We start from the raw sequence: 112,166 nt of genomic DNA, 5'->3' as shown, positions 1-112,166 counted from the left end.
ACAGCCTGCTTGGAACAGGAAGGCAATGAACTTCCCAGGAAGCATGAGCAACCCAGGAAACCTATCATATCCTTTCTTATGTTTGTTGTTTTCCTGTAGGGGCCAATCACACAAGTTGAAAGTGATGGCCTGGAAGGCACAAGAATGATAGGGCCACTTACAGTTCTTCCTTTCAAGTCCTTGCTAGCCAGTAAATCCAATGTAAAGACAGCTGGCAGAATGTGTGAGAATCAATGAGCAAAATAAACAAAGCCAGTTGAGTAAGTTTCCCACAGGTTTCCCCTTTTCCAGTAATAACTAAATGCACATCAAAGCACAGCTATGAAAAGTGAACTGTGCAATGTGCTGGTTTCACCTGTGAGTGACACACTCTGAGCGGCTTTAAGCTGGCATAACACAACATAAAGATGGCAAGTAATATTCATGTTAAACCATACGTGTTAGCTTTTGCAGAATTGCATTAGCTTGCAAACAAAGAATAAGAACAAAACCCGTGGTTAGCTGAGAGACACAGAGGTAGAAAATAATTCTTTTTACTTTGCTTCTTTTAGTGGCACCTTGCCTTCTGCTTTCACAACAAGATCCCCTGATTTTTTGTTTGGGATTGGCTTTTGTTATATAGCCAGCTCTGAATCAGTCCCATTACATCTTCTGACCTTTTGTTCTAGCTAAATTTTTGTCCTATTTGCTAGTCAGGCCCAAATCCAAGCCACCAGGGAGCAAAGTTTACTCCAACTGAAGATTTGCAGTGGTTATTTGAAAACCAAGGTGATAAGGGTGTAATAACTCTGGGTGGATGTGAGAAAATGCCTTACTTGGCAATGTCTAAGCCGGCAATTTCAGAACATTCTAATATTTGCTGGAAACTTCACATTGCCCACCAGGTGGCTCTAGCAGATTTGCACTGACACAGATACAAGAGTCCAGGAAAATTGTTGCAACATTGGAGTTTTGGTTAATCTCTTCCAATCAATTGGTAACTTTTGATCTGTAACCTTACATTTTAAATAAACATCTTCCTTAAACAACATTTTAAATGTTCATTACACTCCTTCATGAACTGGAAAACATGGAGGAGTGGAAAGGGAAATCCAATATTCACATACAACTACTGTTAAATTTCTCTAGACTTATTTTTCTTGTAGATGAGAGAAAAAAAGCCGAACCACAAGAATGGGAGGAGGTATTTGTAATACATATCTAACAAAGAACTTGTATGCAGAACAAAGACCTAGAAATCAATAACCAGAAAAAATGTCCATTTTTATTTTAAATAATGAGCAAAAGAAAAGGTACACAACAGTGTAAGCAATCCAGAGAATGAACCAAAACTTCATGGAGATGCTACTACACCCACCAGCATGGCTGAAACTCATTCATCAATATCAAGTATCAGAACAGTGCCAGTGGGAACATAAATCTGTACAGCTTCTGAGGTGTAGGAAAATACTTGGCAGCATTTAACAATGCTGAACAAATATTATTCTGTAACCCCTTTCTCAGCATGCACCCAACAGAAATTCATATAAATGCACATCAACAAACAAAAATATCAACAGCACAGTGGCTCACACCATAAGGCCAGTTACTCTAGAGGTTAAGACTCAAAGCTAGTCAAAGCAAAATGTTCATAGGAATACTCCATATTGGCCAATGAAAGCTAGACACAGTGATGCATGCCTCTCAGCTACATGGCAAGTATATATGGAATCATCATGGTCCAGACTGGCCTGGACAAACAGACCCTCTCTCAAAAATAACCAAGCCAAAGGCTTGGTTATTTGGTTCAAATAGAATGCTAACCTTGCAAATATGAGTACTTGAATTCAAACTCTAAGGCTATAAAAGAAAAAAAGAATGACAGAACATCTGTAGCACACTAGTCATACTAGCCAACATGTAAAAAACTAAGCAAATGCTTAATTTCCACAGACAAAATTACGATATGGTACAGTAAGTGAGACAATATGGATTAATCTCACATAATGTTAAATGAGAGCATTACTCACAATAGTACTTACAATACGATACCATTTCTATAAGCAGAACTGATGGAATATACCATCAAGACTCCAAGAAGATCCAGGTCTTCTTAGGAAGTACCTTACTGAGGAGAGCCACCAGAACCAAGACCCCATTCCCAGCCCTAGGGAAGAAAGGCCCACATTCCATTTTCGCTAACTCTGAAGGTCGCAATGGCCAGTTACATAGAGATAAGATGATTCAGTGCCTTTTGGCTGAATTATAGGTGGCCTCCCATAAGGTTGAAGAAATGACCAGAGGGGCAGTTAATCAGCATCATCTTCTCCACCTGAACACTCACCTGCCAACTACCCCTCCGACGTCCTAGGCAACTGGCATAAAGTAGCAAGAAGTAGCCAGGCAACTATCGATGTCCTATTACCAAAAAGATGCCAGCGTGACAGGCCGCTGGAGGACAGAGGCAGCTGAGAAAAGCCACTTCCTTACACACCACCTGTCCCAGTTATACACCACCTGTCCCAATCGTCCTGTCCTGCGGGGGCACTAGCCCTAAACTGTTCAAATTTGCAAAACAAGTTAGTGCTAAAAGTTCCTGCTGGCCCTGGTCATATAAATCCTTCTACAACCAGACTCAGTGCGACCTCTCTGATCCTGACCAGGGAGTTTGCCCAGGAGCATACCCCAGTAAACGTTCCTTTCTCACCTTTACCACCTCCTGCGTGTGCTTTCCTCGCCTAAAACCTTACAGTGAGAAGCTCTACGGAAAGACCATTTTGTTTGCTTGAATTCTCAATGTTGTTGTTGATGCTTTTATAATAATACTCTAAATGAATGACTAAAACACATACAACAAATAAAAACAGATGAAGACAGGTACTGATAGCTCATGCCTATAATCCTAGCCTGTCTGAGATCAGGACAATTATAGTTTAAGACTAGCGCTGATAAAAAAAAAAAAAAAAAAAAAACCCACAAGATCCCATGTTAACAGAAAAGGTTGATCACGTTGGGTTATGCTGGTCATCCATCCCATCTATGGCCAGAAGCATAAATAAGAGGATCATAGACCAGACCAGACTGGGAAAAAAGCCAAGACCCCCTTTCAAAAATAATCAGAAGGGAAACTAGGCTGAAGACCTGGCTTAAATGGTAGAGGATCTAGCAAGTGTGAATCCTGGATTACAAACCCAGCACCAGAAGGAAAAAAAGTAATGGAGGAAAGAACAAACATAAAAAAATGTACATTTTAAAATTTGCCTTACTGATAAAGAGTCCTCCAAAAAGGAATACTAGCTGAAGTCATCAGAAGATGGGAATGTTAATTTCCCACATCCCTGCCAATAAGACACTATCACTTAAGTCTAGTGGAAAAAGAGATCAGGTTGCTCTTAACATTCAATTGCTTTCCTTTAGAGCTAATTGTATACTGATGATATTAGTTGTAATTAGTGTAGCCTACTGTGTTCCTTAAATCGTACCAGTATATTGTGGAAAGTAGAAAAAAGACTAAACATTTATATTCTAGAATCAAGGAGCAAACACTACAGAAAAGCAAATTTGAACTCAGAGTATGAAGCCTTCAAAAGAATGCCCAGCAATGAAAGACCAGTATCTGATTGCCATTGAAAAAGTCCATGCAAAACCAGATGTCCCATAACATTTAGGTTTCATGGTGAGTCAGATTCTCTGTATTGTTTTTTTTAATTACTTGACTAATTTGAGTAGATGACGCTTATTATTCCTTTTTTTCACCAAAAGGTTTCCATTTATTTCCATAGCTTCAACTATGATTGCATGTACAATTTCCAAATTTGCAAAGGAAAGTAATAATGCAAGGCTGGATTTGAACAAGGAAAAGCCTTCATCTTTCTTTCAAATTCCAGACTCACATTTCCTGATGATCATGTCACCCTCCGTGTCCTGCGAGTCCATGAAACTCAATCGATCCCAAACTCATCTTTCCTACCTTGTCTCCCCACTTGGAGCTTCCTCTAGCATTTGTAAGTTTCTGACTCTAGGTCTCCATTCCATATCTTTCCCCCAGGGAATCTGCGGGCCCTGTTCTCATCCTTGAGTGTTTTCTCCCTGCTCTCTCCTCATCTCCTTCTCACCCTTGGGAGCTTTCTCCCTGCTCTCTCTCCTCCTGGCTTCTGTCAGCCTTTCATTTACCAATCCCAGTCACCACTTTGATCAAACCTCAATTAACGCCAGCTACACTGTGTATACATACACAGCCAGCAAGGCTTTGGGGGCATAGTGATAGTTTTTAACAGCCTAGAGTAGGGAATAGAAGTTCTGGATCTGCCATAGTGAATCATGTGTGATCACAGGTGGACACAATCCCGTGTCCCAGACTCTTCACTGTCCCAAGCAGTCACCAGAGGCACTTTCAATACTAACATTGTACGACCAATTCTTAGGCCCTGATTGCCCTAAAATCCCTCTGGTGACTTTCTACTAGCAACTTTCACTTAGGCATCGAAGGCCTGTCACCTGCCCTTTCCCCCCTGCAAAACAGGAAATGAAGAAAACAAAATAGGTGAGAACATCAAAATCACTCCTTTCAACTTGAGCCTCATGCTTTCTTCCTGCTTTTAGTTGAGTTTCTTTGTCTCCACTCCCAGCATGTGCCGCTTCAGAATTATAAAAGTTTTGAAGAGACATTGTATGAAGAGGGCCAAGATCATTATTGCACATTTGCCTTTCTCTAAGATCTTAAGTCCTAGGATACTGGCTGTCCCCAAACCCCTAAAGTACAATTGCTGTCTTCTCAGCCCATTGAGAAAGCTGAGAGGTAGAGGCGTTATTCCCCACTTCCTTCTCAATATTTCTGAAATCAAACACTGAAAACATGGATCATAATGGAAAAATCAGAAATAACTCTAATGACAATTACTAGAAACTAGTTGAAATAATCAGACTCCATACATAACAGAATAATATAAAAACAATAAAAATGGTTAGAACTAGGTGCATTACTATGAAAAAACAGCTACAGTTTACTGTATTGCTAAGTGGGGAAAAAGCAATTTATAAACAGTGCCCAAGTTATTTTTTTTTTTTTACTCTTTAAAGCCAAGTATGGTAGCATACACTCATGATCCTAGTTACTCGGTAAGCACAGACAGGAAGATTGTGAGTTCAAGGACAAATCTGGAAAAATTACTCTATCTCAGAAAAAAAAGCAAAACCAAAAATGGTTGGAAGTGTAGCTGAAGAGGTAGAGCATCTGCCTAGCAAACCCTGGATTTCCTCTTTCTCCAAAATTTAAGTCTAATTATGTACACCAAATTTATTCATAGTAATTATATATACCAAGGGACAGAATTAAATATGTATGTATCTTCATTCTCTATCTTAAGGTTGTTTTCAATAAATAAACATTATTCTTGTGACTGAAGAAATAATGACACAAAGGTTAATGCCGCCTTTCCTTAAGGAAAAAGTAGTTTTGGGGCTATAAGTTACAGATCCTTTCTGGAATGAGTTTTTTATACATCTCTGTCCTCCTAGCACCTTAGGATAGTAGAAGTTACAAAACAGGCCTTGATAAATATTGCATTGGCTAAATCAGGGAATGAAATGTATCCATAATATTTGATGTAAATGTTAGAACACTGGAGCTAGTTCCCTATATCTAGTTATCTTCAAAGGAAGGATTTCCTGTGGAATTATGGAAGAATTTTTTTTTTGAGGAAGATCACTTGAGCATGACCATGTAGTTTTCTTCAAATAGCATAAATTCTGAAATATGCTGTAAGGGTATGTATTTCTCTGAGATCTCAAGTTCCTTAATATGCTTTCTATGCTCTCTCTTTATTTTAATACAGACTGTACCAGAAGGTTGAGTGCCTGATAAATATTAACTGAAAAAAATGCTCAATTATTAATATTTCATTACTTATTTATCAATCAGAGAAATGATGATCTGGTATTTATAGTTGAGAACTTTATTTCTAACTTAGTTTAGCAATATTAAATTGAGTAGAGAGCCAACATTCATTGACCTAAGTGAACATAAACAGAATTAGCATTTCTTTGATCCATAATATTTTTAATATAGGATACGTAGAAAACCCTAACATTACAGTCAAAACTACCAACACAAAAGTTGCTTTTTCTGTTGAATGGTTAGTGTTCTTACATATTCTTTTCTTCATTCCGTGCCACAATACTTAGCAAGTTATCACATTTTAACATTGTATTAAGAGTAAACATTATTCATTTTTATTCATTCCAGTTCAATTATTATTTTCTTTAATAGTTTTCACATGTCATATCCTAGTACAGAAAATTTCACAAATTAAAGGCATTTAAACTTTGCCCCTCTGTTTTCTTCTGGAAGTTCTATTTTTATCAGAGCCACCTTTATGTTTTTAACTTAACTATTATTTGTATATATTAACATGATTTCTCTATGTTTAAGATTTTTTTCACCTTGGTTTGCACTAATGCAAAATGAAGGACTAATGAAGGACATTATTTTGGATAGCTGAGAGGCTGGGAATAGGAATGCCATTATGGATACTTCTGCATTAGGATCTGAGTCAGATATAGGTATGGAGAATGCTAAATAAAAGATGAAATTGATAAAAGATAACTGAAGGTAGCTAGAGACTTTGGACTTTATGCTCTAGGCCAGAAGAATTTAATAGACTTTACATTGTATGGGAAGAATATGATGAAGTATTATATTTGGAAAAATCTGTGTGTTGCTCATACTTCATGCTTTCTATTACATAATTACTTTAATTGTAATAGATACATCATGGCCATGTCCATTCTTGATGAGAGTCTTGATGGAAGGAGCCTGATTTTTATAATTCCTTATATCTCCAGAACATAACTCTCTGTTCTATTATGGTAGATTTATTATCATTTAAGAAGAGCAAAATTAAGAGACAATAAGCATCATAAGATGTATGTAAACAACAAAAGTCTTAAAAATACATGAACTTTATACCCAAACATCCATTATTGCTTGTTAAAATTCTTATTAAGCAATATATAGGATACTTTATTAATCTAATGAAGAATCTTTATCAAAGCAATAGCCAGCTTCATACTCAATAGTAAAGTAACAGTAATCATAGTAATCATCCTTGGGACAATATTAATCATCACATGTTCACTATTGCCTTTTCAGTGCCATAATTATTACAATTACTGATGAGACCAAAAAAGGACTTATTTTTATTACTAGTTGTATATGATCATGTCCCAGAAAACCTCAAGAGCAGTAAACAAAAATATATAGGAATAAATGATTTAACTTAGCTTTTCTTTCAATTTACATTTTAGATTTTTTTTTTTTTTAGGGAGCTAACTTTTTTATTTTTTATTGTGAAAATACCGTACAGAGGGGTTACAATTACATGAGCAAGGTAATGAGTACATTTCTTTTTTTTTAATTTAATTTAATTTTATTTGTGAACATACTGTACAGAGGGGTTACAATTACATGGACATTTTAGATCTTTTGAGTCCATTGTAAGTCATACTTTCTCCACAGCTCATAGTAAGGAAAGAAGAGATGGAAGATGGAAAAGGGAGCTAAAAAAGAGCCAGTTTCATTATGGTTGTTATCATTGTGTTTATCCATTTATTTACCCACTAATTCAATAAGTATTAACTCTCCCCTGATGTCTCTTCCATTTCCCCCTGAATTAATCAATGTCAATAAGTTGGTGTTTATCCTTCCACATCTTCTTCTAGGCTCACAGGAGCACATTCCAAATACCAGGCTCTATGTGAGGTGTGTATACTTAGCACTAACACCACAGAATGTCACACAGGCTCTGTGACACATTATCATGATAGGTCATGACTGCTAGTTGTAACCAGTGGTCATTCCCTTTTCCTTTCATTGTAATGGAAGTAATATCTGTGAAATGGCTGCTCACTTAAAGATGATATTTCACAGTCCTCTTTGCCCATACAATGAAGTTCTGACACTGAAACTTAAGTAATATCTACAACTTCAGTTCGTGTATTTGATATATTTTTTGCTGGTCCTGAGGCTTGAACTCAGGGCCTGGGCTCTGTCTCTGAGCCTCTCTATGCTCAAAGCTAGCACTCTAGCTAGCCACAGCGCTACTTCCAGCTGTTTGTGTTTATGTGGTACTGAGGAATCAATGCCAGGGCTTTATGCATGCTAGGTAATCTTTTTACCACTAAGCCACATTCCCAGCCCCAGTTCATGTATTTGAAAGAAATGAACACAGCTTCCTCTGTCTCAATGACAGGAATATGCACACAATGGTAAGAGTTGCATGTCGCATTTTGATGATGCCATAATATATTTTGAGGTAGAAGTTTTCACAATGAAGAGGCATTTAATGAGCATCAAAAACTTGGTGTCCAAAGCACTTGAGCCACTGACTTGCCTTTAATTTTATTTGGGAGAGAAAAATTATATTATTTCATTTAAACCACTGTTGGCAAGCTATTACAGTGGATTATGCTGTACTCTAATAAAAATGTTGAGCAACATTCAAATGTTCCCTGTCTTTAAGATACAGTTTAACACAGAAATCAAACAAATCATTTTTTTGTTTTTGTTTTTTTTTTTGTCGGTTGTGGGGCTTGAACTCTGGGCCTGGGCGCTGTCCCTGCGCTCTTCAGCTCAAGGCGAGCGCTCTATAGCTTGAGCCACAGCGCCACTTCCAAATTGTTATAATAGTATTTAACATGTGTTGTGATAGAGAAGGCACATAGTAAATGAAGCCTCTGAGGACACGATTGGTATATGGAAGTCATAATGTTGAAAGAGTAGAGTGTAAACCACTCACTCCCTTCTTGAAAAAATTCTACTCTAGATTGAAGAGGGGCAACACCCTTCTGAGTTTCCGCCTACCTCTGTGACTGATCTTGCTTAGTTTCTTCTATAACAACAGGTAAATATTGACCTTTTCAGTGCTTTCTCACGATAGTCTCTCCCTAATGCTTCCTTTCCTTATTGTCAATAGCATCTGCTGCTGCTGCTGCTGATTGCCAAGTCCAGCCCTTTCTTCTGAGCTTTGGATTCATATTTAATTGCCCACTCCACTGCTCCACTTGCAACTCTCACAGCACCTGAAACTTTATGTCAAATGTGGACTTCCCTCCAACCTGCTCCTCCCAAAGTCTCTTTCCTCAATAAAGGTTATCACAATCTACCCAACTGCTCTAGCCAGAAACCTGAGTCATTCTTAACACATCCTTTCCCTTGCCTCGCACTTATCATCTCACTTATCAAGTGTGTTCATGCACACCTAAAAAGAAAAAACAATTTCAACTCCGTCCTCTTTTCTCCATCCTCACTGCTACCACCATGGTTTAGCAACTCTTCACTCCCGGCTAGTTCCTAACTGAGCCTTACCCCATTTTACCCTACTCCTTGCCACTCTCTGACAGAAGCCACTGTGATTTTTTTAAAAGTATGAATCACATCTCCTAAACATATTTCAGTGTATTATTTTGAATTTAAAATTTTCAGATGTTTAATTGGATGTGTGTGTGTGTGTGTGTGTGTGTGTGTGTGTGTGTGTGTGTGTATGATGACCTAGCTCCTATTTCTCCAACTTCATTTCTCCTTAGCTCACCATTCACTTTGCTCCAGTGACAAGACTCCAACTTTTTCTTGCCTCAAGATTATTCCTTCCTGAGGGAAAAAGTCTACTCAGAAACTTCTCCTGGCCATTTCTTACTTAGGCTTTAGGTCTCATTTTAACACTATTTTTTCATAGATGGCTCTCCTTATTATCTAATCTAAATGATATTCTTCCTGCATAGAAATCTGGCTTATTTCCTCTGTTGAAGACTTCTGTTTTCTCCCCCAAATCCACTGTCCCTTTTTTTTAACTTTTTTGTATGTATAGAATTTAGCTGGGCATACGGCTAATATGGGAAAGACATTTCCATCCTTTGCACTGCCATATGACTAAGTTTAGCCAATGGAACGTGAATAGATGTCATGTGCACACATGATAGACTTCCCTTAAGTGACTGTGACTATAGTTTCTATGCACCATGAGGGAACAGTGAGACCTGAAGCAGTCACCACGCATCAGAGATGGCATCCACATGTTGGCAGGGCTAATTTGTCTGGAACAAAATCTGATAAAAACGAAAATTAAAATGGAGTATATAAAGTGGTGTGACCAGAGAGGAAAAGGGAAGAAGACAAAGGAGGGAGTTTCCAGGAGAGAACAATGTCCAATATCACTCGCAGTGGAGAAAGAAATTGTTATTACCATTTCATAAGAACAAAATCTCCAAGGTTTTCTGTATGAATGCGCGTGTGCACGCACACACAAATGTAAATGAGCAAAGATTAATGAGTGATTCAGAGTCAGGGCTTGAAGCCAGTCCATATAGGTTCTCTCATTTACTAGTGGAATGGTCTTGGTCACGTTGCTTCACTTTTATATGGACCACTTCCCTCATTTGTAAAACGGAATAAAAGCAATCCCACCTGCATGTGATGGATGTTAAAGATTATGTAACTAAAGATGTTGAAAGTACATGGAGCACTGTCTGCCATATGGCAAGCCTTGTGTAAGCTGTTAGGGTTTTTTGTCACTGTTAACCAATGCACTGTTTATTTGATTATTTAAGAATAAGTAATTCTGCCAAAGAAAGAGAAACTTACTTTGTAAGGAAGATAACTGAAATTAAAGTACAAGGAAGTTGCTTGTAGAATACAGGAAATAGTGAACATGATGAGGTGAATATAAAGAAAGAAGGACCAAATAGGCATCAAATATTCTAGATATGTGGGCTAGGAAGGTGGCTCAGTGGTAGAGCGCTTGCCTTGCATGCCTGAGGCCCTGGGTTCGATTCCTCAGCACCACATAAGCAGGGAAAAAAAGCCGGAAGTGGAGCTGTGGCTCAAGTGGTAGAGCACTAGCCTTGAGCTGAAGAGCTGAGGGACAGCGCCCAGGCCCAGAGTTCAGGCCCCACAACCGGACCCTCCTCCCCCACCCCCCCAAAAAATTCTAGATATACTGCATAAGGCACTCAATATTCAGGAAGTCATAAAATAGTCAATCATGTGTGACACCTATGCAGGCTGCAGATAAAATTCCCAGATTTCTGTTTAGATTAGTTAGTGAGCTATAGCCAGGCATACTTGCTGCTCTGTCTCCTTATAAGACAAGAATGTCCTGTGTATGACATCAGGCAACTTCTGTCTTCCAATACTCCTTGTTTAGCCTCATCTCTGGTCTTCGTAACTACAGCATTAGGCAGGGAAGAATATAGTCGAGAATGCGGAGGATGGCACATGAATCAAAGCATATTTCCTAACACACCATCCATTTTTGCGCTGTCTTGTGTGTCAACCTAGTCTCTTTTGCCTGGCTTCTTGCCATGTGCTTCAATAAGCCTTGTGATTTCAGCATCTCTGTCTTTGAACCTTTCTGTGCAATGCCCTCTGGGATAGCTTGACTGGCTGTGTATTAAGAAGCTAGTTTCCCACACCACACCCATCGTGTTTAGCTAACAGAAGGTAGTAGGAACACAAGGGAACAGAGGCAGGTCATTTTTTTTTCCCCAGTACATTCCTATCTTCTTGCATTATGTCGTATTGTTAAAAAAAGAAGAGAGAGAATTTTAAATATAATAATATTTAGTAGTACAATGACCCACTAGATATAGCCCAAACTCTGGTCTTCTTAAAAGAATTGTGCTTGTCAGGAAAAGAAATCTTGCCCTAAGAAGGCCAATTAAAATAACACATTTTCCTCTGCTGCCCCAGGAGGCTGCCATGTTCTATCTGAAACACAAACACCAGGTTTGATCTCTAGGATGACTTGGCTTCCCTTTCCAACATGGAACAGCCTTTATAGGTCAAGAACTAGCCTATTGTTCCCCTAAGTTCTTTATGTTCTCTTCCATTTCCTCTCACCTGAAGCAAATTAGAACTGCAGCCTTTTGGTTTACTTTACTTTCTTTTTTTAAAAAAAGTTATTTACTAACTGGACAGATCGGAACGATGCTGATTCTATTATGCATTTCTGTTATGACAGCTACCAACTGTGTACTTTATGAGCAACCCAGATGCAAACAATGCAGTAGGAAGCCACACCAGACCAGAATCTTCAATCTCAGTCCAATCATGACCTTAATTGTTTCATTTGAACCTCTAGTGCTCACTTTTACTTTTATGTGTAATGTTGTAAGTGGATTTATCACGAGGCTAATGTGTCATATGCTTCAGGGACCTTTCACGGATGCCAGAAGGGACCTAGCAGTTAGATTTATAGCTGTTTTACTTTTTCCTAAAAAGGGACTCCAAATTCTGAAGCTCAGGGATTGTTAAAATTCTTATTTCTAAGATTGTGTAGTTAGGAGCTCAATGCCTGGATTTTAAGGCTAGCTTCTTCTTCTCCTAGTGATTTGGGGCGGACTATATTAACTTCCAGCTTCGGTTTTCTGGTAGAATGGAAATAGTATTGCCTATACCAATAGAATTATGGCAAAGCTTATCATACTTGAATGTTATGTAATAAACATGAATAAATGTTCCACCATTTCTGCCTTTGGCAGAATAAACCCTAAACTCTGAGGTCAGGATCTGGTATTTCCGGGAGCCCATTACATGCACCAAAAATACTTGTTGCATGAATACTTCACACAATCACTCTCTCCATCCTCTTTTGCATGTTTAACCAAATATGCAACTTGATTCTTGATGTGCATGCTGAGTTACCTCTTCGATAAAGCGCCATGCGCTCTCTCTGGCCTTGTTAAGCAGGAGTCAGCTGTTAACTTCATTGTACCCAAGTCCTGCCCGGTGACACCTTCCCCTTCGAATTCACCAAGAGGTTTATCTCCTTCCTCTAGCCCCTTCCTTTCTCAGAGTCAACTGAGGATAGGCCCAGGAGGCCAGACTAGCTGCACAGAGATAAGGCATTAGTAGAATCCGCTGCTTTGTGTCTGGCACCTGCGAGCCCATTAGATGACAGTTATTGCTATTCCATAGTAACCCTCCTTACCTACTCCTAAGCAGATCAGTATTTTTTTAAAAGCCAGTGGAAGAAGAAGCAGGTGTAGCGAGGTGTGTGTGTGTGTGTGTGTGTGTGTGTGTGTGTGTGTGTGTGTGTGTGTGTGTGTTGGGGGGGCGGGGAGATGAGGTGGGGTGCAACATCACCAACTGTTCTCCCTTCTCCGCGCGCTTCCCCAGCTGCGCTAGGTGCAGGGGTCCCCGGGGGCCCCGGGGCGGGCGGGAGGGCTGGAGGCTGGAAGAAGGGCCGGGAGAGAGGCCGAGAGAGGCGGCGGACGCATCCGCCGCCACCGCCGCAGGAGGCGGAGCGCTGCACCTGGCGGCGGGTCCACGGCGCTCAACCCTGAAACGGGTCCAGCCGGTCGCGAGCTGGGACCGCGCGGGTGAGGCCTGGGCCGGGAGAGAGGAGGAAAGACGGGAGGAGGCGCGGGAGACAAGGTCGCGCGGGCGGGTGCGCGCTCGGCTCCCCGCCGTGGGCCGCCCCACCCGGCTGCATCCGTCGTCCACGCCGCGCCCCGCCCCGCCCCGCTCCCCCGGGGAACGAACGAGCCCGCCGCGCGCGATGGTGCGCCCGGGCCCCACAGCCGCCGCCCCGCGCCCCGAGGAGAGGGCGCCCCGCGCCCCGCGCTGCTGAGCGCCGCCGCAGCAGGTGAGCCAGGCCTGGGTGCCCGGGGAAGGGACGCTTGTTCGGCGGCCCCACCCCAGCCTCCCGGCCCGCGGCCTCCGCGCCCCGGCTTCCCGCGGGGGACGGGCGGCGCACACCTGCCGTCCCGGAGGGGGCTCCCGGGAAAGGGCTGTGGGCGGCGGGGGGGGGGGGCGTCTCCGCCCCGCGTCTCGCTCGCCTTCGCTCCCTCCTTCCCCTTGGCCCTCCCTCGGGCTCGGGGGGGGGGGGGGCTGTTGTCATCTTTGTGGGGTGCCTGGGGGAGGCTGTCGCCGGCGCCCCCGGCGTGCCGGGCTCGGGCAGCACTTCCGCAAACGTAATTGGAGTCGGGGAAAACAAAGGCGCTACCCCGGGATCTGTGACGGACGCCAGCCACTGCTGCCCAAGGTGGGAGATGGGGGGTGGGGGGTTGGATCCCCAAAGTCCAGGCCCCTATGGGCCCCCACCCGTCTGGCGCCCTCGCAGTAAACATCCCTGGGCAAGGGAGGAGGGCGGTGAGACTCTCCACGTAGCCCCAGTGACAAGGACATGGCCACTTGTGTGGGAGAAGGAAATTGACGTGGGCCCCTGTCCAGGTGAATAAATGCCTCTTGCTGTGGCCTGCCGCCATCGGAGGAGAAATGCTGCACCTTGTGCGTGTGTGCTTGAACTTGGTGATCTGTCCTGGAGCTCATTTGAAGATAGTGATTGGGGGTGAGGTACGGGGAGGTTGTTGTTAATCCTTCTGGGTCCTATCGATTCATAGACAGTCATTTGAAGTCGGAGAGTGAAAAATCCCATACACAACTTTCCCTCTCCTCCTCCAGCTCCCATGAGGCCACGCAGGTGGATTGATTACCTTTGAGGCTGGTACACAGTGCTTTTGGTCTCTCCCACACACATTGGAAACCACAAACATTTCCTTCCATCTGAGAGCATTCAGTGAGCACCTCGCAGAACCACTGAATATCTGGCGTCTTAGGAGAGAATCTTACCAAGTTGGAGTTCCTATTTCAACTGGTGTCTAGTTTTGTGTCTTGGGTTTGTCGCATGGACCTGGACTCCAGTTTTCTCTAATGTCAAAAAAAAAAAAAAGATGGCTGGATGGTGTAATACCCAATTTCCCCTTCACCTTTCTAAGAAGTCCGTGATACTGTGTAAATCTAACCTCTTTCATGCAGACAAATGTGAAGAGTGGGTGGGCGCAGAGTTTAGGGATGACAAGCAAAGTGTAATAAAAGGAAATGAATATTTGGTTCGTCTGTAGTTTGGGCAGAACATTCCTACAGGGCACTAGCCAGCGAAAGGTGCATGCATTATGGATGACCTTCTTAAGTAAAAAGAGAGGGTAGAATCATTCGCCTTGGGAAGCTTGGCTTTTGACACTTCAAGCTGCTGGTCATTAGCAGACATGGAGGGTATTTTCAGTTATTCAGTGGCAATAGGATGGATGGCGATGGTGGTTATTACGGGTTGTAAGTAAAATTTTGTGTTTTGCTGAGGAAAAGGTGGAACTATTGTTAAGGCCTCTACCTTTTTGCAAGACATACTTGAAGAGTACAAGCGGATCATATTTCAATAATTCATTAAAGTTACAAAGTGTGTATATATATTTATATATAGTAATTTATTTCTAAGGTGTTTTCCATGTCTATTCAAGTAAGGTAAATATAAAAACATGAAGGCAAACTGAAACACAAAGACAAAACAATACGGTTTGCATGTATTTGGTGGGGTACGAAATCACCAATGACAGCTTATATAATTTCTGCAGTATTAACAGGAATAAGGCACTTTTTGAACATTTACTATGTTTAAGACACTGTCTTAAATGAGTTAATTTCTAAATCTCTGTGAGTTGTCATTCTCCTAATTTTGTGCCTGATATAAAGGAAACTCAGAAAGGTTAAGCAACTTACCCAAACCCTGTAATCAGTAAGAAGTGGAATTAGATTTGACTCTGTCTCTGGCTCCAAAGCACAGGAAATTTCCACATGGTGTCCCTTCCTGTTCAGTACCCATTAAGCCTCACCACCTACACAGATGCTTTCCTTTGCTATTTGCCCTTGAAAATGAAAACTTCCACATAACATGCATTTCATATGGTGGCATTTATCCATGTAAGATAATCTCTATGCTTATGCATGTGTACTTTCATTTTTCTTCCATTTATAGATGACAAGCAATATAAAAGCTAATACCACAGAAGATAAATTTTATATTAGGCTAATGATGGACTTTTTTGTTTACTTCCTCTGATAGTAAGTAAATCTTGATTTAACATTCTTATTGTGGGGAAAGGGAAATATTTTAATCTATATATGATTGCTAGAAATCAAGTATATTAGGTAAAAAAGAGCAAGTTGCAGAAGAGACGTATGTACATTTATTCAAGTCTTCAGGCATATAGCTCCAGTCCCTCAACTATTCAAAGTTACCACCCTAAAAAAGTTTGGGCTTAAAAAATTGGAACAAGTTTATGTTCTTTTATCATATAAACTAAAAAGAAGAAAAAGGGCTGGGAAGGTGGCTCAGTGGTAGAGCGCTTGCCTTGCATGCCTGAGGCCCTGGGTTCGATTCTTCAGCACCACATAAGCAAAAAGAAAGAAGGCGGAAGTGGCGCTGTGGCTCAAGTGGTAGAGCGCTAGCCTTGAGCTGAAGAGCTGAGGGACAGCGCCCAGGCCCAGAGTTCAGGCCCCACGACTGGAACCAAAAAAAAAAAAAAGAAGAAGAAGAAGAAGAATAGAATTAATTCACTTTTTAAAAAATCCAAGCTGTGGCTCAAGTGATAGAGCTCCAGCCTTAAGTGAAAAAGCTCAGGGGAAGAGCTCCAAGGCCCTGAATTCAAGCCCTAGTACTACTATGCATGTGCACGTATACACGCGTGTGTGTGTGTGTGTGTGCACACACACATACACAAAATAATTGAAATTGAATGAGCCTAACTTCTGTAGTATCATTAAGGAAAAATAAACTGAAGAGATCAAAGAGAAAGTTGGTGTTCAGGGAAAAGTTGATGTTCAAAAAATAGTCTCAAATGACTGACTTTTACCCTTCTAGCATATTATGCTGCTCATTAGTGTTCCTTCTCAATGAGAATACTTTGGTGTATAGCAGAGTTTGTGTTGAATAAGAATCCTTTTTCCTTGGTCTGGGTTGTGTGTAGAAGCATGGAAACATTTTTCTTTGCAGAGCATCTGTAGCATGTAGGAGTCAGAACAGTCAGTTTACCTGCTGTGCCATCTCTGATGACTTCAGCTGTAATTATTTTTAGAAGTTTAATTTCAGGAACAGCAAATTATCAAGCCAATCTAGTCTGATGCATATCTATTAAATATAATACCATTGTTCTCCCTAGATCTATGTAAAATTAACAAAAATCAATGCTTAGAATCTTCAGATCCTAAAATTAATCCAGTTTACTGCTCAGATTTAGAATTCCAGAGCCAAATATATCCAGGCTTTTTGGAATCAAGAAAACACACTTTTCTTGTATTTTTTTTTTTACATGAAGGAAATCCAAATGAACTTGATTTATAATAAATGTGGTAGGCAATCCAAAAGGAGGTCATTATGAAGTTTTTGTATAGGAGATATTCTGACAATTTTAAGTGTCATCCCACATGTCATTATATATTTCATTTATATTATTTTCAAGTTATGTTTCAGATAGAAAAAAATAACATGGGCTGGGAAGGTGGCTCAGTGGTAGAGTGCTTGCCTTGCATACATGAGGTCCTGGGTTCAATTCCTCAACACCACATAAGCAAAAAAGCCGTAAGTGGCACTGTGGCTCAAGTGGTAGAGTGCTAGCCTTGAGCTGAAGAGCTCAGGGACAGTGCCAGACCCAGAGTTGAGGCCCCACAACTGGTAAAAAACAAAACAAAACAAACAAAAAAAAAAAACCTCAGTCCTTTAATTAGGAAGCTCTATTAAGTTCAAAATCCTACCCTAGTACAAAGCCAGGTTTCATGAAATAAAACAAAACTGTCTTCTTCAAAGAAATAGCATTTTCTGGAGCACATCATTTTGCATTGCTGGGAGAAGAAAGCATGTCTGATGTGAATTCTCTGTAGAACAATGAAAACAACTTATTTTCTCTACCTAGAATAGCCCATTTGGCATCGTAATTCCTTCATGGTTAGTTACTCGACAGAAGCTGTCTGTGGCCATTTACTGGGCTGACATTTAAGGATGAATGGGGCTTATGTCAGTCTGATACGTTTTCCTAAATCCTGAATGACACACTATCCAGTACATGGCCCTTTCGGTGGGCTTGGTACCTTTTGCTTTGTACCTGTTTAGATCCTCTGTTTAGAAGGCATTTATTTACTGTTTTGAAAAGTAGAATTATCTCAGGTTCACTGCTTGGCCAGCTTTTGGAAACTACTGAAGTCCTTTACTAAAGTTTGATTTGTTGGTTCAGAGGCCAAAACAGTAATTAAAAACAATTTTAAAAGTCAAGAAATTCATTCTTGAGTGACATACATTGGAATGTGTCTGCTGCCAGCCTTAAAAACTAGTTGTTATTTGGATCAGTAAAAAAAAAAAATGCATGCACACCTCATCTCATACACACATGCATGTCTACCTCAGCATCAACAAAAGCCTGTTCGCCTGTGCTGTGATCATGGCAGTGGCCATAAGCTTTGGCACAGTGCAATGTAAATGTGGCTAAGCCATGAAAAACTAATGAGTGTTTGAAGGCATGTTAAAAACTGGGAAATACAAATGAGATATCTGCCAGGTGGTCCTATTGCATTTTAGGATAGTGGGAGGTAGAATGGAAAATGATGGGGCAGAGATGAAAGAAAGTCAGGCTTCTAGAAAAGCATACTTATGAGGTATGACAAAGCATAAATTAAGGGAGGCAGGGACATCTTTCTTGACAACCGTTCTGAATATGTTTGAAAATGGAAGACTAATTCAGGAAACAGTTTGCAAATAGAAAATAGGAAAGTCCAACTGTAACTGTGAAAAATAAATGTTTAGAAGTGTTTTGGTCTGAGACCAAAAGAGACAGTGGGGGAAAAAAGAAGGGGGATGGGAACATGGTGAGTCAGCTGTGGCTGGAGGGAGCTCTGGTGTGGCTTTGTGGAGGATAAAAAGGAGAACTAGAAAGAAGAGCTGGTGCTGTCTGAACAAGTCTGATTTGTGGGTTCACCATGCCAAGGGAAAGTGAATGACGAGTCTGGACTGATACCTGGCTGCCTGTGTGAAGTTACAGAGAACCTTCACTCCACATCAGGTGCTCTCTACTTTGCTCAGGTCTGGCCCTGCATAGGCCTCAGTTAACTCATGCACGATCTGTACCTTAAGCCCATGCACACCATTGGAGGAAGAAGGAAACTAGGCCAGCAGAACCCAGCAATAGTGGGAGCAGTGCATCCTATAATATGAGGGAGTTTTCTTATAGCCATTCTGGTCACTTCTAGGGACAAAACTTAATACACTTGTGCCCAAGGCAATGTTTGTTTCATACATAGAAAAACATGAAGCTCTCATACCAAATATATAACCCATTCTGTCAATGACTTCTAAGAAATTTAGCCTGGAGTTGGATGCAACTATGGCTTATACCTGTCATTGTAGCTGCTTAAAAGCTGAGAATAGGAGGTGGCAGTTGAGGTCCATCAACCTCACGAGATCCCATCTTAATCAATAAAAATCTGGCACAGTGGCACACCTGTCAGCTATGCAGAAAGCATAAATAGTGGGCCATGGTCCAGGATCATGGTACATGCAAATCTGTGTTTGAATAAACGAGTTAAATGGATGAAGGGTATGGTTCAAGTGGTAAAGTAACTACCTAGCAAGTGAAAAGTCCTAAATTCAGACCTTGGAAACTACTACCAAAAAAAAAAATCCATGTCAGTGAGGTAGTTCATGCCTATAATGTCACTCTCTTAGAAGGTGAGATGAGGGCTGGGAAGGTGGCTCAGTGGTAGAACGCTTGCCTTGCATGCATGAGGGCCTGAGTTTGATTCCTCAGCACCACATAAGCAGAAAAAGCCGGAAGTGGTGCTGTGGCTCAAGTGGTAGAGCGCTAACCTTGAGCTATAGAGCTGAGAGACAGTGCCCAGGCCCAGAGTTCAGACCTTACAACTGACAAAAAAAAAAAAAAAAAGATGGAGATGAAGAAGATTATAGCTTGAGGCCAGCCCAGACAAAAATTTAATGAGACCCCATATTGATTAAAAGAAAAACAAACAAAAAACAGAAAACTAGGTGTGGCAATATAGATCTCTTATCCCAGGAAAGTGGAAGGCGCAAGGAGGTGGGTTACAGACTGTGGCTATCCCTAGGCAAAAAAAAAAAAAAAAAAAGCAGGAAAATCTATCTAAAAAATAACCAAAACAGGGGTTATAGGTGTGGCTCAGTTGGTAGAGCACAAGCCAATGAGTAAATGCATTGGGTATCAAGCTCAACTCTAGGACATTAAAAAAACAAAGAAGAAGAAGAAGAAGGCAAAAAAAAAATAACTAAAACATAAAGTCTAAGACATGGATCAAATTGTAGAGTACCTAGCAAGCACAGAGCCCTGAGTTGAAAACCCAGTACAACAACAACAACAACAATCCTTGAGGCTAGGTGTCTGTGAATGTTGCTCACACCTGTAATCCTAGCTAATCAGGAGGCTGAGATTTGAGGATTGCAGTTTGAAGCTAGGCTGACCAGAAAAGTTCCAGTGAGACTCTCATCTTCAATTAACCACTCAAAAGCCACTAGTAGAGCCCTTGTTCAAAGTGGTAGAGCAATAACCTTGAGCAGAAAACCTCAGGGACAGTATCCAGACTTTGAGTTCAAGCCCCATCACCACCACCACCACCAACAACAAAAATTCCTTGATACAAATGAGTTTCTCCCAAAGAGTAAAGCTTCTTTAGCTGTTACGAAGTGCCTACCTAATTTTGGGACCAAATGCTGTCTCCGGAATTGTGTTTATCTAATGGACAAATGTGCCCTCAGTTCATCTTTATGAGGGAATTCAAAATAATTTTCTTTTGTATTTTCAAAACAGTAAAAAAAAAAAGACACATTTTATTTTTTATATAATAAAGCTCTCTATTTAAGGTGTAAAATCTCAACACTGAAACCCTTTAACAGCCCTTTTGAATTATTTCTATATGACTCACAGCCCTCGTAGGTCATCAGACTTCAGTTTGACAACATTGATCTCCCAGAAACTCCAAGGTGTCACAATGACCATGCAAATGTTTTGCATTTAAAGCATGTATTCTTTCTTTACCACTTTAAAAATAAGTGATAAGCTATACATTATTGACATGCATGCTAGCAATGACTTTTAAGATATATAGGCTGGAGTTGCATATAAAAACTGATGAACGCTTATTGAAGAAAAATGTAGCTAATTATAAGGAAACTTAAAGTCAGCTCCAGTTGTACTACACAGAGGTAATATCCTCTAATAGCATTTGGGTATTTTCTTCAAATCTTTTATTTCTAAAATATATTTCCTAAAGTGTATTTATTTTCTAAACTATATATCTAAAGTAAATTAATCTATGAAGTTCATAGATTAAAGATAGCAACTCTTACTGCACAGAGAGTAGAGCCCTGTTTCTCTCAGTGTGGTAAAATTACGCCTATATTTTCCCACCATGTAAGGACATAAGATTCTAGCACCCTCATTCATTTAACTGCCTCTATTGTTTATTGCTTACTCTGTTTCAGTTTCGATTGTTATGAAGCAAGTATGTCAGGCTTCATCCTTCTCAGTAGGAAATGTTTTCATGGTAAAAAGTATTAGAATGGTATGTACCTTAAAAGTATTTTTTCTTTAATAAGTTCAATAATAAAACTTTTTTCCTGAGGGAAATTATATCATAAGAACTGATGGCACATAACATCCGTTACTATTTTCAAAACTCTAATAGCACAAGAAATAAAATCAAATAAGTTTAAATTACACGTGCTAGGATGTAGTAAGTACATAGATTATTTTTAGACAATAGCGCATTTAGGAGATGTAAGTAAAAATATCGACTCTATGTGTATAGGAAAATATATTTTAAACCTTGAAGTGTGTACTCTAACTGCAATTGTAAAGTCATTAAAAAAAAGTCTTAGAAAGAAGCACCTATAATGGTCTATTCAAGCACCTATAAATTCCTTGTCCTGTGGATAAATTCTTTCTTTAATCCTTTTAATTTCTTAAATGTCTAGCATTATCAGCATAGCCAAATGTTAATATAGGTCTTTTATGGTGCATTTATTAAAGACCCATTGTAAATACACTATTAATATAATATTTAAGGTAGTACAGTAAGCTAATGTCATAGTAATACCTGGAGTTTTGTTCTTATTTTTTATTATAACTCTTATTTTCCACAGTCTTGACTTTTCAGAGTTCCAGAACTTTATATTTTTGACCCCATAGTTCTGTCCTATTCGTAATTACCAAATTCAGCCCATTTCTGAAAAGATTTAGATTAAGGAAGAATTCACGTAGTGGATTGAAAAATATCACCTTGTACCATTCAAACTGAATTGTAATTTATCTTATTTGAAAAACTGGTATATGTTCTATATAGATAGTCTTATATGGATTACAAAATGTAACTTATTGGGAAAAGTTTTCTCTAGTGTTTTAAATGAATAATTTGCTTTCAAATCCAACCTTTAAAATACTCCTTTAGCGGGGCACTGGTTTCTCACACCTGTAATCCTAGCTGGTGAGACTCTTATCTCCAATAAACCACTAGAAAACCGGAAGTGGTGGTGTGGTTCAAGAGGCAGAGCACTTGCCTCAAGCTGAAGAGCGCAGGAACAGCACCTAAGCCCAGAGTTCAAGCCCCATGACCGACCAAAAAATAAAATAAAGTAAAATAAAATAAAATATTCCTTTGTTTGAGGCCTGGAGGCAGGGCTCCGGTGATAGAGTTCCTGGTTCAGCAGTAAGTTCGGCTGTAAGTTCAAAACCTAGTACAGGCAAAGAAAAAATAATCTTTGTTTTGTACTTTGAAGATAAGATAAGAAATCTAAGATCTTCCATGTTTGTTTACTGGTAATGAAAGAAATTTATGTTCATAAAAGTAAGTCATAATTTGATAGCTTTAGTTGTCGTTGCTGTGTCCCCTGACCTCTTACCTGTCCTGCACCTATAAGGCATTTGGAGACCAGTTTGGTGTGGAGTCCCATGCTCCCATGATCACTTTTGCTCCTCTAGAGTCTACTATCTGAGAAAGCACATGAGGCTAGAGATGCATTCATCTTTATTAGCAAAATATGGTGTTAATATGCATATATCTTTGAAAACAAGCAGAGCACAAATGTGTGACCTCTTTATTTAGGCTTTCATAGAGCTCTGGAAGTAACTCCATAGTTCCTAAAGGTTAGAACCATGAAGATTCTAGTGGCTGGCCTTCCCAGGCTCAGGCACTGGATGGAGATATCTTGGAGACATCATGCTACGGATCCAGATTGAAAAGTAAAAGAAATTGCCGCTGGGCGCCGGTGGCTCATACCTGTAATCCTAGCTACTCAGGAGGCTAAGATCTGAGGATCGTGGTTCCAAGCCAGCCTGGCTTGGAAAGTCCCTGGGACTCTTATCTCCAATAAACCACTAGAAAACCAGAAGTGGCACTGTGGCTCAAGCGGTAGAGCACTTGCCTTGAGCTGAAGAGCTGAGGGACAGCGCCCAGGCCCAGAGTTCAAGCCCCATGACAAAAAGAGAAATTGCCAATGGTGCATCCTGTAACATTTTAGGTTCTTAATATTCGGTTTAGTTATCTGAGTACTCCTACTGTTTATAATATTATTTCAGTGGAGGAATAGTTCTTAAGTACAATGTATTTTGCAGACCCTGCCTCTTCACTTGCTTGCTTCTCTGAAATGACACACTTTCTTGTCACACCTTGATGTTAGTCTTTGTTTAGGAAGGGGTGAATATAAACTTGACTTCCACTTTCACATAAACTTCTGTTGATCTCTTTAAGTCCCTGTGTAGTAATCCTTAATAGAGAAATATGCACAATATCATCAGGGATTCAATTAATTGTACTTCCCATTCACATCTATTAGACTATTTTCTTCTTGAGAAACTCAAAGCTGTAAATGTTTTCTAAACTATCTTTTTTCCTGCTATAATGTAAACTGTTACTTGCTATTTGTTCCGCCAGCTGGGTTTGTGTTAAGACAGGAAATTTATTTGAAAACTAGTAGGAAATGAGGTTCTACAGCCTGCTTCAGATTTATATTATACATTATACATTGTACAGTAATCAAAAGCCTAAAACAAATAGGAATCTACTCTCATGATGATTGATAAAGTCTAAAGGACCTACATTATAATTTCTTTAAATTAACATTTAATTGTTTCTTTCCACAAACTAACACATATATCTACTTGATGTTTTTATTATTAAAGCCACCATTGTGGTTAAAAGAGCCCTCCTCACGTTGAAAGATCAAAAAGATCAAATTAGTATTTTTTTTTTTACTCTGTTGGCAGATGAATGGGAACTAGTAAGAGGATCTCAGAACTAGTAAGAGGATCTCAGCTTCTTTCAGATTTGTGATGTTACAAATATAAGTAGAATGTTTTCACTGACGAATGTCTCTTAAATGCCTACTTATTTCTGACTAGAAGTACTAATTTATCACTCCAGTCCATAGTGCAACCATGTGTGCCCCCATATGGTGCTCTCTGCCTCCCTGTAGGTAGGCAAGGCTAGGTTGTGGACTAGTACTCCAACATGGATGCAAACAATGGGTAAAATGCCAGCCTAGTTCAGGGTGATGTCATAATTCTAGGACCATCACTTGAAAACAATACTTTTGGCATAACTGCCTAAACAGTATAGCCTGGAATAAAGTATAGCTATCACTGCTGCCACTGCCAAACGTGCAAAAAGGGAGGATAACATTTAATCTATTCCAGGTATTATAAATTGTTGCTTTAGATGCAGCTCACAAAATACCATTGGTTCTGAAAAAGATATTGTCACAGCATTTTTCTGTTGCCATTAGTGATAAGATCCTGCACTCCAATAGAAGTTGAAATGTTAGGACATCGTTGGTGGGATTGCAGTAGTAAAACCATGCTGATTTATTTCTAGGCTGCAGCTGTGATGAAGTTTGTAAAATGCAAATGTGGCCATCTACTCCTCTGCTTCATTCGCTTCAGTGCCTTCCCATTGCTCTAAAAACAAATGATGCCTTTACATGGCAGGCACTCTGCTAAAGAGTTCCAAGTGCCGTATGCTTTTTGTCCTCACAGCTACCTTGACAGAAAGTGTGGAGACAGTATCAGTTTGTCAATGAGAAAAATCAAGACTTTGAAAGACTTTAACCTTTTTAGAACCTGAAAGCTAGTCAGTAGGACTCCAATTTCTTCTATTGTTCACTCCACAGCAACTGCTCAGAATCTATACAGGCTGTCTGGATCAGGTTCTCCTGCTCTTCTTCTGGGCTATTCCTACATTCTTTAAAGTTCCCTTAAGACCCTCACCCCAGCACTTCCACATCACCCATGCTTGCTCCTGGTTTAATGTTTGGCACAGTTCCATTCATTGTGGTTGTCTTTACCCCCACAATTCTCTCACCACTGGACTTGAGACCAGAAACTTTGATCTTCACCAAATGAACTATGGGTCGTCAAACAGTAGATGGAGCATTACATGATGCCTCATCTAATAGTTGGTGTTCAATTTCTAGCAGTTGGATATGAAATATAATGTCTTTATTTTCACTTTTTGTCTCTAACATTGTACTTGTGTTATATCATTCTTCAACTTGATAGTAAAGGTCCTCTGTAATCCACTGCTGCCCAGTTGCTACCTATGTCCCACAGCCTGCTACAAATCTTTTAAGCAGCCACCGTATGCTTCCCATTTCCTATTCTAGAAGAGTTTTCCCGCTCACCTTTGCCTGAGGCAAACTCTGTCCATCTTTCAAGGTTCAATTTAAATCCCTTATTCTTGTGCCAATTCCTGTCCCTTGCTGTAAGCTCTCTCAAGTTATATCAATAATATTCTGGCTTGAAAACAGACATTTAAGTGTACAGCTTCTCTACTACATCCAGGGACATTATTGTAAAGATCAATTGAGTTGCTGCTTCTGTGTCTATAGAGTTGTTATTAGCTAGATAGTGATGTAGGACTCGTGTTTCATTCTTTTGACTTGTGATTTAGCTCAATGTGTGTGTGTGTGTGTGTGTGTGTGTGTGTGTGTGTGTGTGTGTGCATGCGTGTGTGTGTGTATTAGACTCATCTTGTCTGCTGTAAAGCAAGTGTTGACACATAAGACCAAATATTTAACATTGATGTCTAGTACCGTCCATCTAGAGTACAGTACTACTAGAGGCATGACCTGCTAAGGGCTCAGGAAGCCTAGGTCTGAATGTCAGCTCTTCTACTTATTCCCCATATAATCTTGGGCTTGTTACTTGCCTTCTCTGTGCTTTAGTTCTTGGCCTATAAAATGGGAAGGTAATCATACCCACTCTAGAGAACGGTTGTGAGGATTGAGTTAACTTGTTAAGCCCATTACAAGAATTACCTTGTGGTTAATGTACCTAGCAGTATTCTGATGAAAATATAGTGCACTAAGCCCCATTAAAATATACATATGCCATCAACGTCTGGATCTGTTTGTGATCTAGCAGACAAGTTTTACTAGGATCCATGGAAAGATTCTCAAGAATGGCAAGGGTGGCCACCCTAGTTTCTGGGAGGAGGCTCAGTCCCCATAGAATGCTGTGGTGGCAGTTCTGGGGAGCCCTGCAGGCAGCACTGATTGTTTAGAGGGCTTGGGCTAGAAACTGGACTGGCAGGACAAGGACCAGTCTGGCCTCTTGACAGTTTGTGAAAAAGAGCCATGTTACAATGTGCTGGAAGGAAGAAGAAGATTTCAAAGTAGTCATTCACTTCTATACACTTTATTGTCCTGTGCTTTGTCTGACTTACAAAACCAGTTCAATCCCATTGTTTCATGACATTGGCTAAATGTATAGCAAATGTTAAAACAATTCTGATTTTAGAAAAAGATCTTTTGCACTGACATACCAAGCTGTGCTTCTGATGAAAGCTTCATTTCAGGAAATGCTAGGGGCACAAACCAAATGTTCAAGAGTGTAGCATGTGAACACTTAAGATTCAGGCTGGTTTGTACTGATTTCTCTTTGTCTACCCTGACACACATCTCAGAGCTAGTAAGAATGAGGCTTTGGGACTCCGTGATTCAAAGATATGGAAAATGACCAGTAATAGCAGGCAAGATAAAGCTAGCTCCCAGAGTTCAAGTAGATTTCCCTATGCCACAGCTCTGTCCCTGCCTCCAGCAAACACTAAATTACAATGGCAATGGCACAGGTAGAAAGCCACTGCCATGTTACTCAGGGATGGTTTCCTCTCTGCCTTGGATAAAGATGCACTGCTGTGTTCACAGCACACATTCTTACTGTCTTTGTCAACTGACATTGACAATCACTGTCCTAAGTAATATATTTTATTTTTATATGATGCCCCCCCCAACTTTAATCTACTTCCATACCCATATAATTATGGATAACAATGTGTTTGCTCCATGTGAATTTAGATACTTAATGAAGACAACCATCAATTTTAGCAAGAATGATTTCATTGCCTCTCCTCAATAATTCAGAAATGGCTGCCATTTGAATGACTCAGTGCAGGTACTGGTAGGATACCTTTTAATGCTGTGTTATATTTGTACTGTAGTGGTGTTGATTACTATAATTAGACTGTGCTAGGTGAGAAAACTTTTCTGACTCTCTAAAAATTAAGCATACATCCTTCTTATCCAATTATGCCTGATGCAAACCTGTGATGGGGATTTATTGAAGTTTATACATTTCTGTGTATAATTTGAAATGTCTTCTCATTCTTTTTGTTTGTTGGTTTGCTTTTTTTTTTTTTTTTGGCAGTATCAGAGTTTTACTGGGCAGGCAGTCTTCCATTTGAGCCATGTCCCTAGCTCTTTTATTTTTTTAAATAAGGGTCATGTTTTTTCCTCAGACCATAATCCTTCAATGCCTAACATGTAGTTGAGGTCACGAGCACACACCACCATGCCTAGTTGGTAATTGAAATTACAGATGCATGCCGTGCCATATACAACCCTCACTTTTCTTTTAGTTTCTTCTTTGTCTCTCTTCTTTCTTTCTCTTTAAAAAATAATTTTAATTTTTTGAGTTCTAAGTGTATTTTAGATATGAGACCCTTGTCTGTTGTATGGCTAGTGAAGATCGTTTCCCAATCCATGGGCTTTCTATTGATCTTGCTAGCTATATCCTTTGCCATGCAGAAGCTCTGCAGTTTCATGCAATCCCATTTGTCCAACTTTTCTCTGATTTGTTGTTTCTGGGTCTTTATTAAGAAAATTTTGGCCTGTACCAAGGAACCCTAGAGTTTCTCCTATACCTTCCTGTAATGTTTTCAGGGTGTCTGCTTTTACTTCAAGGTCTTTGATTGATTTGAAGTTGATTCTTGTGCAAGTTGATATATAAAGATCTAACTTTAGTTTTCTACAGGTGTTTTACCAATTTTGTTAGCACCATTTACTGAAGAGGCTGTCTTTCTTCCATTCTATTTTTTTTTGCTCCCTTATCAAAGATAAGGGTTTATTTCTGGGTCTTCAGTTCTACTGGTCCTCAGGTCTGTTCTTGTGCCAGTACCAAGCTGTTTTGATTATATGGCTTTGCAATAGAGTTTGAAGTTTGGTATTGACATTCTTCTAGCACTGTTTTTTTTTCTGCTAAGGATTGTTTTTGCTATTCAGGATCTTAATGTACATCTAGGATAATCTTATCATATGAGCAGAATAGCTTAATAGCTATGTACATATGACCATATAAGATGATGCTATGTGAAGTTAACTCTAAGACATGGACACAAGAGGTTTTTCTTTGTTGTTATTGTGTGATTTTTTTGTTCTTTTGTATGTTCTTCCCCCTATGGTATATCCCCTGTTGTCACTGTATTTGATCCAGCAAGATGATCTCACCGCCTAGTGCCCCTTTTAAGTCCAAAATATGCATCTGTATAGTCAAACTGAGAGTTGGAGCTTTGATTTTAAAATTTGGAAGAACACAGATATTCAGTTCATATCAACTTCATAAACAAAGTTTCCTCTCACTGTGGAAATGTTAAATATATAAGGCAACCTATGTATTACCAATTCTTACATTTTCTCTCAACTTGCAGTAAGTTAAATGTAGGTTAATTTATAGACAGAGATCATGACTTTGGACCATGTTTAAGTTTATTAAGATATAGAAGTTACTCCTTGTTTATTTCTTTGATCCTCAATCATGTTATTACAGAGATGATTTCAGTTATACTTTTATTTCATAGCTGTTATAATGATCTCTCCAAGTTTTCTTCTTCTTCTTTAAAATCTAAAGATAACATGAGGATATCTAAAAATCAATGTCCTCTACTCATATTTTTTTTAATTTTTAGATTTGAAGGTCATATAAAAGTTACCCGAGTATGACTTTTATACAAATGGATTTGAAATGTAATAGTTAGGACATTTCCTTACCTACCTGGAGTTTATTAGTACTCTTCCCCACCCCCAATTTTTTGAGAAATCCTTAATATCAGGACTTATGTAATAGGAGAAACCTTTTACAATCTTATAATCAGAAGGATTTTGAGTAAAGAGAGGTGGAAAGTATGGCTCAGAAGGGTGATACACACCATAAAAGAGATTTTATGTCTTTGGATTAGAATTTAGGCATCAATTCTCTAATATAACTTCAACAATTCATGGTATTTTTCCCTTTCAGGAAGACTTTTTGTCCCCCTCTAATCTACTTGATAATGTCTTGGCAGTTGATTTAGGGAGCATAGTTAATTTCTTAAAGGCCAAAATATGGCCCCTGATTAGAATTCATGCAATCAGATACTCTGTGCAATTCCAAAACGTAGTTTTAGTCAGAGATGGAAAGATACCAGTAGCCAGTTTAAATTACTGTCACTTGCAAAGCCATAACATATCTGACTGCATATAGCTTTCTTCTTTCTTCCTTTTTAAATTCAAGTTAGTGTTTTAACTCTTCTGTAACAAGTATTACACACTTTAATGGTGCCACATTTCCATACACATAAACACTGCACAGTGTTTAAGTCTGGTTAAACATAATTTATTATCTTTTATTAATTTATTATATATTATAATTTATTATCCATTATATAAAATTCAGAGTTAACTCACTTCCCTGCTCCTTATTGTATATGCCTACTAGGTCTTCTCCATTACCCTTTGGGTGGCAGTTTGGGTGAGTTCTGTTATCATTATTTACACTACTATGAAGGAAATTACAGTGGAGATGTGTCACAAACTGTGATTATTTTCTCTTCCTGTGAAACTTTTTCTTGTCACGTTCTGTTTACTTAACTTCCTCTGTACTTATCACTCACTTATCTCTGAGCCCTGTACAGGTTGCCTAAAATTTCCTCATAGGACCTGTTCAGATACATTGATATCTCAGGGATATCATTTAGCTGTTAGTCTCTCATGGAACTTTCTAGACCTGCTAGACCGGTTGCCATTTGTGCCTGGTTCCCAGCTGTTATTCTGGCATCTGTTACGAGCCCTGTTTTCCTGTGCCTGTCTCCCATGGCAGATGACTGAGTTCCTATAGCCCATATTTTACTGTTTCTTGGGGGTGGCAGCATACACCAAGACAGAGAAATTAACTTTTTGAAAACTTACATATGTAAAATGACCTTAATTCATTGTGACTATTATTGAGCAATCTCTTTAATTCTTCCTAACACATACAAAAGTATGTGTTTATTGCCATTTTATTTGATTTAGGGAAAGAACAAAGCTAGATATCTATAATGTTCCCTGTTCACCCAACTTTTTTATACATTTCAAACACAACAAACATATCTTTTAGTTTTGAGCAGGAATTAAACTGATTTAGGTAATAATCTCAAAGGGGAATTACTTGTTCTTTTAAAGTGACAGTGAAACTGGAGCTGCTGTGTTGGATAGCTAGATACGATGAAAGAGAAATAAACTGGGCACAGGTAGCTCCCTGTGATTCTACATATTTGGGAGGCTGAGATTGGGAGGATCCTGATTCAGGCCAAAAGGTTCACAAGACCCCTTCTCAGCCACTGGCTTGTCATGATGACATGCACAATCATCCTAGTTAGAACAGATGGATCAGCATCCAGATCCAGGTGTGCACCCTGGGAAGAAAACAATCCCTGTCTTAAACATTGTCAGCAAGCAAAGGAGCTGGGGGCATGGCTCATCAGTAAAGTGTCTGCCTTGCAAGGTGAGGCTCCAATTTCAAACCCTCATATCGCAAAAGCAAAACATTATAGAGGTTCGGAGAGAGTCTTTGATGGCGAGGCAACAGATAGTGCTAATCTTTCATATGAAAAACTTTGTCTCTAAAAAAGGATTCATAACATTGTCTAAAATGTGGTATTTGGCCATTTGGTTTAGACTATCAGAGTATGTATTTTGAAGCTCAGGGTTCAAATATTGGCTCTACCACTTACACTTAAAGGTGCAAGGCTTCATTTTTCTCCTCTATAAAAGGGAGAAGGTGGTTGCCATGGGGTGATGAATATAAATTAATGGATGTAAAGATACATTTCCCCATAGAGATTAAGTGCTCAATGAGTGGTTTTGGTGTAACACATTAAGAGATTGAATTTTCCCATCTTTCATCCCTCCCTCTCACCTTCCCTCCCTCCCTCCTTCTCTGCCTCCTTTCTTCTTCCCTCCCTGTCATCAAACCAGAACCTCAAACAAGATAAGCAAGCACTGTTTCACTGAGCTACACCCTCAATAAATGTTATCTCCTGTTTTTTTCTCAAATATAATCTGTCAAACCATATCTATAATATCATTAAAAACATATCATTGATATGCATATGTAATGAAAAGAGTTACCAAAATGTCTTATGTTTCTAGTAACTAATTTAAGTCACAAAAGTACAGTTAGTTGTCATTCTTATTACATTTGGGGTTGTGGTTAAGTGTTCATTTCTGTTTTCTTCTAAAAACTGAATAGTTTTGGCTGCCTTTAATTTCTGAATAATTTTAGGCTTCTCATTGCAGAGTTTGTTTGAGTAGTAAAATCAAGAATCTAGAAGTAGTTTTTTTATTCTCAATGTAATCCCTAACACTTGTAGACTTCCCCTTGGAATGAAAAATAAAAGATTTAGGGTGAATCTAAGCATTGAATAATGTAATTAGTCATTGGCCACAAAGAGTATTTAATTTTTAAGCTATTTTCCTTTACTAGGATTGAATAGTTAATGATTAAAATCCTCCCCTATTTTAGGTGTATCCTGAATTTACTCATCTTTTAGGACAATGGTGAAATTCTGTTTGCATATTATTTTCATTACTAAACCATCTTTTACAATTTACTTTGCAGATCACCCATTCAAAGTTTGATGGTGGTGGTAAGCCATGGCGGCAGATGATAAAGTTGCTATTTTAACTGATGATGAAGAGGAGCAGAAGAGAAAATACGTGCTTGCTGACCCCTTTAATGGTATTTCCAGGGACCCAGATCCACCCTCAAATGAAACACCCTCCTCCACAGAAACATCTGCTATTCCTGAGGAGGAAATAGACTGGATAGAAAAACATTGTGTTAAAATAAACAATGATCTTCTCATTTCCAAGGTTTTTTATTTTTTCTTTTACTCTGCCTATGGCTCTCTTTACCCACTTTTGCCTGTGTATTATAAGCAGCTTGGAATGTCACCAAGCCAGAGTGGACTACTTGTAGGTATTCGATATTTTATTGAATTCTGTAGTGCCCCATTTTGGGGTGTTGTTGCAGATCGCTTCAGAAAAGGCAAAATTGTCCTCCTCTTTTCACTTTTGTGTTGGGTTTTGTTCAACCTGGGTATTGGATTTGTCAAACCTGCTACCTTGAGATGTGTACCAAAGATTCCCCCAACAGCTCGCCCCACCAACGCAAGTCATCCAGTAACCATCCTGCCAATGAATTCCTCTGCTGTCTCTTTCCTTACCATGTCACCAAAAATACGTGAGAAAAGAAACATGCCTCCTTCCAACTGGTCCACAGTAGAAGCCGAGCCTGACAGCATAGTTCCTGATATCTATACAACAGCTTTGCCCAAGACCAGTGAGCCCACCCTACAGCCCCAAACAGAGGGCATTACTGACCATATTATAGAACTGATCTTGAATGCAAGCACAACAATCCCTGTCCCCACAGGAAACGTCACCAGGGAGACAACCACTGCTATTGTCACTACCACCAAATCTTTACCATTGGACCAAGTCACTCTTGTCTATGATCAGCAGGAAGTTGAAGCAATATTCTTGGTGATCTTGGTAGTTGTCATTATAGGAGAATTTTTCAGTGCCTCTTCTGTAACGATTGTGGACACGGTGACACTACAGTATCTGGGAAAACACAGAGATCGCTATGGATTGCAGCGCATGTGGGGCTCCCTGGGCTGGGGCTTGGCGATGCTGTCTGTAGGTATTGGAATTGACTATACTCACATAGAAGTGCTCATTGATGGAAAGGGATGTAAGCCCCCCGAGTACCGGAACTACCAGATTGTCTTCATCGTCTTTGGAGTTCTCATGACCATGGCCTTGATTGTGGCTACTCAGTTCCGGTTCCGCTACAACCACTTTACAAACAACGAGAGTAAAGGGAAAGAGGTAGAGATCCCTCAGGTAGAAAGGAACAACTCCACGGAGTCCTCTGAGGAGACACCCACCACCACCAGCCACTCCCAGGCCTTCAACTTCTGGGACTTGATCAAACTTCTCTGCAGCGTGCAGTATGGCTCAGTGTTGTTTGTGGCTTGGTTTATGGGTTTTGGATATGGCTTCGTGTTCACCTTTCTTTACTGGCATTTGGAAGATCTGAATGGAACGACAACCCTGTTTGGAGTGTGTTCAGTCCTGAGTCACGTGTCTGAGCTGACAGCTTATTTTTTCAGTCACAAGCTTATCGAATTGATTGGCCACATCAGGTAAGAAATGCTTACTATGGCAAATGAACTGTGTTTTATGGGCTACAGCTCCCTGTATATTTTAGCATATAAAAAGATATTGTCATTAGGATTAGGGTTAGGATGAGAATGTAGCTTTTTGTTGCTCTTTGTCCTTAAAATAGAAACAACAGGCAGAAGGCATGATTTGGCTAGATTATTTGAGACAGACAAACAAGCAACAAAAGTGGCTTCCTTCTTTTTCCAACTCCTCAGAAAAGATCTATAAGCTGCTTAGCCATGTGTTCAGAGTCTGCCAGGAAACATTTTCAGGTGTGGACCATCAGTCTAGTGAGCTGTATGATTTATTCTATAGACCTTGAAGAGTCACCTGTCTCTGGCATTTATGATGAGGAAAATGAATTATGTTTTTCTAGCCTTTATTTATTCTCAGAAACTTAATAACATAGAGGTTTGATAAATGGATAAATATAAAGATGACCTGGGCATGGAATATAGTTCATTGGTAAAACACTTAGAATATGCACATGGCTCTAGGTTCTATCCCTGCCCCCACCCCAAATAACTTGTATTAATACTCCAAGCTATTACATGAAGGAAACTGTGCATAACTTTTAATTCTAGTGGTTATATGAATCTGCAGTTTTGTTTGTCAAGAAGACATCAACTATTTAAGAATCTTCTTTTTTTCCCCCAAATTTCCTTGTAGGCCTTATAGTGGTTTATTTTTAATAAAAAAGACAAAATAGACTTGCTTACTACTGCAAGTAAATGTTATCTTTTTTATGGGATGTAACTCCTACTGTATCTTTGTTGAATAGGATTTCTCATTATTGATGTTTGCCTATTCCTGATTGAAGATGTCCTTATTCTTTTTTTTTTTTTTTGTCGGTCTTGGGGCTTGAACTCTGGGCCTGGGCACTGTCCCTCAGCTCTTCAGCTCAAAGCGAGTGCTCTACCACTTGAGCTACAGCGCCACTTCTGGTTTTCTGGTGGTTTATTGGAGATAGGAGTCTCACGGTCTCTCCTGCCCAGGCTGGCTTTGAACCGAGATCCTCAGATCTCAGCCTCTTGAGTAGCTAGGATTACAGGCGTGAGCCACCAGCGCCCAGCTTAGAAGTCCTTATTCTTTAGAGAGTGTTTTTTCTGTTTTATATTTTGATCAGAAATGTGAAGCCAGTCACACTTAAAATATTCTTGCCTTGTAAAAGAATATAACATCTCTCTCTCCAAGATTTCAAGTTGTCATAGCTAAAAGCAAGCTTTTGAACATGCTGTGTGTGTGTGTGTGTGTGTGTGTGTGTGTGTGTGTGTGTGTGTGTGTGTGTGTGTGTATGTGGTAATCTATAAATTTACTGATTCTGCAATACATTAAAAAGAAGAAATAGTGACAAGATTTGGAAAATATTGATCTTAGTCTTTCATTTCCCTTTATCATCAAGGAAAGTTTTCTAATTTAAAATTTCAACCAAGAGTTATGCTTTTCCTCTAAACAACTGTGAATATTTTTCCTTGTTTGGTTTGGTTTTGCTTTGGGAGACTATGTCCTGTTCTTTTTTCCTCCTTCAAATCTTTGACCCCTTTGTTTTCATTAAACAAAGTCAGGCACTGTGAGGATGGTTCCCAGACCACAGAGTCCCTGAGGTACAGCCAGTGGCACCATTCTGAAAAAGCACTTGTAACATTAAGGACCCAGAATGTCCTTTAACCTTGGGCAGGTCGTGTTTATGTTCTCTGTTCTGTGTGGATTACCCTTCTGCCTGCGTATGAGTGGATCTCACACGAATAGTATTTTCAAAATCAGTGCTTTATTCCTAGTTAGGTGTTACCAGTGAGTGGAACTCCTAGACAGTACTATGTAATGCACCATCAGTTGAACAGTGAATCAGAAGAGAATTTACATACAGGTTCTGTTTTCAGTGCTAGTGTTAAGTTCTTCACGTGAGCTAAGAAAAGAGTTCCTTTCTGCATTTGTCTTTTTCCTCTGGAGCTTGTAATTCCATGATAGCATCCTAATAGGTAAGTATCTGCTTTGGGTAAAGGTATGCGCTTACATTTGTGTTTTCCTTTCCTGTGAAATATTATTACTTGTTTAAACATTTGCAGTTCCTGTAACCTTAATTTTCTGTTTTTATTCACCACAAGAGCACCTCCCTTTTTCTTACTTAATGATGTGATGGAAGAAGGTAGGCCCTATGGTCACATGGTTGTTCTGGAGACCCTGCTGGGGTTCTATCAGTATATGTCTGTTCACCTATTTTGCATTTCTAATTCTGTCAAGAGATATTAATTACTTAAAATAGTATTAAAGGATTCTGATACTGTAGCCCACGGTTATACTCAGCAGAATGGATCTATTTCTCTAGGTGATAATTGTGGGAACTCAGTTGGGTGGTAGTTGTTGAGATTTGAGGGTTTTAAAAATGTGTAGTTTATCATACATTAAAATGTTGAAGGGGCCAAGCATCAGTGGCACATGCCTGTAATTCTAGCTACTCAGAAAGCTGAGATCTGAGGATTGCAGTATTGCCAGCCTGGGAGGAAAGTCCTCAAGACTCTTTTTCTGGGGGGAGGGGGCCCGGTTGTGGGGCTTGAACTCTGGGCCTGGGTGCTGTCCCTCAGCTCTTCAGCTCAAGGCTAGCGCTCTACCACTTGAGCCACAGCACCACTTCTGGCTTTTTTTCTTTTTTTTTTGCTTATGTAGTGCTAAGGAATCGAACCCAGGGCCTCAGGCATGCAAAGCAAGTGCTCTACCACTGAGCCACCTTCCTAGCCCCAGTCCTCAAGACTCTTATCTCCAATCAACCACAGAAAAAGCTGGAAGTGGTGCTATAGCTCAAGTTGTAAAGTGCTAGCCTTGAGAAAAAGGAATATAGGGACAGAGCCCAAGCCCAGAGTTCAAGGCTCAAGACTGGCAAAAAAAAAAAAAAAAATGCTGAAGGGATGAAGGTATGGCTCAAATAGAGTGGCTTCCAGGCAAGCACTGGGCCTGGATTTCAGACCCCAGTACTACCAAAAACCAACCCAAAACAAAAAATGAGGAAATTATCTTTCTGAAGAGTATCTTAGTGTTATATCTTCCTTGTAGGACCACAAAGGAAGGTCTATCTGTGGTTTGTATGTATTCTTATACATTTTTCGCCATTTACTATTCTAATGAGACTGAACACTACCATAAAAACTATAAATACATTGATGTAGTTAGAAGTGCATTTTCACAATTTCTTTTTTAATAAGTTTTTTATTGTGAAAATACTGTACAGAGGGGTTACAGTTACATAAGCACAGTAAGGAGAACATTTCTTATCAAGCATTGTTGCCTCCTCCTTTGTTTATATGGATTCATAATGGACAAAAAATCACACCAGAAAAACAGTTTGTAAAAATAGCTTGTCTTGTTTTGAACTGCTTGATATTTTAACAGTTCCAGAAGTTTGGCTCTATTTTTCAGGAGTCAAAACACTCATCCACACTCACTCACAGAGAGCAAATGATTTCTGATTTTGACCTTGGATTTTATCCTTCTTTGGAAAGTTATTCTTTGGGCAAATAAAATAATGCTTACTAGCTACACTGAAAAAAGTCAATGTCTTTTTTATTTGAAAGGATAAGACTTTGGAACTTATAGCAAGTATATTTCTAGGCCTAATCATAAGAAGATGATTAGGGATACAAATATATCTTAAGGGTATGTTTACTTGGCTGAATATTTAAAAGACCATGAATAGGGTTGTGACCAAATAAACTGCAACAAATCATTTGTAATTTATAAGTTCTTATTAGTCAAGGTCAGGCTATTGCCTATGCTATTTGATTTAAATTGATTCCCATTTTCAGAGGCACATGGAAATGTAGTCAATTCAACATTTTATCCTGAAATTCTTATACTTAGGCAGATGGAGTGATACATTACCTGTTGTTAGTTATGAGTGACTACTTCATTGTAGCTAAGCATCCATCCAAGTGGGCCAGCCAGTGAATTCTGGAAAACAGAAATAGATGATACAATAGCAAGAGGAATGCCAAGCTTTTCTGTGGGGACACTACAAGATGCTGGGTTATAACTCAGCTCAGAACACACTGGAAGTATCCCACAAAGGTTGTATAGCATGAATGCTCATAGGAGGAATAGCAGTAAGCTACAGGGAGAAACTCTACATCCAGCTAGGGTATCAGTTTTACTTGACCCCAGAAAGACTGGTGGCGAGGGTTGGGTGGAATGGGGTGTAGGGGGTTAGCTCTCACATTTTGCCTTGTCTCTATTCACCTCTTTGTGCCATCTACAAATCCTGGATCTGCTAGCTATCAAACCCTCACCCTATCTTGAAGAATGCCAATTTCTGCCAGACAAACGTCCTATGATCCAAAACTCTGTCTTCTGCCTGGTTCAGCCTAAAGTATTGGTTCTAAATTAGTAGGCTCATCAGGAGGGCTTTTAAAGTCCCCTGTGTGCCGTGACTGCACTCAAACCAATGACATCCAGCTGTCCAGGCATTTTTGCTTTTCAAAATCTACAGGTTTGTTCCAGTGTGCCGAGCTAATGAGAAGAACGGGCAAGAGAGAGTCAAGGGAGGGACCCAGGGCATTGCTATTTCTCTAGCTTAGGCAGAACATGTATATGAGGTTAGGAGAGTATTCCTTCAGTTCCTCTAGGTGATTCTAGTAATTTCCTCACAAAATATCTGGTTTATACTTAGCTGGACACTCTGGGAGCCTTCTGAAAAATCTCTGCAAGTTTTCTTTTATGGGTTTCTCTATTCTGGTACCCTCATCCCAACATTTCCTAAGTAGGGCCATGTGGAGGCTGCTTGTGAGCGTCTAACAGAACACTGGTGTCTCAGCTATCACTATCACCCTTAATTGGTCCATGAATTAAACAGATTGGTGCCTACTTCCTTGATTTGATGCTGACTCGTTCAGCAACCTTCTTTGCTTAGGAAGGATTTGGTGGTCCTTGCCACAGTGAAGATATAGCATAGAAATACAACAAATTCATTCTTGATTAGTAGAAAAAAAAAGGTGGGTCTTGAATTGTTTTCATTCTGATTTCTTAGGGAAGAATTAGTTCTTCCTTAAAAATATTATTACCATCATAAAAATGTTTTAGGACTTTGATTTTTCACAGTAAACTTGAAATTATGTCACTTGTATTCTAGAGGAGCAAGTATTACTTTATATTATTTAAAATCAAAGCTCTGAATATTTATTCAGTTTTGTTGAATGGTAACTTAGGCTGAGAAAAATCTCAATTACTAGGATGAAGGGATTGAGTAGTAAAGAGAAGGTGTTTGGAACCACAAGGGATGCTAAAAAGCTAAGTAGATGCTGGGACGAGGAACACAACTTTCTCTGGAGGCAAGTGGGAGCCATTGCAAAGGTCAAAGCAGGGAGGGCCATGGCTTTAGTCTGTACTGGCCATCCTCCTGGGCACTGTTCAGGGTAATTTTGAAGCAAGGAGCCATGCTTAAAATCATCCAAATGAGACGCAATACAGGCCTGAACAATAGCAGCTGCAGCAGAAATGGAGAAAAGGGCTGGGCTGGAAGGTAAAATTGCTAGAATGGTTTGAATGTAGGGATTTATAAGTAGGCCTGAGACATAAATAAAATTAAAAACCAAGGACTAGTGGCTTGCAGCTCTAATCCTTGCAATTTGGGAGGCTGAGATCTGAGGATCAAGGTTCAAACCAACCCAGGCAGGGAAGTCTATATGCTACTATCTTTAGCTACGTTCTGTCCTCCCTTACTAAAATATCACTCTTAATTTTTTTAATCTTTGAAAAAAGAAAAAACAACAAAATACAGTATGTTCAGTTTAAAGGACTAGAATATTCAGTGTGTGTGTGTGTGTGTGTGTGTGTTGTGGTTTGTCAGCCTTTAACTAGTGCTCCTTGGAGCCATGGAAGATTGAGACTGATTTGTATAATTCACTTTTCAGTTCTGTCAAGGATGGTACATAAGCAGCACCATCCTAGATGAATAAAAAAAAGTAATTATTTTCTTACTGTGGATGACTTAGAATAGAAGATCTTATTCCCCTCCTAGTACCCTCCTTTGTAAAACCCATTTGCAGAATCAGCTGGAAAAAATGATAAATCTTGTTTCATTAGAATAGTTAGATTAGGACCATTCATAACGTGATATTGAAGAGTTCGTGCTTCCTGTAATTGTGCACAAAACCAAGGTAATTTTTCCCCTTCTACTTGAAGCTCAGAATTACTGAGCTGTGACTTGAAAACAGTCCTTTTATGTGGGTAAGTGATTTGTCCAAAGAGACAGTGTCTATTAAACACTAGTTCAGGAAACAAAATATTATCTTACCTACCTCTTAATCAGTGAAAGGGAATGAATTTTAATATTAAAAAAAATTCTTGTGGTCAGACACTAGTGGACTACACCTGTAGTGTACTCTTAGATATTCAAGAGTCAGAGATCAGTAGGATCTTGGTTCCAGACCAGCTCAAATTTTTCAAGACCTTTGTCCCAACAGAAAGCAGTGCTGGTTGTGGTGGTATATACCTGTCATCCAAGCTTTAGGGAGGGCATAAAATAGTAGGATCACAGTCTAAGCCAGCACAGGAAAATTTTTTTTTTTTATACTAAATAGCAATTTATTTTTAATTTATTGGTTGTTTGTTTAGGTTTTCTTGGGCAATGTTTGGCATCAAATCCAATGCCCTGTACATTCTTTTTTTTTTTTTTTTTTTATTGTAAAGCTACTATACAGAGGGTTACAGTTACATGAGTGAGGTTATGAGTACACTTCTTCTTGAACATTGTTACCCCCTCCATTGTTTTCCCCCTACCATCCCCTCCCTCCCTCCCTTCCCCGAGGTTCTTTTTTTTTTTTTTTTTTGATTGTGATTAAATGATTACATAATTTCAAAGTCACAAGTTCATTCTAACTTCCTTGGAGCAAATTGTCTACCACAGTCTGTAATATATAACAGTGTTCACATGTTATATACCATATTTGTGATCAGCAGCATGAGGATATTTAGTAGTGGTTCAACCAGATGAGCGGGAGTTCTTTGTTTCTTAAGTCCTGTTAGTTTTGTCGTATCACCTAACCTTTTGGATTTAGCATCCACTTATCAGGGAGACCATGTACCGTTTGTCTCTTCGTTCTTGGCTTACCTCGCTCAACATGATTCCTTCTAGCTCCATCCATTTCCCTGCAAATGCCATTATTTTGTCATTTCTAATGGCTGCATAATATTCCATTGTGTATAGATACCACAATTTTTGGATCCATTCATCTGTGGTGGGGCACCTAGGTTGTTTCCATATCCTAGCTATTGCGAACAGTGCTGCAATAAACATGGAGGTGCACGTGTCCTTGTATATTGGTTCCTGTTGTTCAGGGTAGATGCCTAGAAGTGGTATGACTGGGTCGTAAGGGAGGTCAATCTTTAGCTTTCTAAGGACCCTCCAGACTGCTTTCCAAAGTGGTTGTATAAGTGTACATTCCCACCAGCAGTGTAATAGGGTTCCTCTTTCTCCACATCCCCTCCAGCATTTGTCGTTGGCTGATTTGTGGATGTGGGACATTCTGACTGGGGTAAGGTGGTATCTCAGGGTTGTCTTTATTTGCATTTCCTTCACCACCAGGGATGATGAACATTTCCTCATGTGTTTCTTTGCCATTTTTATTTCTTCATTTGAGAAGTCCCTCTTTAGTTCCCTTGCCCATTTAGTAATTGGTTTGTTAGGTTTGGGAGGGATTAGTTTCTTGAGTTCCCTGTATATACAGGATGTTAACCCCTTGTCTGATATATTGCTGGTAAATATTTTTTCCCAATTAGTTGGTTGTCTTTCTAGCTTAGTTGCGATAGATTTAGCTAGCACAGGAAAATTTGAGACTTTATTGCAAAAATAACTAGAGCAAAAAACAACTTGCAGGTATGGCTCAAGTGTTATAGAATGCCTCTCTAGTAAGTATGAAATCTTGAGTTCAAACCACAGTACTGCAAAGTGAGCACACAAGCAAAAAACTTATTGTGAATTAATTTTTAAATCCCACCCCAGCTGGGTATCAGTGGCTAATCCTATAATCCTAGCTAATCAAGAGACAGAAATCTGAAGAATTGTGCTCTGTGCCAGTCCAAGCAGGAAAGTCTGTGAGATTTTTTTTCTCTCCAATTAACCACCAAAAAGCTGGAAATGAAGCTGTGGCTCAAGTGATAGAGCCTTGATCAAAAAAAAGACAAAACAAAAAATTCTCAGGGACAGTGCCCAGATCCTGATTTTAAGCCCCGGATCAGCAGAAAGACAGAAACAAAAACAATGAAACACTGGAGGTGGCCATTGGTGGCTCGCACCTGTAATTCTAGCTACATAGGAGGCTGAGATCTGAGGATCTGTTTGACTGTTTGACCTCAGAAGTCAATGAGACTCTTAACTACGAAAAGCTGGAAGTGGCTCAAGTCATAGAGGACTAGCTTTGAGCAAAAAAGCTCAGGGACAGCAGCAGTTCCTGAGTTCAAACCCTGGGACAGGCACACACAAAAAAATAAAAATCCCACCCACCCAAATAGCAACTCTCCTGAAATGATCTTCAGGACTTAGTTCACAGAGACTGAGCTGAGAATTAGCCTTGCTGGGTTTCATGTAAATTCTGGTCATCACAGAATTATTATGAGCTCTGTAAAATATTTTATCAACTCAATATCTAGACTGTGGCAGTATGTTTCCCAGGCTGCCAGTTGAAGTCTTCTAGCCCTCTTTTTTCTCTGATACATTATTCTATCCAACAGAAAAGAGAGGCACTTTACTCTTAAAATCTTATAGTTCCATTTGCCACAGCTTTTTAACTTCTTGAAAAATAAATTCAGTTGAAAGATAGTTTTGGTTGCAAGAAGTGCTGGGCTCCGGTGGCTTGTGCCTGTAATCCTACCTACTCAGGAGGCTGAGATCTGAGGATCGCTGTTCAAAGCCAGCCGGGCAGGAAAGTCCCTGAGACTCTTATCTCCAAAATAAACCACTTGAAAACCGATGTGGCGCTCTGGCTCAAGCGATAGAGTGCTTGTCTTGAGCTGAAGAGCTGAGGGACAGCACCCAAGCCCAGAGTTCAAGCCCCATGACAGACCAAAAAAAAAAAAAGAAGAAGAAGTATGTTTCAGTAGTAAGATGAGCCTAGTAGTTCACTGGGATCAGAGAAAATTATTTGGCAATACTAGTGATGTTTTTGAGATTGAAGAGGAATAAAGACCCACTCTATTTATAAAGAAGCAAATGAAATGTGGACTATGGACTGGAAATCTGGAAATTCCAAGTTGGCCAAAGATAGAAATCTATAGCAGCTGGACATGTATTGATATGTGTTCTGAGTCTAACTCAGGACTGAATATTGCTGGGGGTTACCAGAGATAAATGCTTGGTTCTAGTCTCTTTGTAAATTATTCTCTGGCTTTAAAGCTGAAATTAAATATCATATACCTAGAGAGAGATATAAAGCTATGCTGATTCTAGCTTTTAATGAGTCAGATTTTAGGGAGTGAGAAACTTAGGGGATGGGGATTTGGGGACTCTCCCAGTGCACTGCTCTCTGAAAATATGGCCAGTCTGTTTGAGCCACTAAAACATACATACACCATCATCACAAACATTCATTCAGAGACCTCATGTTTAAAACAACTTAGATGTTTCAGAAGAAACTAAACAGATTCTCTTCTCACTGTATGTATGCAAGTACACATGTGTATGATTCATAAACACAGTAAAAAATAACTTCAAAGGATGCCTTGACATACAAATATTAATGCATCTGGGTGGATCTGAGATGGAATTCTTATGGTAACTCAATGGATAATAAAGAATGGAATTGGACCTTTTCTAATTATAGAACACAGTATTAGCAACTTCAGATTTGGATTGTTTTGATTTTAGCCAAGAGTGCAAATTTGCCTTCTTTTCTTAGATGTGAGGAATTGTGAGGATAAGCTAGTGCAACTCCATCATTTTGGATTTTGTTTTTCATTTGTGCAAATTGGAGAGTGTTGGAATTTTCAATGTGAGTAATTCTGGGTTATTCTTGTCTTGCAAAATCCTTAATCCATGGAGGACACATAAGCCATATTTTATACATATCATCTATATCATAGAATTAAAAAAGACAAAAATTTAACAATCTTATACAATGTTTCAATGTTATCCATATTATAGAATTAAAAAAAAAACAAAAAAATAACAATCTGTAACAATCTGGTGATAAAAAGAGGCCACAAAAAAGCGAACTGTTTATATAATCCTTAGTATTATGTTTTAAGGTTGGTGACTGTACACTACCATCTTAGAAATGGCTTGCATACAATGTAAGCATAATTGTAGCTATTATTATTTATATGGGGGTAGTTTCTATTTTCCTATTTCTCATTTTCCCTTGGAAAATGAGGATAACCAATTTTATAGGAAAAGCCTTTTAGAGCTATTTCAAGTATAGATTGTTAAGATGCAGGATCTCAAAAAATAGACAAATTTATGATCAGGAGTTGAAAGGGAGTAATTTGTTTTTTATACTGCCTTGAAAGAACATCTTTGCAGAGAAATATGTTACCATATTATATCATACCTACCAGGATGACTTATTAATAACAGCATTACTGAGAATTGAGCTAGTCATCATTCAGAACAAAAAGCCATTGTTGCAAAGTAATGTAAATGAATCCTAGGCCTTTGGTTATTGGTGTCTCTTTTAGTTTCTCTTTACCTTGAGTGGCTGGCTTGATGGGTTACTATAGATTTTGTGGTTGCAGGCCACCCATCTCATAATGAAGGTGGTATATACTGCACAACTGTAAAGATGGCTCTTATCCAGTTGTTACCTAGGCTGTCACTGGATACTAATTAGCAGTCCATAATAATCTTAAATTGGATGTTCCTAATGGCTTGAATGCTGCGTTTTAAGGGAAAGACTTGCCTTATGCATGTGTAGAAATGTATGTGGCCATGCGTATTTGCTCATTATGTTTTCTTACAATGAAAAACAGAAACAATGTAAATGGCCACCAGTTGAGGAATGGGCACATTCAATATACTAGTCATAAAATGGAATAGTATGTAGAGTTAAAAGAAATAGACTAAATATCAATATTATGTTAAATAGGAAAAAAAACAACTCAGACCAATATACAGCATGGTACACTGATGCAGATTTTAACAATGAATTTTAAAAGTTAAACATTTTCCACTTGGGCCATTGTGCTACTTCCAGCTTTTCAATGGTTAATTGGGGATGAGTCTCATGGGTTTTTCTTACTGGGCTCACTTTGAACTGTGATCCTCATATCTCAGCCTTCTGAGCAGCTAGGATTATAGGTGTGAACTACAGGCACCCAACTTCCTGGGTTGTTCTTAAAGAAATGACCAAAATGATCATGTCAATGACATTTCAATTCTTCAAATACTTATATAAAAGCAGGATTTCATATTCTACAGGCTTAGTCTTAAGAAAAATAGAACAGGTATCTTGATGCTATAAATAAAAGTAGCAACAGGTCCTTTTAGAAAGACCCCGTATTCTAATATGATACAATGATAGGAAGTACCAAAACAATGAACAAGTTCTTGTACTTTTTTCAAGTATCATTAGTTCTGGTATTGACATCTTATGCTGTTAGGAAGAACTCTTTGTTGGTGTCTCAGATGAGTCACGAAAGCAATGAGTCACATGTCTGTAAGCAGTGGGAACCTTGATACCTGTAGTAATTAAAATGAATTTCTATATGGCATTTTTCATGCCAATTTAGAAGTGTTACCTGTGTCCATTTCCAATTCTCTCTCCTTACTTATCACATGTGATTAGATTCAGCCTGGCTTTAAACTTCTTCTGCCTTCCACTGGTCTCCAGGCAAGCTGCTGTTTTCCATTCCATTTCCATTCTTGGCCCAGGCTATTTTCCTTCTTATCTTTTATCTCTTGCACTGCCTCTCTGGCCATCTCCCCACCTAGCCATCAGGCAGGTGCTGAAACTGAGAAGCCTGCACAGCTTCTATATGGCTGAATAGACCAACCATGGATCAAAACTGTAGCAAGGCCTATGAAACTGGGACTATGCTAGGCCTGTGTGGAGTGTTCCCTGTCTACATTTCCTGAACAATACAGTGTAACATCTATTTTCATGTTTCCACTGTATTAAGTCATCTAGAGATAATTTGAAGTCTACAGGAAGATGTATGTTGGCTAAATGCAGACTAGGCTGTCTTATGTAAGGGGCTTGAGCATCTGTGGACTCACTGTCTGCCTGGGTGGTGGGGATGTGGGGGCAGGGAGCAGGGCTTCTGGAACCAATCTCTTCTTGGATACCAAAGGACCACTGTATTTATTATAATTGAAATCTTAAACCCAGGGCAGGAATTGTACTGAATAATTCCAGCTCTAATCAATGATATTTCTCTTCTTCACACCTCCCTCAAATCTATCTTTAACTACTTCTTTAAAAAAAACAAACAAACATTTTTCTGGGGCTGGGAAGCTGGCTCAATTGTAGAGTGCTTGCCTTGCTGCATGAGGCCCTGGGTTCGATTTCTCAGGACCACATAAACAGAAAAAGCAGGAAGTGGTGCTGTGGCTCAAGTGGTAGAGTGCTAGCCTTGAGCTGAAGAGAAGAGGGACAGTGCCCAGGCCCAGAGTTCAGGCCCCATGACCAACAACAACAACAAGAAAAACAAAAAAATTCTGAAAAAACGTTTAGCATTTTTATAGATATGCCAATATATTTAGACAAGCACAGAAGTTGGGAGAGGAAGAACATATTCTAAACTTATATTACAACTGACTTTGGGAATGGAAGTTAAAGAGACAGGGACACAGAAGGGAAATCAAGCAATGAGGAACAAAGAAGACCTGAACTTTGTTGTAATATTTTTCAGGAAATAGGAACAATTATTTATAATTTTCTATTGCTTAGTGCTACTTTCTACTTGTTTTATTCCATAATTTGTATTGGAAAAGAGCTTGAAGCCCATGTCTACTTATAATAGATCAACATAATAACCATGCTATAGAAGACCAGGTAGTTTTATATATATATATATATGTGAGTTATAATTATTTTAAAGAGATATATTTGTCCAACTAGATCAGGTAAGCATTGAGTTTTTGTCTTCTCGTATATATAGCCATATATTTTCCATAAATAGCACAAACATAAGTGATTAAAAATCTATAATGTTATATGACTACGATGGCATTTCTTTTCTTTTTAAAATTGAGATCAAGTCAATGCCATAGTATTAATTATTAATATCTAATAGTGCCTCCAAATTGTAGTTTGAGTAGTAATTAGAACTTTTTTTAATTAAAAGAGAGCTGGGGTAGATAGCTCAGTGGAAGAGCATTTGTGTAGTATATATGAGACCCTAAATTTAATTCTTAGTAGTGCAAGAGATCAGAGAAGGAGAAAGAAAGGAGAAGGGTGGGGAGAGACAGTGAGAGAGTAGAATGCCAGAAAGTCAAGCCATAAAGTTTATTACCATACATGTGCCTGCACCAGCTATTAAGTGTCTTGAGTCAGTGTCAGTTTCCTGCCTTCGTATTATATGTCAAAAGCCTAAGTGATTTGGTTAATTATATTTGTACATATCAATGGAGATATTTCATAAGTTGCAATTAAATAATTTCATAGAATACCTTGGAAGAGATGATTTTAAAAAAGAAATTTCTTTGAATATTTATTTCATAACACATTTCTCCAAAGTCTGAAAAGTTCCATTTTGTTCCTAAAATATTTGGCAACTATATTTCGCCTTTTTTTTGCTGAAAATATGTTGGACTAGTAATCTATAGACAGGGAAACAGTAACTAAATGTTTCTTCTGCTTTATAAACAACATACAGATTGAAGCTTTGACATTATCAGAACAATAAATTTTTGGTGTCATTTATGGTTCTACAACTTTGGAGCATGGTACTGTTTATTGTATTTGACAGAAGAAGAAGACAAGAATTGCTAAGTGATGGAATGTCAGTGGATCTGTCCTAGCTTATCACTACTGGCCAGACCCTGCATTCCATTTAGGAGAATGAGACTGAGAAGAGAATAAATTGGTTGAGGCCATCTTCCTAAGCCTAGATAGATCGTTTACTCCTTTGATTCTACTTTTTGCCTCTCTGTGTTGGTGGTGAGGAGGGTAGTGAATTCGATTCAGATCTCTTATTCTGACCATGGATAAGTATGTAATTTAGTTTTGCTAAGTATCAGGTTCTTCATTGGTAAAATGGAGATAATAATTGTATCTAACTTCAATAGCAGATTTTAAATGAAATGATACATAACTCATACTAAGTGCTCATCTATGAAGAGCAGGCAGTATAATTACTGCTGTTGCTAACTCCCTTCTTCAGAAAGTATGTATTCAGCACATGCTAGGTGCGGGGCTCTTCTGTGGACTGTGGGTATGGAATATGTAATGGGATCTAGAAAAGCAGACCTCAAGGGACTAACATTCTATTGGGCTGAAGGATAACAGTAAACAGATCATTTTACTTCTTATGATGAATGAGCTAAGGCAAAAATAAAGCAGGATGAGGAGTTCTGGAACAACAGAGGAAAGACAGTAGTTTTAGCTGGGCAGGCTGGGTGATTTTGTCAGAGAAATGAGTCCTCCTTTCAATTGAGTCCCCAGGGAAGAGCTGAGGACAGAGGAAACCCTGAGCATGAATGGCCTGAGATGGGAGGGATGAAAGCACATCAGCAAAGGTACAGGAACCTGCCAGGCCCTAAGCATCCCACTGACCATCCCCATGTGAACTCAGGGAGGTTGAGTCTGAGCAAGAGGTAACATGAACAGACATCTTCTCTGATGGGTTTTGGGGACATGAATTGACTAGTTTTTGGCTTGTCCTAGTTCAGAAAAGTCCATTTTACTTCATTCTTTGTATTTTAGAAAACTTGAGTTTCCTTCTTTCCTTGAACCATGAGCTGATTATTTGTGTACTACCAACTCAGTTCAAAGCTTTTCTTTTTGTTGTTGTTGTGCTTTGTTTTTTGCAATGTCAAGATTTCAGAATGTAGAGGATAATAAAAAATAAAATAGTGAAAAAAATCTCCAACCATAACATAGACTACAAAAATAACTGCATTAGTCATATGATCATTTGAATACTTGTTACATTTAAAATATCTGCAAAGGGTGTGGTACATGCTATAAGCCTCATTTAATCCTCCGAAGAATCTTGTAAGTTGGGTATTGCTACATCCATTTCAAAGGTGAGAATTTTAGTGTTTATATACTTTGCCCATAGTGACACAGCTCATAAATAATGGAGCTAGGATTTCGGCTCAGGCCAGTAAGACTCCAAAGCTCTTTTCTCATCTGTTGCCTTACAGATTCAAGATACTGAGTAAGCTAGGCAAGTGTTCTGTTTCTCTAAGCAACTCATTCTTACTATTACTCCTCTTCTCTGTTCTGACCTATGTCTCCTACAACTTTTTCAGCTTGCAAGTGTACCTGAGAGAGAAGTGTGTTGCTGTGGACTGAATTTTATCTTCCCTCCTCTCATGTGTTGTGGTATCTGGAGATAAAGTCTTTGGGAGGGTCTGAGGTTTAGATGAAGTCATTGCAATGGGGCCCAAATTACAGAATTAGTGCCTTATAAGGAGAGGTACTGCAGAGCTTTTGCTATTGTCTTCTCTCCCCACTCCCTTCAGCTCTCCTCCCCCTCCTCCCTCTTTATCTTCTTGCCCAATCTGCTGTCATGTGAGGACATTCGAAATAGGTCATCATCCCAAGCTAGTGAGAGAGTCCTCATGAGGCCCCACCATACAGGTCCCCTTTTCTCAGATTGCCAGGCTCCAAAACTGTGAGACAGAAAATTCTGTTGCTTAAACCACTTAGGCTATGTTATCTTAGAACAACAACCTGAGAAAATCATCGTACACATCTGAAGAGAGAGTCAGAGCAGGGAAAGCCTGGGAAAGCCTGAAGTCGGGATAGAGATTTGGGATTTCCAAATATTCTAAGAGTCAGACACTAATGTAGGAAGAGTCATATTAGGAGTGAGTTCAGCAACAATAAACATTTATTTTCCTGCATGTGTATGCATTCTAGCAACATGAAAACCTAGAATAGATCAGCCTTACATGGTTTACCCAAAGTCTGCTTTTGTGAGAGGACAATGGGACTTCAGCTCAGGTTTTCTGGTTTATGATTTCCATGGTCTTTCACATACATCAGCCACTGGTGTTAGGTTCTTCAACGTCAACAAAGAGAAGTGCCATTACTATTTTATTAGCGGCAATCCTATTACTAATAATTACCTATTCGAATTCCTTACCTATTGAGTCATTCTTCCTCTTGTTTATTCTTGGATTTTTGTTAGAAGTATAGTATGTTTTATATCTAGATAGAATATTATAGCAAAGTGAAAGTAAAGTGGGCATTAATTTGTGTGTGTGAAAGAAGAGCATCTTTATTTTTTCCAAATCACGTCTGTTTATGAGGACAGCTCGCAAATTAGAAAATCAATTCATTTTTTTTAAAGAAAAGCATCTTTTAAATTTCCTCCAAAAGTTCATTATTGGGGTGGGGAGACTTACCTGCAGAGAAAAGGGCCTGGGACTCAGCAGCAGAAGATGAATCAGATCCTCGTTCTGCAGTTCATCTATCTACATAAACCTGGCAACTCTCACCTTGCAACTCTCACCTCAAACCTTGATTTCCTCAGCTGTAAAATAGTTCAGGAAATTATGGTGGGAATAAACGAAGTACTAATTAGGAAAAGTTTTTAAATAACAATAATTGGAGAATATGATAGAAATGTTAGTTCTTGGTGGGAGGCATACTAGTTCTAGACATTTCAGAGATTATGGAACTAACTTTCTGCTTTCTTCTTCTTTACTTTGAAAAAAAGAGGGCCAAGAGTGTTCGAGGAAATCTACTGTTCAGTTAAAATTCCTCATTGAAAAGTAAGAGAGAAAAAGTTCTTGTCACAAAAGTTTACTAGCTTAGGTTAAAGGTAAGAGTTCCTTTTGGTTGTATTTATGCTGTTTTGTCCTTGCTTTAAAAATCCATGGCTTACATTGTACTTCAGATAGGAAAAGTGCTTAGCATTGTGAACCGGGGGGGGGGGGGGGGTGGGGGGGTGTTAGGAGCTTTATTAAATTAAATCTGAAAGTCAGTGAAAGTTAAAGAAAGAGAAGGAGATGACTCAAAGCTCAGTGTTGTCTGTGGTAATTAAGACTCTCCCTAGAAGGCTACATGGAGCTAGCTCAGGAATGGGAAAGATCAGGGCTGTTTTCAAGCCCTGGTGGGTCGGCCTAGCTCCTAAACCTTTCCAGACTGCTTTGGAGACCTGCTGGGTTGGTGGATGCAGCCTGTACCTGTGGTCAGAGAGGCTCTGATCAGCTGTTTTCTCTGCCTGTAGTCTCTCGGGGCCAGTCTCACTGCTCCCCTCTCTCTGCCCTTTCCTGCCTGTGCATGTGGAGCCCCTTTCTGGTTTTCTGCCGCATCCATAGCAACAAATCAACTTCTGGTTATTTCAGCTGCCTGCTTGTTGTTGTCCTCACTCACCTGCAGGTAAAGGGTGGGAAGGCTAGCTAACTTTTCATCCTGCCTCCATACTGCTACCCGTGGTTTCTGTGGCTACCTCAGCAGAAAGGGCTTTTTGGCTCATTTCATCTCATAACAACAAACTTCGCTCCTGGGTAAACTTTTCTTTTGTGATCCAGGATATTGGACAGCTGCTGGATGGCATTTGCTTTTCTTCTATCCTCTTATCCAGCCTTCTCAGTGATTCGTAAAATTTTTAAATGTCAACCGTCCTCCAAAGCCAACACAAACATACACCCAACTTCATTAATCCAGATGCACAGCCGTGTCCAGCAGTATAACCACGCTGCCACTACCAGCCTTCCACACAGGGACCTCTCCCCAGGAGTAGGAAAGGAGCACATTGCTATTACCTCTGATGGAGCACTGTGAGCAAGGTGGAGAGGGTCTTTCACTAAACAACAAACCTTGTAGCCCTGTGTCATCGGTTTGGACATCTCTTTCCTTATTGCTATGAAATGAGAGGGTTAAAGATGATGTTATAGTTTTCTTTAGTTCCAATTTGATCTAACTATCTGCTTTGGTTAATTATAGTATGAAGAACTGCACACCAGATCTCTCCTCTCCCTGTCCATTCTTATCCATTACCCAAATACTCAACTTGGAGTGGTTTTTTTATTAAGTGAGGCATGTGCACAGAGGCATTCATGCAAACTTGTATATGCCAAGCTGTGAAAATAAGCTAGCCAGTGATAGGAAGCGTAACTTAGGTTAGCAATGCTGCGATTCACATACTTAATTTTCTTCTTCTTTTGATTTTGGTAGTACTAGGGCTTGACCTCCAGGCTTTTTAGGCTTGCTACCACTGATTCCTGCCTCAAACCCTGCTTTTTGCTAGTTACTTTTGAGCTAGGGTCTCACTTCCTGCCGAAAGGGAATGCACCTATCCATGCCTGAACCTAGACAGGCACGCATTATTTTGTTCAGCTTTTTTCTGTTGAAATGAAGCCTCTCAGTCTTTTCTTCATGGGTTAATCAGGAAGAAATTTCATCCACCACATAAAAGAGAATGATAGGCATGTACCACTGCACCCAGCTATGGGTCGAGCAGGGGTTTTGAAAGTTTTTTTTTGCTTGTTCTGGTCTTGAACTATGACCCCTGCATTTATAGCCTCCTAAGTAGCTAGAATTACAGGCATGAGCTACTGGCACCTTAAATTTTCTTCAGAACCAGTTGACCCAAATGGAAGATAGGACCCCCAAATCTTAGATAATTCTCCCATGTACCAAATCAGGAAGAACTTTCAAAAGATGTGATTGTTCTTGCCAAAACTCTTGTACTTTATAATATAATAATCATAGATTACCCAGCAATAGAATGCTTTATAGGTTTATTTTTTTTAACATTTAATCTCTTCAGAACCCCTCCAGTCTAACCAAAGCAGTTGTCCCTACTTCTAAAAAAAAAAAGAAGCCCACTTCAAATATGCCTGTGCTATGGATTCCTCCACCTCAGCTGGAGTGCTGTGCACCCAACCGTGCTACCCATTGTGAAGACACACTAATTAGCACTGTTTGTACAAGCCTTTTGCTTTATATCAGCCACTGGAAAAGTAAATAGCAGTCCTCCAGATAAAGTAAATGAGTAAATATGGCTGGATTAGGTTGTGCAAAATGCTAACAATCCTCCTCTAAAGAGAGAGCTTCAGTCTGACTGCAGAGGCCAAGGGAAGCTGTCACATGCTCCATTGTGAGTCTGTGTGGTAAATATTCCAGGGAAAAACTAAATGTTACTATATGTTAGAGTTTTAAGTGATGGGGGGTGCATCTTGTGAGCTGAATTATGTCTCCCAAGACGTAATGTTCAAGTCATAATCCCTAATACCTCAGAATTTGGCTGTTCTTGGAGTTACGACCTTTAAAAAGGCAGCTAAATTGAAATGCAGTCATTTGGATGGACCCTAATCCATTGTGGCTGCTGTCGTTCATTATAGGGAGAGTAGGACATGGATAGTCACAGACAGAATGCTTCGTGATGCCAGATGCTGGTATGGCTCACACCTGTAATCCTAGTTACTCAGGAGGCTGCGATCTGAGTATTATGGTTCAAAACCAGTCTGGGGCAGGAAAGTCCATAAGAATCTTCTCTCCAATTAACCACCAGAAAACTAGAAGTGATACTACATTTCTCAAAGTGCTAGAGTGCTAGCTTTGAGCAAAAAAAGCTTAAGGACAGTACCCAGGCCCTGAGTTCAAGCCCCATGACCAACAACAACAACCACTTATACTTCGTTATAACCCAATCTCGAAAACAACTATCTGAAAAGCTAGGAGGGAGCCAAGGAAGAAACTACCCCCTTAGCTCTCTGATCTTGGACATCTAGACTTGAGAATTTTGAGACCTTAAATTTCTGTTGCTTAAATCACCCAGTATATACTATGGTATTTACTGTGAGCAGCCCTAGCAAAGTAATGTAGTCTACAGACCTGGATCCCTTGTTACAACCCTTCCCTCCAATTCATGACAGATGGCTACCTAGACTTTACTTGGCCACTATTGGAGATGTAGAACTTTCTGCCTCACAAGGCAGCTACAATAATGTCACTTGGAACTCTCAGTTGAAGAGTGGCTTAAGCAAAACAGGAAATGTGTTATGTAATTGAATAGTCAAAAAATGTCTGTATGTTTAATTGTTTTAATTGGGGCTCAAATGATATGATGAGACCTGGCTTTTCTCTTTCTCTTAACTCTGTCTTCTGTTGGGTAGGCTGACTCAGTCTTGTGCTGAAGCCCCAGACAAAAATAAGATCAAGTCCAGCTAAAGAAGAAAGGACAGCAGCCTCCACTGTGCTGACTATTCCTGATTCTGATTTTGAGTCACATCCTGTTTGCAGAAAAGTTCTTCACCTTCTTGAATGGCCCTCTGTAGTGTTGCTTCTTCATTTCCCTGAGGGCTTTCTTTCTGATCATCTTATCCTGGACTCTTCTCTTTTTACTTATTCTAGGTCTTTCTTGCTCCCTCTCTCCCTCCCTCCCCCCCTCCCTCCCTCCCTCCCCCCCTCCCTCCCTCCTTCCTTCCTTCCTTCCTTCCTTCCTTCCTTCCTTCCTTCCTTCCTTCCTTCCTTCCTTTTCTGTCTCTCTCTGTTTAAATCAGTGCTCTCTTAAAATGTTGTACCTTTAATTATATCCATTTCTCCCATGATCTGGCCAAAACTTCAAGAACGGTGATATTTTTGGATTTGATCTTGCTAAGCGTGTGGCTTGAATTTGAAATACCTTATTTTGTTCCCTCACATTAAACTTAGGGACACTAAAAATTCCTGAGGACTTTGTCACATTAATCACTATGCCAAATGTCATTGATTTTTGCTTGCAAATTGTAGCAACTGTATGTGTATTTCAGGCCATATCAGGAAAAATTTTAACAACATTTTTTGTGTATATATGCGCATGCACAGGCATTTGAGGGCATACGTGCACATGGTCACATACTCCTCATTTTTTCCCCACTTGGACCTACGATGGTATATAATTTATAGTGACATCTATAAATGTTTATCGAGAAATTCATATGCCTTGTGGTTTTGTGTAGCCCTTCAGGGGCATTTTCATTAAATTTAGAAAAGTCATACATCCTAGTGAACCTATACTGCTTAGAAATCCCGGAATGATATCACAAATAGTTTTATCTACTTTATGAACATTATTGATAAACTGTCAGTTTAATTAGAACTCCAATTAACATGAACTGCTAATTTTCTTAAATTGTGGTTGTATAAAAAACTTGGAATCCTATAAGTAATTTTTCTCCTTCTTTTATATCCTGTAGATATTAGCTTCACTTATACCAACCATCTGTTCCATAATTGCTTGTTTCTTGGTGTCCTGTTAGGAAGAAAGGCAAGTGAGGATGTTGTTACCTTTATCACTATAGATGTTTAATAGGCATCTGTATCTCACTAAGAAAGAAGCATTTTCAGACTATTGTTCTGTATCTCCAGATGTTAGTGTCTAAGGATATTCTAGGACCCAATATAAGTTCTATATTCAGCATGAAGAAGAATTTGGCTGCTCAAGGATAATCTAATGAAATGTATTATAAATTCCTTTTTTTTCTTTTTATGGTTATGGGGCTTGAACTCAAGGCTGGGTGCTGTCACTTAGCTCAAAGCTAGTACTCTACCACTTTGAGCCACAGTGCCACTTCTAGAGGTTAATTGGAGATAAGAGTCTTATGAACTTACCAGCCTAGGCTGGTTTTGAATCTTGATCCTCAGATCTCTGCCTCCTGAGTAGCTAGGATTACAGATGTGAGCCACCAGCACCCAGCATAAATTCCTTTTATGAGCAAATCCTAATTTCAGGAGAGTGAATGTGTTGGTTTGCTAGGGCTGCCGTAATGAAGTACCACAGATTAGGTGGCTCAACACAGACGGACATTTATTTCCTTACAGTTCTGATCAAGGTGTTGGCAGACTTTGTAAAGGCCTATCTCCTTGGCTTGTCTCCTATTGTCTTCTCCCACGCCTATGTTCTTATAGCCTTCTCTTCTTTCTAAAGATACCAGACATACTGGATTGGGATCCACCTACATGACCTTGTTTACTATAGTTATCTGTTCAAAGGCTCTGCCTTCATATACAGGCACACTCTAGAGGGACGGGAGGTTAGGACTTAGGATTGTACATTTGAATTGGGAGCATAATTGAGTGTACAGAAGGGAATGCTATGGCTGCTTGAAAGTCCCATTCAGATATTAGAGTCTTAGGTTGCTAAAATGCTAATGACTATTTAATAAATATATGGGTATGTATTAGTCTTTTTTTAGATGCAATTGCTGCCTTCTTTTCCATTGGTATTCTTTAATCTTACTAATTACTTAAAGCTACTAGTTTCTCCAAAATGACTGGTGAATGGTGTTATGGCTCAGTCTCTTATACCTGAGATATACAAATTAAAAAGGAGAAACTCATGGATTCAGATGAAACTCACAGTTTTGGCTCATGGATTCAGACCATGGTCATTTAGTCTCATTGCTTTGGGCCTGCAAAACAGATAGGGAGCATGCTGGAGCCTAGCTGTCATGGGCCAAGAGGCCATGGTAATGAGCTCCCAATATCATCTAGGAAGACACGCTGCCAATGGCCTAACTTTTCCCACTAGGTCCCACCTCTGAACAGACCTGCCACCTTGCAGCACAACCATCAAATGAGGATCAAGCCTGCAACACATGAGACTGAAGGGGAAATTTAAGATCCCAAATCTAAAAGATGACTCTCTCTTTTGGAATTCTGGGATAAATCTTTAACCAGAAAACAAAAGGAATCGTGTGTACTCCTCTTTAAAATAGTATAATTGAGTATTTATTTTGTTTGGTCAAGTTGTGGTGTTATAACTAGCTCCTTAAATTTGGAGAGTAGATGTGTAAGGAATCTAAGTCCCTCCAAATGGAGTAATTTGTACTGGATACTTACTCCACTTTTGTTATTTTTAGGGTACCTGTTCATTTCTAAACAACTATCAATTATGGCATTAGAAATATGGGAACAAGGTAAAAACTACATCAAGTTTATACACTTAGTTTGTATATATGGCAGTCTAAAGACCTAAGGGTCCCAGAAGATACGGACCAGTAACTCCAAAGACCAAATTCCACATGAGTAGAGGTTTGAAGGCAAAGTAGATTAGGGTGGTTGATTTTGGGGTTACTTAGTGCAGGAGCTATGGATTATGGCCTAGATTAAATATAGTTGTCATGGTTTAGATGTGGGCTCAAAAAAAGTTGGAGGTAAATAATATTAACGCTAGGGTGGTAGATTACCGAATTCGTTTTATAATGAGATGATGGAAGAGTATTGGTGGAAAAGAGCTTAGAATGAACTACACCAGTGGCTTCTCCATCTTAGTGTCAAAATGACATGGATAGCATTCAAAAACACCAGAACCAGGTTTCAACCTTAGAGAACTTTACTTAGATGGGCATGGTTCTTGACATCTTTTTTAAGTTACTAGAGTAAATCTGTTTGAGATTTAAGTGAAGGGGCTGGGAAGGTGGCTCAGTGGTAGAGCGCTTGCCTCACATGCATGAGGCCCTGGGTTCAATTCCTCAGCACCACATAAGCAAAAAGAAAAAAGCTGGAAGTGGCACTGTGGCTCAAGTGGTAGAGCACTAGCCTTGAGCTGAAGAGCTGAGGGACAGCGCCCAGGCCCAGAGTTCAGACACCACGACCGGACCCAAAAAAAAAAAAAAAGAAAAAAAAAAGTTTTAAGTGAAATCAGGGTTTAAGTTTATGGCTTCACAGTCAAATCTTGGCCACACAGCCTCCCCTTAAAATATTTTTACTAGAAGATATTAATTGCACATTGTAATATTTGCATATATGCATATAATATGCCAAGATCAAACTGAGTCCTCGATCAGTCTCTTCCCCTCCTCCTTTTGAAAACAATCTCAGCAGCTTTCCTTGCTCTATTTTCATAATCCATGTGAAGTGGTTCTAGCACTCACCCTCTCTGTAGTATTCTGTATATCCCATAAACTAGGATGGTTTCTGAATTTTGAGATGGTTGGAAAAAAATCGTAATAATAATGTTTTGTGATACATGAAAATTATAGGAAAATGAAGACTACGGCATCACAATTCAAATTTGGTTGGAACATAGCTCATTTATTTGCATTCTATGTGTCTATGGAATACAAAAACTACTACATTTACATTTTAATGTGATTTTTATCCCTTCTAACGTCTATTTCCATTTCCTCAACCTTCTTTTAGTCTTATTTATGATCAGTGCCAGCTGAGTACCAAAGAACATTTCCTTATTCAAAATTTTAAAGAAGAGAGCAGTATTTATAGGAATGATTTTAGTATCAAAATACAGTTTGAACAAGAGTTAAAAATTGAAATTTTCTTATTTATTTCTTTTGCCTTATGATTTTCATCCACTTGGATTGAGAAAACAAGAAAAATATGAAGGTTAGGAAAATTAGCATAAATGGAAAACAACCGAGAAAGCTAATAAATCCCTGTTATTAGGCCATGTATGTACAGAAAGGCAGCCACCATTTGCTTTTAAACCAGCCCATTCAGTTCAGAATGAGTGCATCCTTATGCTTGGTACACTACTGTAGACCTTTGCTTTTTTGTTTTTTGACTTATATTTTTGGCGGTAGTAATATTAGGGGTAGGAGGAGTCTTAATATATCAGTTTTGTTAGAATAGAATCATAGGTAATTGTTAAAATAATGAGCATGTACCAATTGAGCTGACAGGAAAAAATTATTTCTAAGTAGTTTATTATTCATCATTAGATGATAATTATCAGTGACCTTGAGAGTCTCCTTGTAAAGCTGTTGGTGTTATAAGGAAGCCCATATTCATATTCACATGTTCTCATTTTTATCTGCTCCTACTCCCCCTCCACACACAGTTGTGAAGTGGCTACAGTCCCAGGCATATTTATCCTACAGCCACCTGGAAGGAGGCCAATAATGTCATTACGGATGGCAGAATGCCCAGACAATCTTAAAAAGGCATTGTCTCTGCTACTAATTAAGTTTCAGGAAGGATGTTCGCTTTTATATTAAGCATTTGGGAAAGGCTGAAGGCAGATATGTTAGAAGCAGTCTTCTTAAATTCATGCTTAAATTTTGTTGTCCTTTAGCAATCTTGTAGGTTTGGATCATATGTTTGATGTTGGATGGTTTGGGAAGAAAAGAAAAAGTAGGTAATATTTGTATGTTTTATATTTCATGCTGGGGCCTCAGTTTATTTTCCTTTACTTTTTCAGGGTTCTGTATATTGGCCTGGCCTGCAATACGGCTCGCTATATTTATATTTCCTATCTGGAAAATGCCTGGACTGTGCTCCCCATGGAAGTTCTTCAAGGTGAGTTAACAGATGGAATTAGAATCATTTCTAGACCAAATTAAGCAGTGACTATTAAAAGTGCAGTGGCCTCTGGCATTGAATTATACAAAGGAAGGGTGGGTCTACTGTTACAGGATTTTGAAGTGGTCTGTTACAGAGGAGATGGCGTCAAGGGTACTGGTCCCTTCAGTTACTCCAAGTGCTGCTCTGTGAAGAGCAAAAAAAAGTGGATGATTAAACAAGAAAGAAGAACTCTTACAATAAATGTGCTGTTGTTAAACAGGAGCATACAAGAGTGGGCTTAAATAGAATAAATTTATTTTCCAAAGGTTTAGGTGCTTCTGTTTTGTCAAAATTATTTTATCTCTTCAACTATTTTTTTTTATTATATCTGGTGGTTTATAACCAAAGCTGTATAGTCACACTATTGTTTTGTATGAATTGTCTATGTTCAAATATTCCTGATCCAAATTCCTCTTCTTACTTCAGTAAACTGCTTCCCATCAAGACATAAGTCTAAAAACAAAATTCTTGGAAGCGCTTTCCATGTGGCTGAAGAGCTCTGAAAACATGGATTTGTATTAAAGAGTGTTTTGCCATTTTAGCCCATATAACTAATCCTGACTAGATCCTGAATAATAACCAAGACCACTATGGCCAATATAGTGATTGGCATTATGAGTAGACAGAATAAGATCACTAGAGTTGAATGGACTATGATAGTGTAGGCTCCCTAAATCATTAATTTTACTAACTTTCATTAGTTTTGTTAAACATTGCCATTATCATCTTACCCTCACACTAAGGATGCAAACACAGTTCGATGAACATAATTTCTTATCATTTAAATCCTTTTAAGATGAAAGAATACACACAATTTGACATCTAAACAGAATGTTCAAAATTCAAGCTCACTCATCAGATTCCATCATGACAATGAAAAAACGAAATACTTATTTGAATGATACACAATTTATATTCATATTCTAATTATGAAATTTGAAAATCAACACACTTTAAAGAAGCTTTTCTTAGAGCTAATGCAATGGTGTAACAGTGAAAGGAGATTTGTTTATAAACATATAGAAAATTAGACTTACAAAAAGGAATTATTGCAAACAGCCCCGAATGGCTCAAGCCTGTAATCCTAGCTACTCAAGAGGCTGAGATTTGAGGATCACAGTCCAAAACCATCCCAGGCAGCAAACTCTGAGATTCTCATCTTCAATTAACTGCCCTAAAACAGGAAGTACAGCTATGGCTCAAGTGGTAGAGGTCTAGCCTTGAGCACAACAGCTCAGGGACAGTGCCCATGCCCTGAGTTCAAGACCCAGGATCCCAACATATAAAGGAAGTTACTGTTGTTTGTAATAGAATTATAAAAGGGTCTTAAGGTGAGGTTCATATCTCAGCATTGTGTCACTTAAAAACGTAGAGAGAGACTTCTCTGAAGAGGAAATAAGAATGGCCAATAGACACATGAAGAAATGTTCAACTTCTCTCGCCATAAAAGAAATGCAAATCAAAACAACATTGAGATTCCACCCCACCCCAGTTAGAATAGCTATAACCAAGAAATCTAATAACAACAGATGCTGGAGGGAATGTGGCCAAAAGGGAACCTTACTGCATTGTTGGTGGGAGTATAAACTAGTTCAACCACTCTGGAAAGCAGTGTGAAGGTTCCTCAAAAGACTCCACACATAGAGCTCCCCTATGGCCCAGCAATCCCACTTTTGGGCATTTACCCAAACAATCACAAACAAGGCCACACTAAAGCTACCAGCACAACTATGTTTATCGCAGCGTTATTAACTATAGCTAAGATATGGAACCAACCCAGATGCTCCTCAGTAGATGAATGGATCAAGAAAATGTTTTATATATATGTTTTATGTAATATATAATATATGTTTTATATACATACATATATATATATATATATATATATATGGAATTCTATGCCTCCATCAGAAAGAATGACACCACCCAAATGGAAAGAATTGGAAAAAATTATATTAAGTGAATTAAGCCAGACCCAAAGAAATATTGGTCCCATGGTTTCCCTTATTTGCAATAACTAGTATATGTCTAGGATAATCTTATCAGACAAGCAGAAAATGTTAAAAGCTATGTACATATGACCATATAAGATGATGCTAAGTGAAATGAGCCCCGAGATAGGGACACAAGAGTTTTTGTTTCTTTGTTGCTGTTGTTTTTAATGTGCTATTTAATTTTTTTGTTTCTTTTGTATATTCTTCCCCCATGGAATAACCTCTGTTTTCACTGTATTTGATTCCAGTGCCCTGCATCTAGTATAGACATTTTTCTAATTAGGGGAAGGGAAATAACAAAATGCTCAAACAAGGATACAGGTTGACCCATTGTAACAATGAGATGTACATTGGGCTGGGAAGGTGGCTCAGTCGTAGAGCGCTTGCCTTGTATGCATGAGGCCCTAGGTTCGATTCCTCAGCACCACATAAGCAAAAAGAAAAAAAAGCTGGAAGTGACGCTGTGGCTCAAGTGGTAGAGTGCTAGCCTTGAGCTAAAGAGCTGAGGGACAGCTGTGCCCAGGCCCAGAGTTCAGGCACCATGACCAGAAAAACAAAACAAAACAAAACAAAAACCAATGAGATGTACAGGACACTATGTTGAAATGAACTTTACAACTTGGGTGGGGGGTGGTGGGAAGGGAGGAGTTGGGGAGGTTGGAGGGAAGGCATGGTAGGGGAAAAATAAAGGAGGGGGTATCAATGCTTGATAGGAAATTACCTTACTTATGTAACTGTAACCCCTCTGTACAGTATCTTTACAACAAAAAATTTTTTAAAATAACAAGTCACTAAACATGAATTACAAGAAAGAACTGCAGTAGATACAACCCAGTTACTGGGATTTCTTATTCCGATTCCATTCTCTCCTGTCTGGCTTATTTGATTGTCCCAGAGTGTGAGATTTGTATATCTACTGAAGAATATATTGCAATAACGTATACATATACTTATTTTTTCTCCTTTTAATATGAGTTAGATGGATGCATTTGCCTAAGAAACTCAAGAAAAAAATAGCATTCGTAAATGGCTAAAAGAGCAACAGGAAATTTTTCTAAAAGGGAAAAATCAAAATGCTATTGTGAATTTAAGAATCTTTTACTGTTAATTTATCAAAGATGAATTAAGTGGCTGAAATCCAGGCAACATGTCGAACGTATGAAATATATTTAAAAAATAATAAAGGCCTTGAGGTCTCACCATGTGTTCTGGAAGGCAGATGTGTAAACACATAATTACTATTCAGTATGCTAGGTAGAGTAACAGAAAAATTGCACTAGGTAACAGACAATTTGCTCAGCAGAGGGAATAATTAGCTTTGTGAAGCAGGGAGTGAGAAGACAATTTACTGAAAAACTCCCTAAGGAAATAACATATACGCTGGAGTTTGAAAAGCTTATAGGAATTCACCAGGTGACCTAAAGAGAACAGGCATCCTGGCACATCGAAAAGCATTATACCAATGTGTCAAAGGGGGAAAACCCAGAAACTTCAACAACATGGTGGTGTACTGTGGTCAGGGCTCAATAGATTTATCATGCCATGCTGCTCGGCTACGACATGCCAATACTCAGGACATGTTACCTCAGAATTTAGGCATCTGAATATAATGTGTATTTAAAAAGAATTCTACTTCCTGTGGCCAACTACAGTTTATAGTGTGTTTCTTTTTGTTTTCCCCTGTGCCTTTAGAAACCTACTTATCAAAAGTAAGTTAAAACAACAAATAAAAAAGATCTGCACAGCCTCCTAGCCAAACAGAGGGTTCTGTGACCACATTCCACAGAGCTCATTGTTTCTCAAGCTAGAGAGATTGTTTCATTTCCTGGCACAAGTGAGTGCTGCAAAGGTTTTGGCTGCACAACCCAAACAAAATTCCTTGCCTTTGTTTGACCCATGCCTAGCCCACAGAAAACAGTGGACCATCTATGTAGAATAAATCCTGCATCACAGACATCTATTTCATATTGTGAAGCTTTGTTTTGGCAGTTTTGATTCTGCTGCCCATATACGGGCTTGTCTAAATGACCTGAAAGTCCCTATGCTTAAAAAGGGGACTCTACTTAGGAAGCAATAGAAACAAGCAATGATCATACCAAAACACTAATAATTGATTATAGACTGGCCTACTATCTTGATAGATACCCCTTATTCCACTGACTGGGAAATTGTGCCTTTTACCCATGCTTTAGGAATGAGAAGGCTGGAAATGTGTGTTCCTATCACGTGATGATCCTGACACTGAAAAATCAGCACTTTAATCTTTTTTTTTCTTTTTTTGTTGGTCGTGGGGCTTGAACTCTGGCCCTGGGCACTGTCCCTTGCGCTCTCCAGCTCAAGGCCAAAGCGCTCTACCTCTTGAGCCACGGTACCACTTCTGGTTTTCTAGTGGTTTATTGGAGATAAGAATCTCACAGACTTTTCTCTTCGGGCTGGCTCTGAACTGTAATCCTCAGATCTCAGCCTCGTGAGTAGCTAGGATTACAGGTGTGAGCCACCGGCACCCAGCAGCACTTTAATTCCTTGTTAACCAGTCACACTCAAGAAGGTCCTCTTTAAAAAAAATCAGCAAAGATGATTAACCTTTTATCTCTCACCTGAAATGAAAACTGATACTACCCAATGGATAGCTAGACACAAAAGCTGTGCTGTAATTCTTGTTACCAGCTACCATCTCATCCATCACATCCTATTTGGAGATTACATGCAACTAATGTAGGAAAATTTCTTGTTTTACCTCATTTCTAGGAGCTCTTGATAACCTTGTCATCATTTGGTCTCCTTAAGCCATGCTGATAATAATAAGCAGTTAGGACTATCCACAATAGCCAAGTTATGGAAACAGCCCACATGCCCTTTAATAGATGATCAGATCAATTATACACAACGGAATTTTACTCATTCATTAGAAAGAATAAGATTAGTCATATGCAGGGAAGTGGCTAGACCTAGGACAAATCATGCTAAGTGAGGTAAGCCAAGTTCAGAGAGACAAATGGTGCATGTTTTCTCTCATATGTGGAAGCTAGATCTAAAATATAACTGGACATGATAATGAATATAGACTGTGGACATTCACACACAGACTAAAGGATGCTACCCTCAGGGAAAGAACACAAAGGTGTAACTCCTGAACATGTAAAATACTATTTATCAACACAAACTCCAGGAAATGGAAACAGGGCTGTTTTTGTTGTTGTTGCTTTTGTTGTTGTAGTGGTGTTTGTTTTTGTTTTTAGGTCTTTGTTTCTTTTTAGGGGGCAAAGGGAGCACAGAAAAGGAGAGAGGAAGGGTGAACAAATGCAATCGTGTTATTCAGTAAACAATAGGTGGCAAATGAACTATGTAATTTGTGGGCAAGGACAAGAGGGGAAAACTGGGGAAAGTGAAAGAACAGGTGACATTGTCCAAAAAAAAAACGTAGTCATTTCCTGACTTATGAAATGATTACTTCTCTGTATAATACCTTAATAACATTAAAATTATATTTAAAAAACTTGCAGGACAATTTGTAGAATGACCATTAAATTCATTGTTGATTTGATACAAATTCCAGAACTTTAATTCATAAATAAAAATCCTCATTTAATATCCTTAGACTTAAAAAATTTTAACTTAGCACTGAGGATGAAAAAGAGGCAAATTTCCTTTTCTCTAGGTTCATAGGCAAGAGGCCATGCAGGCATCTATTGAAAGACATTGGGTGCTCTTTGTGATTATGAGGTCATTTCTTTCTCATGATCTTTACCACATTTGGTGGTACCTTATTCTTTCAGCAACTAATAGCAATGTGTGTATATGTGTATGTATGTGTATATGTGTGTGTATAAACTGAAGACATATTTCCTGCTCACAAGATGTCTGCAGTTCATTTTTAAAAGGTCTAAGTACTTTAAGTCTTTTGCTGCATGATGGTAACAGTGGGAAGATTCATTTATATTTACTCATCAAGATCTCATTAAAAAATTAGAAGTTTCACCTTTACATTTGCACAAGAAGCATTTAAACATTCATGATTTTGATAGAAATATAAACGTGGTAATAATCAAGCTCAAATTTGTTATGCTTCTTTTCTGTTTGGGGTATTGGTTATAGTAGTTGTTATAAAACTCAAGAGATGAAAGTGATCAAAATTATTCTTGCTATTAGAATGTGCTTAAAAGATAGTAAAGCCAGACCAGAGCTTCTATAATTAATAAGTCCTTTTGAGTCACTTGAATTAATAGCTACAGAAATGAGCAGTAAAAATAAGGTCTGAGTAAGCTTTCTCCTTGTAAGATGCTCTAGCAGTGGGGGCTGGGTTAAGATTTTGATGAAAGATGGCTTTTTTAATATCATAAGTAGGAGGGCCTGAGCTGTGACATTTATGAGGCTTTATTGTGTTTGATTTATACAACATGCCTATTCAGCTAAATAAGAACCATGTCTTCTTTCCTCTTGTGTTCTCAGAGAGTGTAGAAAAATTATAAGAGGATTACTATCTAGCTCTTACCTAAATTGAAATACTAGACATGATACTAATCTGTTATCACTTAGGTTGGAAATTTTCTCTCTGGCTTATTAACCCTTAAAGCACAAGTGGTTTGCTACAACTACAATAGACCAATACTCTGTTTATTTCAGTTGATAAACATGTACAGAATTCACTGGTATTAACTTTTATACCCAAATCTTATGAATTACAGTAATTTTATTCTTTATCACCCTCTGTTTTACAGATACTTCAAGTTCTTATAAAACATCTTCTGCAAAGTAAAAAAATTACTTTGTCCATATACTATTCATTTGAAGTATCTTCTACCCCAAATCCTTTCTTGGCAGTTGTATCCCACATTATCTCTTTTTCTGAATTGTTCTCAGATGTATGTAATTGCATCCTTAGTTTAGCACTCACTTAAACTCCTAAGACTCTGAAACTTAACAGATTCCTTCTTTTATTGATGTCCTAGGAAAAGCACTCTTACTGATATCCACTACACTGATGTTTCAGAAGCATTTTTTAATCCCTGCACTTGGGAAGTTCATTGAACTGATTAAGAGATATACTTTGGTCTATCAATGGAAAAGGTTTGCCACAGCTGATTCTGTGTGCAGGTGCTAAAGGAATAATATATTTTATTCAGTGGGCATACTCCACTAGCAGAAACAAGAAAAATAAAATAATACCAGTTCCCAGTACATGGATGTCATTATGACGTGAGTCCCCAAGCCAAGCAGTGTCTTACACAAAGCAGCTGTCTACGTGAGGAAAGGGGACTGAAATAGAGCAGTCCTGTGGACTAAGAATGGACGACTTTGAAATACATGTTGCAGAACATGTACATGGTACAACTGTTGAATATTGTAAGGTTATGAGTCCTGGGATATATACTAAAAGTCTGATACTCTATAAAGTGTATCAGCTCTTTAGGGAGGGGAAAAGGTAGTAACATTATCTGTTTAAGAAGGCAGATAAGAGCCAGACGCTGTTGGCTCACACTTGTAAACCTAGCTACTTGGGAGGCTGAGATCTGAGGATCACAATTTGAAGCCAGCCTGGGCAGGAAGTCTGTGACACTCTTATCTCCAATTAATCACAGAAAAAGCCAGAAGTGGCTCAAGGGGTTGCGTACTAGCCTTGAAGTCCCAGGCCTCAGGACCAGCCAAAAAAAAAAAAAAAAAGAAGCAAATAATTGGTCATGTTTGATTTTTATAAAACTTTGTTTTATAAAACAAAACTTCTCAAAACAGATAAATTAAACATATTATAGAATATTGAAATAGTTATGAGGACATATGGTACAGCGTTTAAACATTTCTGATCTTAAGACAGCTTAGATTCAGATCCTATTCTATTGTTCTAGTGACTGTAACATGGAACAAAGCACCCTAATCTCCCTATACCTCAGTTTCCTTTTTTAAAAATGAAAAAAAAATAGTGCCTGTGATTGGAAGAAGTAAATGAAATAATCTGTGCAAAATAATATAATTCCCTGTAAAGCAGATTGTGAAATATTAGTAATGGAAAGTGGCATTGTTAATTATTTTTCATGATTCTGGATTATTCAAGTGCAACATAGCAATAAACAGTTGTTTCTGGAAGTAAGTATTATGGAAATACCTCTATTTCCATTAGGCCTCAAAGCTAATCCTTACAATCCTACTCAAAGGTAAGAAAAGATAGATACTAAGTTTGCATTGAGCTATTTGGTCTTGAATAATTATTTTCAATCACATATTTACTAAGCGACTATCACATGAATTGATGACAAATCATTATTCAAGTTATATCTGTAGATTTATGACAGATCACTAAGGAAGAGTTAAGACATGTTATAGGATAGTTAAGTTGATGTTAGGACAATAACAGTTGGGACAATAACATCTTTTTTAATTGATCTAGGAACATATCTATCTCTTACTTAAAGGCTTAAAATTTTGTAGGTCTAATGTACATGATACAGAATTACTGTATTTCACTTCATCATACAGAGAATAATCATCTCTCCCTTTTTCACAGTTCTCTAATAAGAGAGAACTATTTTGTTTTCCTAGCTTATGATATTTTTACTTCCTAAATTTTACAAGGAGGTTTTTTAGATAGCACAAGTGTTATGACTTCTTTAATCTTGTCTAATGGAAAATGGTAGATTGTAACATCAGAGGACCAGAACCCAACTGTAGTAAAACACTGGCAAGAGTTTGAGATTATTAATAAAATCTCTGGAGAGGGGCATGCTGAAGTTTCATCATAAACCAATAACTCCACAACTGCCTCTTGAGGTGTTATTACCAATCCAATCCCTTCAGTTTCTTAGTTCTTCTAATTATTTTTTATGATATGGGATATGTTTAATTGATTTTTCCACTGACACAATATTTTTAAATAAGTTATTTCATAGAAATTAATTTTACTCCTACATCTTCCGTGGAAGATGTTGGAGCATACCAGCAGAGTAGCTTTTCTTCTGCTAAAGTACCAGAGGGGAAAGAATTTACTATATGATTTACTGTCTTTCCTTCAGTTAATTATCTAAGTTACTAAAGTATGTAGCTCTTGATTACCTAATCAGTCCCCCCAAACAATAAGGAATCTCTGGAAATCCAACTGGCAAGAATCATTTACAACTGCCACGAATGCCAGCCAACACATTCTAAAAATAGCTTAGAAGTATCCTGATTAAAGTCATTGTGCTGGAAAATACTTTCATTATCTTAGAAGACTCAAAGTTTTAGAAAACTCAGTTCTGATGAAAAAGTTGAGAGATGAAGGGAGAGAGGAAGAGAGCCCTATTATCAATTTTTGTGTGTGTGTACACAGCCTTTGTGCTTTACAGAATAATTTCAAGAATTATATTTGATGCATAAACAAAATATATTTTAATGTTATATATATGTTATATATATAGATATAGATATAGATCTATATATAGATCTATATCTATATATAAGATGGGCACGGGCCCATCTTAGTCTACTTGTAAATACTGCAATTGATTGCTTATAGTCAGCAGTCAATTTAACCTATAGCCATTTAATGTGATTTCTAGTCTTAAATCATCTTAAACATAATCCACAAATTTAGTTTATTATTAAATCTAATTTTGAATAAATTAGTTTTCTTGGTATACTTTTGAAATTTATACAATAACAACAACTACTACTAAGTAGTAATGATATTGAAAATAATAAAGGTTTGAAAAGAAAATCAGTACCATCTCTTTATTTCTTTTGGTGGTACTGGGGATTGAAATCACAGGGTCTTGTGTCTGTTAAACAGGCACTCTACCACTTGGGTCTAACCTTTAAGATTACTTAGATGACTAACTCTCGTTTCTTGCATGGGGAGCAGGAAATGTTTCTCTTTTTCTGTTTCTCTGTATTGTAAACTTGCTATACTAAAAATAATTCTTCTAAAACTTATTGGGGAGAATAGCGCAATGTGGAGTATAGAGATGACTTTTTAATACTAACAAAAAACCCCTTTGAGTGCCAGACACAGGAATCTAGAATTTTTCCAGTTTAGCTATTGGGAAGTGGTATTGTTCCCACTCTCATATGGGTTTGGAGTATTGTCTATAATGCTATTAGGTAGTTCTCCGCCTAGCTTCAGAGAGCTTCTCCACATGCTTTTAAATACTTCACAGGAACTGACAGTCTCTGGATTTTGGGGGCTTTTTTTTTGTCTCCTCCTCTGCCCCCCTGAAGAAGTACTGCCCTCTCTGGCCTTCTGCTTTGGCATTCTAACATCATTCTCTCTTTAGACTTTTCACTAGAACCTTCATTCAGAGATTCTTCTCCATACCCTCTATCTTTTAGACTCTTGCCAAACAGAAACCTAGAGGATTCCTCCTCTGTCTTTCATTCCTCATGGATTGCTGTCCTTGACACTGATGATGGTTGCACAACATTGTGAGTGTACTTAATACCATTGGATTGGATATTTAAAAATGGCTAAGATGATACATTTTGCTATGTATATTATGCCATAGAATATGTATATTATGCTAATATATACATGTGATTATTCTATTCTATAACAGGTACCTAGGTAAATAGTTCACATTTCAGAACCTAAGCATTCTGAGCAGACATTCAAGTGCTCTCCTTCTTCCCCAGGAGTGACACATGCGGCCATCTGGGCAGCATGCATTTCTTACCTCAGTGCTGCTGTTCCCCCTGAGCTGAGGACATCTGCCCAGGGCATCCTGCAGGGCCTTCACCTGGGTCTGGGGAGAGGTTGTGGTGCCATGATCGGAGGCGTGTTAGTCAATTACTTTGGTAAGAATGGCTTTTTCTTTTTCCTTCGGTAAAAACATGTTTGGTTTTGAGCAATACCTTAATAAGCATTGAAATTATTACTAAAGACTGCCAGAAACTAAACTTTAGTATATGTATTCTTTCTGGATTTCATGGTAGTCATATTTGTAAAGCATATATTTAGGTTTTTAAGATTACAGCCAATTAAAAAGCTACAATCAACTCACAACTGTACAACTTGTGACAGTAAACAAATACTTCACAGGAGCTCAACAGATAATATACTTGTGTGCTTTGGGTTTCAAGTAAGGTACTCCAAGCCTGCTGGTAATAATGTGGAAAAGAAAAGGAATTCATCACTCTTATCTGATACCATCAGGAGACTTTGAACCAGAAAAATATAACTGTTCACTGATGTTGTTCATGCCATTACATCTGTGTAACACAGCCTGCAACATCAGACTTCCTTTATTGGAAATACAGAGCTAAGGTGGAACATTATTCTGCTCTGGGGTTCTTGACTACTTTGTCATCTGCTCTGGGAATTTATAGCATGACTTAAGCTCTGTTGTTTCAACTATAGCTGAATCTGGCTGTTTGTTCCTAGGTGGGTAAGTGTGATTGAATATTACATGTCATGATGGAAGGCACTTAGGGATGGCCCTTTATACATACAGTTTTATAAACTTAACAGCCTCAGAACCAAAACCAGCACCAGGGTCTCCTGCCATCCATTTCCCCATGATCTGGAGCTAATGGAAGGTGCTTTTCTCTGTGCTTCCTTTGGCAAGAACTTTAGAAGACTGAGTTATAGATGAAGTTCTTTATATTTCCTGGAATGACTCTGCAGAGAACTCTGTTTGTTTTCAAAGGGGCTGCTGCAACCTTCCGAGGAATTGGCATGGCCTGCCTGGTGATCCTCCTGCTGTTCGCCTTGATCCAGTGGCTGGCAGTGCCAGATGAAGAAGAAGGTAAATTCCCATTCTTTCTCAATGACTCAAGCTACGGGAATTCAGCCCCCTAACCACCCCACCCCACCCAACCCCCAAAAGCCCTGTAAGTAGTAACTATGTCCCACAGGCCCGCCTAGTGAGATTTTCTGATGTATGCCAATGAACTCATATACCAGCTAGAGAGAAGCCATCTACAATGCTGAAGAAAAATATTAGTTATATTGAATAGTAGTTTGAAATTTTCTTTTTTTGTTTTGTTTCTCAGTGCAAGCTACTAGAGAGGCTCTGGGTTTAAACTCCTATGGTATTCTGAAGGGGGTTCAATTGTAAGTCGCATACATATAAAGATAATAGTAATTTTACTGCTAGGAATAGCAGTGGTGTTATTAATCTCGATGCCTTTACCCTCCCTCAAAAAAGAAAGTCTAAACCTGAAACTTCAAGTTTCCCCTGAACCAAGTATGGCCTTTATTAAATCCCGCATATAAACTGGTGCCAGGGACTCAGCCCTGGAATCCTAGCTACTCAGAAGGCAGAGATCTGAGGATTGTAGTTAAAAGCCAGCCCAGTCAGGAACGTCCATGATATGCTTATCTCTGATTAATGACCAAAAAGCCAGAAGTGGAGATGAGACTCAAGTGGTAGAGCACTAGCCTTGAGCAAAATATAGCTCAGGGACAGCCCCGGGGCCCTGAGTTCAAGCCCCAGGACAAAAACAAAAACAAAACAACCCCTACTATGCAAAGGGGAGGTTATATAAAACGTAACGTGTAGGCGAGAATAAGTTACATCAGCTTTTTAATGGAAAAGACTGACCAGCAAAATACCGTGTTCTTGTTCAGCAATTTGGTCCCATCATAGGACTTGTCTTCTTCAGGTGTCCTGTTCTCTCAGGAGCACCAATCTCAAGTACCTGAAGTGCTTCTGTTAAAGAGAAAAACTTGCTGTTACAGAAGCCTCTATGAAAGATTTTAACTGCATTGAGTACCTCAGGAAACATGACCAATACTAGTTTTTCTCATTTTCAGCCTCCCAAGTAGATGGGATTACAGGAGTGCATCACCACACATCAGGCCTTTGGTTTGCTTCTTTTAACCTTTGTATAAATGTGTAAAAAAAAAACCTCTGGAAAATATTATCCAAATTTTCTCCTCAGATAAGACAATGTTGGCGGAAAGGATTCCTGTTCCCTCCAGTCCTGTTCCCATAGCAACCATTGACTTGGTACAGCAACAGACAGAAGATGTCATGCCGCGCACTGAGCCCAGGCTTCCACCCAAGAAAACCAAGCACCAGGAAGAACAAGAGGATGTGAACAAACCAGCCTGGGGGGTCAGCTCCTCTCCCTGGGTGACCTTTGTCTACGCACTCTATCAAGTTAAAGAGTTGATACAACTGACCAGAGACAACCGTGCTTCTGAGATACAGCCTTTGCAGGTAACCCTCAGCTGGGCTAAGATGTTACCTTCACTTGCTTGTCTTTTATTCATCAAGATTTATTGAAGGCCTAGAGGGAAAAAATAGACATGCAAACAAATAACTGTTTATAATAACTGTGTTCTAAGAGTGTTTGCAGGATCCCATAGAGGAAAAATTTTATCTCTTGGAGTTCAGGAAACTACAAAGGTGTTGACAATTCTTGAAAGGAATAAATCATTCCAGCTTTGCATGTGTCTTTTAAAAAATTATTAAGGGGTATACCAAAGGGTTATAATTCTGTAAGTCAGGTTATGAATACAACTGCATACCTACTTTTAAATTTCAGTGTAGATGTGTACCAGCTGCAGCAAGAATGTGTAGTTCTTGCTCTTGGAGGCCATATTTATCTCTATAATTCCACTACTCCAGTGGGAGATTATGTATAGGAGGAATGCAATAAGTATCTCTTAAATTAACTAACAACTTAGCCACTGTATGGATCTGATGGGACACCTAATTCAGTGAACATTTGCAATAGCCTTACCTGAAAAACAAGTGTTCCCAGAGGGGTGTTCTTCCAAAGTCAAGTCAAACCACACTGACTCACTTAGAATTGTGTAATAACTACATCCTAACTTTGGATAATGAGTGACTTTTTGAGCAGTTTGACAAAAAGAATCAATCTGCTTCCCCCTTTATTAGTTTCTGTCTTTTGCTTGATAGGCCATGTCAGCTTTATATTTAAGTAGTTTTAGAGCATCCAAAATTTTATAAGAGAGGAAGGAAGAATTTAAAATAAAAAGTAATTTTGTATTCAACTATTGGAAATGGCGTTCCCTAAATCAGAATCAATCATTGTTTAAAGCATGTTTCTTAACATAAAATGAATATGGCATTTTATAAAAATGCACTGGACTGTGTATACTCAGTCACTTACCATTGATTACCTAAGTGCTTGCTTATACTTGCTGTTCTTTGTGACATGTATGACTTGTGAAATCACAAGAATACATTAGGACTGTTAGAGGACATTTCTTTTCATAGCTGTCTCTAAGGCTGGGAATCAATTTCTTACTTACTTACTAATGGAATGACTTCTCGCTCTTGTATTGTGAAGTCTTAGCAAGTAGCCTAGTTTGCCCCAAGGCCCTTGTATAGTGACTTGCAAAATGGGTAAAACAGCTCAGTAACTATTTCCTGTGTTTATCTAGCAGTAACAGACATTTTGATAATAATTTTCTTTAATGCACAAAACATGTCTGCTTATAGTGTTTATGTTTTTCATGCGGCTCTGGCAGTTGCACTTAGGAAAGGAGATGAAAGGTAAGACATTCAACTCGTACTCCTCTGTTCCTTTGTCCCTGAAATGAGCACTTCAGGATGATCTCCCCATGTCTGCTGGCTTGCTTAAATACACACGTGGGTTGGATTTACTTGCTTTCTCTCACCCTGGGGCATCTGTTTTCCTTCCAGGGGATCAGTGAGAATCGGGAAACTTCTCCAACTGGTGAAGCCCAGCATGTCCCACGTGAAACTCACTCCGACCCACCTAGGAACCAGCCATCCCCTGACACAGCAGCATCTCAGACGCAGACCAGCCCTGCTCCCCGCAGTGGGGCCCCTGGAGTGGAGGCAGGTGAGGAACAGCGGGCTCAGACTGCCACTGCAGGACCCTGAGAACAGCCTCCTCATCTCTCACCTTGCATGGACTGGGCTCCTCCTGTGGGACACCAGAAAGCGCAGCCCCCAACCCAGAACATGCCTCTCCATACACTCTAAATAGCTAAACTCATCATCATGGAAACACAACACACATGTGAGCTACAGTACATGTAGGCAGGAAAAGGGAAGTTTCCACAGTTCCACTGGAGTTAAGGGAAGCAGCATTTAGGAAGGGCTCTGAGTTCTTTGAGTTATAGCAACGTGCAGGTGCGGGAAAGGTAGAAGCCACAGTTTACACTAAGTAGAGGGAACCAGAGGATTTCATGGTGGAGACTGGTATAATTTCCCTCTTCTGATTATTTATTCTGATTATTGGGTTCTCAATACAAACTGGGAAGAGTACATGTATAATTTTGTGTCTGTTGAAAGGAACCATTTAAAACTTGTAAGATATATTTAAAAAGTAGCCAGATAAGTTAGCAGTACATATGCTTTTTTAAGTTAAAAACTTCACAATAAATTTTACATATCTCTAGCAAATGTATTTTTATATATGTATGGTATGTAATGAAACCAGTCAACTCTAGGAGCAAAAAAAAGCTGTTACTGACTACTGCAAGCTAAGTTGAGCTTTCAAGCTTAAGTTGGGTTTTAAGAATGACCAGAAATGGGGGAATATTTCAGAGAAAACAACTCAATATCCTGTGGCTTGATTGACAAGGTTTTGTTCAGCATATTGACATTACAAATAGCCTCTATCACTGCTTAATATTTTGTAGTGATTTGGGCTCTAATTAGCTGATGAAATAAAACAAGCAAAAACCACTGAATTCCTAAGGGTTCTTTAAGCAGTACTATTTACAAAGAACAGTATAAGACATAAGTGCCTGGGGGAAGGGATATAATTTTTAAAAATTACATAGTAAGTCAGTTTTGTTTGTGAGGTGGTAAGTAGGAAACTGGAATGGAAAGGATGTGAATAGAGTACTTTCTAATGACTAAACGAATGAATCTTGGTATGGTCTTGCCCAAGAAGAGTCAGACATTGGAGAATTGGGATTTGGGTATACAACTATATATTACCACCGCCATAGAAAGTGGCTGGTGAATCACACAATGTTTGCTGCTAAAAAAATGAAAGTGGAGGTTAGTAGGAAGCCTCAGGGAGGGCTGTGGAAAGGGAATACTGCTTTAGCTGAATGAAGATCAGTTCTATCCTACATAACAGCCGTGGCTGAGCACAGGAAAGAGCAAAGATAGAACTAAGCAACTCATTTAAATTCACATTTTGATTAAACAGGATTAGTGTAAACTGAGGGCTTCTCCACAACAGTTCTGCGTGTGGGAGAAGAAATTCTACATTTGGAGTCTAGCTTCACCACAAAACACAGCTTAAAGTAAGTGAAAGAAAAAGAACTAAGCAGACAGTTATTTTTGCACTTGAACTGAATCGTACTGTACTGTAAATTATCATGACTCATTTTTAAGTGACCTTTCAGATCAGATGTATTTATTATGCTTGTGTAATTATAGAAACAAAGAAGTGGGTGACAGGCTGAACCTCACCTATGAATGTACAGTATGTGGATTTGTGAACCTGACTGTAGGAAGTCAAAAACTTGTTTCTTGTGTTTACAGTTCTTATTCTTTTAAAAAGCCTGCTGTTTTGGAAATGCACAAGTGGACATGTTGAATTAGAAATAAATATGATTTTTAAATATTTAAGGGATGAAGATGTGACCAAACAAGTAAACGTCCTTTACTCTGTAATGAATGAGACCAAATTCAACATGCCTTTGTTAAGAAATGTTTACTGTGAGCGTTGATCCAATAATGCAGAAATGTCCAGCCTTTTGAGCTGACACCCTTATGTTTGTGGACTTTGTGACTTTTTCTTCCTGCCCTCAAAGTGCCATATGCCACTTTAAAAATATATATATATTAAAGTGAATTCAAATTAAAAATTGATTTGGGAATTTTATAGTCCCTCTTGGGATCACTAGAAATACTCAGGGGTGTCAAAAAGCCCAGGATGGTAATCACTGCCTTCCTAACTTTGCTTTCTGCCGTTTCACCTATGATCATAAAAACAATTACCCCAAGTGCTGAATTTGTGCAGATCCAAAGAGGTTAACTGCTAATTATTAAGCTATTCCTTAAAGCCTTAAGCAAAATAAGAACTATAATACATCTCAGTAGGCAATATACCTCTGAAAAAGCCTAAGAAATTCATTGGAAGAAGAGTGTTGCTTTACTTAGCCTGTAATGGTGCTACAGCCACATGAAGCAGAGAGTTGGCTGAAAGCTGCTCAGGATTTTCTGTTTCTTCCACATGGGGTGCAGGCTATTGGCAGTGCTGGGGACCAATGCTTCAGTAAAATTCCTCTCAGCCAATCTAGGGTTAAACAGTGAATATTTACAAAGATAACTGCATCCATTATTGCATCTTTGTTGCGTGCTTATGAGGTGTCCTGGTGGGCACCTCACTCCCCCAGCTTGTAGCTGCTCTGGCAGACCTATGGCAGCTCCAGGACGATCTATTTTTAAAGGGTAAAAGGATCTTTTTAGAACTAGGGTTGGTAATATGGGCTTTGAGACCAGAAGGCTATCTAGATTTAAGTCCCAAAACTGAGTGAACAATGAGGCCTCAAGCCTAACAGTTGAATGATATGATTGCTTAAGCATAACCACCCTTTTCTGCTTCTCAGCCACACATTTAGTGTTGAATAGCATAAGCAAGAACACATGAAAAGGTTTGTTTATACTCAGTAACTACACACCTGTGATGATGTAAAGCTCAGAACTAACATCAATTACCTAAGAAGGGCACTGTCATTTTACTGCTCATTTAAACTACTTAAAGACCTTTAAAAAGACTGAAAAGGAGAGAGGAAGACAAAAAAAGTGAAGAAGGCAAGGAGGGAAAAATCTGCACATTTCTTGGGGATTAAAAAGTATGATCAGTAATAAATCCAAATCAGAAAAGCACAATAAAAACACATCAAATATACCACCAATAATGTTTTTAATTGTTTAGCTTCTCATAGTACTCATATAACAGAAGCTGATGAATCCAAACTTTCTCTAAAATTAACATGGAAAATAATATCCTGAAAGACACTTTCCCCTTTGTTCTTCCCTCTTTCTGTAGCTGTTATCATTGTGATGGTTACGATGGCTTGCTGGCCCACTTGTAGCCTGTAGCTGCTTCTGCCCCATGCAGCCTCTCTAAACCTGGCTCAGGTGAGGCCCAGGGCTGTCCTGGAGGAAACGGGCCTGGTAGTCTCAACAGATGCTCAAGTGTTTGTTGTTCAAACACATTTTATACTACAAACTGATTCTTAGGAAATGAATATGGTTAATACCAGCATTGGCACATCTGATGCATTTACAATACAGCACCAATAAATACAATTATAGAACATAATAATCAGATTAAACTGTAACAAAAATAGTTAGGACTCCTGTTAATGCTTATACAAATAAGCAAATTAAAAAAGTATTCTTTGATTCTTTTGAAATCAAAGTTTATGTGAAGGCACAGATTTAAAATAGTATTAAAATTTTTTTAAAGGCTCATAATATTAAAAGATGTCTGGCAAAACAGACCTATAAAAAGTGACATACCGCTTCAAAAGAGGAAATATAGTTTGAAAATCAATCTAGAAAGTTCTAAATGGTTAGCTTCATTCTTATTTAACAACTCAGAAAAGCTCTAATAAATATAGCTCAGAAAAGTGAGTGACAAAATGCTCTGCATTATTCCTTCACTCTGCCCTTCTCTTGATAAAAGGGATTCTTCATTGTTTATGATCCCATCACAGGACACACACACACACACACACACACACACACACACCCCTTGTAGATTCATCTTCTATTGGGACTTTGCTTGCCTGGTGAACGCTGTTTCTTTTCTTCTCACTTGAGTTATTACACACTTTCACACTCATGCCTCATTGCCATGGATTTCATTTTTCTAGAACCTGAAGATAGAAACTGTGGTGGCCTGCTGTGGAGCTGTAACTAGCAGGCATTGCCTGCTAGAGTTAAAAGAGAGCTGTAACAAAACAGGCTCTGCCCACCATGATTATAAGAGCAGAAAAACTAGTATCAATGTAACCTAGCAGGCAGCACAAGATGTTACTCTCCAGAGAACCAGGAGAATCCAACTTCAAGCTGAAGAGCTGAGGGACAGCGCCCAGGCCCAGAGTTCAGGCCCCACAACTGACAAAAAAATTAAAATTAAAAAAAAGGGCTGGGAAGGTGGCTCAGTGGTAGAGCACTTGCCTTGCATGCATGAGGCCCTGGGTTCCATTCCTCAGCACCACATAAGCAAAAAGAAAAAAGCCGGAAATGGCGCTGTGGCTCAAGTGGTAGAGCACTAGCTTTGAGCTGAAGAGCTGAGGGACAGCGCCCAGGCCCAGAGTTCAGGCCCCACGACTAGCCTCCCCCTCCCCCCCCACAAAAAAAAAAAAGCAACCATGCAATGGCACCAACACCACCTGCTGCAGGTCACTGGATTTACCACCCCAGCCAGGCCTTCGCGCCAGCACTCTTCCTGGACTGGAACCCATGCTTGCCACTTTAGCAGTCAGAGTAGTTGGCTATTGAGCATTTGTTTTAAGGAAAAAGAAAAACAAAGAAAAAAAATAGCCAAACAATTTTTTAAATGAATAGCAAAATGCTACAAAAGATTAAATGCCTTCAATATCAATATACACAAAAAGTGTAGCGTCCTCTCAATGTCTAATCCTTAAATATGCATAAAAATCTTATCAAAACTTTAAAATATAATCTTGTTTCCCTTTATCACAGTTATCAAATACTGGTTGGCCAATATAAGATATTAAACAGATGCCAAGAGACCCAAGGCTGTAAGAAAATGGTGCTCCAGCTTTCACATGAGTCATAGGACACACCAGGGCTGGAGTCCTGCCAGTGCTGCCTTCAAACAGCTCCGAGGTCTTGAATAATTTATTTACCATCCCTAAGCCTCAATTCCACCATCACTGGTAATTTCCAAACGTGTTCCAAAGATCATTAATCTCATAAATAAAGTCTGTGGTCAAATGAAATAAAAAAACCTATAGACTCACAATACATTAATATCCTTAAAAGCTTTAAAGTCCTGCAATTAATTAATTTTGTATGACTCTTTGTTGAATTTGTTTACTAACACTTATTAGTATTCTGTACTTTTTGGAAAACATTAGTCCAGCATATATCAGATGGCTCCCAGCACTGACAGTGGTGAAATGTATGAACAGTAATGCAGTCTTTCTTAAGAAAGGATTTAGCATTTTGATATGGAGAAGGTACCTGGGTACCTGTTCATGCTTACTTGTCCCTTCAAGAACTTTCCATTGTTCTTAATTAGTCTACATTCAAGGAGAGTGGCAATAACTATCATTGATTCCGGAAGCCCACCTATAGTACAACTAGTAGCTGAATTTGCCAAAAATAATAAATTCTCTTTAATACAGGTTAATTTTCCTTTCTAGTGTGTGTTTTTTTGTCCATAGTAAATGCTTCTTCCACTGATTATCAGAACTGTAATAAGCTCCTTGCCATTTACCCACTTCCTTGACCAAAGTGAAGTCAACCTGTTGGTAGACTGTCAGTCTGTAGACTAAAGAGTTGCTCTTCCAAGAAGGCACCTCCAAGGCCATACTGTTCTTCATGCAGCCTGATTTCGTCAGGTGTTAAGTGGCTTGCTCCAAGAACAAAGTCTGCAAATCTAATAAAAAAAAATTACAAAGGTTTATTTGGAAGAAAATTGTGTGCCCTATTTACTCCCTTTAATTAAATTTGACTTTGTGTCAATAAAGGTCCCATTTACATTGTGAATAGAGAGGGAAATGGCTTATGTAATCTTTTTGGAGGTAACGATTTGGGGAAAGGGTAGAGAAGAGGCCAGATTTAAGTACAGTGAGATGTGCCCACTCCTGTTTGCTAATTCCTTCTCCATTTTTATAAGTTTAGTTTTATTATTCATTGCTTAATGTCAGTACCTAACAACAGACCAATATGACACATCAGATCAATATTTACTTATAGTTTCTACAAAGTCAACACTGAGGAAAAAGAACCTCAGATAACTTTGACAGTATCTATGTTCCAAGGAAATAGCTTGTTTTACAGATGAGGAGTTTCACATTAATGGGAACCCAAGTTGTGGCTGCAGGAGCTGAGCAGGACTTACTTTTTAGGAGCCTGGAGTCGGGAGACAGCCAGCCAGGAAGGAAAGTCAGGACGGCAGCAGACATGGCGAAGCTCCTCCAGAGCGCTGTTTGTTTCGGCCTCAGCTTGTTCTCTGTACTCTTCATCAGAGAGATACTTAAATACCAATTGTTCTGATTTAAACCACCGCTTCAGTTTCCTAAAACAAGTGGCATTTGGTTGCCAGATTACTGCCCAATTCAATCCTTGGGATTTATGTAAACACATCTCCTAGACAGTGTCAACAATACCATTTAACTTCCTGTGTATAACCCTTATACTGTACTTTCCCATGGTCATTACTATGACTGCAGCATAGCAACATACAGTTTCAGCTTAATGTTCTAAAGCCTTTGAAAATCAGGTAAGAGTCTCAAGGACTTTTTTGCCCAGGCTGGCTTCTTCAGATTTTCAGATCTCAACCTCCTGAGTAGTTAGGATTACAAGAGTGAGCCACAGGCACTGAGCCCACCTCTGTAATTTTTAGCTACACATTCAGATAATTAAAAGTCTGCCCTCTGTAATTTTTAGCTACACATTCAGATAATTAAAAGTCTGCACTCTTGTGCTAGGACTGTTGTTTTTCTTAGGTACAAAGAAAAGCAAGCTTAAAAAAATGTTTATTGTAAAGGAGAGGAGCAGAGGGGTTACAGTTACATTAAGTCAGGTAATGAGTACATTTCCTTTTGAGCAGTGTCACCCCCACCCTCGTTCTCTCCGTTTTTCCCCTCCCCGCTTTCCTCCCCCCAAAGTTGTATAGTTCATTTCCAACATCGTGTCTAGGGGGGTTCACTGCTGAATTGGTTCACCCTTTGTCCCACCTTCCTGTGCTTTGCCTTCCCTTCCCCAAATCAGATAAACTTATATACAAGACAAAGGATACAGAAATCAAAAACAGAAGGGTATAAACCAAAGAAAAAAGGAAAGAAGAAAAAAAAGAACTCAAAACAGTATTAAAAAAAAAAAACCTCTTTCATTTCTTGGAGTCCATTTCGAGAAACATCATTTTGTATCATCTTATGCACAAAGCATTTGTAAGGACACGGAAGGACTTGGAAAAAATTATACTAAGCAAAGTAAGCTAGACTCAGAGAAACAAAGGCTACATCGTTTCCCTCATTTGTAGTATCTAGAATGTGCCTATAAATCTACAGGTCAATCCAAAAAGTAAAAGACAAATAATTACACTTGGACATGATTAATTAAATAACAATCCAAACATTCACATAGTGAGAACAAAGGATGATATTCTTAGGAGAGAATTGCAAGGGCTTAATAGCTATATGCGTAAGATCATATAAGACGATGCTAATCAAAATGAACTCCTATGTCCTTTTACAGAGCTCCATTAGGACCCACACTCATCACTTACTCTGTGAAAATCAAGATGGATTGTGGGGTAGCACTTCCACCTAGTGGTGGCAAATGAGACTATGCTCAAGGAAAACAGAAAAAGTCTTTTATGTACAAAAACATATTCATTCTTTCACTGCATGTTGAGAGGCACATGACTGGAATTTTTTCTACCAGGAAAATTATAAATTTCAGAAAATTTAATAATCCAAGAATAACATAGAGTAATAATGACAAAAATGTTTTAAATATTTGTGTAATATTTATCAGTGAGGTTTTTATGTCTTGGTATGGTTTTATATCTAAGCAAAGATTTCCAAAACCTCATTGAAATTTTTTTCTTTTGAACCTTAAATCTGACTGTTGATGAACTGGATTAAGGAACAAGAGACATTATCTCCTTCTTTTATGAGTTTCTAACCCAGTTCAAATGCCTCTTCATACAACTGTGGCCTCTGAGCCAAAAGGCTGGGATCAGCCTTGGCTGTCAGGCTTACTCACTGCATGAACTTGGGCAATTCCTTGCTATGGCCAGTTTTATTCAACATCCACCAGCTCCCTTTTTAAGCCATCATTTCACTCTAAGTCAGGTCCTCATCAGTCCTTGTGGGATCACAGGTGATAGCTAAGGATAAGTTTCCTGCCACAGGGGCTTCTCCCTCTATCCTCCTAGCTGTGTAGAAAGACACCAGGCCAAATCCCACCAGCCCATGAGTACTTACAGTCTCTAGTCTGATGTTTGTTTATTGGATGTATCTTTACTTCAGTTGGATTAGGTGCCAATATTTAAAACTTGTGAGGATTCATACTCTCATGGCAATCCACATCTAGAAAGCCAGAAGATTCTGGCAAGGCAAGACCATATTCCCACCAGGCAACTATCAGCTCAAAATGAGTGGTCATGCCTCCTTTTTCATGAGGATACAGTGCAGAATTTCAGTCCTCAGGATCACTCTGCCTTCCCCCTATCTGGACACATTTGGATTTATAACTTCTGACCAGGCAGTATCAGAAGACTACTGAAATAAGTCCACTGTGTTCAGACCCAGACTAGATTCTCAGGATGGCCTGTGATGCAACCTAATTCAGCCCAACCCCACCTATTCATCAAGCTACTTATGGATTTATTCATCCACATTTATTCACTGGACTATTTTGGTTCATTATTTAAGATCCAGCTCAGTGATAGCTCCTCCTAGGATGCTTTCCTAGATTTTCTTTATATTCCCATAGTCCCCAGGCAAGGTCTGTCTTAAAGCTTAAAAAATGCAGAAATCACTGGGCACTGATATCTCACATCTGTAAACCTAACTACTCAGAAGACTCAGAGCAGGAAAGTCCATGAGACTCTTATCAGCCAAAGGAAAATTGTGGCTCAAGTAGCAGAGTGATAGCCTTGAGTACAACAGCTCAGGGACAGTGCCCAGGCCATGAGTTCTAGCCTCAGAACAGACAGACAGACAGACAGACAGACAGACAGACACACACACACACACACACACACACACACACACACACACACACGCACGCACGCACATTCCAGGTACTGGTGATTAATGTACAAACTTAGCTACTTAGGAGGCTAAAAACAGGAGAATTGTGGTTAAAGGTCAGCTCAGGTAGAAAGGTTCATGAGATCCCTTCTCAACCCATAGCTGGGTGCACTGCTCCATGCCTATCCTCTAGTTTTGGGGGAGGATAAAATTGAGAAGATTGCAGTTTGCAGATAGCCCAGACAGAAATTGGGGGAACTGTCTTAACCAAAGAAGCTTGATATAGTACTGTAGGCCTGTCATCATAGGTAGAACAGGAAACCTAAAATAGGCAGATCAAGGTCCAGGCATATTTCTGGACAGGAAGTAAGACCCAATCTCAAAACTAACTAGCACCAAAAGGAGCTACAGGTATGGCTCAGCAGTACAGTACCTTCCTAATAAGCATGAAGTTCTGAGTTCAAGCCCCAGTAAAGGAGATATAGAAATAAGTGTCTCTGCAGGTAGACCTCAAAAGCAGGGATTATCTCCCTGTGTACCTGACATAAAAACCAATGAGGAGAGACAACAATGTTACCTTATCTTTCTTTCTACACTTAGGAAATGCATAGTCTTAAAAGAAAATTCTTAATAATGGACTGCAATTTGCAATTATTTATGATCCTCTCTTCTACCCCAACTGTTACAAGTACAGTTTTTGTCTTTAAGGAAATGAAGAATGAAATAAATTTTTTAGGTAAGCTGAGCCCAAGACATTTCACCACTGATTTTAGTGAATTCTGAGTGAGTTCTAAGTACCAAGCAATTGGTGGCACAACTCAGAAGACAGTGGGATCAGATGCTTAGATGTTTAATCTTCAGAGTTCTTAGAGTGATATCTCCAGATTAAATGTATTTAATTATCATATTAAATAGTGCTCAAAAATTTCTCCCAAAACAAGAAGCCAAACCAGGGTATAAAATGTCAAATTCAGTAGTAACAAAAAAGATACACACCGTCTCATAAAACTGAATGCTTTCAGTGGGTAGCACAGGCACTGGGAAGACAGGAGGAAGACCATAACTGCATAAGCACACTGAGGCATGGCCATCCCAGCATAGATGAGAACCAGGGAGAGAAGCCATAGTGTCCATGTCAGCAGACTTCTGCTCTTGTCATCAACAAGGGGCCCATGTTTGTAACATGCAGTAAAGCTGAAAAATCCAACTACCAAAATGTAGCCTGGAAAAGCACAAGGTATAATAATGTAAATTTGAACTTGAAAAGTTATGGGCAAAATCTATGAGAGCCTCAACTTAAAAGGTAAAATCTATCAAACAACCTTAGTTTGTTTGGTTTGGTTTGGTTTTGTGTTGTCCCAATGAAGTAAAGTTGAAAAACAGCATATATAGAGCTGGTAATTTCTCCTGTAGGAGACACTTGAATGGCTTTTGTAACAAGTTAGGATATGTAGTAATTATTAGGATGACACTTAAGCATGTCTGGTTGTAGTCCAATGTCTAAAACAGGTATATGTTACCATGGTTGCTTGTTTTCTGGTCACAAAAGGGAAATATTATTTCAACAGTGGTGGACTTGATCAGATGAACATCTTCTTAATCTAATCCAAAGATCAGCCCATCATTACTAATGGGGTGACCACGTAATATTATGTCTCAGCTGGCATCCAATCTGAAATACACGTTGCCTCTAAGTGCATTCTAATGCCTCTAACATAATCATGAAAAGTGATTTGCATCTAAGAAATTCTTGAGATCTAATTTCCTGTTTACAGGAAATATGGCAGAGAGAGGAACAAGTTAAATTATGCTACAAAGGAGTCATCAGACAAATCCAGAATGCAACCAGTTTATAGGACAATTAGTTCACTGTCCTCCTCATACCAATGTGATAAAAAAAAAAAAAGGAACTGTTAAGGATTAAAGAAGACTTGCAGAACATAACTGATACAAAATGTGGTTCCACACTATATCCTCATTTATATAAATCAGCCATTAAAGACAACTGGAAAAAACTTAAGATGGCCTGTTTAAAATGATTTCCTGTAATTATTAATTTAAAAATTTAAGGGACTGGGTAGGTGGCTCAGTGGTAGCACACTTGCCTTGCATGCATGAGGCCCTGGGTTCGATTCCTCAGCACCACATGAGCAAAAAGAAAAAAGCCGGAAGTGGTGCTGTGGCTCCAATGGTAGAGTGCTAGCCTTGAGCTGAAGAGCTGAGGGACAGCGCCCAGGTCCAGAGTTCACAACCAGACCCCCCCCCCCCCAAAAAAAATGTAATAGCGGGGCTGAGCCTATGGCTTAGTGGTGAGCACATGCTTAGCATACTTGAATCTAGGTTCATTCAGCCTCCAGCATCAAAGAATAAAATGAAAGTTAGTTGATCACATAGAAATATGCTATTGATGAATAGGTAAATATTTAGGGAAATGTGATTTTAATTTACTCTAAAATACTTTAACAGAAAAAAGAAAAATGAGCTAAAACAAAATTTTCAAGTACAACAAAAATATAATTGCTTTTATTTTAGAAGTGTTATACAAGAGACTTGGTACTAACGGTTCTCTCAGCATCCATTATTTCCTAAAACAAGCAAAAAGGACTTTTTTTTGTACCCTAAAATGAGGTAAGCTAATTTTTTTAGCCTGTTTCTGAAAAGTTGTTTTCATTGGTCATTTACATTTATAATGTCTTATCTTTCATACTTAAAGTATCAAGAAAAAGAAAATAAGGAGTCATGTATAAGTTTTTAAAAAAAAAACGGTTACAGCTGGGCACTGATAGTTCATACCTGTAATCCTAGCTAGCTACTCAATAAAGTGAGATCTGAGGATCGCAGTTTGAAGCCAGCCCCTGCAGGAAAGTCCCTATGTCTCCAATTAACCATCAGAAAGCTGGAAATGGAGTTGTACTCAAGTGGTAGAACACTAGCCTTGAGCCGAAAAGCTCAGAAACAGTGTCCAGGCCCTGAGTTCAAGCCCCAGGGCCAGCACACACACACACACACACACACACACCCATACACGCACGCATGCACACACACGCACACACACACACACACACACACACACTCTATTACAAGTTAAATGTAATTAGAACTTAACCAACTTCAGAAGTGCATTCAGTCAAATGGGAGAAATTTGTTATTTCTGCTTTTTTTGATCACTGGATTAGAAAACTAAGATTATTGGGAAACAGTTTAAAATAAGATCTAAATGAAATGAAACCACCAAGTATGGGAATAAAATAAAAAATATAGTAGCACTCTCACCTTAATTTAAAATAAAAATCTAGATGCTGGAAAGGCATGTCAAAAAGTCTCTCTAGTTTTACTTTAATTTAAAGCTTCACCAATAACAGAATGTGTTTTTTAAGACATTTACCTACCTAATAGATATATTCTGTGTTCATACCAGAGCCACTTCAGATCTTCCATCAACTGGCATACAAAATAAACTGAAGCAAACCAACAAGCAACCATTAGAGCCCCAAAGGTGCTATACTGTGTATGGAAGAAAATAAATGATACAATTTTTTTTTGGTTCATTTACTCTCATAAAAATAGAAGCAAACAAATAAACCCTTTGTATTAGAAACTTCTATCTCAAACTGAAGTCAACTTAAGAATCCTTCTGGAGGTTTGCTGTTCAGAGCATGGCCCACAAAACAGAAAGATCAGTATCACACAGAAGCTCACCGGAAATGTAAGCCTCTACTAAACCAGAATTTTAACAAGAGACCATAGGTGGCTAGTAGGCACAGGAAAGGAGGAGAAGCACTATTAAGAAAAAAGCTATCTCAAAATAAGGCTGATGTTTCAAACTTTAATTGGTGATTGTAACATTACCACTATGAATTCATACTTATTTATTCTCAACTAAATTCAGAATATTACTAAAGGTGTACTGGCGAACAGGAGAAATCCCCAGAGGTAGCAATGCAGTTTTTCAATGCCCTGAAGGTTCAGCAACATTAGTTTTTTAGTTCTGCCAAGATAAGAAAAGTTTTCACTCAATATAGAATCTGTCTCTTCACTCATTAAAAAAAAAAAAAAGTGGACACTGGTGGCTCACACCTGTAATCTTAGCTACTCAGGAGGCTGAGATCTGAGGATCACTGTTCAAAGCCAGCCCAGTCAGGAACATCCATGAGACTTTTATCTCCAGTTAACCACCAGAAAACTAGAAGTAGCACTGTGGCTCAATGGTAAGTGCTAGCCTTGAGCTGAAGAGCTCAGGAACAGCGCCCAGGACCAGAGTTCAAGCGCCATGACCGACAAAAAAAACCAAAAAACCACAAACCTCATACTACCTCAAACATATAAAGGTCTCAAAAAAAGTCATCAAACCTTAATACCTAGTAGGTAAGCCTAAACATTACCAATAAACATAAAATGGACTCTCCAGAAAGAAATACATTTTGAAGTTAGTTTATACAGAGGAGCAATTTGAGTTAGGAACTATCATAACATGAATTAATTTGATAAGTTTTTCCTATCTATGACATTTTGGTTCCCTTTTTTTAAGGGTTCAACTGCACATAGTATTCCTACCTTAGGAATATATTGTCTCATCAACAGCAGGACAAAGATTAATGTCATTAGAACACCTAGCATGGTCCCTGAAGAGTAATAGAAAACAGGGCTTCTGTCAAAACAAGCAGATAAAAGCCATTTAAAATCAATCAACATGTTTACTATGACAAACATGTTTAACACAGCAACAATAGTTATAAAGTATAACAAGAATGAAAAACTCAGAAGGCAAGTCTAATTCCTTCCTTCCTTCCTTCCTTCCTTCCTTCCTTCCTTTCTCTCTCTCTCTCTCTCTCTCTCTCTCTCTCTTTCTTTCTTTCTTTCTTTCTTTCTACCTAATCATGGGGCTTGAACTCAGAGCCTGAGCACTGGCCTTGAGCTTTTTCACTCAAGGCTAGCATTCTACCTCATAAGCCACCACTATACTTCCGGCTTATTTTTCTGGTTAATTGAAGATAAGAGCCTCATAGACTTTCCTAACAGGCTGACTTTGAACTACGATCCTCAGATCTCAGCCTCCTGAGTAGCTAGGATTAGAAGCATAAGCCATTGGCGCCCAGCACATCCTATATTCTTAAAATTGAAATTAGTATTTGGAAATTTATGGCAAAAAGCTTGGTACTAACTCAAAACAGAATGTCTGAGTTATCTTTTATTAAGAATCTGATTCAACAGTAATAACCAGGCATTATCATGTATTACCATGCATTCACAGCTATCCATGTCTATGTTTTATATAGAGAAAACCAAGAAGTTAAAGACTTAAGAAGTTAAAAGACCTGTCCAAGAGAACATCTGGTAGCTGGAGGATTCAGGATTACAGATCAGCTCCTCAAGAGTCCAATCTTAACCCTTCCCATGTACTTACTATCCAGTTTATATTTATGAATGATATTGAACATACTTGACTATTCTCTAAGAAAAAGTTCAAAAATAAACAAGGTTAGGGATGGCTGAGGAATGTTGGGTTCTAGCTAGCAGAGCAAGAAGTAAAACACTGGAAAGTGTTTTCATTAAAGAAACTGGAAGAAACCAAATATCAAAATAGTGTTCTTATGCAAAAGGTAGATATTTGTTATATTCAACCTTCTATATCAGTCATAAATCTAGGAAATAGATCTAATAGAGAGAGCAAGCTCATAAAACCTGAGCTGAATTATGGCCCCGAAAAAAACTAGTTGTGAAATGATGGATAAGGATTTTCTCATTGATAAAATAAAAGCAGCAATATAGAGCTCATATAGTTATGAGATCTAATAAAAATGTTAATACATAAAATAATGTATGCAAAAGCACTTTGTACCATTTGTATATACAAGTAACTGTTCTATCCATCAAGATCTTTCAAATACTACCTTCAGACCTGTCATTTGCAAAACCTAAATAAGAACTACAAATGCCAAGTAGTAGGAAATATTTACCTTAGAGTCAAAAACAACCCAAATACCTTTCAAATAACAATATCAAGACTGTAAAAATGAATACTTACTGACTCAAGGTCTCTGCATAAAAGAAAAGGAAAATGCCTGCCACAAACACAAGGAAGAGTTTGAAATCTACAACTGGAAGAAAAACAAAAGACACACACACAATGAACATTTTGTGTCAATGTACTGCTGCTGAAAGAAAAGACATATCCACTTATTGAACGTGATTGCAGAAAAACTGAATTCAGAAAGAATAAAAATAAACTTACTATTTCGATTCATGCTTATTGTATAAACGAGTATCTTCCTGACAGGCTTTACTGAGAAACACACAGTCTCCCCATATGGACTGATGACTATAGTTAATTCTTTAGACTCCTTTGGCGCCCAAAAGTTATGAATCACACATTTGATAAAAGATACAACGGTATCTGGATACTGGCAATTATGACTGCCTGTGATATATTCAATACTGAGCATGCTTGAGCTGTTAATTGTCACCTACAAAACAAGAACAAATAAATCCATAAGCACAGAAGTAAAATGCTTCTCATAAGCCTAAGAAGAACAAGGAGAGCCCAAAATTGGATTAAGGAAAGAATATGTAAATGCACATGACTGGTTTCTGGTCCCAAGGTGGACCTTTCATACCTGCATTTAGTCTAAGCACACGCTGGAACACAGACATGTTTGAAAGTGGACATTTCTGACAGGAGTTGTGATTGACTTAACTTTTCTTCCAGCAAGTCATTGTGGCCAAGAGGCATACAGAAAATGGATCAGATAGAAAGAAAACTATCTGGCCATAAAGATAAGAGAAATAGCGTCTCTATCTCTACCCTCTTCTTCAGTGCTTAAGAAAAACCACTTCAGCAGAGCTCTAGTGGCTCATGCCTATAATCCTAGCTACTTGAGAGGCAGAGAGTAAGAGGGCTGCAGTTCAGGCCAGCCTGGGTAGAAAAGTTTGTGGAGCCATTCTTAATCCACAGCTGGGTGCAGTGGCACACAATGTCATCCTACATTACATGGAAAACTGAGGTTAGGAGGATGATAGTAGCCGATCAGTTCAGACAGAAAAGTCTGGAGACACTGGCAGACTGTAGTTCACATGTGAGTTCTATTCTAAAAATAACCAGTGAAAAACAGGGCTAGAGGCTACTCTGCAGCCATCAGGTCAAACTAGCAAGTACAAGTCCCTAAGTTCAAATCCTGAGTACCACAAAAAAAAAAAAAGAAAAGTAAAAAGAAAAAGCACTTCCTTCCTCCGGATCAAGTGAGCATGTATACTTTCAGCTCTTCTTATTATGTCCACTGAAGAAGGATCAGAACACAACCTCAGATCCTAGTTACCTTTTTCTTTAAAATCAAGTTGACTTTCATTATTTCCTCATAATAGTAAAAACAAATTAATGCAGTCCTTTTCTCCTCTCTATTTAAATTCTCTGTCTCTTGATTTTCAGCTCTCCACATATAAAAATGCATTGCTGCTTATTTTTGCAAGAAGGAACATAGGAAAGACACCAGAAACTATGATTGCTTGCCTATAAGAGTTGGAATAAGCAGAAGAAATGAGGATGAGTGGGATTTCTCTGAAAATATGTCTGTTTGTTTTGTCAGTCACGGGGTTTGAACTCAGGGCCTGGACACCGTCCCTGAGCTTTTTAACTCAAGGCTAGTGCTCTTACCACTTTGACCCATAGGACCACTTCTGATTTTCCAGTGGTTAACTGGAGAGAAGAGTCACATGGACTTTCCCACACAGTCTGGCTTCGAATTGTGATCCTCAGATCTTAGCCTCCTGAGTACCTAGGTTTACAGGCATGAGCCACCGGCACCCAGCTTCTCTGAGAATACTTCTGTGGAGAGTTTTTATTATTTTCCAGTCATGGGGCTTGAACTTGGGGCTTGGGTGTTGCCGCTGAGCTCTTCTGCTCAAGGCTAGTCCTCTATCACCTTGAGTCACAGCACCACTTCCAGTTTTCTGGTGGTTAATTGGAGATAAGAGTCTCACAGACTTCTGACTGTGCTGGTTTCCAACCCTAGCCCTCAGACCTCAGCCTCTTGAGTAGCTAGGATTACAGATGTGAGCCACGAGTGCCCAGTTTATGGAGAGTTTTAACTTGTAAGGTATTCTAATTTTTATATATTTAAAAATATTGAAATCAACCATGATGTTAATAAAAATTTGAAATGAATACAAATAAAAACAACTATGTGCACGTGGCTCACGTCTGTAGTTCTAGCTACTTAGGAAGGAGACTGAGATCTAAGGATCACAGTTCAAAGTCAACCCAGGCAGGAAAAGTTCCAGAGACTCATCACCAATTAAACACCAAAAAGTCAGAAGTGGAGCTGTGGCTCAAGTAGTAGAGTGCTAGCCTTGAGCATAAAAGCTCAGGGACAGCACCCAGACCCTAAATTCAAAGCCCCAGGACCAGCACAAAAAACAAATTATACTTTTAATGAATAATATAGCTATATGGACAGGGTAGGTAAGAATGATTAGCCCAAGTAATTTTTTCCCACAATATTAAAATTATATCCTTGACCAACAGATAAAACACTGTAAATAAATACTGAATTTTTACTACTGTTTCTTTTAGCAGAACTCATGACTTTGAACTAAGAGATAGAAACAGATGTATACGCAGGAGTATGGGAGTTCATATATAGAACAGTGGTATCTTAATTGTAATGAAGAACTAATATTTAATGCTCCACAAATGAAATGTATTGCAAGGTTGGGTCCAGGAAAACACAACATAAGCATGCAACATCTTTTTGTTAGAAAATAAAGAAGCAATAAAAAATGATAGTCATGAGTTAAAGGAACTACCTCAAAGGAATTCTTCTGTTCAAATTTAGGAGTTTCAAAATACCTAATGAAAATCCACAAAATAATCTGGCAATTCATGAAACTGTTAATTAGTTAATAGGAGGAAAAAAACTCTTCTGTATGGTGAAATGCCAATATTTGTAAAAGAATAATGGAATTATAATATTAGCTAAATCAGGCAAACAATACCAATGAATGATAAAACTAGGGAGTTTAAGTTTGATGAGGAACAGAGTATCTACAAATTATCGCCTCAAATTATCTCCTCAAACTACTCACCCATTAATGAAATTAGTCATTTTAAAGTAGGAGGACCTGCCAGATACCACACCTTAATCAAGTGATTAAAGAGGTCTATGGTATTGGAAATGGTACATATAAGTGTCATGTGCTTCCTGGTATAATGTTCAAGCTATACCCTTAATCTAGAATATTCTTTCCCTGGGTTCACTCTTCAGTATCTCACTGTATTAAAATCTTTCTTAAATGTCATCTTCTCTCACTAAGAACGATTCTGATCGCTCTTTTTAATGCTCTATCCTGCCGCAAAGAAGACACACTGATTACATGTTAGTTTTGAATGGTCTGAGAAGGGGTAGAGAAACATATGGAGGAGTTAATGTCCCCTCCCACATCACCATCCATGGGTCACCATGTGTGACCCTCATGACAGCTTTCATCCTGACACTCAGCTATATGTCCATACAAAACGTACTTTTTATTTTCAAAATGCATTTTCATTCCCTGTCCTTCAGACATGATTTAAAATTGGGCCCTTACCTGTACTGTTGACCACATATATGTCCACTTCATTTGGGACATTTGACTGTAGCAGTAACAGTCTGACTCTGAAGCTATAATTTTATCTGTTTCCTTCAAAGCTTTACATCTTGGAACTAAGATAAAAAAGAAATGGTTTTCTAAATATTTCATTGCCAGAATCTTTTTTAAAAATTTACTCAGAAATAATTTAATATTTCAAAATCAATAAATTCCAATTACAGCCCTATAGTCTTTTCAACCTACAAAGATACATACAGAAAATATCAAAATCAGTGTCAATACTTCTATGATACATGAAGGATATGCTATAGGCATAGAGAAAAGCTTGTTTTCAATTCTGAAGTAGAGGGCAGAAATTAAAGGCAGATTCCCAGAAAAGATGAAATATGAGTATAGAGGACTGATGGAATCAGTTGGAGGCAATAAGAATTGGGTTGAGGGGACAGAAAATGAGGCAGATTATGGGAGGAATTCTTTTAGGGGTAAGGGAAATGGATGGGGGTCCAGCAACAGAATAGCACTCACAGCTATAGAAGCAAGCGGTGGTTATTATGACAGAAGAACACAGATTTCATCCTGAAAGCACAGCACTGAAGGACTTCAGGTAAGTTTCAAAATCTTAACAGGAAACTGTGGACACTAAAAAGAGCTTAATTGAAGACTTTAGTAAGGTGGTGGACAGAATTCAGGCACAATTATGAGGCTTTGTGATATCCCAGGCACCCACATCAGCAGGAAGCTCGTATCACTTCTAGCCTGAAACGACAAGGGAAGGACCCCAGATTACTGAACTATGAGCTGAAGAAGGAGAAGGAATAGATCCAAGAACTCTTAGAAAATGAACTCAACAGGCTTTGAAGGAGAATGAGATGCTGTGAAGGTTTGGGGTAAGTGGAGAGATCATGAGGCTTTTCACCTGGATGGGAAGAAGTTTGTGAAAGAACAGGGGATGAGTTCAATTTTCATATATGCATTCACTTTTCTTTTGTGGAACCTAAATTCCTGTCTAATCTTGATACAATGAAACCTCCTGGTGGCAGATGTAGGCAGACTCAAATGTATCACAACAATTCCCACATAATGTACCCCACTGTAATGATCATCATTCATTTGGGTGGAAGGGAATAATACCTGAAAGGATAAAATACATCCCCACAGTGGGTGGGGGTGGGGGGTGGGAGGGGGGCGGGTGCTATCCTGACTATGGCAAGGCAGTCTCTAAGAGCACCCCCTTTCCTTAACTCCTCAGTTGTAGTCCTCAGTCCTCAGGAGGCCCTTTGGTCCTTCCATCACACCTGACTTCTGGAGAAGAGTATACTTCTGGACATTGTCCCCAAAGTTCAAAACAGGATTACCTGAACCAGTAACATACAGTCACTTTAAATGCAACTCAATTTATAAGTATTAAACTAATCTTTGAACTACAATTGTCCCTCTTTTCATCTGCAGTTTCATTCTCCATGGTTTGAGTTACCTGTAGTCAACCATAGTCTACCATAGGACAAAAATATTAAAAATGAAATTTCAAAGCAGACAATTCATAAATTTTAAGTAACTTCAACTGCAGTATACTGTTAAAACTGTCCTATTTTTATTATTAGTTATTGTTCATCTCTGTGCCTACTTTATAATTTAAACTCCATCGCAAGTACGTATACATAGAAATAAAGCGTAACACATATAATATGGGGTTCAGATATACTGTAGTGCCAGGCATTACTGAGGGTCTTGGAAAGCATTCCCCACAGAAAAGGGCGCACTACTGCACATATGGTTAAAAAGGACATCTGTACCACCTATTTAATAAGTTAAATCTGAAATTACTCCTTTATATGTCTAATTATATATTAAAGTTTAAAAGTTTAGTCATGCATATGGTAAAAATATGCAGTCAAAACTTTTGAAAAGTGCAGGTAGTACTTAAACCTACTTATAGAACAGTCTAAAAATGAATAACACAAACACTTCTCAAATCTTAACAGTTCTTAAATCACCTTCCATAAAAATTATTTCCTCAGTGTTCCTCCTGAAAATGTAACTTCCTATGGTTCTCTTATAAAAAAAATTACCCTCAAAACTGTAATAGAATATAAGCACTTATTAAATCATGCTGCCATTTTCTTTGGACTATAACTATGTTTCTTTTGAGAAAAGGAAAGAAGAAAATCAGGAAAAACAAAAATCATAAAGCCAATAGACCTTCACTTATGAAACCCAGTGGTTTCAGATGCAGTTACAATTTTTGTTGGTAATTTTGATGGGTTATTTTCAAAGATGTTAGTTACAGAAGTAACTCCTCTATTGTATAACCCCAGTTTGTCTTGTTTTTAACCTGAATATAAATCCTGATTTTTATTCGTCCAAGAACATGGGAATGAAACTAAAATTAGCACATCCTAATGTACCGTTAGGTCTAATTTTAATGCCTATACAGATTTTCCTTTGCCACAGAGGAATTTAAAAGCTGCAGATATGAAATGAGTTGTTGGCTGTATTCTAAGCCTGGGAAGCCATTTCTGTAACATGAACTTCATTGCAGGGAAAAAAAGAAATATTTCTAGGGACCACACTCACTGGTTACAAATTACAAGTGATACTTGACTTGAAATTACTCTTGCTCTCAGGCAGACAACTACCTGTGTCTCTTGTGCCAACTGCCTTTGACTTTCCTCCAAATAAGATGCAGAGAGCTGGCCTCAGTCTGAATGTTCTCCATTCCATAGGAGGGTGTGTGTGAGTCCAAGACAGAATTGCAGAATAGTATGGGTTCTTAAGTGTCACTTAAATCCAAGCTTTTCATGTCACAGAAGGGCTCCAGGTAAAACAAACTGAATAAAACTGAAATGAACACATCCTAATGCACACTCAAGCACAGATTTACCTTATGTCTTGAACAAAATTGAGAACCTTTGCCACAGAGAATGCAAAAATTTGATAAGCATTAGGTTCAGTAAAGGAAATCAGGAAATGAAAGGGAGGAAAGCCAGACACTAGTTGCTTATGTCTGTTATTCTAGCTTCTAGGGAGAGTAGGAAAGGAAGGTTAGTGAACCAAGACAGCCCAGACAGAAAAGCTGAAAAAACTCCTTTCAACCAATAGGTAGACACAGTGTCTTATACCTGTTAGTGTAAAGTATATGGGAAGATTAGATTAGGAGTTTGAGGCCAACCAGGACAAAAAAGCCTAAGGCTAAAATGGGAAGCCTACTATAAATTGGACACCCACACACATTAAAAGGGGGTGGGGAGCTGAAGATGCAGGCTCAGTGTTAGGGCACCTGCCTGGCAAGCTCAAGCTCAAGCTCAAGCTCCCCATAGTTCTGGGGAAAGAAAAACCTGAGGAAAATGTTGAAAACTTCAGCAAAAAAGAAAAGAATCTCCATTTTACTCATTCAGAAAATATGGTCTATATAAAGTATGGTACTGGTTCAAAGTCATACCACCTGGTGGATGAATATAACAGCTGAAACTAGAACCTAAGTTTCTGGTTGTTGGTCCACGGATACTTCTAATTGTGTGGTTGTTGCCATGTCCAATAACCCTCCTCCTTAGCCTGAACTATGTTGCATTTTCTTTCAGCAATATATACTTGTTATATTTCTCACAACCCATACTTTTGTTTTCTAATCTGCTAATATGGTATTATAAATAGTTGCTACCCCTATGAGGCTATTAAATGGTCAGACAATGATTGAGACACTTTTAGTTGCCTAATGCCTAGTAAAACACCCAAAACCTATAATCTTAGCTACTTAGAAGGCTAAGATCAGGAGGATAGCAGTTTGAATACAGTCAGACAGAAAAGATTGAGATTCCTTCTCAACCAACAGTTGGCCTGGTGTATGCCTGTCATCCTAAGGCACAAGAAAGATGATACTGGGAGGGCTGTGATTCCAGGCCAGACTTTCGGCAGAAAAGCCTACTTATCAAAACAAGCAGGGCATTATAATACACACCAATTTCTCAGCTATGGTGAGAAACAGAATTGTGGTGTCCAGACATGCAACCTGAGTAGACAGCAAGTGTGAATCTACCTCAAAAATAACCAATGCAGAGGGATGGAGATGTGGCTCAGTGTATAACTCCTGCCTAACAATCTTGAGGCACTGAGTTCAAACCCCAGTACTGTCCAATGAAAACTAGGAGTTTCCCAAGACATAATTTGCAGCAAACAAACTACTTGACTGACCTGTGAGTAGACTTAATGTGGTACCAACTAAAACTTTCCTATTTAACATCCATTCTCACCTTCATCCTTAGACAAGGACCCAGACTTTGTTGGGAACAGTGTGGGTCCGGCTAAAAGTTCATACTAATGGTTTCCCACGAGAGATGTCCAATGCAATACGTGCAAGTTTGTAGTGAGTGCATCTGTGAAAAGCAGGTGTATGGTAGTCCTGAGGCTTGAACTCAGGGCCAGGGCACCGTCCTTGGGATTTCTTGCTTAAGGCTAGCACTCCATCACTTTAGCTACAACTCCACTTCTGGTATTTTTGTGTTTCATTGGAGATGGTAATCTCACAGACTTTGCTAGCCAGGCTAGCTTCAAATTGTGATCCTTAGATCTTGGCCTTCTGAATAGCTAGGATTGCATACATGAGCCATCAACACCTTGCATTTGGACTGAATGACAAAGTGAACATTAAACTTACAACAAATGACAAGTAATTAGAACCGCATTTTGTGACTTCCCCTTCTGTGTCAAGATCTTGAGAGCACCCCACCAACATACTACAACCCCACCAGTGGATATCAGACATTGTTTCTCACAAAGCAGGCATAGTGCATAAATCACAAATCAACAGCTGTATCATTATCTGTATATGACATGTGACCACTTACCAGGTCACAACAACTGGCCAGGTCCAGGAGACTCTCCATCTCTTTCTACACCTGAAGGATTACCACCTCTAATCGTCAGTTTAAAGAATAACTGTTGATGTAATAAAGTTTTAGATGCAACCCGAGAAACTACACAACAACAAAAATCTAGACATTCACCCACAGTTAAGACCACAGGAGAGGAGCACAGGGGCACGCTGCCTAGGCGCACGGAATCGGTATTTGTCTAAATGAATTCCAGGAAATGGGAAAACGAGCCAACAATCCCACTGCAAGTCTAGAACCTGGGCCGGCAGCGGCAGGGCCTAGTTACGGGACGGGACGAAGGAAACGTCTCCTGAGTGTTGGCCGCCTGGGTAACGCGGGGAGGAGGGGATCCACCAGGCTCCGAACTTCCAACAATCCTGTGCACAGGCCCGCAGAGACCAGGGCCCCGGAAGCCGGGAAGGCCGGGCCCGGCCCGGCAGGAGCCGCGCCCACGGCGACCCCATCACCCAGACGGGGTCGCCCACGGCCGGGGGCCCGCGTTACCTGACATCGCCGTGGCCTCTTCGCGCTCGACGCCCGTGGGCCGCGTGGCCAGGGGCGACAGCCAGAGCAGAAGCCACCACGGCCCCGGGGGACGCATCCCCGCCGGGGCTCCCGGGGTCCGGCAGGGCCCGAAGCGGCGGAAACCAGAGCCAGAGGGGGCGGGGCGGGGACGCCGGACGCGGGAAAGCGGAGACCCCGCCCACTCAGGGGGCGGGGCCGTCCCCGCGCCGGTCACTAAGGGCCGGCTCGGGGCAGGATGGGGGACGGGCTCTAGGGGGCGCTCTAGGCCGTTGCGGGCCCAGACCGTTTGTCTGGGGAGGGGAAAGGGGTGGAGCAAAAAAGAGGGAGAGGGAGGAGGTATTTCCAGGGGGAGGGGGAGGAAGAAGTATTTCCTTAAAACAGGCCTGGTCTAGGGAGCCAAAGATCTACAGTGGAATAAAAGACAGCCTCTTCAATAATTAGTGTTGGGAAAACTGGGCTTCCCTGTGCCTGTTTGTCACCATGCACAAATATCAACTCACAGTGGGCCAAAGACCTGTCAGACCTGAATCTTTGAACTACTGCAAGAGGGAGTGAAGTCGGAACTCACAAGCCTAGGCAGAAACGTTTGAATTCAAAAGCGAACCAGGGGTACAGCATATAGGAGCGAGACTTGACCAATGGGATTACATCAAACTAAAGTTTGTGCCCAGCAAAGGACAGAGTTAAGATACTAGAATGACAGCCAACAGATCTTTACCAGCAATACATGTGACAAAGGCCTAATACCCAAAATATACAAGGAGCTCAAGAAACCCCTCCCAAACGTAATAAACCAAACACTAAATGGGCAAAGGAGCTAAGGAGCCACTTCTCAAAAGAAGAGGTAAGAATGGTGAAGAAACATGTGAGGATATGCTCATCAACTCTAGCCATAAAGGAAATGCAATTCAAAACAACTCTAAGATTCTATCTCACCCCAGTTAGTTTGGCCTGTTTGTTCATTTATATGTTTGGGGGAGGTGCGTACAAAGCTAGAGGGACAAAGGATGAAAAAAATGCAGCAGGGATACTTACTAGACACTAGGTTGAAAATGAACTGTACGACTTGTGGGTGGGGACTAGGGGGAAAAACTGGAAAGAGTGAGGGAAGGGATGACATCATCCAAAAAGAAATGTACTCTTTACCTGACTTATGTAACTGTAACCCCTCTGTACATCACCTTTATAATAACAAAAAATTTAAAATCTGAATTACATCTCATTTTAAAGGAAACAACTTTTTATTCAAGTATAGAATAAACAATAGTACAATTGAAAGCTGTTTGGTTCAGTGAGTCTGGCTCCTGAATCTCTCTGGCTTTCTGTAATTTCTTCTTCTTTTTTTTGGGGGGGGGAGGGGGTCCAGTCGTGGGGCCTGAACTCTGGGCCTGGGCTCTGTCCCTCAGCTCTTCAGCTCAAGGCTAGCACTCTATCACTTGCGCCCCTTCCGGCTTTTTTTCTTTTTGCTTATGTGATGCTGAGGAATCAAACCCAGGTCTCATGCATGCAAGGCAAGTGCTCTACCACTGAGCCACCTTCCCAGGCCCTTCTTCTTCTTCTTGATGTGCCTACCATAATGTCACCATGCATGGTGGTGCCCGGACATAAATGGCTTTTTCAAAGTTCAAAACTGTTTCCTCTTTTCAAGGGACTCTTCAGTTTGTGTTAAAAACAAATATAAAGGATGGTGATTAAAAAAAATAAGCCATTATTTTCATTCCAGCATTGTCCCCAATTCTTCTTTCAGTTCTCCTGGTTAGGTATTTGCCTCCTGAGAGACAGCTTTTTGCCTTAACTACATTCATTTTGATTTGCTTTAATTTTTGGTGTCACTCTTTTCTTTAAAAGTCACAAGTAGGTTGTCAAGTGGCTATGAGTTTCCTGGTGTCTGATATGAGAAATAAAAGGTCAAGAAACAATGTGCCAAATATTTACATTGTTATTTATATAGAGAGTCTTAGTAAATAGTAATAATAAAACTTTATCAAAACTTGCCGGAGACTATAAGCTAGCGAGGATGGATTAATATTTTTGATAGAGAGGAATTAAAAATACTACCAATCCAGAACTGTATACCCAACTATAATATCTTCCAAAAGTGAAGACAAATGTTGCTTCCCTCCTCTTATTTCCAATGGACTTTTACTATTAAAAAGTAACTGTAGGGCTGGGAAGGTGGCTCAGTGGTAGAGCGCTTACCTTGCATGCATGAGACCCTGGGTTCAATTCCTCAGCACCACATAAGCAAAAAGAAAAAAGCCAGAAGTGACGCTATGGCTCAAGTGGTAGAGCACTAGCCTTGAGCTGAAGAGCTGAGGGACAGCGCCCAGGCCCAGAGTTCAGGCCCCATGACTGGACCCAAAAAAAGGAAGGAAAAAAAAACTAACTTTAGAAGGAAGTCTTCATACTAAAGGAATATGGTAAATGGAAACTGTGTAAATATGAAACTGGGGTTTTAGACCTCATATCCAAGTTTCAAATGTCAAGTTCAGCCATTCATCTTTAGTCACCAAATAAAGAACATGGAGAAAGACAGAAAAAGATTTATTATGTGGTGCCCAAGCTATAGACTGACAGCATTTTGTTCTATCTTCAACAGAATTCTAGGTAAAGACATGAGATATAAATTTAAATATAGAACTGGAGACAGGGAGCAAAAGATGCATAGTTCAGAGATGGCAGGAGGCAGTCTGACAACTCATCTTCTCTGGACTGGTCAAGTGGGGCTTGTGACAATAAGAATTATTAATATTTGTCACGTGATGGTATGCTTCTACCTGGTGTTTACGGTGGCTGCAAAATGACTGAAGGAGAGGATGGATTGGAGCAAAAGACATATATTTTTTAAAAATGGAGGCAGAAGTGCTTGGCTTTTATTCTCTAGTTAATTTGTGGGTTCACGCAAGTGATTAATGTTTCTTAGTAAGAAAGTAATTTAAGTACTTCTTACAAAGACACAAAGATACATAGTTCTAGAAATTATAAAAATGAAAATAAGTCAACTTTGCAATTATTTTAATCTCATTAAAAGATAACCATCTAAAGTAAAAGTTATAAGCAGTATGAGATTTATATCATCTTAGAATTAAAATGTACATCAATAATACAAAGAATGAAAGAAAAAATGGAAGTATAGGATAGGCCTTGCATCATGAACTTAAATGGCTCAATAGCACTTGAAATAGAATTAATATGTTAAATATATATATATTGTAAACCTTAGAAAAAATTAAAATCTTTTTAAAAGAACTAAAACTGGGCATTGTGGTCCATGCATAATCATCCTCCCCTAATTTCAGAAGGATTATGAGTTTGAGGTCAGCCTGGGCTACAAAGCAAGCTCCAGCCCAACTGGGGTTAATAGTGAGGCTCACAAAAAGAAGAAGGAGAAGGAGGAAGAGGAGGAAAAGGAGGAATAGAAGGAGGAGGAGGAGGAGGAAGAGAAAAAGGAGGAGGAGGAAAATAAACTAAACTTTTAAAATAAAAATAGAATAACAAATGATTAAATAAAATCTAAATTTAAATAAAACAATAAAATAATCTAAAAAAAGCAAGGAACAGGGAAAAACAAATTGTCAATTAGAAAACAATGGAAAAGACAGGTTTTAATCCAACTGTATTTACTTACATTAAATATAAATAGTCTCAACATTCTACTGAAAAATCAGGCCTTGTCAACCAAAGCAGACATTGTCAGCTGAGAATATTTATGCAATCTGCAAGAAACTCTTAAATGTGAAGATTTAGACAGATTAAAAATAAGAGATGGAAAAGATATTTATATAAATACCAATCAAAAGAAAGCAGCAGAGAAAATGTAGACCTCCCAAAAAAGTAGACCCCATAGAAAAAGTAGACCCCAAAAGAAGAAATATTATTCACAGTTTAGTGAGTCAGGGAAGGTCCTGGCATCCATTGTCTAACAAACTCCCCCTTCCAAGGACCATATCTTGGATATAAGTCATTAAAATACTATGAATAGAATAAAAACAAATGGAAAGATCTCAAGATCCAATAGGTTGGAAAGTTCAGCTTATTGTATTATTCCCTTTAGATGTTCACAATAGTGAATTTACTGTACATAAGCATGCACTACATAACAGTGCTTTGGTCAGGATAGACCTTATGTGTGTGTGTGTGTGTGTGTGTGTGTGTGTGTGTGTGTATGTGTGTGTATAAATATATATATATAAACAAATATATACAGTATGTGTATACATGTATATAAATATATAGTGTATATATATACAGTGTATATCTCTGTGTGCATATATAAATCCATATATATGTATATGTGTACATATGCCTGTATATATACACACACAGAGATATATACTATGTAGCTCAGGGATGTAGTAGGCTATAAACCATCCCAGATTATGTACAGTAAATGCACTCTATTTTGCTTACACAATGGTGAAATCACCTAATGGTGCATTTCTTAGAATATACTACTGCTTTTAAGCAATATGTGACTATACTTTAAAACTCATACAGTAAACAAACCTGCACTAGGCAACCTCTAAGATGGCCTTCAATATTTTCTTTCACCTTCTGGCAAGCATGCCCTTGTATAGTTCCCTCCTCTTGAGTGTGGGCTAGAAATATTGACTCATTCTGAATGAATAATATACAGCAGAAATGATGAAATGTCACTTCCAACATTAGATTATGAAAAGGTCATAGCTTCCAACTAGAAAGCTGAGAGAAAGCCACTACCATGCTGTGGAGAAACTCTGTTGGTGAGTGCATGCTTCCCAAAAGAGCCTTGAGATGATTACATCCCTAGCTGACACCTTGACTGTGCCTGTGAAAGACCTTGAGCCAAACCCACCTCGCCCTTGAAAACTTGGAGACAAGAAATATCATTTCTAACTGGTAAGATTTAGAGTAATTTATTTTGCCACAGCAGAGAGTGAATTCAAAACTAATGTTCTTTACTTAGTATTTGGAGCCAAGGATTGGATAGTTTTGCCCTATGGCTCTGTGTTGTTTCCAGGAAAGTCTTTCTTGGTGTTGAAGAATTACAGGAGAAATACTTGGTTTATGTTCGGCTCCACCAAGTTTAAGCCATAATGATTATTTTTTTCAAAATAAAATCTACAAAGATCCCATGCAGAAAGTTTAAAAAACATCATACTACACCTTTAATAAAGCATTATTTTGAAGCCAAACTTCAGCTTCACAAAGAGCTTGAAAATACTTATACCAGAATATTAAAGATGTTAATAGGTGAATATCATGTATAAGTTTCCTGATAATAACAATGACTCCCCTATGATGCAGCAATCCCACTTTTGGGCATTTACCCGAATGATCACAAGACCATACTAAAGCTACCTGCTTGTTGCAGCATTATTTACCATAGCTAAGATATGGAACCAACCCAGATGCCCCTCAGTAGATGAATGGATCAAGAAAATGTGGCATATATATATATATATATATATATATATGTCTATATATATAAATATATATAAAATGGAATTTTATGCTTCCAGAAAGAATGGCACTGCCCCATTTGTTAGGAAATGAAAAGACTTGGAAAAAATTATATTATGTGAAGTAAGCCAGGCCCAAAGAAACATAGGTCCCATGGTTTCCCTTATTTACAATAACTAGTATATGTCTGAGACAAGCAGAAATGGTCAGATAAGTTGATTTTAGGTGAAATGAACCCCAAGATAAGGACTCAAATGGTCTTTCTTTCTTGCTATTGTTTCTAATATATTTATAAGATGATTTCTTTGTTGCTTTGTATGTCACTCCCCCATGGTATAACCCCTGTTTTCACTGTATTTGATGTTGGTATAATTTGTGGAGGGGAAGGGAAAAAACAAATTGCTTAAATAGGGATACAGGTGGACCCATTGCAACAATGAGGTGTATAAGATGCTATGTCGAAAAACGAATTTTACAACTTTGGCAGGGGAGGGGTGGGTGTAGTCGTGGAGATGGGAGGGCAGGAATGGTAGGGGAAAAACAAAGGAGGAGGCAACGATGCTTGATAAGAAATGTACTCATTATCTTACTCATGTGATTGTAACCCCTCTGTACAGTATTTTCACAATAAAAAACTTATTTAAAAAATAACAATGAGGGCTGGGAAGGTGGCTCAGTGGTAGAGTGCTTGCCTTGCATGCACGAGGCCCTGGGTTCGATTCATCAGCACCACATAAGCAAAAAGGAAAAAGCCAGAAGTGGCGCTGGGGCTCAAGTGGTAGGGCGCTAGCCTTGAGCTGAAGAGCTGAGGGACAGCGCCCAGGCCCAGAGTTCAGGCCCCATGACCGGACCCCCCCCCCAAAAAAATAACAATGAGTCAAAACAAAAAAAAAGAGAGAGAAAAGAAGAAATACAGGCAGCTAGAGCTTAAATTGTGGTCAGATTTCAGAAGACACTCATGTCCTTTGATGCCATTATATATAATTGCTTTCTTCTCATAAGAACTATGTGATAACAAACTAATTGCTACAATTGTTTTTAAGCTACATCAAAATTTGTGTGCTAGAAGATGAGCAATACTAATTAAAAAGTAAAATAAACCCAAGACAGCACCAGTGGCTCATGTCTATAATCCTAGTTACTCAGTAGACTTAGATCTAAAGGATCAAGATCTGAAGCAGCCTGGGCAGAAAAGCCCAAAAGTTTTCATCTCCAAAATAATCAGCAAAACATCCAGGCTTTGATGTAGTGCTCTAATAATCAGTAAATAAGTCTAGTGAGTTCAAACCCTTGTACCAACATCAGCCAATTAATCATAGGAAAACAGGGCACCCAGCACACTTGTGAATTTCAACACATCCAAAACATCTGTTCAAATTTTTCTGGGCATTATATTTTTAATCTTTCCACTAGAAAACAGAAACATTTGCCAATATGTGATTCAGAACAGTGAGAAAACTGGAGTTGGAAGTTGCCTAGACAAGATTGCCTAGACAAGATATAAGACAATTGTGATTGGTATTACTACCTCATATATGTACACTAAAAAGAAAAAAAAGAAAAAGGACAGAATTTATCTCCTATTTAAAGCAATTATTCACTTTCATTTAAGGATCCTAGCTGGAGTCTATTAGTAAATACTCTGTGTTTATCTCTTAGGATGAAACATGGCATCCTAGAGGATCAGATGAAAAAGTTAGCCTCTGTCAGCATGCTAGCAGCAGTGTCAGTAATAACAAATGTTTAGCATTGTAACTACAGACTCTCAAGGTATATCCTCCAGAGATTGAGTCCCTAAGTAATTTAAAAGCATTCGATTAGTAAAATGGAGTAAATATCTAACATGTTAAGTTTCCTACTTGATAGATACCTGAGACAATTTTAAAAGGACGATTTTCCAAGTGACAATGACACTCCTTTAACCCTAGCTGCTCAGGAAGCTAAGATTTGAGAATTACAGTTCAACACCTGGGCAGGAAAGTTCATGAAATTCTTATCTCTAACCACCACAAAAGCTGAAAGTGGAGTTATGGCGCAGGTGGTGAGTTCCAGCCTTGAGCAACAAAGCTAAAGGCAGTCCTTGAGCCTTGAGTTCAAGCCCTAGTACTGGCACACACACACACACACACACACACACACACACACACACACACACACACACACACTAAAATTAATAAAAGGAAGATTAATTTTGGCTCATTGGGGTCTCACTCCATGGTTGGCTGGCTCCATTATTTTGAGCTTGAAGTGAGGCAGAACATCGTGGCAACAGGTGCATGTGGCAGATTTCTGCTCATCTCCATGGCAGCAGAGAAGCATGGAGACATAGGCGTAACAGAGTGGGGACAGGATGTATCCATTAAAGTCAGGATCCCAGCAATTCATTTCCTCCAGTCAGAGCCCACCCTGCACAGTTTCTTCAACCTTCCAATAATCCATTCAGTTATAAATCCATCAGTGAGTTAATTCATGGATAAAATAAAAGCTTGATTACTTTCCCAGAGGCTTACCTCTGAATGTAAAGAGGGAACTAAGTCTTTAGTACTTGAGCCTTTGGAACATTTCATATCCAATCACAGCACTATCAATTTAGACAAGCATGTAATCACAACTAAAGTAGTATATGCTTATGTTAGGTAATTCAGCTTATTATAATATGATGTGCAGTATTGGGAAAGTAATTAAATAATAAAGATTTTTGGAAAACATTATTTTAGTGACACAAGTTCTTAATTTTATTAGACTATAAGATGACAGTTCACTTTTTTAACCTCTGCATTTTTATTTCTAGAATTCTTGCTACTCTTCGTAACTAATTAATTTCCCATAACTTTTAAGGTCATAGTCACTGTGAATCAGAAGAAAAACTCAGCTCATGTCAGAATTTGTCTAGAAGCTTTCAATTGGTCTCCAGGTAAAACATTTAATTAAATGAGTTAGAACAAAATAGGAAAAGTTCTACTTTTATAAACAAAGGTTTAGTATACTACTACAGTCATACTAGTTAATGTCATGAAGATTACAGAGTCTATATACTATTATTTCTAGTGAAACCCAAATTTTTAGAAATTTACACATGTAGATAAAAAGAATTCCCAAGGTTTCTAAGTTTAAAAGCAAGAATAAAAGTAGAGGTTGACTTACTGGATTACATTTCTCAGAATATTTCATTTTGAAAATATTTTGAAATTGACTTGCCATATACTAATTCAGTAATTTCATTCATTCATTTATTTATTTTTGTCTGTCATGGGGCCTGAACTTGGCCTGGGCACTGTCCCTCAGCTCTTCAGCTCAAGGCTAGTGCTCTACCACTTGAGCCACAGCGCCACTTTCGGCTTTTTTCTTTTTTCTTATGTGGTGCTGAGGAATTGAACCCAGGGCCTCAGGCATGCAAAGCAAGCGCTCTACCACTGAGCCACCTTCCCAGCCCCTCTCTAAACATTCTTATCCAATAGTTCTGTTAGATATCTTATATGATTCCATGCCATTATCTTCTGACTAGTGTTGGGGAAAATATTTCAAAAGATATTGGTGGTTAGTGACTGATGGCTAAAAAGTGGTATTTATAAGAAGAGAACAGTCTAACTTAACCTGAAGGGGGAAACAAAAAAATTGAATAGTTATAAGTTTGTAAGAGTTCATTTAAGGAATTAGGGTACCGAGAGCTGGTGGCCAATTATTTGTTATTATTTTTTAAGTAAGAAATAGAAATAAATTATAGTAAGTTTAAGATTGCACTATATATACATTTTCCCAGCACTGGGACCTTTATTTCTCGCTGTCCTGGCCACCATCCAATCTTGTTCCTCCACTTCACTTGATTCCTAAGAAGCCTCTGACACAGTTCGGTATGCAACGAACACCCCCATAGGGAACATTTTTCTTAACCAGCCATTGTAGCACAGTGTAGTTGCTGCTCCATTTATTGAGAAGGCAAATCATATTGTAAAGGTGTTTGCTCTTTCAGAGAAAGAAAGCTATAAATAGTCAACATCCTTTGAGCTTGCAATCTTAACAGTGTTTATTAGACACACTGACAATGAAAAATATTTGTATATGATTAAGGAACCCTTCAATTTAGTTAAAACATAGGAATTTTCTCTTCTAGTTTTCAGTTCTTTGATGTTCACATCAAAATATTCTCCGCAGTCATAGTGTACCGAGAAAATTGTTCAATCTATTTTCTGTCATGATTTTTTTGAAATAACTCAAATATTTTTAAAAGCTGTGGGCAGATGTTGGGAGACAACAGTCTCAGAGTTTATTCTTTTGTTAGTCTATTCTCTTTTTTTCCTTTTTTAAAGTCAGTTCTCAAAGCTTTAACTTCCAATGTTACCATCACTTTGTTTTTTATAGCTAACTAGATCAAAATGTATTGTGAAGTTGTACATATTTTTTATGACCTTAGTTTTTTAGCAATGTTATTGTTGATCACAGGAGTGGAATGTCAGAGAAAATATAGGCAGCTGTTGGAAAAAATTTATAATCTAGAAGTTCTAAACATTTTATTTCATAAAGAAAATTGATAGGAAACAGGATCCTAGCAGAGAACTTCCCAAACATGCAAAAAGATAGGCCTATTCAGATACAAGAAGCTTTTAGAACTCCAAATAGACCAGATCAGAATAGGACATCCCACCGCCACATTATAATCCACACAGGATCAACTCAGACCAAGGAAAAGATCCTTAAAGCTGTGAAGGAGAAAAGATTAATCACCTATAAAGGGAAACCAATTAGAATCACCTCAGATTTCTCAGCAGAGACAATCAAAGCAAGAAGAGCCTGGAATGATGTATGCCAAGCCCTAAAAACAAACAACTATCAACCAAGAATACTGTACCCAGCTAAACTCTCCTTCATAACTGAAGGCCAAATAAAAACCTTCCATAGCAAAGAAAAATTGAAACAATATATCTCCACCAAACCAGCCCTACAAAAGATTCTGAAAGATATCCTACACATAGAAAACCAACAAGACCACAATAAAGGCCAAGAAACTGCACCCAAACTGAGAATCCAAGAACCATAGGAAGAACCCAGTTTTCGCAACCCCCAAGAAGGTGGATAACATGGCATGAACTCCCAAAGACCTCTCAGTCCTATCTCTTAACATTAACGGACTTAACTCTCCAATTAAGCGACACAGACTGTCTAGTTGGATTAAAAAACAAGATCCTTTTATCTGCTGCCTTCAGGAGTCACATCTTGCCCAAAAAAACAAACACATTTTCAATGTTAAAAGCTGGAGCAAAATCTACCAAGCAAACGGCCCCCATAAACAGGCGGGAGTTGCAATCCTAATATCAGATGAAATAGACTTCAAATTAAAATTCATGAGAAGAGATAAAGAAGGTCGCTACATACTAATTAAGGGATCTCTCCTTCAGGAGGATATTACAATTCTAAATATCTATTCGCCAAACAATGGAGCACCCAAATTTATCCAAGAAACACTACTTTCCCTCAAATCCCACATAGATCCAAAGACATTAATTGTTGGGGATTTTAACACACCACTCTCCCCACTAGATAGATCAACTCGGCAAAAACTCAACAGAGAAACCACAGATCTAAACAGCTGCATAGATCAACTAGATTTAACAGACATCTACCGAATATTTCACCCAGCAGCATCAGAATACACGTTTTTCTCAGCAGCACATAGAACGTTTTCTAAAATAGACCACATTTTAGGCCACAAAGCAAACTTGTCCAAATTCAGAAACATTGAAGTTATACCTTGCATCCTCTCTGACCACAAGGGAATAAAATTAGAACTCAACACCAAAAGCCACCAAAGAAAGTCCGGCATCACATGGAGGCTGAACAACACACTGCAGAATCATGAGTGGGTCATGGAAGAGATTAGAAAGGAAATTCAAATGTTCATGCCATTCAACAAAAATGAGCACACAAATTACCAGCTCCTCTGGGACACAGCAAAGGCAGTACTCAGAGACAAGTTTATAGCTCTGAGCTCCTACAAATTGGAGAGATCTGAAACCAACAATTTAATGACAAATCTAAACCTCCTTGAAAAAGAGCAGCAAGATAAACCCCAATCCAGTAGACAGAAAGAAATAATTAAAATTAAATCAGAATTAAATGAATTAGAATCCAAAAAAACTATAGAAAGAATCAACAAAGAATTGGTTCTTCGAAAAAATTAACAAAATTGACAGACCCTTAGCAAATCTTATCAGAAAAAGAAGAGAACACACCCAAATAAATAAACTCAGAGATGAGAATGGAAACATCACCATGGAAACAGCCAAGATTCAGAACATTATAAGGGAATACTTCTCAAAACTTTATGCTAATAAGTTCGAGAAGTTGACAGCAATGGACCTTTTCCTAGCAAATATTGACATGCCAAAACTAAACCAAGATGACTTAAACCAGTTTAACAGGCCCATATCAAGCATTGAAATAGAAACAGCAATAAGAGACCTCCCAGCTAAGAAAAGTCCAGGACCAGATAGTTTTACAGCAGAATTCTACAAGGCCTTCAAAGCAGAGCTCACGCCAATACTCCTCCAACTCTTCAATGAAATTGAAAGAGAAAGTTCACTACCGAACACATTCTATGAAGCCATCATAACCCTCATCCCAAAACCAGGCAGGGACTCATCAAAGAAAGAGAACTATAGACCCATTTCTTTGATGAACATTGATGCAAAACTTCTCAGCAAAATTTTGGCCAATCGACTTCAGCAATTCATCCAAAGAATCATACACCACGATCAAACAGGATTCATTTCAGGGATGCAAAGCTGGTTCAATATACGCAAATCAATTAATATTATTCATCACATAAACAGGAGCAAGGATAAGAACCACATGGTTATCTCAATAGATGCAGAAAAATCATTCGACAAGATCCAACACCCCTTTATGATGAAGGTTCTGAAAAAATTAGGAATCCATGGAACATTCCTCAATACAATAAAGGCTGTATATGACAAACCTACAGCCAGCATTATACTTAATGGTGAAAAACTAAAGCCATTTCCTCTTAACTCAGGAACAAGACAAGGATTTCCACTCTCTCCACTTCTCTTCAATCTAGTACTAGAATGCCTAGCTACAGCAATAAGAAAAGATGCAAACATAAAGGGGATCCAAACAGGGAAAGAAGAAATAAAACTCTCCCTTTTTGCAGATGACATGATCTTGTATTTAAAGAATCCCATAGACTCCACTCACAAATTACTCAAGCTGATTCAAAACTTTGGCAAAGTAGCAGGGTATAAACTTAACACCCTAAAATCAATGGCTTTTCTGTATGCCAACAATGAGAAAAGTGTGGCTGAAATTAGGAAAGCAACTCCATTTGTAATAGCCCCTCAAAAAATAAAATACCTAGGAATTAACTTAACCAAAGAAGTGAAGGACCTCTATGATGAAAGCTTTAAAATCTTGAAAAAGGAAATCAAAAGAGAACTTAGAAAATGGCAAAACCACCCATGCTCCTGGATTGGAAAGATTAACATCGTGAAAATGGCAATACTTCCCAAAGCTATCTACAAATTCAATGTGATACCTATCAAAATTCCAACCTCATTCTTCAAGGAAATAGAAGAGGCAATCCAAAAATTCATATGGAACAATAAAAGACCCTGAATAGCAAAAACGCTCCTCAATGGAAAGAACACTGCTGGTGGAATATCAATACCAAATTTCAAACTCTACTATTTACTATAAAGCCATAGTAATCAAAATAGCTTGGTACTGGCATAAGAACAGACCTCAGGACCAAAGGAATAGAATTGAAAACCCAGAAATGAACCTGCAGACCTATAGCCAACTAATCTTCAATAAGGGAGCTAAAACAATAGAATGGAAGAAAGACAGCCTCTTCAGTAAATGGTGCTGGCAAAATGGTTAACTACATGTAGAAAACTAAAGCTAGATCCTTATATATCACCCTGCACCAGAATCAACTCCAAATGGATCAAAGACCTCAGAGTCAAAACTGACACTCTGAAAACATTACAGGATGGAATAGGAGAAACCCTAGATCTCCTTGGCTCAGGCCGAAATTTTCTTAATAGAGACCCAGAAACACAACAAATCAAAGAAAGGTTGGACAAATGGGATTGCACGAAGTTGCAGAGCTTCTGCATGGCAAAGGACATAGCTAGCAAGATCAATAGAAAGCCCACGGATTGGAAGAAGATCTTCACTAGCCATACAACGGACAAGGGTCTCATATCTAAAATATACTTGGAACTAAAAAAATTAAATTCCCCAACAACAAATGCTCAAATAAACAACTGCCCAATAAATAAGTGGGCTAAAGACTTGAAGAGAAACTTCTCTGAAGAAGAAAGAAGGAAGGCCAATAGACACATGAAGAAATGCTCAACCTCCCTAGCCATAAAAGAAATGCAAATCAAAACAACATTGAGATACCACCTCACCCCAGTTAGAATGGCTAAAATCAAGAACTCTAACAACAGCAGATGCTGGAGGGGATGTGGACAGAAGGGAACCTTACTTCATTGTTGGTGAGAGTGTAAACTTGTTCAACCACTTTAGAAAGCAGTATGGAGGTTCCTCAAAAGGCTTCACATAGAGCTCCCTTATGACCCAGCAATCCCACTTTTGGGCATTTACCCAAATGATCACAAACAAGACCACACTAAAGCTACCAGCACAACAATTTATTGCAGCATTATTTACCATAGCTAAGATATGGAACCAACCCAGATGCCCCTCAGTAGATGAATGGATCAAGAAAATGTGGTATATATACACAATGGAATTCTGTGCCTCCATCAGAAAGAATGACATTGCCCCATTTGTTAGGAAATGGAAAAACTTGGAAAAAATTATATTAAGTGAACTAAGCCAAGCCCAAAGAAACATAGGTCCCATGGTTTCCCTTATTTGCAATATCTAGTATA

The 112,166-nt window shown here is 38.8% G+C and overlaps 2 protein-coding genes across 5 annotated transcripts; one reads left to right on the top strand and one right to left on the bottom strand.

The window, feature by feature from the left end:
* Positions 1-13,564: 13,564 nt before the first annotated feature.
* Mfsd6 (major facilitator superfamily domain containing 6) lies at positions 13,565-86,453 on the top strand. Of its 3 annotated transcripts, none has more exons than XM_042688271.1 (8): positions 13,565-13,619; positions 32,008-33,598; positions 58,857-58,954; positions 69,592-69,753; positions 70,605-70,703; positions 71,842-72,122; positions 73,578-73,740; positions 86,253-86,453. In XM_042688271.1, exons 2-8 carry the CDS (start codon positions 32,043-32,045, stop codon positions 86,294-86,296), a joined length of 2,403 nt encoding a protein of 800 aa, XP_042544205.1. In that variant the 5' UTR covers positions 13,565-13,619; positions 32,008-32,042; the 3' UTR covers positions 86,297-86,453. The 3 variants fall into 3 exon arrangements, with proteins under 3 accessions (XP_042544205.1, XP_042544207.1, XP_042544206.1); XM_042688272.1 differs by lacking the exon at positions 13,565-13,619 and adding an exon at positions 13,962-14,018; XM_042688273.1 differs by lacking the exon at positions 86,253-86,453 and having other exon boundaries at positions 73,578-74,447.
* On the bottom strand, positions 78,240-97,894 carry Nemp2 (nuclear envelope integral membrane protein 2). Of its 2 annotated transcripts, none has more exons than XM_042688274.1 (9): positions 97,789-97,894; positions 92,414-92,529; positions 89,067-89,298; positions 88,860-88,932; positions 87,389-87,482; positions 86,224-86,338; positions 83,831-84,056; positions 79,972-80,148; positions 78,240-79,506 (listed from the first exon to the last, which is right to left on the bottom strand). In XM_042688274.1, exons 1-9 carry the CDS (start codon positions 97,883-97,885, stop codon positions 79,368-79,370), a joined length of 1,269 nt encoding a protein of 422 aa, XP_042544208.1. In that variant the 5' UTR covers positions 97,886-97,894; the 3' UTR covers positions 78,240-79,367. The 2 variants fall into 2 exon arrangements, with proteins under 2 accessions (XP_042544208.1, XP_042544209.1); XM_042688275.1 differs by lacking the exon at positions 97,789-97,894 and adding an exon at positions 97,258-97,334.
* Positions 97,895-112,166: the final 14,272 nt, after the last annotated feature.

This window comes from Dipodomys spectabilis, unplaced genomic scaffold, assembly GCF_019054845.1.
Source record: "Dipodomys spectabilis isolate Male_0828 unplaced genomic scaffold, ASM1905484v1 ptg000115l, whole genome shotgun sequence".
NCBI lineage: Eukaryota > Metazoa > Chordata > Mammalia > Rodentia > Heteromyidae > Dipodomys > Dipodomys spectabilis.
This window is presented reverse-complemented; position numbering and strand designations above follow the sequence as displayed.

What these genes read in the sequence shown, in the direction of transcription:
- Mfsd6 (XM_042688271.1), top strand. Translation starts at nt 32,043, where the DNA reads ATGGCGGCAGATGATAAAGTTGCTATTTTAACTGATGATGAAGAGGAG. An exon ending in CCCCATGGAAGTTCTTCAAG is followed by an intron (nt 58,955 to 69,591) that starts GTGAGTTAACAG and finishes CTTCTTCCCCAG; the next exon opens with GAGTGACACATGCGGCCATC. An exon ending in AGTGCCAGATGAAGAAGAAG is followed by an intron (nt 70,704 to 71,841) that starts GTAAATTCCCAT and finishes TTTTCTCCTCAG; the next exon opens with ATAAGACAATGTTGGCGGAA.
- Nemp2 (XM_042688274.1), bottom strand. Translation starts at nt 97,885, where the DNA reads ATGCGTCCCCCGGGGCCGTGGTGGCTTCTGCTCTGGCTGTCGCCCCTG. An exon ending in TATGCAGAGACCTTGAGTCA is followed by an intron (nt 87,483 to 88,859) that starts GTAAGTATTCAT and finishes TTGTTTTGACAG; the next exon opens with AAGCCCTGTTTTCTATTACT. An exon ending in CGACTCCAGGCTCCTAAAAA is followed by an intron (nt 79,507 to 79,971) that starts GTAAGTCCTGCT and finishes TTTTTTTATTAG; the next exon opens with ATTTGCAGACTTTGTTCTTG.